This window comes from Nicotiana sylvestris, chromosome 5 (genome assembly GCF_000393655.2).
Source record: "Nicotiana sylvestris chromosome 5, ASM39365v2, whole genome shotgun sequence".
In the NCBI taxonomy this organism is placed as follows: Eukaryota; Viridiplantae; Streptophyta; class Magnoliopsida; order Solanales; family Solanaceae; genus Nicotiana; species Nicotiana sylvestris.
In genome coordinates, this window is record NC_091061.1 from 104632464 (window position 1) to 104776642 (window position 144179).

Here is a 144179-nt window from a genome sequence, read left to right on the forward strand (position 1 = left end):
AAAGAATCCTGATATACACCCAAATGCGGGGCAAAATAAGAAGACACATAAGAATAAGTGGAGCCTGGATCGGATAGAATCGATGCATCTCTATGAGAAACCAGTATAATACCTGTACTAACAGAATCGGAGGCAACAACCTCAGTACGGGTAGGAATGGCATAGTATCGGGCCTATCCTCCCCCTCTAGGGCGACCTCTACCTCCCCGACCTCCACCTCTAGCTGGCTGAGTAGGTAGGGTAGAAACTGGAGCTGTAACTATAGCTTGAGAAATCTGCGGGGCACGCTGTGGCTGAGAAGTCTATGGAGGTGCACTCCTCCCAAGTCTAGGACAATCCCTCACCACATGGCGTGTGTCACCATACTCAAACATGCTCTAGGAAGATGTGGTGGCTATGACTAGCTCGGGTCAGGTCTACTAGACTGACCTCCGAAAGCACCCCGCGCAGGAGGTGCGCTAGATACCGGTGGTGCATAATAAGGCTCTTGAGGCCTAGGAGGAGCTGGAATACCACTGGCTGCTGGAAGAGCTAAATGAAAAGGGCGACTCATATAACCCCTACCATGACGACCTGTTGTTGGGGCACGAGCACTAGAGAAATGGCCCGACTCTCGAGACCTCTTAGCCTCCCTCTCCCTAGCATGCATACCCTCAATCCTCCTAGAAATCCTCACCACCTGCTGATAAGAAATATCCCTCTCCAACTCACGAGCTATGCTAGACCTGATGCTGGGAATAAGGCCCTCAATAAATCGACGAACCCTCTCCCGAATAGTAGAAACCAAGGCTGGTGCATGCCTAGCCAAACTAGTGTAACAGATAACATACTCTGAGACAATCATAGAACCCTGGTGCAAATGCTCAAACTCTGCGTTCCATGCTTCCTTGAGGCTCTGAGGTACATACTCTCTCAAGAACAGATCTGAAAACTGAGTCCAAGTCAGTGAAGCAGCCTCATACGTACTATCTAACTCATAGGTGCGCCACCACTCAGAGGCGGCTCCTCGAAGCTGGAATGTAGTGAATAAAACCCCGCTCGATCCAGATATACCCCTGGTACTGAGAATGTGGTAACTCTCATATAGAAATCCCATAGCATCCTCCGATACTAGACCGCTGAATACAGGAGGCATGTACCTCTTGAACCTCTCAAGCCTTAGCTGCTCCTCCTCGGAAGCTACTGCCCTGTCCTCGGGCTGATCTCAGACTGCAGGCTGTACAGGAATAATCTTAGGGACCTGCTTAACATGCACTCGCTGCTCAAGAGTGCGGGCGGCGAGAGTTTGTGCTCCTCCCCCGACCTAAGACGTAGCTGCAATAAGGGGAAGCAACCCTGCCTGAGCCAAAGTGGTGTACATGCTCATGAACTGTGCCAGAGTCTCCTAAAGTGCTGGAGTAGTAATAGCAGTAGGTGTATCAGGTGCCTGGGCTCTGGCTGGAACTGCTGGTGGTACCTTGGCGGCAGCTCGTGCAGGTACTTTGGCTGCACCACGTGCGCGTCCTTGGCCTCTACCCCGGCCCCGGCCTCGGACGACTGTAGTAGGGATCGCGGGTGCCTGATCATCTCGGGTAGCACGTGTCCTCACCATCTATGAGAGAATAGAAGACAGAAGTTTAGAGTTATGATGTCAAAATATCGCACGACAAGGAAATCAAATGAAGTGGAATTTCCCTAACAGTTTACATAGCCTCTCGTAGATAAGTACAGACATCTCCGTACCGATCAATGAGACTCTAATAAACCGGCTTGTGATTTATGACTCCTATAAACCTAGAGCTCTGATACCAACTTGTCACGACCCCGGTTCGCCCTCCATGAACCATCGTGATGGCACCTAGTCCTCTACGACTAGGTAAGCCTAAATTGCGGAATATAACAAAAGTGCGGAATAAAAACAAATTAAAACAGAATGAAGAGTGATAAAATAGTTTTTAAAAGTGCCGCTCGGCATACACAATATTTAACTCTCAGAAACAATACATATCCCCAAGACCTGGAAACCCATGAATCACAAGCTAAGGATCACTACACAGTACTCTAACTCCAGAATATCTAACAAGGAAAAGAAATACAGAAGGGCAAATATTTAAAAGCTAGAATAGAAAGGAACTCCTCGGTCTGCGGACGCGGCAGATATACCTCGAAGTCGCTGGAGCAGTCACCTCGCCTCAAGGGTGATAGGACTTAGTTGCAGTACCTGGTCTGCACATGAAAAACATGCGCAAAAGGGGCATGAGTACACCACAACAGTACTCAGTAAGTGCCAAGCCTAACCTCGGTCGGATAGTGACAAGGAAGGTAAGGGCCCTACTGAGGTAAAATAAAAAAATATAAGCTAACAGAGGCAAAACAATAACAAGGAAATAACCGGGGATCTCTCAGTATCACGAAGATCTCTTAGTACCCTCAATATATGCCAGGGATCTCTTGGTTCCCGAGGATATCTCGGTATCCTCAATGTATGATAGGGATCTCCTAGTATCCCGAGGATCTCTTGGTATCCTCAATATATTCTAGGGATCTCTTGGTATCCCGAAGATCTCTTTGTATCCTCAATGTATGATAGGGATCTCTTGGTATCCCGAGGATCTCTTGGTATCCTAAATATATGCTAGGGATCTCTTGGTATCCCGAAGATTTCTTAGTATCCTCAATATACGTGCTAGGGATCTCTCGATATCCTGCATTTTAGCTTAAATCGTAAATGTGTACAGGGGATCTCCCAGGATGTCGTCCTGTAGTCCCAAAGTAAAACACACAACGATGGCACAAGGAATACTCAAATAAACTCAACTTTATAACAAGGTAACACAGACGATTCTAACCTAGCATGCTTTACGTAATACAAATAAGGAAGTTAAAGCAAATAAATTAATTAAGTCAATTAGACATGCTTCTCTAACTAACAGCAGGTTTAAAAGTGCAAGTAAAATAATACCGGAAAAAGAACACAATTGAAATTACTTAAAGAAAACCGAATTTTCAATAATTAGCTCAAGTATGCACTCGTCATCTCACGTACAAGGCATTTCAAATATCAAATATTCTGAATCCTAAGGGGAAGGTTCCCATACACAAGGTTAGACAAGCCACTTACCTCGAACCAGCTCAAAATCAACCCGAAACCACGCTCTTGCCATGAGTACTCGACTCCAAATGGCCCAAATCTATTCAATTCAATTGCATAATGTAAATAACACTTCAAGTAACTGATTCTACAAAGAAATGCTAAGCGAATACGCGAAATTAAGTAAAATGACCAAAACGCCCCTCGGGCCCACGTCTCAGAATCGGGTAAAATTTATATTTTCAGAATTCTCACACTCTCCCGAGTTCATGCATACCAAAATTATCCAAATGTAAGGTTAAATTCCTAATCAAAAGTTGAATTCTAGGTCTAAGAACTTTCTTCTAACTTTTCCCCAATTTTCATCTCCAATCCGAAATTAAATGATGAATTCATGTTTAGATTAATGGGCTACAAGCAAAAAGGAGTTAAGAATTATTACCCAATCAATATATCTGAAAATCCCTCAAAATCTCGCTCAAATTCGAGCTCCCAGACTCTAGTTTTGATAAAAATGTCTAAACCCTCGACTTTGAAATTTTATATCTGCCCAGGTAAATCCTTCTTCGCGAACGCGGAAGAACCCTCGCATTCGCAAAGCACAACTTTGCATGGCCTAGATTTCCTTCATTGTGAACGTGATGCCCCCTGTCGCGAATGCGGTAGCAAACTTCCCCTTCGTACGCGAACGCGGGACACTCTTCGCGAACGCGTAGGCATACGACCTTTCAGCTTCGCGAATGCGGGGCCCTCTTCGCGAATGCGAAACATTAAGCTTCCACCAGCCCCAACTCCTCTTCGCAATTGCGAGACCCCACTCGTGAACGCGAAGAAGGAAACCAGAACTGGAGACCTACTGCATTTTCTGCAAATCCTCTAAGTCCAAAAATGACCCGTTGAGCACCCGAAACACACACGAGGCCCCCGGGACCTCAACCAACCCTGCCAACCAATCCTAAAACATCATTCAAACTTTCGATTAGAAAGTCTATCAAATCTCGTCCGAATGACCTGAAATTTTGCACACTCATCACATTAAACACTACGGAGCTACTCCAACTTCTGTAATTCTATTCCGATTCTCGGATCAAAATCTCTCTATCGAATTGAAAATTTCAAAAATTTAACTTTCGCTATTTCAAGTCTAAATTAGCTACGGACCTCCAAAACACAATCCGAATACGCCCCTAAGCCCGAAAATACCCAACGGAGTTAACGGAACCATTAGATTTCCATTTCGAGTCCGTTTTCACACTGTTCCAACTAAGGTCAACTTTCCAACACTTAAGCTCTCATTTAGGGACTAAGTGTCCCAAAACTCTCCAAAACTCAAAACCGAACATCCCAACAAATCAAAATAGAAAAAATATACTTGGGTAAAGCAATTAATAGGGGATCGGGGTGTTAATTCTTTAGACGACCGGCCGGGTCGTCATACTTTCTTTTATTTTTATTTGTTTATTTATATTTTATTGTGTTGGTTGTATGAGTATGAGCGTGGAAGCACGACCATAGGATGTGTGCAAAAGCGAGCTAGATGATTAGAACTAAGTGTGTGCCCCCACAAAATACCATACCTAAGAGAAGTCTAAATACTCCATAAGCTGCAGGTAATTTGGCTTTTGGTCTTTCAGGGAGTTCCTTTTTTCACCCTTTATTTTTTAATTTATTTGTGTATTGAGGACAGTGCACTCTTTTATTATAGAGTGGGGCTTTTCCACCGGATAGTTAGTAGTAGTTAGTAATCATGTTAACTTCTTAGTTTTTTATTGGTAGCTTCCTGATTATATTTTACTTCATTAGTGTATTACTCCCTCCAGTCCATAATAAGTGACCCTTTGACTTTTTATTTTGGTCGAAATAAGTGTCCATTTACATAATCAAGAAGGACTTAATTTTTTTTCCAAAATTGCCCTTATTTACATATCCCAATATGTCAAGGTAACAATATACAAATTTTAATTAATTAAGGGTAATTTCGTGAATACATCTTTTTTTTCCTCTAGGAGTTAGTTTTTTCTTAAGAAGTGTGCCAAAGGCAAAAAACTCACTTATTATGGATTGGAGGAAGTAGTGTATTAGCTTTAGAAATTTTAGTAGTTTAAATTGAAAAAAGCAATAAAACAAAGCAAAAATAGAAAATATTCTTGAAAATGTTATATTTTTCACGACGATGGATCTCCTAGACAGTTTTCTTGAAGGATTAAAGCCTAAAATTATTAAAAAAAAAAATTATAAAAATAGGTCTACTTTTGTTTTCTTTGTGTAGTAATAACTCCCCGTAGTTTTTATTTGTGCCTCGATTATTTTTTATGGGATACAACTTCAATCGGGTGAATTTTATTTTTAGAATAGATAAGGATTTAGAAAATAAAAGGATGAAGAATAATATTATTCCTAGGCACCTTTTGACTTGTTTGAAAATTGCATATTTAGGCCTTGGCATGTGTATTACCTTCCTATATTTTGATACTTTTGATGATGCCTTTATGATATCATATTTTGTGACACCTATGCTCATTTTTTAAATTTGTATTCACTTTGTGATTCATGCTTAATATCTTTTGGCTCCATAAGCACTTACTTTAATTTGAGAGTCGCAATGAGACTGCCTTAGTAAATCATGTTCCATGTTTGATGAGATTTTTGTATAGTTCATATTTTTGCATTTGAGTCCCAAACTTGTCCGACATTTGAATTGAAGTGAAATCCTAGTTGTTGCTCGATTTGAAAAATAATTTTAGGCCTTATTTGACCTTTAGTTGAGCTTATTAATACTGCAAATAAAATCATACATAGTTAGCCATGTTGAGAATGTAGATTTTTGCTTTGGCACCCGCATTACTAGTCTATACCTTTCGTTTTCAATTAAATTATTTTAATCGTTTTACCTCATGACGCACTTGAATTGTAAAAGTGAGTGCTAGAAAGAAGTAAGGATGAAAACTAGATCATGGTTGAGTGAAACCAATAAAAGGAGGAAATGACACCTGTATATTAAGAAATATACAATTAACGGGAAGTGCAAAGTACAAGAAAAATATAGAGACAAAAAAAAAGAAGAAAAATCTACAAGAAAAGAATTAAAAAGAACAACAAAAAAAGAAGAAAAAATATGTCTTTATCCTTTCTAGTGAGTATGAGTTAAAGTAGTGCACGACTCCCGAGGGTGGAAAATCCGGGTCGTGACATTCGTGAAGAAGAGCTGGGGCTGGTGGAATCTGAACGCTTCGCGTTCGCGCAGAGGGTCTCGCGTTCACAAAGCTTAGAGGTCGTATGCCTACCCGTTCGCGAAGAGGGTCCCACGTTCGCGCAGGAGGGGGAAGTTTTCAACTGTGTTCGCGACAATGAGCAAGTTGCACATTTCTGAAAAATTTGACACCTTGTTTAGTATGCATGAGTGTTGTGGGTAATTATTGGTCCCAACTGAGTATAAATGACTTGTGGGTGACTGATCATACATTGCGGGAAGGAGGGTGATAATTGTCACGACCCTAAACCCATACCCGGTCGTGATGGTACCTCTCGTGAAGACAAGGCTAGCCAACACAACACCCAATTCATTTTAAACAATTAAAATAACACAATTTAAGTCATTAACATGCTAATAATCCCAAAATAAAAGTGAACTAGTATATTTTGCGGAAAACCAATACAATCCGACATCGGGGTGTCACCAGTTATGAGCATCTAACATCAGTCTACAAGTCTGAAAAGGTTTATACAATCTATTACAGAACTAGAAAAAGAAAGTAAGATAAGAGGGAGAAACACTAGGCTGCAAACGTCGAGCAGCTACCTAGTGAACTCCGAATAGCCTGCTGGGAGCAATCAACCCTCACTGGCGGAACCTGAAGCTCCTAAATCTGCACACAAGGTGCAAGGAGTAAAGTGAGTACTCCAACTCAGTGAGTAATAACAATAAATGAAGACTGAGCGATAAGAAATCAAGTAAAGCACAACAAGATGCTATAGAAAGGCAGAGTAAAACCAGTAAAAATGCAGTAAACCAGTGAAACCTTGGAAAAACATCTTAGAGTATACATGGCTGAGTTATGAAGCTCTACAAGCCACTCAGGCACAATAAAATATGAAGCTCAGCCCAAAATATCATTCAAAGTATTAAAATAGAGTAAACATGGCTGAGTTATGAAAGGCAATATAATATAGCATGACTGAGTACATATATAAAATCAAAACAGTGAGGAAATAGCGGTAAAAATTCCCAAGGGTCCAAAACAGTTGGCACGAGGCCCAAATATGGCATTCAACACAAAATATGATAATAGCAAATAGTTTTCAATCAAATACGCGGTAAAACAGTCATTCGGGATGGACTAAGTCACAATCCCCAACGGTGCACGGCCCCACGCTCGTCATCTAGCCTGTGTGTCACCTCAATATATCACAACAATGTGTAATCCGGGGTTTCATACCCTCAGGACAATATTTACAATCATTACTGACCTCTATCCGGTCCGAACCCTAGACCGTGATGGCTTTGCCCCTCGAATCGGCCTTCAGATGCTCCAAATCTAACCAAAATCAGTGCAAAACCATCAAAATATGGTAAGGGAACAAAGCCCACTCAAAAGAAATCAAATTACAACTCAATTTCCAAAATTTGCCAAACTCGACCCCCGGGACCACGTCTCGTAATTCGATAAAATTTACATCAATAGACTCCTTATCACTCCCCGAGTTCATTCATACCAAAATCACCAAAATCCAACCACAAATGATCCCTCAAATCCCAAATTTTAGGTCTCCAATTGCGAGCCCTAGTTCTGCAATATTAGGCTTAAATTCCATGATTAATTAGGTAGAAAACACATTAGGATTAAGTATAAATTCCATAAATCTTACCTCCAAGTGTTCCCCCTTGATTCCCTCTTCAATCTCCTTCAAAAAGCTTCAAAATCGCCCAAAAATGGAGGAACTTAGGTTCAAAATCGCGAAAATGGCCTTTTTAATCATTCTGCACGGCTATTAAATTTCCTTAATCGCGATCATGGGACCCTCATCGCGATCGCGAAGCACAAGCTTCCCAGACCTCAAATTTACTCTACGTGAATGCGGACAGACCCACGCGAACATGATGCACAGGACCTTACACCTACGCGAATAGAGCCATGCATTTGTGATTCATAACTTGCCCAACTCACGCGATCACGACTCACAATACACAATCGTGAAGCACAACCTGAATTTCCCCCATCAAAGCCCTACGCGATTGCGAGACTCCCTACGTGATAGCGAAGAAGAAAAACCTGCAACAGCTGAAGCCAAAAATCTGCAACTTCTCAACTATGCATTTTCATCAGTTTAATCACCCGAAACTCACCCGAGGCCCTCGGGACCTCAACCAAACATGCCAACATATCCCATAACATCATTCAAACTTGTTCCAACCTTTGGAATGCTCAAAACAACATCAAAACACCAAATTTGCATAGGATTCAAGCCTAAGAATTTCAAAATCTTCTAAATTCCGCTTTCGATCAAAAAGTCTATCAAATCATGTCCGAATGATAATAAATTTTGCACACACATCCCAAATGACACAACAGACCTACTGCAACTTCCGGAATTCGAATCCGACCCCTATATCAAAATCTCACCTATCAATCGGAAAACGCCAAAATTTCAAATTTCGCCAATTAAAGCCTAAATCCACTTCGAACCTCCAAAACACATTCCGATCATACTTCTACGTCCCAAATCACCTCCCGAAGCTATCCGAACCATCAGATCTCACATCCGAGCATTTTAACACCTAAGTCAACATCCGGTTGATTTTTCTAACTTAAGCTTCCTCAAAAGAGACTAAGTGTCTCAAATCTTACCAAAACCTCTCCGAACCCGAGCCAACCAACCCGGTGACACAAAAATGTAGCTGAACAAGGCAATAAGAAGCAGATATGGGGGAAATGGAGCAGAACTCATGAGACGACTGGCCGAGTTGTCACATCCTCCCCCTATTAAACAAACATTCGTCCTCGAATGAGTCAAGAAACATACCTAAAGCCTCAAATAGGCGAGGATATCTGCTCTGCAACTCCCTCTTGGTCTCCCAGGTAGCCTCCTCCACGGGCCGACTTCTCCACTACACCTTCACTAAAGCTATATCCTTTGACCTCAACTTTCGAATTTGACGCTCCAAAGCAGCTGGTGGCTCTACATCATAAGTCAAATCACCATCTAACTACACCGTGCTAAAATCTAGAACATGAGACGGGTTCCCAATATACTTACGGAGCATAGAAACATGAAATACCGGATGCACACTCATCAAGATGGGTGGCAAAGTAAGCTCATAAGCCACCTCTCTAATCCTCCGAAGCACCTTAAAAGGGCCAATGAACTGATGACTCAATTTACCCTTCTTCCCAAATCTCATAACACCCTTCATGGGCAAAACCTTCAACAGAACCTTGTCACTAACCATGTAGGACACATCCCGAACCTTCCTGTCAGTATAACTCTTTTGTCTCGACTGCGCTGTACGAAGCCTCTCCTGAATTACATTCACCTTTTCTAAAGCATCCTGCACCAAGTTTGTCCCAAATAGTCTAGCCTCACCCAGGTCAAACCAACCAACTGGAGATCTATATCGCCTCCCATACAAAGCCTCATATGGAGCCATCTGAATACTTGACTAGTAGCTGTTATTATAAGCAAACTCTGCGAGTGGTAGAAACTGATCCCATGACCCTCCGAAATCAATTACACAAGCACGCAACATGTCCTCCAATATTTGAATAGTGTGCTTGGACTGCCCTTCCGTCTGTGGGTGAAAAACTGTGCTCAACTCAACCTGAGTACCCAACTCTCACTGCACAGACCTCCAAAACTGCGAAGTAAATTGAGTGCCCCTGGGCTCCTAATCCCTAAGTTGAGATTTTGGACATAGGGCCTTCATTCCCTAGTCGCCTTTTTTTGCCAACATTAGGGCTACAATCCCTGAGTTGAGATTTTTAGACATATGGCCTCCATTCCCTAGTCGCCTTGTTTGCCAACATTAGGGCTCCAATCCCTGAGTTGAGATTTTTAGACATAGGGTCTACATTCCCTAGTCGCCTTTTTGCCAATGTTAGGGCTCCAATCCATGAGTTGAGATTTTTAGACGTAGGGCCTTCATTCCTCAGTCGCCTTTTTTGCCAACATAGGGCCTCCATTCCCTAGTTGAGAATTTTAGATGTAGGGCTCCATTCCTTAATATTTCCTCCTAAAGACACACAATTCTTATTTTATCGCTTTCAAAAAAAATCTAGATTTTAGTTACAATTAACTCACGAAATTTACCTAGTGAAAAATGGGGCAGAAAAATTTCGTTCGTTTGTTTATTTTGGTGTCTGAGCAGGTTTTGACCTCGAGGCAAAGGATACGAGATGACAAAAAGAATGACTCTCAATCCAGAATAAATAAAAGAAGAAAAAGAATAAAAAAGTGAATTCAAAAGGTTGAAGCGGAGAAAGATGCAGACTACTCAAGATATGATTGAAGTCACAAGCTTTGCATGTCCCGCCTTGATCCAAAGCTGAAGAAAGAATCGGCACCTACAGCTGACAAGCATCAAGATTCAGATCGGAGTCCACAGCAAGAACCAGCTAAGACTCAAGATCAAGTTTCAAGAGATTTATAGATAGCAATCTTGTAACTCGTAGCTGATAGGATTAGCTAGCTTAGCTTTTTATTTTTCATTTTTTGGTATAATAAAGAGTTCAGCAAGCAGTAGGAGCAGCAGCAACAGTGAAATCATAGCTTCCCAGTAGTCCCAGCTACCAAAACTCCCAGAATTATACTGACATGATTCCTTTATAGCCAAGGATATGTAGGCAACCTTTGAAGCAAGGTTCATCAGATTCTTTTCAAAAATGCTTCTCATGGAGTGTCAAACGGGCAAAAATCCCTCATAATTGCTCATTTTATCTTTGCCCGAAAACCTTTCATGTCTCCGAGCAAAGAGGGGCAGCTGTGAGCACGTGATTTTTGCCTCACATGAATTACTCCTACAGAATCCCAAAAATTAGATTTTTTTTTCTTTTAATTATTTGTTATTTTAGGAATTATTGTAGAATTCTTCTAATTATTTGCATTCTTTGCGTGCATGTTTAATTTAGTTAATTCATAAAATACAAAAATACATTGCATTTGCATTTAGGATTTAATTTTATATTTTTTAGAATAATTAGTGATTTAGTGTTTTACAAAAATGAAAAATAACAAAAAATAACCCATTTTGCATTTCTTAATTTTTGAGTTTCTAATTTTGGTAGTTTTTCTTTTAATTTGGTTTTTAATTAATTGTGGTAATCATTATTTAGGGTTAATTAATTTAATTTGGTAGGACAATTTGATTTAGGGATTAATTTAGGTTTTATTTTTAATTTTGAAAAGAAAAAGAATTTTGAAATAAAAGAAAAAAGGAAATGAATTGGAAAGATTCAGATTTTTGTGCCAAATCTTTTAATTCCCCAAGCCCAAATCAAATTCCCCCTTTACCTGTCCAAACCCGACCAAACCAGCCCAAACCCGTCCCTTTACTCGGTCCAATTCCGCTCAGCAACCAAACGATCCCGTCTCATCCATTTTCGATCTAGACCGTTGATCTCATTTGATCAAACGGTCCGGAACTGAGGGCCCTCTTATTATATAAGTGTCTGAATCCCTACCCCCCTAGCTCATCTCTCTCATCGCCTTTTCTCTTCAAAGACCAAACACAAACCCTAACGCCACCGTGACTTTCCACCGTCTCCAGCCGGCGGCACCACCCCTAATCAACCCCAAATTCACACCATAGACTCCCCTTCACCTCCCCATCCTTAATATCTATTCCCTTTAACTCGAATCAGAACCGAACTCTTCAAATCTTAATTTGAAGATCTGAACCCTAAATTTCCAAAACCCAAATCAGTGAGTTTATTGAAGATTTGAGGTCGAAATTGGCTTTATTCGTGTGTTTTCGTTTGAGAACACACGATTAGGGCCCATTTCGGTCAAAATTGAAGGTTAGAGGAATAATTTCAAAGATTTGGCCCGTCCGATTTTAGGTATTTTCAGCTTCTTTTCCTTTTCTTGCACTTTTCTTCTTCCTCTTCATCTTTTTTCTGTCTCCTCTTTTTTTTGTTATGTATTCGTTTTTAATTTTTTTCTGTTGCATAATTAGATTAATAACCAAATATAGTTTATTTTGTTTTGGGTTTTACTGTTTAAAACTAATTAGTTCAGTTCCTTTTTTTTGGTTTTGGTTTCATCTTAAAGGTTTCTGGTTTTTCTTTTAGCCCGTTAAATTGTGATTTTGGATTATAGCTCGAACTGAGCTCTGAAATCAAAAGCCCAAATGGGATTCAATCATGTTTGGTCCAACCAATCTTAGAATTTGGACCCTGGGTAGGCACTGACCCGTTTGGGTTCACTGAGGTAATATTTAGGGGGCTCAAAGGGTAATCTAGGAATTATAGGTAGGGGATTCTCTAATAACTGATCTAGGAAGCTTCTGGGAAGGTGTCTTTGGGACTTATGTGAAAACCTATTTTTTTAACTAAGGGTACTTGAGCAAAAATGAAAATTTCAGAAGGTTTAATGTGCAAAAACTGATTTCATTTCGGCTTCCCTAAAATCTTGCCTATAAAGGCACTCTTTCTTCTTTAGCAAGGGAGATTTTTTTTTGGAGATTGGAGAGATTAAAATACAGAAAAAACTGAGAAATGGCTGGGGTCTGAAAAACTTAGAAAGAACACTTAAATTACTGCACTCCTTTGGTGAAAAATTGCTTCAATTCTGCTAAAAACTTCATGGTGGATCTGAGTATTTAAGTCTCCATAGAATGGTCTTCATCTAGGTTTTCTACTAGTTGAAAGAAGCTGAATTTTGTTGAAGTTGCTATTTTACCACTGTTACTTTGCTATTTTTTCTATTACTGTTGCTTCCCCTCCAAGCTTGGTTTTCTGATTTATTTACTATACTCAGGTATACATTTCTGAATTCTACCTAATGTAAGGCTCAATTTGAAGGTTGAAATGGAAAACAAAGTCTAAAGCATATCAACAGCTTTATTTATGATTCAGTTGTATTTCTTCATGATATTGTGTCTTTAACAACCTGATTCGTTGTATATTCTAGTTGATTTCTGGTTTGGATAGTCGAGCTCTTATAATTATATTTTATTTTGGGACTGTTAAGATGCTGCAGTAGAAGACTCAGTCAAATTACATGTGTCTTAGATTTGCTTTAGTTTTGGCTAAAATAAGTGTTCATGCTTGGTGATGATTTCATGTTGAACTGGCTATAAAGACAAGTATAGGTTAAGGATAAAATGATAATGTGTAGTATGCTATTTGAAGGGTACTGTGAGGTGTTACTTTACTGTGAATGGCCTGTCTTGTGATGTATGATTATAAACTCATGTTGAGAGTAGTTTAATTTGTCTATTAGTCTTGTTTAAGGTTTTGGTATAAATCAATTCAGTGTTTGATATCTTGTGAAGTGAGGGTTTAAACCTTATAGTCTGATTTGTTGTGAAAAATGGAGTTCAGGATCATGTTGTAGTTAAAATGTCATAACTCTGTCCATTTATCCTACCTCTTTCTCAAATGTTATAAGTATGTAGTAATAGATGTCTTGGTGGTTTGAATGGAAATAGTGAATTTGTGAGTTGAACCATATAAAACAATGTAACGTGGACTGCATTTGAACTCTTTTTGCCTGGTAATTCATTAGGACTGTTGTAACACGTTTTGTTGTAGTTAAATAGTGCTTTATCCGTGAAATGGATAGTGGAATGGATCTTAAATTGTGGTTAGTATACAGTCATTGTGAATAAAGAAAAAATGGCCTAAGATGTCATTTTAAGAGTAGGGGCAGTACTGATTTACTCTTGGTTTGCTTTTGAGCCTGTTTAAGTTGGAATTGGTGTTTTAAAAGTTTTAGAATGTTTCAGCTAATCGATTCATGCTTAAACATTTAAAATTCAGAAGTAAAATACGTCTCATATAGTTTTTTTTGGTTGATTGGCATCTAATTGATTTTGTGCAATTATTGATTCTGAAAGTTGAGCTTAAAGTCGGCCCAGTTATGAACGTTCAATCTTAGATTCGATATGCACGTTATATGCCCTTGGGCGTCCATTCCACACCAAGAATTGGGCTCGTTTGGGCCCAAGCATGAAGGCATTTACAAATGGGTTCGTTTAGTTGCTATTGTTGAAGCAGTTTTCCTTTAGAGAATTGGTCTTTCAATACGATGCCTTTTAGTTAATAAGTAGGGTCAAACCCTTAGTTTAAAAAATAATTAGAATTACATTAAGCCTTTCCTTGGATAATTAATTGGGCTCTTAAAAGCATATTTGAGGCGAGCCATATTAAGAAAGATATAGTTATGACCCTCAAAAGCTTAGTTTGAATTCCCTTTAAAATTGGAATCGAGATGTGCCGTGCCAAATAAAATCTCAAAACGCACGGCCCTCATTTTATTTAATTTTAATCCTTAGAAATCGAGGCATGTCATTTAGTTGAATTTTCCATGGCCCTTGCAAAGTTGAAAGTGCGTAGTTGCTTTAGGCGCGTTATTTTAAAAATTAATTTCCTAAACTCGGGTGTGCATTTCATGTGACCCAAATCCAAATCTCAACAACGTTAAATAAAATGTGTCATGGATCGCGGGTACATTTCATGAGGTGTGGTTCAAAGACATGTTTTTGATAATGTTGAATCTTCCTAAAATTAATTAAAAGCGGTTAATAATTAAAAATTATACCATAGGGTAAAACATGTATTAAAATTAGATAATAGGCCAATTGTAATAGTTTAAGCAACCGTGCTAGAACCACAGAATCCGGGGGTGCCTAACACCTTCCCCTGGGTTAACAGAATTCCTTATTCAGAATTTCTGGTTTGCAGACTTCAAAAGGAAAGTCAAAATTTTCCTCGATTTGGGATTTTAAAATAAACCAGTGACTTGGGACACCAGAAAACAAACCATCCCAAGTGGCGACCCTGAATAAAAATGAATAAATAAGCCCATTTCGAATAATGTCACTTAAATTGGAAAAACTCTCTTATATCCCATCGGGGTTTGTAAAAAGGAGGTGTGACACTACTGAATCCAACCAAAACTCACATTTTGAGAATTTAGCATATAGCTTCTTCTCTCTCAATGTCTGAAGCACGGTCCTCAGGTGTTGCTCATGATCTTCCCAACTCCGGGAATACACCAGAATATCATCAATAAAGACAATAATGAACGAGTCAAGATACGACTGGAACACACTGTGCATCAGATGCATAAAGGCTGATGGGGCATTGGTCAGCCCAAATGACATGACAAGGAACTCGTAATAACCATACCGAGTCCTGAAAGCAGTCTTCGGGATGTCGGGCTCCCGAATCTTCAGCTGATGGTAACCTGAGCTCAAATCAATCTTAGAAAACATTCGTGCGCCCTGAAGCTAGTCAAACAGATCATTAATACGAGGCAAAGGATAACGGTTCTTCACTGTAACCTTGTTCAACTAGCGATAATCAATACACATATGCATAGGCCCATCCTTTTTCTTCACAAACAAGACAAGAGCACCCCAAGGTGATATGTTGGGCCGAATAAAACCCTTATCAAGCAATTCTTGTAATTGATCCTTCAACTCAGGAGGAGCCATATGATACGAAGGGATAGAAATGGGCTGAGTGCCCGGCAACAGATCAATGCCAAAATCAATATCTCTATCAGGTGACATGCCTGGAAGGTCAGCTGGAAATACATCGGGAAAATCCCGTACTACTGGAACTAAATCAACTGAAGGGGTATCAATACTGACATCTCTCACATAATCTAAATATGCGTCATACCCCTTCTCAATCATACGCTGAGCTTTAAGAAAAAAAATAACTCTACTGGGGGCGTAATCTAAAGTACCTCTCTACTCAACACATGGTACACCTGGCATAGCCAGCATCGTGGTTTTGGCATGACAATCAAGAATAACATAATGGGGCGACAACCAGTCCATGCCCAAGATAATATCAAAATCAACCATGCTGAGTAATAATAGATCAGCTCTGGTCTCAAAACTACTAAGAGCAACCAAACACGACCGATAAATATGACCTACAACAAAAGAATCTCCCACAAGAGTAGAAACATAAACATGGGAACTCAAAGAATCCCGAGGTACACCCAAATGCGGAGTAAAATAAGAAGACACATAAGAGTAAGTAGAGCCTAGATCGAATAGAACCAATGCATCTATGTGGCAAAACAATATAATACCTGTGATGACAGAATCAGAGGCAACAACCTCGGTACGGGCAGGAAGGGCATAGTATCTGGCCTGGCCTCCCCCTCTAGGGAGACCTCTACCTCCCCGACCTCCACCTCTAGCTAGCTGAGCAGGTGGGGTAGCAACTAGAGCTGTAGCCATAGCCTGAGAATTCTGTGGGGAACGCTGTTACTGAGAAGTCTATGGAAGTGCACCCCTCCCAAGTCTGGGGCAACCCCTCACCATATGTCGCGTGTTACCATACTCAAAAAAAGCTCTGGGAGGACGTCGTGGTTGTGACTGGCTAGGGGCAGGTCTACTGTACTGACCTCTGAAAGCACCCCACGTGGGAGGTGCACTAGAAACCGGTGGTGCATAATAAGGCTCCTGAGGTCTAGGAGGAGCTGGAGAACTACTGGCTGCTGGAAGAGCTAAATGAATAGGGCGACTCGTATAACCCCTACCATGACGACATGCAGTTGGGGTACGGGCACCAGAATAATGGCCCGACTCTCGAGACCTCTTGGCCTCCCTCTCCTCTCTCTCCCTAGCATGCATACCCTCGATCCTCCTAGCAATGCTCACCACCTGCTGATAAGAAATATCCATCTACAACTCACGAGCCATGCTAGATCTGATGCTGGGAATAAGGCCCTCAATAAACTGGTGAACCCCTCGCGGACAGTAGAAACCAAGGCTGGTGCATGCCTAGCCAAACTGGTGTAATGGACCACATACTCTAAGACAGTCATAGCGCCTTAGCGCAAATGCTCAAACATTGCACGCCATGTATCCCTGAGGCTTTGAGGAACATACTCTCTCAGGAATAGATCTGAAAAATGAGTCCAAGTTAGTGAAGCAGCCTCATTTGGACTGTCTAACTCATAGGTGCGCCACCACTCATAGGCGGCTCCTCGAAGCTGGAAGGTAGTTAAAGAAGCCCCGCTCAATCCTGAGATACCCATGGTACGGAGAATGCGGTAACACTCGTCAAGAAATCACAGAGCGTCTTTCGATGCTAGACCACTAAATATAAGGGGCCTGAACTTCTTGAACCTCTCAAGCCTCAACTGCTCATCCTCGGAAGCTGCTGCCCTGTCCTCGGGCTGAACTGGCACTGCAGGCAGCATAGGAATAATCTCAGGGACCTGCTCAACATGCACTCACTGCTCAGGAGTGCGGGAGGCGAGAGTCTGTGCTCCTCCCCCGACCTGAGACGTACCTGCAACAAGAGGAAGCAACTCTGCCTGAGCCAAGGTGGTGTACATGCTCATGAACTGTGCCAAAGTCTCCTGAAGAGCTGGAGTGGTAGTAGCAGTAGGTGTGTTAGGTGCCTGGACTCCAGCTGGATTTGCTGGTGGTACCTCGGCAGTAGCTCGCGCAAATGCTTTGGCTGCACCACGTGCATGTCCTCGGCCTCTACCCCGGCCCCGGCCTCTGACGGCTGCAGTAGGGGGCGCGGGTGACTGATCGTCTCGGGTAGCACACGTGTCCTCACCATCTGTGAGAGAATAGAAGACAGAAGTTCAGAATTGTGATGTCAAAAAACCACACGACAAGGAAATCAAATGAAGTGGAAATTTTACTAACAGTTACATAGACTCTCATAGATAAGTACAGATGTCTTCGAACTGATCAGCGAGACTCTAATAAACCGGATTGTGATTCCGAAATACGCTTTTGGATCAAAAACCCAACCAAACCACGTCTGAATGACCTGAAATTTTACACACCCATCCCAAATGACACAACGAAACTATTGCAACTATCGAAATTTCATTCCGACCTTTATATCAAAATCTCACCTATCGACCGGAAAATGCCGAAATCTCAATTTCGCCAATTCAAGCCTAAACCTTCCACGGACTTCCAAAATGCATTCTGATCACGCTCCTAAGTCATAAATCACCTAACGAAGCTAACCAAATCGTAAAACTTCCAATCCAAGGTCATATACAAACAAGTCAAATATTGGTCAAACCTTTCAAATTTCAAGCTTCAAACTGGGAACTGCTCTTCAAAGATTATTTCGATTATCCTGCAAACCAAAACCAACGATTTACATAAGTCATAATACATCACACGGGGCAAGTCATACCCGAGAACTGGCTATCAAAGTGAAAAAGCTCAAAATGACCGGTCGGGTCGTTACATGCAAGCTCAGCAAAAATCCATCGCTCAACTTCAAAGTCAGAATAGAACTCCAAACATAGCCGAAGTAGTAAACACTCGGCATACTGAACTAGCGCTAGAGAGGCCCGATGAAAGCAGCTCGGGGACTGACCCACGATTATGAAAATGCTCAAGGAACTAACCATGAGGATCGAGTCCGGAGAAAAAACAATTGAAGAAAATAATAAGAAGGTGGAAACTTTTAACTACCAGGTTAACAAGATACTGAGGGCACCTCCAGTTTTGAAAGGTTTAAACGCCAAAGAGTTCATACAAAAACCATTTCCCCCAAGCACGGCTCTGATGCCCATCCTTAAGAAGTTTCGAATGCCCCATATACCCAAATATAACGGGACAACCGACCATAACGAGCATATAACTTCGTACACTTGTGGGATTAAAGGAAATGACTTGAATGACGATGAAATCGAGTCAGTTTTGTTGAAAAAATTTGGGGAAACACTATCAAAGGGAGCCATGATTTGGTATCACAACTTAGCTCCTAACTCCATTGATTCATTTGCTATGCTAGCAGATGCCTTTGTGAAAGCACACGCCGGGGTCATAAAGGTTTATCACGACAAAATCGGACGTCGTCAAAATAAAGCAAAGAACGACGAGATGCTAAGGGAGTTCGTGTCCCGGCTTCAGATGGAAAGAATGGAATTATCACCTGTCTCCGATGACTGGGCAGTACAGGCCTTTATATAAGGTCTGAATGAGAGGATCTCGATTGCGTCTTAGCAGTTGAAGTAGAACTTGATCGAATATCCAGGTGTGACATGGTCGGATGTGCACTATCATTACCAGTCAAAGATCAGGGTCGAGGAATACCAGTTGGGATCTCCCTCGGGTTTAGTTCATCCTAACAGATTCGCAGCCAAGCCTCCGAGGGACACAGACCGTGAATCGAGATTCAACAAAGAATGGTACCAGCCATATGTCGAATGAAAAAACAATAGCCCGAGCCATAACACTCCTTGGAACGATCGGAGTAATGATCGAGGTCGAAGTTCTCGGGGACTCGTGAGTAAGAGCGGGTTCGATAAACATACCGACCCCATAGAGGCTCATCGATTATCAGAATACAACTTCAGCATAGATGCATAGGGGATTGTCTCAGCTATTGGGAGAATCAAAGACACCAAGTGGCCAATACAGACTGGTCCTTCTCAAATTAACCCAAATTTATGTGCAAGTATCATGGCACACATGGTCATTGAACAGAAGATTGAAAACACCTGAGGGAGGAAGTGGCTCGTTTGTTCAACGAGGGCCACCTTCGAGAATTCCTATGTGATAGGGCTAAGAATAACCTCAGAGAAAGAGATGCAAGGAAAAATGAGCAAAAAGAACCATATCACGTAATCCACATGATCGCTGGCAAAGTCGATGTCCCCTAACGACCTGTATTCAAACGCACCAAGGTATCAATTATAAGAGAAAAACAGACTCGGAGTTATGTGCCCAAGGACACCTTATCATTTTATGACGAGGAAGAAGAAGGCATATCTCAGCCTCACAATGATGCCCTGATAATCTCTATCCTTTTAAATAAAATTCAAATTAAACGTGTTTTAGTGGATACAGGTAGCTCAGCAAACATAATCAGATCGAGGGTCATGGAAAAACTCAGCCTGCAAAATCAGATTGTACCTGCATCCCGGGCCCTGAATGGGTTTAACATGGCAAGCTAAACAACAAAGGGAGAAATCATCTTGCTGGTAAATGTAGTCGAAACCATACAAGATACGAAGTTCCATGTCATTGAAGGTGACATGAGGTATAACGCACTCCTTGGAAGATTATGGATACACAACATGAGGGCAGTGCCTTCAACTCTTCACCAAATGATGAAATTCCCGACGGAGGAAGGAGTGAAAACAGTCTACAGACAGCAACATGCTGCAAAAGAGATGTTTGCGATTGAGGAAGTGGTGCTGATACCAGAGCCCTTGACCTTGAAGAAATCAAACACCAAAGGTAAGCAGGTGGCTAAATAGCCATCACAACAGGTAACAAAACGACTTAAAATAGGATCTAATCGGGAGGTAAAGTAGCCCGAGAGGTTAGCCAACATGGTTCTTAAAAAGGAAACAAACTTAGAATGTGCATAGATTATATGGACTTGGATAGAACATGTCCAAAAGACTCTTTCCCTTGTGAAGCATCGATCGCATGATCAATACCATAGCTGGCCACGAGACCCTAACTTTTCTCAATGACTACTCCGGGTAGAATCCGATTCAGATGAACCCAGAGGACCAGGAAAAGACTTCGCTTATTATTAAATTCGGAACCTATTGTTACAACGTGATGCCTTTCAGGCTGAAAAAATGCAGGAGCTACATACCAACGCCTAGTTAACAAAATGTTCGAACAATGAATAGGCAAAACAAATAGAAGTTTGCATTAATGATATGTTGGTTAAGTCTCTATGTGTAGAGGACCATTTAGTTCATTTGCAGGAAACATTTGTGATCTTGAGGAAATACAACATGAATCTTAGCCCAGAGAAATATGCCTTCGGGTTTGACTCGGATAAGTCCTTTGGCTTCATGGCATCAAATCGAGGTACCGAAATCAAGGCTATCGAGGGTATCACGATCATGGATAGTGTGGAAGTCGTGCAAAGGCTAACGAGGCAAATAGGTTCCTTGGGTCAATTCATTTCAAGGTTTTTGGATCGGAGTCACCAGCTCTTCTCTTTTCTCAAAAAGAAAAAGAACTTTGTGTGGACCTCGGAACATCAGCAAGCCTTATAAGAATTAAAGCGATATTTGTCGAGCCCGCCTTTGCTTCACACCCCGAAGGTAGATGAAAGACAAGAAGCAGCACTTGTTCGAAAGGTCACCCTTAATACTCGAGACCCAAATGAAGGGAAACTGGGCCCGAACTGAAAAGGACCGTACCGAATCCTCAGAGTTGTTGGTAAAGGACCTTACAAACTTAGCACAACGGAAGGTGAACAACTGCCAAACAATTGGAACATATCATTACTGAAATGATACTACTGCTCAGGTATGATTTTATCCTTTTGTCAATTTATGTTTAAAACTAACTCATTTACAGATTTTCGATCGAAGCTATCGAAGGCATACGATCCCGAAGGCATCATCATTTACACAAAAACCTTAGGTTTTAAAGCATGTGTTGCACACTTTTTCCCTTAAATCAGATTTTTCCCAAATGGGTTTTACCGGCAAGGTTTTTAACGAGACAACAACTACGCGCTACCTAAGGAGAACTCAATAGTATCCGAGGCTTCTCTTTAATCATCCTTGAATACTGGGGTGCATCACCCTTGGAGGTTATATTTTCGAGGAATATAATTCACGCCAAAGAGGGTCTCGGTAGGAAAACTTTATAATGGGCCAAACAGTCAGATGAACGGGAAATGACTCAAGAGCCAAAAGCATAAAAGATCCCCCGAACACTCGGGGACTGTTATCGACAGTCGGTACATCCGAATCATCGAAAACTTGGACTCATAAGACCTCAAAGGGGCACCCCTCGAAACAAAGGCCAAGGCCAATATACTTGGAGACTAACTTTTCAGACAAGTTTGAAATGTTATCGGGTAACAAGTCCAAGTGACATACCTGAAGGCTATGGCCATATTAAAAGACCATGATCATATAAAAAGGCTACAGCCAAAATAATGCTGCTCGGAGATGTCCGACTTCCGCTATAAATTAAAGGCCTTCAAACACTTTGCAAGAACCGGTTAAATCAGGCTACCCTTGGCAAAAGCAAAATATAATGGGCTTCGAAAAATTCAGCCCCCGAAAAATTTAATGGGCTTCGATAAATTCAGCCCTCGAACAATTTAATGGGATTCGATAATCTCACGACCCAAATTAATGGGTCGTAACAGGTACCCAGTACCTTACTCAACCAAGTACCTATGTAACGTATCTTTCGTTTTATACTATCAAAGGTAAATGAGCTAGAGAAACATTCATGAGATAAGTACAATAAAATATGGAGAAATACTCGACATTGGACGATCCAACATGTAATCCAAACTTATACATATGATGTACGGCCTATAAGGCCAAAATAACCACTCATATACTGAACATAGGCCGACAAGGCCATACAAACTTTTACGTACATGATATTTGTCTACAAGCCTCTAAGAATACACATCTAATTCATACTAACCAAACAAGCAACTCCGAAGCAAATGGAGCGCACCAACATTTTTTGCTGACTGATAGCCTACTTGGAGAGCTCTCGGCCTGTCTATTGAGACCTGAAGGCATGAAACGCAGTGTCCCCAGGCAAAAGGGACGTCAGTACAAATAATGTACCGAGTATGTAAGGAATGGAAATCAATAAATAATAGACATGAGAGAGACATGGAGTAAAAGACTCGACATTTACGTTTGCATAGCTCTTAAATCATTTTATTTTATAATGTCATACATATGCGTATAAATGTCATACCATGCATGGGTATATATATTCATAACATCATCAAGCCTCTGAGGGAATCCCATCATATCATCTCGGCCACTGTGGGCAAATCATCAATGTATACCAGCTAATCAGGTGGTGGTGCGTATATAATGCCATAATCTTTTCCCATATCCTATATACATATAATATATATATATATACATATAATATATATATATATATACGCGTATATAATGCCATCTGGTCATGGGTCAATGTAAATATATGCAATGCATGAGAAATACGTCAATAAAATCTCTTTGAGTGTCATAAAACCATTATGCCTTTGAATAATATTATGAAGTAAACTTTTTCAACTTACATATTTTTCTGAGATCCATGAATAGACGATAGGATAATAAGACATATGGGAAATCAAGAACATAGGACCTCTAGTATTTCAATGAATAGAGTCATTTATGGAAGTTGTGCAATTGCTCGTTTCATTTGTATCGTATGAATCATGCCGAAAAGAAAGAAGGGATATCCTTAACATACCTGAACCGATTCTCTTGGCAATTTCTCTAACACACGTCTTTTGCAAAAATATGTGACGGCGGATCAAAGTAGGGAAAAATTTGTATGATATTCTTGATAAAGATTGTATCGTGCTCCCTTGGAATTTACAAACTCACGCTGCCATTACATAATAACATCTTCCTATGAATTGTTGAAGTAACTCACGTTACTATTGCAATATTATCTTTACTGGAGCTCTCTTTGAATTGCAGAGATAATGAATTGAAGAGCTCACTTTGAATTGTAGAGATAATAATTTAAAAGCTCTCTTTGAATTGTGGAGCTAATGAATTAAAGGCTCTCTTTGAATTGTAGAGACAATGAACTAAAGACTCTTTGTTTAGTGTTTTGGGTGTAGGTCCCACTTTGTATGGTGATTAATAAGCCACTAACTCACAAATTTTGCCACCTTGAAGAATGATTCAATAGCCACATTTTGTGACTTTGTTGGGTGCCACATTAATGGTTCATTGGTCTTATCCAAGATTATCATTAATCATCTACCAACCTCTTGTTTAACTTGTTAATCTCCCATTGATCAATAATTACCCAATTATTCATATAATTAAGAATTATCTTATATTACTACTCACTTTTAACATACTTTATGCACCCTACTATTGTGGTCATGGGTTACCTTGTATGGTACTATTCTATAAATACCGGGTCTTTTAGCTCGGTCATATTTTAACTCAAAATGCCAAACGTCGGCGAAATTCATTTCCTTCGATTCACTTACCCTTTCACCTTCACGAATTTACTTATCACTTATAATCTCGAAATAATCTCATTCTCGAACTTACGTCGATTAACTTACGACAAAACTTTAACGTACGAGAATACGAGGTGTAATATCTCATTTCCAAACTTTCATCAATTTATTTATGGCGTACTTTTACGTACGAAAATGTGGGGTGTAACATCATTCCCCCCTTTGGAACATTCGTCCTCGAATGTTGGCTAATGCACTTATCATTTTCATAACCTATGTCTTTCGGAGACTTTGGTACTCCTCTTGCTATCAAGGCAATTGTTCTGTGAATGGATCTCAAAGGCCACGGCATTCCCCCCTTTAATCCTCTTTTTCACACCACGACTTGTAGTTGGAATCTTTCTAATCTCGTAATTGTTGCTACCTTCTATCATGCAGCCTTTACGACTCTAACTTTGTATGAGCGCCTGACTCTTTTCTTCTTTTCCAGCTTTTAGCCAATCTCTAGGCTTCACTTTGAGAACATATACAAAATTATGCCAAGTTGTCCCTCTGGGCATCATTAGCTTTAATACCTCTAAGTAGGCCATATTATACCAAATTTCTTACTTCGATCTATCGATACCGTGGTCTGCTACCGAACTCCAAGTTACTCTCATTGCTTATCCTATACGCATAACGCTAAATTCTTTAGCGTTCTTCATTGCCATACATCTTAAGACTGATGGCCCAATCTCATCTTGTACTTTGCAATTCTTACCCATATATTGTTGATTCACCTCAATGTTGATCTACAACCATCCATTGATAACTTGAAATTTCGTACGTAATATATTGCCACTAGGGCTTACGGTTGCATCGTGGAACATTTGAAATGATTTTCCTAATCCACCTGAGGGTGATACTGCACTTCCATAACCATATCTCGTATCATAGTCCTCCCAATGATTTGCCTTATATGGGTATTTTAGTGCTGTACAATTCATGAACTCATTACTCAATCGGAGGCCCAAACGCCATCCCTTATTTATCACAATTGTACCCTTATTCTACCACCAGGGCAACATTCTATTTCTTCTAAATGCTATTAGTATTAGACTCTTTTTGACATCTTTTAGGCCATGCTGAGCTTTCAATAGCTTGAAGAATCTATCAGCTCCTTTGTTTTCACGGTCTTATTCCGAGGACTTATCCAATTTCGTCACCTTCTCACTTGTCTTCTTCTTATCCCTACTCTTGTTTTTCTAAAACCTTGTCATTCTATCATACTTTAGCTTGCGATCGATTCCCTTATGACTTTTGGAACATCAAGACATCAAATCATTTCTAACTCTTCTTTTACTCTCTAATTAGACCTTTCGGTACTTAGAAACCATAGGTTGGAAGGTACGCCACTGACGACGCTATTACCATTCCTAGATATTGAATCCCAGTGCTTCTATCCTTCTATTCGAAGCATGGACTATTCATGATCTTCTTCCCTTGAGTATCTTGTACGTTGTTCACCATTACCTTACTTACCTTAAAATCTCATATCATATCTTCTATCTCTTTCATGTCTTCCCTTCCACCTAGGTGTAATTTATGTCTAATACTTGCACCTCTGGTGCATACATAACTCTGTGGGAGCTTCGTATTGACTTTTTATGAGGCTGGTACTTTTCTGACCGGTTTCATCATAGGGCCGTTATAGAATATGGTGGTCGTACTATCCCTCTTGTACCTCTGATATTAAGAGTGACCCTGTAATGTGCTCAATCACGATTTCTATAATTTTTTGGGTCCAATAATCAGATTCCTGATTTACTTCGTTGATGTAACTCTTTTAGTTTCCTCCTTCTTCTGATCAGCCTTCATGTAGGCTTAAGCTATCTCCTGATCTGTGGTTCATGGTATTAGTTATTACTTTAGCCTTTTATGGATGCTAAGGAATATCCATGATACAATCCTTTAATAATTCAATCCTTCGTCTATGACCTGGGCTCAATTCTTTCTTTATTTGTATACCAGAATCTTCTACGACTATATATGCTGCATGTATAAAACTCCGAACCCTTAAGCGCGTTCATAACGTAACCAACTCTGGATCATTGATCGAATAATTTCTTTCGTTCCATCTAGCTTTCTTTCAAGGTAAGCTATTACTTTTCCTGGTCTTTCTGCCCCTGTGTTGCGTCCATACTTAGCTTATCTTAGTGCCCACACATGCCAGAGTTTTCATGCAACTCATATGATCTCGAGTATTATTTTTATTTTTACTTCATGTTCATTAGCCACGGTAGGTGCCACTTTCCTTTGGAGTGCTTCCAATGTTATTGTGAGACTATTGTTACACGGCCATTCTCTCCTAAGGACACTGAGCTTAGGTTGAAGCCTTCTTCCTTACTTTCTCAGCTAGTCTTTCATTGTAGTATTTAGGGAGGATCCTCTGACTCTTGTAAGGCTACAAGCTTATCACATCGTATGCCTGACGGAATTTTCGATGTTCTTCGTTGCCTATAATTACCCGTAGTTACTTATCTCCACGCCCTTGTGCTTGTAGGGTTACTCCTAAACTAACATTTTGAGTGTCTTCACGGTGGCACTTTCTTTTATCTCTGTAACACTCATACGGTACCTTTTTAACTTCCCCAACTCCTATATGGATGTTTTCCAAGGATCACGATGTCATAACTGTGAGGCTGAATTCCTCATATTGGGGTTCCCTATGTTTATCTTGCACGATCTATTGATTTGTCTGTATTCTCTTGTCTAGCCATAGCTAGGCTCTTCTTGAATCAACTACTAATTGTTTGTTGGCCCATTCCCATATCAATATTCTGCATAATCTTTCTTGGATCATTTCCTTTGACTTAACTTGCCTCTCGCACTGGCTCATTATTAATTAATAATATCTCGGGTAGAAACCCTTACTTCCTTTCCCTGACGTCGTGTTTGCATAATTCTCTGGTATCGTAGCATAACTGTAGGCTTTGACTAAGAGCAATCTCATCCTTTTTCGTTTTATCGCATTCTTCCTTTAACATTCCATAATTACTGGAACCACTTAATTTTGACGTAATGTCACGTCATTCCATATTCCCCCCTTTAGGGGAGTACTAAAAGTTGAAGCTATGACAATCTGCCTATAGATGTTCTACCTCTTCATTTTTGGCATCCTTTCACATCATCGATGACCCTTACTCTCCTTGCGATAATCCTTTTGTACTAAGGATAACGAAATTTCTTACTTGCGAGGTGACAATTACTATAACTGGCACATATAGTCTCTTAAGCTTAATTTTGCTCACATAGCTTATTTTAGGGAAGCGTCTTCCTGAATGACCATTCTCTGAATTTCTCATGAATCTTCTTCCATTGTTCATTCTATTATTACCGGTACAAAATCTGAAATTCTCATGATGTTGACCATTATCAAATCACTAAATCCCTAATTCATGATTACTTTATCTTGTTCACCAACCCATACTGATATCTATTATTCTTGGGTCTAGCTTTTCCTATTGGTAATCACGTTGAACTTACTTCTTGAAATGAGGATATGAATTCATGGCCTATACTCTTCTGTTTTTTTTAGGCCTATCACCTCTCGTCTCTTCCTTTACCAGACTATGGACCCGGTAATGCAGTCATCTTTTTGATCTACCGTTGTCATCCATGTATCGCATATTACTCAAAATTCTTCCTTATCTCTCTTCTCATTACTCTAATAATACTTCTACCTATCCCTTTCTTGTGAAAACTTCAGCAAGACATTCTTTTGCTTTTTGCGCCCCTTGCTCCATCCATTGGTTCTTCGGTTTGCCTAACATTTTTCTCTACTAGGGATGGGAGCCACACTAAGGTAATATTTGTCCCTTCAAGGCTTCAAGTGACTATCCTTGTAGTACCCATATGCAGTTATATTATTTTAGAGTGCACCATCTGGGTGTCTTACAAGGAGATCTATAAGCACCTTTATAATATTATTCGGAAATGTCAACTAACACAAATAATCCATTCAATATTTTGGGTTATTCTAACCCCAGCCAGATCCTAATATCTTGTCCTAGCTTAAACCATATCTGCTAGCTCCCAGAGGGCATAGCTGAGATCGGTGTGGCCAATTGTACACACCTCTATTACTATCGAAGGCAACTCAAAAGGCTTATATTCCTCTATTTGAATTGTAAATACTATTAATCTTCATCAATTGGGCGCCTCGTACTCTTCTTAATCTTGCTTCTTTTGCTTGTTGAAACTTGTATTTATCTTCTGAATCTCTCTTTGTCTTTCACTATTAAGGTGGATAGGTATTCTTACTTCAATACTCCTTATCAAGAGGCTTAAACCTTTCAATACGCACCTGATGTGCTGAAGGCCTCACATTTACTTATCATAAGCATGATGCAAAGTCGAGTTCCTCTGACTCAACTCTTCCATAGCCATGTCTTTTACCAACCATCTTTTTGGATGTAGGTATCGTCTTTTTACGAATAAAATAGAAGTTAGGAATTTGAATTCTTACAACTAAGTTCTACCACACGATCTAGAGTAAGAAGAAAGAGTGATAGGCCTAAATGCCCTGTAGCCTCCTGCTTATAAGTGTGGTGCACGACACACCCATAAACAAGACTCTACTAGACATGGCTTATAAACTCCCTACGGCAGAACGGTTCTGATACCACTTTTGTCATGACCCAAATCGATGGGCCGTAATGGGCACACGGTACCTTACTTAACCGAGTACCTACGTAACATATCTTTCATTTCATACTATCATAGATAAATGAGACAGAGAAGATGTCATGAGACAAGTACAATGAAATATGGAGAAATACTCGACATTGGACGATCCAACATGTAATCCAAACTTATACATATGGCGTACGGGCCTATAAGGCCAAAATAACCACTCGTATACTGAACATAGTCCGACAAGGCCATACAAACTTTTACGTACATGATATTTGTCTACAAGCCTCTAAGAATACACATCTAATCCATACTAACCAAACAAGCAACTACGAAGCAAATGGAGCGCACCAACATCTTTCGCTGAACTGATAGCCTACTTGGAGGTCTCTCTACCTGTCTATCGGGACCTGCGGGCATGAAACACAGTATCCCTAGGCAAAAGGGACGTCAGTACAAATAATATAGCGAGTATGAAAGGAATGTAAATCAGTAAATAATAGACATGAGAGAGACATGCAGTAAAAGACTCCACATTTACGTTTGCATAGCTCTGTAAATCATTTCATTTTTATAATGCCATGCATATGCATATAAATGTCATACCGTGCATGGGTATATGTGTTCATAACATCATCAAGCCTCTAAGGGCATCCCACTGTGGGCAAATCATCAACGTATACCAGATGATCAGGTGGAGGTACGTATATAATGCCGTAACCTTTTCCCATATCCCATATACATATAATATATATATATATATATATATACGCGTATATAACGCTATCTGGTCATGGGTCAATGTATATATATGCAATGCATGAGAAATACGTCAATAAAATCTCTTAGAGTTTCATAAGACCATTATGCCTTTGAATAATATTATGAAGTAAACTTTTTCAACTTACGTATTTTTCTGAGATCCATGAATAGACGATAGGATAATAAGACATATGGGGAATCAAGAACATAGGACCTCTAGTATTTATATGAATAGAGTCATTTATGGAAGTTGTGCAGTAGCTCGTTTCGTTTGTATCGTATGAATCATGCCGAAAAGAAAGAAGGGATAGCCTTAACATACCCTGAACCGATTTTCTTAACAATTTCTCTAACACACGTCTTTTGCAAAAATACGTGACGGCGGATCTAAGTAGGGAAAATTTGTATGATATTCTTGAGAAAGATTGTATCGTGCTCCCTTTGAATTTACAAACTCACGCTGCCATTACATAATAACATTTTCCTATGAATTGTTGAAGTAACTCATGTTACTATTGCAACATTATCTTTACTGGAGCTCTCTTTGAATTTCATAGATAATGAATTGAAGAGCTCACTTTGAATTGTAGAGATTATAAATTAAAAGCTCTCTTTGAATTGTAGAGCTAATAAATTAAAGGCTCTCGGTTTAGTGTTTTGGGTGTAGGTCCCATTTTGTATGGTGATTAATAACCCATTAACTCACAAATTTTGCCACCTTGAAGAATGATTCAATAGTCACATTTTGTGACTTTGTTGGCTTCCACGTTAATGGTCCCTTGGTCTTATCCAAGATTATCATTAATCATCCACTAATCTCTTGATTAACTTATTAATCTCCCACTGATCAATAATTACCTAATTATCCACATAATTAAGAATTATCTTAAATTACTTATAATACTACTCACTTTTAACATACTTTATGTACCCTAATATTGTGGTTATGGGTTACCTTGTATGGTACTAGTCCATAAATATCGGGTATTTTAGCTTGGCCATATTTTATCTCAAAATGCCAAACTTCGACGAAATTCGTTTTCTTCTATTCACTTACCCTTTCACCTTCACGAATTTAATTATCACTTATTATCCCGAAATAATCTCATTCTCGAACTTACGTCAATTAACTTACGACAAAACTTTAACGTACGAGAATACGGGGTGTAATATCTCATTTCCGAACTTTCATCAATTTACTTATGGCGTACTTTTACGTACGAAAACGTGGGATTTAACAGATAAATTCAGCCCTCGAGTAAGTTAGAGGCCTCGAAACATCATCCCTCAATAAAACCTCAAGAAATACTCGATTATTAGTACACAAACAAGGTATCAATACGTCGAACCTTTAAAAAATCCAACAAGTACAAAAAAACACAAGCTAGGGCATAACTAAACTTTCACTAAGTCTTTTAGCCGAAATAAGGGAAAAATTATATAGCCATTCTAGAGGCCAAATTGGCCTAATATAAAGAGCCTAAGAGCCAACTCAAAGAGACTAAGGGCCAACTCAAAGAGCCTAAGGGCCGATATATAAGAGCCCAAGGGCCAACTTCGAAAGGCTTAAGGGCCAAAAACTTATAGTTCGAGACTCCGCTCTCATTTCGATCCGGACTCAAGAGTCACGATACCTCGAGCTTACATCGGATCAATTTAAACTTATCTCAAGGATTATTATATCTATAAATAAATATCTAAGGGTTTATTATATCCTGAGCCCAAACCAATTCTCGAACCAATCATTCAAATGAAGTTTTCCATAAATAAAGACAATATTAAATCCAACATAAACCAAAGATGAGATAAAAAGTTCCCTTTTTTATTTCAAAAAGATTATTACATGAGATATTTACACAAGGGAGACTTGCACAAAACAAAATAAGGAAACCCAAAACTACTTTGGAGTTGTATCTTCGGCAGCTGCATCTTCAGGAGCAACACCTTCGAGAGCCTCACCCTCGGGGACTTCATCTTCGTCTCTTTCACTCTCGGAGCCATTGACTGAATCATCCTCATCAGAAAGCAGAGTGGTAGCCTCTTCTTCCAAAGTCTTCGCCCTTTCAATATCGGTTGAGAGATCGAAGCCGCGAGCATGTACCTCCTCGAGGGTTACCCTACGGGATTATCGCCTAGCATGGTCAAGTGCACTTGATAGCTTGACTTTTGCCGCAGAAAATATCTTCTTTGCCTGAGCATTAGCTGCTTCAGCATCGGCTCGGTACGAAAACATAATTGCCTCAGCGTCAGATTTGGCCTTGGCCAGCTCAGTAGCGGATCTATCTTTAAGCTCCTCGATTTCACGGCCTCGAGCTAGGCTCTCCTACTTCACACTTTGAATCTGGAGTTCGAGTGAAGCCAGATGCCCTCGAAGAGTTTCCTTCTCAGAGACAAGATAGTCCATACCTTGCTTCCACCCCAAGGTCTCGGCCTACTTCATCTTAAGCTCCTCCCGAAGCTGCAATACCAATTCGCCCATTCTGATGAAACTGCGAATTTAAAAGTATTAGTCGTCAAAACAAACAAGTACATAACAGATCCTTGAAGACTATATTACCTTTTCAATGAACTCGGCCTGTTCTTGGCAAGCCTTCGTCAATTCAACTCGTAGATCGCTGATCTCCCCCTTTTTCTTGACATAGAGGATTTTCAGACTGTCCCTCTCTTCCGAGACTTTCTTAAGCTCGACTTCACATTGGGCAAGCTTAATCCGAGATTTGGTGAATGCTTGTCGGTGAAGCAACACTGCCTTCTCACAAGAAAAAGAGGTCAGAATCAGGAAGATGGAGATTAAACGTGAAATAATGAAAGACAAACTTACTTGTTTAAGGAGCTTCTCAGCTTCCTCAAGAATAAACAAGGAATCGGGATCGAGACCTTCTTCGATTCCAGCGAGACACTCCCAAAAATATCGTTCTCTTCATGAGTCGCTGCCACATCAGGAGTCTCCATATCCTGGGCGTCTCAGAGTTGCCCTTCAGAAAACACCAGGCCCTGCGGCGAGTCTGTCACACCTCCTTTTTACCTGTACCCGTGAAGGTGTACGAATATAGGAGTTTTTCCAATTAAAGGACAATCGGAACGGGATTTAATTATTATTGTTCAGAGTCACCACCTGGGAGATTAAGGGTGTCCCAAGTCACCGGTTTTGATCCCGAACCGAGGAAAAATATGACTCTGTTAACAGTCCGCGAACAATAAATCCGGATAAGGAATTCTGTTAACCCGGAAGAAGGTGTTAGGCACTCCCAGGTTCCATGGTTCTAGCACGGTCGCTCAACTGTTGTATTTTGATTTTATCTGATTTCAAAACATGCTCTTGCTTATAGTTTTTTTTTTCGAACCGCTTTTATTATTATTACGAGAATTGCAACGTCGTGAAAATGTGTCTCGAACCACGTCACAATCAATGTACCCGAGGTCGTTGACACATTTCGACTCCGTTGAGATTTGGATTTAGGTCGCATCAATGCGCACCCGAGTTTAAGAAGGTAATTTATTAAAAACGCCCCTAAAGTGTCTAACGCGTTATTATCTTTAGGGAAAGCCGTGAAATTCGCTAAACAGCCCATTCCAAATTCTAAGAAATTAGGACAATATTTGTCGGGGGCCTCGCAATTTGTAGTTTTATTTGGCGAGGCTCGTCTCACTTATTATTTAAAAGGCCAACCTAAAAGAAACTACGATTTTTTATTTTTTGTGCATAGTAATAAAAGGAATTCCTAAACAATTATTCCATTTGAAATGGCCAAATCCTTATGAATTTATTTCATGATTGCTGGTCCAATGAACCAGGCTTGTGAAAAACCCAATTCTCGTTAACTATAAATACTGGGCCTGCTTTTGGCCCAAAGTAGGTGAACCTATCAGGCCACACGGAGCCAGCTGGGTGGTCGAATCCCAGTAGGGGCAAACACAAACCAAACGATTTTTAATTTCAAACAATTATTAATCTAAGAAACTAATCAGTCTACCAAATTAACACTAACAGATATTCAAACTCAAGTGACTATGCCCAACCTTTTAAACAAAATAAAACCGCAGGGTTTCCATAACAATTAGCATTCTCAATTATAATTGTCAACTCCAAACATTGATCAACAATCCAAACACCTACATGGCCATACATCTGACTGGACTCAACCTAGCAAAACCTGAATCAATTAATGATTCACTAGGTGTCTATTAACTATTGCAATACCAATTATTTTTGATTTTTTTTAGCAGAACTATGATTACACAGAGTCCAGTACCTATTATACATAATCAATTCTAAACGAACACAAGCTACATATCGAAATAGCCCAGGCATACAGTCCATAATTGATTAGAATGTACAGTTCACTAAGTCACAGGATATGTTTATAACATAATAAAATTTAACAGAAAAAGAGAACTGCAGCAGAAACTTCGATTTCAATTCATCGTTGGATAGGAGAGTTTACATTGGGATAGTTCAAATGTGTACCTGGAAATCTGAATATTAAAGGAAGAAGGAGCAGTTAGCAACAGCAGAACAAGCAACAGTGATTTGGAATTTCAAACAGTAATTTCAACCCAGAAATGAATCAGTGATCCAGGAGACTTTTCAAAACCAAAATAGCACCAATACAAACAGCAATGAACCCATCAATCTACCCATTCGATGAATAACCCACAGCCAACTCAAATAAACCAAAACCAGTGCTCAAATACTTCCAAACACTTTTCAGATTTCAACTATTGAACAGACACGAAAGAGTTCAAGCTGTTTTTGATTTCGAGATGAACTAGAAAGTTGAATTAAATTTGGAATTCGAAAACAACCTGAAGAAAACAATGAAACAGTGATTTTTTTTTTGATTTTTAAATGTTTTGAACTCAAGTTTTAGATCTGAACATTCAGGGAGGAGCTTCCTTAGGAATTTTTTAGACCCCTCAATCAAGGCATTGGGGTTGCCTTTTATAGGCAACAAATAAGGTAGAATGCTCTAGATGGCACTCACACTTTTTCCCCCTTTTAATTTCAGATTTCCCCTATTAGTCCTTCAATTTATGCCTTGTTTCTCAAGTTACTTCCCTAATTTTACTGAAATCTACACTAAAGTCTTATTCTAGAAGGCCCTAAGGTGTTCTTTTACATATACTACCCTTATCTTAGTTTTGAAATTACTATTTTTAATACAACTACCCTTTTCTATGCCTAAATTACCCTTATTCCCTCCCTGAAATTACTACCTAAACAAGCTAAACTTTAAGCCCCTAACTAACTGACTCAAAACCCTCTGTTAGCCTTAAACGGACCAATTATAGTTTTCCAAAGAATCCAAATCAGCCTTAATCAGACCAAAACAAATTAAACTAATTAGAACTAGCTAGACGACTAATCAAACTGAAACCAAACATGAACTAATTATTATTTAACTAAAAGAAAAACAGAAACTAATTCAAGCAAAACTTAATAAAACTTATTAGCAAATTATAAATCGAACTAGTATCAGGAATTGGAACATATTCAAACAAACAACTAGACTTAATCAAATCGGGATACAAGATTAGAGCAATATTGACAAAAATTAAAACGTAAATTAACTAGACATTTAAACAAGGAATTCACACATGCAGAAAATCAGAAAAGGAAAAAGAAATTGAAGATGAAAGAAAAATACCAATACGAACCCCCTGACCACGAAGAGCTCCGGCCAGCGGTTTTTTTCTCCACATCCCCGAAATTTCTGACCCTTAACATCCCTAACCATGTGTTTTCATAAGAAAACACCTGGTTAGGGTTGTTAGGGTCCGAAATCATGGAGATCTTGCCTTAGGTTTTTGGTCAGAAACCCTCGATCTGAGATTCGAGCTTTTCCAGACAGATTCGAGAGACAAGGCCATGGGGGTTGGGTAGAGGAGGCCCAGACGGTCACATGGTGTTAATTTGGTGTTATTTGGGGTAGGTCTCGTCGTGACCGGAGAATTTTCTGTCGAATATTCGAGGAGATGGGGAAAGATTCGAGGGACACCAACGGCATGGTTAGAAAGAGGGATTCATGGGGAATCTATGGTGTGAATTTGGGACAGATCGGCGTAGGTTGTGTTCGCCGGCGGTAGGGTTCCGGCGAAGGATATGGGGGAGGCTTGTTTTTTAGGGTTAGGGATGGACAGGGGTTTTGAAAGACGAGATAGGGGGGTAAATATTTTGGACATATATATATATAACAAACTAAGACGATCTCATCCGTTCGATCAAGAAACAACGGTTGAGATGGACTTCGCGAAAACGACGTCGTTTGGATATTTTGAGGACCCGGACCTGGTCCGCAGTGGATTGGGCTTGGGGCGTGGGAAAGAAGAACGAAATGTTTGGCCCGGGTGAATTGTTTTGGGCATGGCCCAAATCATGGGCAGCCCTTTCTTTATTTCTTTTTGTTTTCTTTTTTTTCATTTGTTTCTTTTATCTATTTTTTGTATATTTTTTCTGATTTTATAAAATTGCAACAATTAAAATTAAACTAATTGATTTCTAAAATTATTTTAAAAACTATTTCGGGACGAATTCACAATTAAACAATTAAAAATGCAAAAGTGAACTATTTTTGTTATTTTCTTCCTATTTTGTCCTAAAACAAATTAACCCCTAATTCATTAAAAATATGAAATTAAATGCAAATGCATATTTTTGTATTTTCATATGAATTAGAATGCACATATAAATGCGCCAATTAGCAGAAAATGTCACCAAAATTCCCTAAAATTATAAAATAATAAAGAAATTGTTTTGTTCGAATTTCTGGGAATAATTTGCTTTTGGGCAAAAATCACATGCTCACAGCTGCCCCTCTTTGCTCGGAAACATGAAAAGTTTTCGGTCAAAGATAAGTGAGCAAATATGGGCGATTTTTGCCCGTTTGAATATTCCGTGTAAAGCATTTTTGAAAGAGTTGACCGCACCCTGCTTCGGAGGTTACCTACATATCCTGGGCTAAACAGGAATCAGATCAGTGTAGTTCAGGAGTGTCTGGTAGCTGGGACTACCAAGAGCTATGATTTTACTACGATTGCTGTTGTTACTGCTAGCTGACTTCCCTTACTACACCATGGCAAAATAAAAGAAGTTAAACTAAACTATGACCTAGGAATTGCAAAATCCTATCTAAATTCTTCAAATGTTGTTGTACTTCCTCGTTGCTTTATTGTCTTGCATTTTCTTAGCAAAATCCTTCGTTGCCATTGCGAACTACAAACTGAGGTGTTGTTTATTTCTTCAAATTGCTGAACTTGAATGTATTTCCTTATTGTACGGGTGGGCTTTCGATTACTGAAACTTGAACCATATGTATTCCTCTATTATCCAGGTGGGCTCCTAACTTCACAAAATGAACCAAACAAAGAAATCTTTCTGCCCCAGTTTGGAAAACTGGGTACATGTTACCATATACTAATAAGAATTGAAAACTAAAACTTGAATTGCGATAAGAATGAAGTGTAACTTTAAAATTTAAAGACTGAAATGTATTCCTCTGTTATAGGGGCGGGCTCCCCACTTCAAAACTTAAAATTTAAAACTGAAATGTATCCCTTGTTATAGGGGCGGGCTCCCCACTTCAAAATTTAAAATTTACAAACTGAAATGTATTCCCTTGTTATAGGGGCGGGCCCCCCACTTCAAAACTTAAAATTTAAAAACTAAAATGTATTCCCTTGTTATAGGGGCGGGCTCCCCACTTTAAAATTTAAAATTTACAAACTGAAATGTATTCCCTTGTTATAGGGGCGGGCTCCCCACTTCAAAATTTAAAACTTATAAACTTAAAATTCAAAAACTGAAATGTATTCCCTTGTTATAGGGGCGAGCTCCCCACATCAAAACTTAAAATTCAAAAATTGAAATGTATTCCCTTGTTATAGGGGCGGGCTCCCCACTTCAAAACTTAAAATTTTGTCCTAAACATGCAAACTTTGAGACTACCCTACATTTCCCTATGTTACTCCTCATTATCTTGTATTTTAACCATACCACACTTGCGGTCAAACCTTATTAATGCTTGCTTTTCCCTCATGGAGATTTCCTCCTGAACACACAGTTCTTCTGCCCCTGTTTCAATCACAGTAAATTCTGTTAGTTTAAAATGGTGGTTAGTTGATGGCATTCTTGCTGATCAATCCTTCCACTGCCTTGCTTTGTGTCTACTGACTTCCTCTGAACCGCTTGACTTTCTGACCGACTTTCAAATTCCCCAATCTCTAACAACCTGAATACTTTTGTACCCGTGCTGTTGTTTCACTTTTCCGATCCTTTTTGCCTGAACCTTTACATTTCCCCCAATATTTCCCAATTATTCCACTGATGAAACTTCCGGCGATTTCCCCTATTCCACCTTATATCACATTGTTGTCGACATGCTCTGACCATTTTATGCTTTACCATTTTCGGAAGTTGGTAGTGGGCTTTGAAGTTCTTTCTACTTGCGTTGAACAAAACTGACATTGGAACATCTTAGACAGACAAAACCCCCAAAAGAGAATGAAATGTAATGATTTAATGAGTTAAGGATAAGAAGAATCCAAAACTAGATAAATGTAAAAAGGAAAAATAAAAGAAATTTATCTGGTCGGAACAACTGGCACAAATGATCATGACATGCATGTTAGACTAATCGGCCCGACCTGTGCAACTAACCAGCTTCCAGTTGCCATACTTTATTGCCCCAGAATTTCCATCACTTGGTTACTTTGCTCAAACCTTAACCTTGTTCAACATGCAATGCCCCGAAACAGTTTTTCACCAACAGACCTTTCTCCATTAACCATTTCTCAACTCACTTTCGCCTCAAGGTGCCCGCGAGGGTTTTCACCAATAAGACTCTCTCATTTTATTCTTTCTCTCAACTCCCGTCGCCCTACGGTGCCTGTGCAGGTTTTCACCAATAAGACTCTCTCATTTTTATCTTTTGTTTTTCTTGCTTGAACCAGAGTGTTGCCCCGGACATGAGTTACCTTTACCTGCTTGACTTTGCATTTCTCAAAAATTGATCAGAAGGTCTTTCTTTGGACTGTAATGTGGGCTTTGGACGGGGTTAGAAAGAAAGGGCATGAAAGGCTCAAAATTTCAAAATGGGTTAAAATTATAACTTTCGGAATCAGATTTCTTACAACAACCATGACCTCTGCCCCAGTTTCTTTGCTTGGGGACTTTTGGATTTTATTATGGTATGATTGAACCTCAGAGAGGCTGCCTACGTACCCTTTCGGGATCAAGTCAAACGTAGTTCACGTTATAGAGACTACGTTGTTGTTTTTCTTTTCTGCTCTTCTTTTTCTTTCTTTTCTTCATTTTCTTTTCTTTTCTTTCTTCTTTTCACCTTCAATTTTCCTCCTTTTTTTTCTTTTCCTTCTTCTTTTTTTTTTCTTTGTTACTTTTTCTTTTCATTTTCTTTTCTTCCGCACTCGCGTTTCTTAATGGTGCCATTGATTCCGAAAGAGGGATATGAAAGAGAATAAATAAGGCTCAAAGGGGGTGACAAGGGGTAAAAGTGTTTAGATATCATAACAAAACGCCTTCATCATTTCAATCTTTGAAATATGCCAAATACAAACAAGTACAATCAAAATAAAGAAATCATACATAGTATCTTTTGACCGCATCGGAATTGATGGTCATTTCTACACACTTCCCTTCCACATCTGTCAGATATAATGCACCATTAGACAACACTCTGGTTACGAAAAATGGCCCCTGCCAGTTCGGGGCGAACTTTCCTTTTGCTTCGGCCCAATGAGGCAAAATATATCTCAACACTAACTGTCCGACTTCAAACTTCCTCGGACGCACTTTCTTGTTGTACACTCTTGCCATTCTTTGCTGGTACAGCTGACCATGACACACGGATGCCAATCTCTTTTCGTCAATCAAACTCAACTGCTCCAGACGGCTTTTCACCCATTCATCATCATTGATCTCACCCTCTACTATGATTCGAAGAGACGGGATTTCCACTTCTGCGGGTATCACTGCTTCTGTGCCATATACCAAAGAGTAAGGAGTTGCCCCCACCGAGGTCCGAACGGTGGTGCGGTACCCCAACAATGCAAAAGGAAGCTTTTCATGCCACTGTCTAGATCCTTCCACCATTTTCCGGAGTATTTTCTTTATATTCTTATTGGCTGCCTCAACCGCACCATTTGCCTTAGGGCGGTATGGAGTAGAATGACGATGAGTAATTTTGAACTACTCACATGTCTCCTTCATCAGATGACTATTAAGATTAGCCCCATTGTCTGTGATAATCACCTTCGGTATCCCAAACCGACAAATAATGTTCGAATGCACAAAATCCACCACAGCTTTCTTGGTCACAAACTTGAACGTCTTAGCTTCTACGCATTTGGTAAAATAATCTATAGCTACCAGAATAAACCTGTGCCCATTTGACGCTGCTGGATCAATTGGCCCAATAACATCCATGTCCCAGGCAACAAAATGCCATGGTGCGGACATCGTATGTAGTTCTGATGGCGGAGAATGAATCAAGTCTCCATGCACTTGGCACTGATGACATTTACGTACGAAACTAATACAATCTCGCTCCATAGTAAGACAATAGTAACCTGCTCGTAGGATCTTCTTTACCAAAACATACCCACTCATATGCGGTCCACAGACTCCCGAATGTACCTCAGTCATGATAGACGTGGCCTGCCTCGCATCCATGTACCTCAACAAACCGAGGTTTGGAGTTCTTTTGTACAACACTCCTCCACTAAGGAAAAACCCGCTAGCCAACCATCGAATTGTTCGTTTCTGATCACCTGTGGACTGCATCGGATACAAACCCAACCTGATATATTCCTTGATATCATGAAACCACGGCTCACCGTCCAGTTCCTCTTCCACCACATTACAATAAGCGTGCTGATCGCGGACCTGAATCTGCAAAGGGTCCACGTAAGCCTTATCCGAATGGTGTAACATCGATGCCAGAGTATCCAACGCATCGGCCACTTCATTATGAATCCTTGGAATGTGCCTGAATTCTATAGACTGAAATCGCTGACAAAGCTCATGCAAACATTGCCGGTACGGTATAAGCTTTAAGTCCCGTGTTTCCCATTTTCCTTGAATTTGGTGTACCAGTAGGTCCGAGTCACCCATGACCAAGACTTCCTGGACACCCATGTCTACAGCTAATCTCAACCCCAAGATACATGCCTCATATTCTGCCATGTTGTTCGTACAATAGAAACGAAGCTGAGCCGTAACAGGGTAGTGCTGACCTGTTTCAGAAATAAGTATTGTTCCTATTCCCACACCTTTCATGTTTACGGCCCCATCAAAGAAAAGTCTCCATCCTGGCTTCTCAACTTGTTCCAACTCATCAATATGCATCACCTCTTCATCAGGGAAGTAAGTTTTCAACGGCTCATAATTATTGTCAACTGGATTCTCTACCAAATGATCTGCCAGCGCTTGTGCTTTCATTGCAGTCCATGTCACATAGATAATGTCAAACTCCGTAAGCAAGATCTGCCACTTTGCAAGCCTCCCTATGGGCATAGGCTTCTGAAAAATATACTTCAATGGGTCCAAGCGAGATATGAGATAAGTAGTGTAGGATGACAAATAATGTTTCAACTTCTGTGCCACCCAAGTTAGGGCGTAACATGTCCTCTCCAGATGAGTATACTTAACCTCGTAAGATGTGAACTTCTTGCTGAGGTAATAGATAGCCTACTCTTTCCTGCCTGTAACATCATGCTACCCCAGTACACAACCAAATGAATTATCCAAAACCGTCAGATATAGAATCAAAGGCCTCCCCGGTTCTAGCGGGATCAACATGGGTGGGTTCGACAAATACCCCTTTATCTTATCAAAAGCCTCCTGACATTCATCAGTCCATTTAACTGCAGCATCTTTCTTTAACAGCTTGAAAATCGACTCACAAATTGTCATGAGTTGAGCAATGAACCTACTAATATAATTCAATCTTCCCAACAAACTCATCACCTCAGTTTTGTTTCTTGGGGGCATCAGTTCCTGAATAGCTATGATCTTCGACGAGTCTAGTTCGATACCCCGACGGCTGACTATAAATCCCAACAACTTCCCAGATGGTACTCCAAAAGCACACTTTGCAGGATTGAGCTTAAGATTGTACCTACGAAGCCTTTGGAAAAACTTCCTCAAATCCCTGACATGGTCAGACTGCTGTCTAGACTTCACGATCACATCATCCACATACACCTCGATTTCCTTGTGTATCATATCATGAAATATTGTTTTCATTGCCCTCATATAAGTTGCCCCAGCATTTTTCAAACCAAACAGCATGACCCGATAATAGTACGTTCCCCACGGAGTGATGAATGCCATCTTTTCCGCGTCTTCCTCGTCCATTAGAATCTTATGATAACCCACGTAACAATCCACAAAAGAACCAATCTCATGTTTGGCACAGTTATCAATTAATATGTGGATGTTCGGCAGGGGGAAATTGTCTTTTGGACTTGCCTTGTTAAGATCTCGATAATCGACACACACCCTGGTCTTGCCATCTTTCTTTGGCACCGACACAACATTAGCTAACCAGGCAGGATACCGCATAACACAAATGACCTTTGCATCAAATTGCTTGGTAATCTCTTCTTTGATCTTTACACTTATGTCCATTTTGAACTTTCTCAACTTCTGCTTGACAGGTGGGAGTGCCGAATCAGTGGGCAGTTTGTGAACCACTAAATCGGTACTTAGACTCGGCATATCATCACATGACCATGCAAAAACATCCTTGTATTCGAACAATACATTAATTATCTCCTCCTTGAGTTGTGGGTCCAGATGAACACTTATTTTAGTTTCGCGAATATTGTCTTGGTCCCCTAGATTAACTGCTTCTGTGTCATTTAGGTTAGGTTTGGGTTTTTCTTCAAAGTGACTTAATTCTTTACTAATTTCCTCATAGGCCTTGTCATCGTCACTCCACCTCATCATCACATTCGATTTCTTGTATTATTATTTCTGAGTTAGACTGGCTTTTAAAACTGGGCCAAAGATTCCTCATGCATGTCATGTCATTGATATCAGCATAACAAGAACTGTACAAAAAAGAAAAGAAAAATGAAAACAAAATTAGGACTGAAGAAAGGAGAAAAAATTGCATTTCATTGAATGTAAAGATAACAGGGTTTTAACTCATCCTAACAGACAGAACATAGCAACTGAATTACAAACCCTGGAATAATCCAGGTGAACAAAAAGGAAACAACACCCACTACCATGACTCCCTCCGAATTGGAAGAGGAATAGCTTCCCAATTGTTGACTTTAGCACGTGGTCTGATGTACTGTATATCTGCTTTGCTGGACCCTTCACCGGCCTCAACCACGTTCACTTCAGCAAATACCCTCTCGAACACCTTATCCAAATTCTCCTCTGCCCCAATCAGTGACCCTGACACTTTTGCCAACAACTGCTTTCTGACACCCGACCTGACGAAGGACCTGGACAGGCATGGAATTGGTTTGGGAAGAACCCAAGCTTTCTTTTTCAATTTACGAGCCCTTCTAACATCTTCCATTGTTGGCTTGAATCCCAACCCAAAGGTATCCAAATTCTTGGGCAAAGAGACAGGTTGAACGATACCTTGAAGCTCAGCCCCCAAACCTTTCCCTGGCACGAACCCATTACTTAGCATTTCTGACACTACCATGGCGGTCGCAGCTGCTACCCTGGGACATGGAATGCTTTTACCCTTCGGCACCTTATCCACCGAGATTATGTCGAAGACCTGATAAACCCACGGTCCTTTATCATCATCAGTCTCTATAAAGGGCATGATGGCATCACTTACAGCATATGTGTGGTCTTCCCCGTGTAGCACGACCTCTTGTCTGTCCCACTCGAACTTGATCATTTGATGCAACGTGGAAGGTACTGCTTTGGCCGCATGGATCCATGGTCGACCCAACAAAAGTTTATAAGATACTGCAACATCCAGCACCTGAAATTCCATAGTGAACTCAACCGGGCCAATAGTCAATTCAACTATAATATCCCCCAATGTGTCTGTTCCGCCTCCGTCGAACCCTCGAACGCAAACAGTATTTTTGTGGATTCTATCATCCTCAATCGTCAACTTGTTCAGTATAGATAATGGACAAATATTGGCACTAGACCCGTTATCGATCAACACCCGAGTTACCACTGAATCTTCACACTTGATCGTCAAGTAGAGAGCTTTATTATGTTCTGTGCCCTCCACGGGCAATTCATCATCAGAAAATGTCACCCTATTTACCTCAAAGATTTTGTTGGTAATTGTCTCCAAGTGGTTTACTGAAATTTTTTCAGGCACATGAGCTTCATTCAATATCTTCATCAAAGCTCGGCGATGTTCATCTGAATGGATCAGTAATGACAACAACGAGATCTGGGCCGGTGTTTTTCTCAGTTGTTCAACAATGGAATAATCCTGTACTTTCATCTTTTTCAAAAACTCTTCCGCTTCTTCCTCTGTCACAGCCTTCTTGACTAGTACTGGATTGTCTTTAGTAACCCTGGCCTTTCTCAACTCTTCGGGAGCAAAACAACGTCCTGACCGAGTTAATCCTTGCGCCTCACAACTCTCTTCCTCAATTTCCTTCCCTTTGTATGTCACTACTACCTTTTCATATTTCCACAGCACGGCTTTGCTATCAACCATGGGTAATTGGACTACCAGCTTTATGACAACTGGTTCTATGTAGGCCCCTTTCACAACAACCATGGGCGTAGACGATGCCCCTAGTACCACTAACTTGGCTGGCTCTGGCTTCTTTGCGACGACGGACGACCCTTTCCCTATTACCACCACTGGCTTGTCATTCACCCCTTTTGGCTGGGTTGTTGGCTTTGCCCTAACTGCATTTTCCTTCTCCTTGGTTTTAATAGAACGGATCATCATGACCATCTATGAGGGCTTTTTAGGCCCTGTTCCCTCATATAGCAGTTCAATCATGTTGGCCTCATGATGTGCCAGCAACGGGTTTTGATTAATATTTGGTGCCTCCGGAGCCTATACTTCAATACGACGATTATCAATAAGTTCCTGCACCGCATTCTTCAATCTCCAGCATTTCTCAGTATCGTGCCCCGGCATCCCTGAACAATACTCATAGCTGACCGAATGGTCCAGGTTTCTTGGAGGGAGATTTGGCATTTTGGGCTCGACTGGTGTCAACATTCCAAGCTGTTTCAATCTATAGAAGAGAGTGGTATAAGATTCTCCCAATGGAGTAAAGGTTCTTTTGTGCTGGACTTTCTCATTTCTGAAAGTTTGGTTCGGGCGAAAGCCGGCTCCTGGCCTATAAGCCCTCGGGTGTGAATATGTGTTTTGTGGAGCTGGGTATGTGTTTTGGGTAGCCGGCGCACGCCATTGCACGTGAGCCAGAGGCTGGGTATAAGCTTGGGCATGATGGACGTAAAAGTGTAGCTCCGGTGGTGGATAATAGTGTTGAGGATGGCCATATGGGGTATACGGGTAATTTGGGTGGTGGGGTCTGGGTTGGTTGTAATATGGTGAAGGGCTTCCAGACCTGGACCATAATCCGGATTCGACATTTGCAACCTCTTCTTTCTTCTTTTTCCCAAGCACACCCCCAGTGTCGTCTTGAATGGCTTGGGTGGTTGCTTTGATTGCTGAATAACTCATGATCTTATTGGATTTGAGTCCCTCCTCAACCATACCTCCCATTTTCACAACTTCATTAAAGGACTTGCCCACTGCTGACACCAAATGACCAAAATAGGTAGGCTCTAAAGCCTGCAAGAAATAATCAACCATTTCACTCTCTTTCATCGGGGGTCAACCCTCGCCGCTTGCTCTCTCCAACGGAACCCATATTCTCGAAAGCTCTCACCGGGCTTCTTCTCGATCTTTGTTAATGATAGTCGATCTAGGATGATTTCGAGATTGTATTGAAACTGACAGGCGAAGGCTTGGGCCAAGTCATCCCAGGTGTACCACCTGCTATGGTCTTGTCTAGTGTACCATTCCAACGCCGATCCACTCAAACTTTGGCTGAAATATGCCATCAGCAATTCATTTATCCCTCCTGCTCCTCTCATCTTGCTACAGAATCCCCTTAAATGTGCTATTGGGTCGCCATGCCCATCGTACAAATCAAACTTAGGCATCTTGAACCCGACCGGTAACTGAACATTTGGGAACAGACGTAAATCTTTATAGGCCACACTTACTTGGCCCCCTAACCCCCTCATGTCTCGGAATGATTGCTCCAGGCTTTTAACCTTTCTGATCATCTCCTCCTGCTCAGGGGTTTTGGGCGGCTTCTCGAGGCCTGCCGTGAGATCAAGATGAGGGGCATAAGAGTAGGGTTCTGGCACTTTGAAGGTAGGCTCAGGGAGATAATACTGGTTGTCGTGCGTCTGGAACAGAGGTTCACTGGGGGATCGGTGTAAGGTAGCAGGCGAATGTGCTACAAAAATGGGAGTAATTGGTGGAGGAGGGTATGAGACTTGTTTGGATGGAGGAGCCTGTGATGTATGAGAAGTGGTGCCTTGGCATTGTTGGTAGAAGGGAAATGCTGGAGATGAATTCACAGTGGGTTGCTCCTGAGGCTGAGCTACGGGTGGGATATAAGCGGGGTTAGTGGGATAACTGGCGGTGGATGCCCTTTCACCCAAGCTTGATACATTTCAGCCATCTGTTGTTTCAACTTATACATTTCCTTCCGCATTGCATGAACGTCCATTTCCTCTACTTCTTTCGATGGGTCCACAATACTCGTATCAGATTTCGGGCCAGTCATGTTCACTTTATCCTTAGACCGGGTGTTGTATGGATGAGTTGCCAGAATGCCAAACAACTAACCACCTACCTGGACTCAACACATTTAGACAACAATTCTGTTAGCGATTAGGCTTCAACAGATTGGATAACCACACATTGGGCATGAATGCACCTATACAGTTAGCCATTTCTATTATGCATTTATTCAACCGCATGCGTCATTCCGGCATTTCCTTTGTTCCAACTGTAAGCTTTCTCTTTTCTTTTTGTTTTCTTTTCTCTTTTCTTTTCTCTCTTTCATCTTATCTTTCCGCATTCTATTCCTTTCTTGTTTTCCCACTCTTTTCTTTTCTTATTATTTTTCCACCCCTCTTGTTTTTCTTCTTTCTTTCCCTCTTCATTTGGTTACGGTCGAATCCTATAGAGATTCCGTACGTATCGTGACCCCGCACGAATCAGACCAGGCGTAGTTCGTGAAAATAAGTGCCAGAATAAGGGAACAAATTTTGGGGGAATTTTCAAATTTTTCATTACCACAAATATTCTATTACAAACTAAACATTCTGAACTGGAAAATAAGAGACTCCTACTAAACTCAAATACAGACTCTGAACATACTAGCATATTTGGACGCAAAAAGAAAACAGACTGACAAACAACCAACTCTAAAATGGAAAATACAGACTCGATCTATGAATACATTAGTGCTTCAAAAGTGGGTGCCCGCGAGGCATCGTTCGGCCTCACCGCGGGTTTAGGTGCCAAATCCCTTTCAAGTTGCTCTAGCTCATACATGGTTCGCTTGACGTAAATCATCACTGTCGAGAAGAAGGTAGTGCGGGTCATGTCTTCACATGCCTGACATCTCCTAAGGATGGCGTGAGCAATGGTCTTAATCTTGTCTCTTGTTCGACCCTTTTCTATAAGCAATTGCCTTACTTGATTATTGCGAGCCTCCAACACATGAGAATCCTGAAGGTGCTAATCCTGCAGCTGCTGTATTTCTACTTCCATTCGGGCCAGTAAATCATAGCAGTGTCCCCTTTCGGTCTCAAAAGCTTTAGCTTGCTTAGCTGCCTTATCCTCAAGGGTGACCACTTTTCTTTTCAGACTAGCAATGGTATTTTCATAATCCTTCTTTAATTGTTGCATGTAATGGGTGCATTCTTCCGTTCTTTTTACCCACTGTGCCCGGAGTTCTGCTATGGTGCCTTCGAATTTTTTCAGCTTATCCCGGCACTCATCAATTTGCCTTTTCATCCCCTTTATCAACCGCTCGTCCGACCGGCTCCTTTGTTGGTTATTGGCAGCTATCCTCATTTGCTGGACTTGGTCCCTAAGCGCCTCGTTTTCTTGGGCCAACCTGTTCTTTTCTTCCTGATCAGCAGCAACTTGCACACTGTTCTCAAATTTCAGAGCTCCAATCTGTTGTTTCAGCTTGCTGATTTCAGCCTGATAGCCTTCTTCTTTTGCTAGCCAACCCCATTGTTCTTGTGATGATTTAGTGAAATCCTGGATGTGGGGTCTTTTAGCTGGCCTCTGATGCTCAAGTTCTCTTCTATACCATGTGAGGTATTCTGGCGACATTTCTCCTTTGGCCTGATCCTGCACACAAGTATCTGCTTGTAGATATTGACATTCATTCCAAATCTCGCAGACTTTTGCTTCGGGAAACTATCCGTCAGGGCTAATCTCAATTACTTGAGCACTAAGATCTTCCTCCCGTGGCATTGTTTGGCATCTCCCGAGTTGTCTCAGAACCCGACACAGAGCATAAGGCTGGATGCTCTTAAGGCCCATTAAAAGAAAATGCGACCTAGCTGCTGGCATGTATATGATTTCTTCAACAGGAAACCATCCCAACGTCCACTGTATCTGACTGTCCGTGAGAGAACGAAAGTATGATATCCATGTTGTTACTCCTTCAGGCAGACTAACCCCGTCAATCCTTGTGTAAAACTCTCTTATACATGTCTTGTCAGACGAACCATAACTCAAGAGCGGGGAACGGTAGCATAGATGCTCGGTCATCCACATTTGCAGCAACAAGTTACACCCCTCAAAAAAGTTTCCCCCGACTTTGCAGGCAGTGAGAGCTCGGAAAATGTCAGACACGATCATAGGCGCAAGAGTGCTTTCATTTTGAGCAAGCAAGGTACTGACGACCCCGGCTACTTTTATATCAATATTCTCATCTTTCCTTGGGAACACCAGGAGGCCTAAAAAGGTTATCATGAAAGCCACCCGTCTGTGCTCATTCCATTTTTTACGGTTATTTTTACTGTATAGCTTGATGTCCGTCTTGTTAAACCCTACCACGTGGTCGTACCTGTCATATATGAAGCGCAGAGTACAGAAGACTTTTGCCAAATCTGGGTTATAGACCGTCCTGGGTATTTTTAATGAATCCAAAAACCGATGCACCGTGATGGCTCTTGGAGCAACCAGATATTTTTCTCTTAACGGAACCTCAGCATTTCCGATGTACCCGGCGATTTCCTCCAGAGTTGGGGTGAGCTCAAAATCTGGGAAGTGGAAGACAATGTGCGCTGGGTCCCAGCAAGTGACCAACGCTCTAATAATATCACCCCGAGGCTTGATTTCCAGCAAACCCGTAAGACCTTTCAGATATTTCTTGACTTCGTCTTGTCCTTCTTTGCCTAAATCGTTCCACCATAGCCACAACTCGAAAGGGATTTTAGTCATTATTGAGAAAGGTTCGTTTTGCATCGTGCTCATCCTGCACATTTATTAAGGTGATTTAAGCAAAAGAAAAATTTTTATTTGACTCAAAACAAAATTAACTATTTCCTTTTCCAAATTTAAAATGAAAGACTCGGTTTTCAAACACGGCCTTTCAGCACTCCCCAGAACGAAGATTTTAAGGCTGTGAGAGTCAACCGGTCAAAAATCAAAATTGACCAAAGGTGGCCATTATGCAAAGTCAGCCTTCCAGCGTCCATCTCGGGAACGTTCGGCTATTTTTGACAAAACGGCATCACCTGATTTATTCATGCAAAAATGTAAACTGAAATATTTTTGGCTATTTTTTGCAAAGGGGAGGTTGGACCCGATGAAGGTTGCCTACGTATCTCACGCCCTGTGAGAATCAAACCTGCGTAGTTCGGGCCAAGAAACTAACTATATTTTTTAAAACAAGGCTCTTTCTTTTCATTTTCCATGGCAAGACAAACTATTTTTCCTTTTCTATTTTTTGAAAACAATACAAAATAACGACTCTCCTTTTTCTTTTTTATTTTCAACAAACAATAAACAACCTATATTTTTTTTCCAAACTAAAACAAAGACTCTTTTTCTTTTCTTTTTCAAGACTCTTTTTCTATTTTTCCTTTGCTTTTTAGTAAAACAAACTATTAAAAATAAAACATTTTCCTTTTTCTATTTTCTCAAAATTTCGGCAGAGTTTCGACAGTATTTGGTCATTGGTTTTTCTAAAATAATCAATTAACTTCCTAACTGCTATTTCTAACTTTTTCTCTTTTCCTTTTTTTATCAATTTTCCAACATTCCCGAGATTCAAAAGCCGGTCAACATGCCGGTTCGGAACAAATATATGTACAGAACAAGTAGGATGCATTAGGATGGTCTTTTCATTTTAGGTTTCTAGCCCTAGACGGACCCAACCCCTGTGTTGAGTCCCCTAAGTCAAATGCAGCATGATGCAATTAAGCGCTCCTACTAGGGATCCGGCATGAAGTCAAGTTATTCTAGGTTCAAAACCTGGGTATGTGTTCTAAAGAGTGCACCCGAGCGGACAACTCGAGTCGAGGAGGGGGCAGCATACCGGGGACCCGCGAGATCGTCTGACTTTGCAACTAATCCGAGCCTCTTTTTTATTTCAGGGTATGACACTAACAGAATAGGGAGTCTCGACCAGTAAGCACATCCCCGGAGGTGAGAAGATAAGGGTTTCGGCACAGTTTATATACAGTTCAGATAATATCAAAGCGGTAAAGCATTTAGCACATTTAGCATGAAACATGTAAGGAGATCAGATAAAGCCAACACAATAATTATTCTAAGCTCGAATTCTTAAACCTTGAACCGAAGTTCTCGGTAAAATTCCCTAGCAGAGTCGCCAGAGTTGTCACATCTCCTTTTTACCTGTACCCGTGAAGGTGTACGAATATAGGAGTTTTTCCAGTTAAAGGATAATCAGAACGGGATTTAATTATTATTGTTTAGAGTCGCCACCTGGGAGATTAAGGGTGTCCCAAGTCACCGGTTTTGATCCCGAACTGAGGAAAAATATGACTCTGTTAACAGTCCGCGAACAAGAAATCCGGATAAGGAATTCTGTTAACTCGGGAGAAGGTGTTAGGCATTCCCAGGTTCCATGGTTCTAGCACGGTCGCTCAACTGTTGTATTTTGATTTTATCTGATTTCAAAACATGTTCTTGCTTATGGTTTTTTTTTTAACCGCTTTTATTATTATTACGAGAATTGCAACGTCATGAAAATGTGTCTCGAACCACGTCACAATCAATGTACCCGAGGTCGTTGACACATTTCGACTCCGTTGAGATTTGGATTTAGGTCGCATCAATGCGCACCCGAGTTTAATAAGGTAATTTATTAAAAACGCCCCTAAAGTGTCTAACGCGTTATTATCTTTAGGGAAAGTCGTGAAATTCGCTAAACGGCCCATTCCGAATTCTAAGAAATTAGGACAATATTTACCGGGGGCCCCGCAATTTGTAGTTTTATTTGGCGAGGCTCATCTCACTTATTATTTAAAAGGCCAACCTAAAAGCAACTACGATTTTTTATTTTTTGTGCATAGTAATAAAAGGAATTACTAAACAATTATTCCATTTGAAATGGCCCAATCCTTATGAATTTATTTCATGATTGTTGGTCCAATGAACCAGGGTTGTGAAAAACCCAATTCTCGTTAACTATAAATACTGGGTCTGCTTTTGGCCCAAAGTAGGTGAACCTACAGGCCACACGGAGCCAGCTGGGTGGTCGAATCCCAGCAGGGGCAAACACAAACCAAACGATTTTTAATTCCAAACAATTATTAATCTAAGAAACTAATCAGTCTACCAAATTAACACTAACAGATATTCAAACTCAAGTGACTATGCCCAACCTTTTAAACAAAATAAAACCGCAGGGTTTCCATAACCTTTTCCATAACAATTAGCATTCTCAATTATAATTGTCAACTCCAAACATTGATCAACAATCCAAACACCTACATGGCCATACATCTGACTGGACTCAACCTAGGAAAACCTGAATCAATTAATGATTCAATAGGTGTCTGTTAACTATTGCAATACCAATTATTTTTGATTTTTTTTTAACAGAACTATGATTACACAGAGTCCAGTACCTATTATACTAAAATCAAGTCTAAACGAACACAAGCTACATATCGAAATAGCCCAGGCATACAGTCCATAATTGATTAGAATGTACAGTTCACTAAGTCACAGGATATGTTTATAACATAATAAAATTTAATAGAAGAAGAGAACTGCAGCAGAAACTTCGATTTCAATTCATTGTTGGATAGGAGAGTTTACATTGGGACAGTTCAAATGTGTACCTGGAAATCTGAATATCAAAGGAAGAAGGAGCAGTTAGCAACAGCAGAACAAGCAACAGTGATTTGGAATTTCAAACAGCAATTTCAACCCAGAAATGAATCAGTGATCCAGGAGACTTTTCAAAACCAAAATAGCACCAATACAACCAGCAATGAACCCATCAATCTACCCATTCGATGAATAACCCACAGCCAACTCAACTAAACCAAAACCAGTGCTCAAATACTTCCAAACACTTTTCAGATTTCAACTATTGAACAGACACGAAAGAGTTCAAGCTGTTTTTGATTTCGAGATGAACTAGAAAGTTGAATTAAAGCTGGAATTCGTAAACAACCTGAAGAAAACAATGAAACATTGATTTTTTTTTTGATTTTTAAATGTTTTGAACTTCAAGTTTTAGATCTGAACATTCAGAGAGGATCTTCCTTAGGAAATTTTTCAGACCCCTCAATCAAGGCATTGGGGTTGCCTTTTATAGGCAACAAATAAGGTAGAATTCTCTATATGGAACTCACACCTTTTCCCCCTTATAATTTCAGATTTCCCCTATTAGTCCTTCAATTTCTGCCTTGTTTCTCAAGTTACTTCCCTAAGTTTACTGAAATCTACACTAAAGTCTTATTCTAGAAGGCCCTAAGGTGTTCTTTTACCTATACTACCCTTATCTTAGTTTTGAAATTACTATTTTTAATACAACTACCCTTTTCCATGCCTAAATTACCCTTATTCCCTCCCTGAAATTACTACCCAAACAAGCTAAACTTCAAACCCCTAACTAACTGACTCAAAACCCTCTGTTAGCCTTAAACGGACCAATTATAGTTTCCCAAAGAATCCAAAACAGCCTTAATCAGACCAAAACAAATTAAACTAATTAGAACTAGCTAGACGACTAATCAAACTGAAACCAAACATGAACTAATTATAATTTAACTAAAAGAAAAACATAAACTAATTCAAGCAAAACTTAATAAAACTTATTAGCAAATTATAAATCGAACTAGTATCAAGAATTGGAACATATTCAAACAAACAACTAGACTTAATCAAATCGGGATACAAGATTAGAGCAATATTGACAAAAATTAAAACGTAAATTAACTAGACATTTAAACAAGGAATTCACACATGCAGAAAATCAGAAAAGGAAAAAGAAATTGAAGATGAAAGAAAAATACCAATACGAACCCCCTGACCACGAAGAGCTCTCCGGCAAGCAGTTTTTTCTCCACATCCCCGAAATTTCTGACCCTTAACATCCCTAACCATGTGTTTTCATAAGAAACACCTGGTTAGGGTTGTTAGGGTCCGAAATCATGGAGATCCTGCCTTAGGATTTTGGTCAGAAACCCTCGATCTGAGATTCAAGCTTTTCCAGACAGATTCGAGAGACAAGGCCATGGAGGTTGGGTAGAGGAGGCCCAGACGGTCACATGGTGTTAATTTGGTGTTATTTGGGGTAGGTCTCGTCGTGACCGGAGAATCTTCTGTCGAAGATTCGAGGAGATGGGAAAATATTCGAGGGACACCAACGGCATGGTTAGAAAGAGGGATTCATGGGGAATCTATGGTGTAAATTTGGGACATATCGGCGTAGGTTGTGTTCGTCGGCGGTAGGGTTCCGGCGAAGGATATGGGGCGGCTTGTTTTTTAGGGTTAGGGATGGACGGGGGGTTTGAAAGATGAGATAGTGGGGGGTAAATATTTCAGACATATATATATAAAACAACCTAAGACGATCTCATCCATTCGATCAAGAAACAACGGCTGAGATGGACTTTGCGAAAACGACGTCGTTTGGATTTTTTGAGGACCCGGACCTGGTCCGCGTTGGATTGGGCTTGGGGCGTTGGAAAGAAGAATGAAATGTTGGGCCCAGGTGAATTGTTTTGGGCATGGACCAAATCGTGGGCAACCTTTTTTTTATTTCTTTTTGTTTTCTTTTTTTTCATTTGTTTCTTTTATCTATTTTTTGTATATTTTTTCTGATTTAATAAAATTGCAACAATTAAAATTAAACTAATTAATTTCTAAAATTATTTTAAAAACTATTTCGGGATGAATATACAATTAAACAATTAAAAATACAAAAGTGAACTATTTTTGTTATTTTCTTCATATTTTGTCCTAAAACAAATTAACCCCTAATTCATTAAAAATATGAAATTAAATCCTAAATGCAAATGCATATTTTTGTATTTTCATATGAATTAGAATGCACATATAATGCGCCAATTAGCAGAAAATGTCACCAAAATTCCCTAAAATTATAAAATAATAAAGAAATTGTTTTGTTTGAATTTCTGGGAATAATTTGCTTTTGGGCAAAAATCACATGCTCACAGAGTCATCTATGTTGATTACCCCAAGTGACTCACTTGGGGTGTTATCCTGTCCTAGAAAAGCCTTAGAGTTAGGTTTTTCGAGCCCATTCACCAAACGTCCCCCGGGATAAGGTGCGCCTTTTCTGCTTGATAGTTCGGGGACTTTGCTCGAGCTCCCCGATGAAATTTCTTCGGTTCAAGATTGAACCGCCTCCTTCACCGTTGGTTCATCGGTCTTCAGAGCGTCAGAGCTTTCTCTTTCTCGAGCTACCAGAAGGCAGTCATCATCCTCTTCCTCTTCCTCCTGGTCCCGAAGGCATTGATCCATTTCTGGAGATAGGGCCACGGTGTTAGCCTTGGGCTTTCGAGCTTTGCTTTTCTTTCACCTTGGGGTATTTGCAGACGACCCCCTCTTTCTTTCCTTTTCTTTGGGAGGCTTTAAGATCTCTTCTTCACCAGGTGGGGGCGGCCGCATTTCGACAGCTTCTCTGAAACCTACATAAAAGATGAAGTAAGTATTGCATTAAGGAACATAAGTAAGTAAACAAGAAACCTCACCGTAGTTTTTTGCCTCCCATCGTCCCTTGACTAAATCGTTCCAGCAATGCTCTGCATATGAAAAGTAGAGGCCAGTTGGCAGACCCAACCCTCGAGATTCTGGACCGCTCCAAGAAACCAAGCGACAACTGCACCATCGGATAGGGATTATATCGATAAAAAGACAAAACCGGGAAAGAAAAAGGGAAGCAAGGTATAAAGTAATTTATGTTTCATATTCCATTCCTCGGGGAATGACATCCTCTCAGCAAGAATCAGGTCAGAGGTCCTGACTCGGACAAAATGGCTTATCCACTCTCGATCTTTGTCCTCGTCGATGCTGGAGAAGAGAGATTTCAAGGATCTGCTTTGCAGTTTTATCAAACCACCTCGGTATATTCGAGGTCTATACAGCTTGATTAGATGGTCGAGGGTGAAATTCATCCCCTTGACCTGGATCGAGAAAAATCTAATCAGATGAACAATCCGCCAGAATGAAGGGTAGATCTGGCCAAGCGTCACTTGGTATCATTGGCAGAAGTCAAGAATAATTGGGTCTATGTGTTACACCCCATATTTTCGCACGTGGAAGTACGCTACAAGTAAATTAATATAAGATCGGAAATGAGATGTTACGTGTTACATCTCGCATTTTTTTACGTTAAAAGTTTCGTCTTCAGTTAATTGATGTAGACTCGGGGATGAGATTATCTTGAGGTTAACATATTTATGTTATTTATAACAAGTTATAAGTAAGTTCCATGAAGGATAAAGGGCACACGAATAAAAGAAAATGAGTAAATTCGTGAAGGTGAGAGGGGAAGAAAGTCAAGGAAAATGAATTTTCGTCCAAGTTTGGCATATTGGGATAAAATACGGGCCGAGCAATAATATCCGATATTTATGGACTAGTACCATACAATGTACCATATGACCATGATAGTGGAATGTATAAAGTATATTAAAACTAAGTACAATTTTAAGTAATTTGAGGCAATTCTTAATTCTGCGGGTAATTGGTTAATTATCGGGTAGCGGGATATTACCTAATTAAATTAATTGAAAACTTTGGATAAGTATCAAAGTAAGAACGTGGCAGCAAGCAGAGAGAGTCTAATGACTTTTGACCAATTCTTATTAGATGGATTAATATGATAGTTACACATTCACTTCACTTTCCAATCTTTTCTATCTCAAAAATACTACAATCAAAGGTGGAAAAAACGTTAGCCATTCTTATCACTTTTCAATTTCCCATTATCAAACACATCAAACCAGATTCTCAACCTTTCATTAACTAACGTGAATTCTTGCAACCAAGAGGAATCCAACAAGAATTATTAAAGTCAAAGCAACGAAACATTGTGCAGTTCTAAAGGAGTACGGTGCAACATTTTTCAAGAACATCATACGGATTTTTCCCTACTCCAGGTATGTTAAGGCTATCCCTTCTTTCTTTATGGCATGATTTATACGACACGAACAAAACGAGTAATTGCACAACTTCCATAAATGAATATTCATAGAAATACTAGAGATGCTTATGTTCTTGATTCCCCATGTGTCATGTTATTCTATCATTTGTTCGTAGGTCTCAGAAAAATACGTAAGTTGAAAAAAGTTTACTTCATGATATTATTCAAAGGCATTATCGTCTTATGACGTACCGATAGATTTTATTAACTCCAATTAGTTAGGCTAGGTCCTACTAAAGGAAAAATCTGAGCGCATGATTATTTTGATTCAAACACATTCTTCCTCCGAAAAGGACTTATTCAACATAGTTGTGGCCTTTTTAATTCGTTAGATGAAGTCTAGAAATTGCATTGTGAATGTACTGTTTTCTTGGTTAGGCATGTTTAGAAATATATCGTTTGTCCATTTCCAAAGTGATCATCTCTTTTCCATTTAAGGACAAAAGAACACATAGGAGCTCAATATGCATTTCATGCATTTATACGTGCACATTGATCCATGACCAGATGGCGTTATATACATATATATATATATATATATATATATATATATATATATATATATATATATATATATATGGGATATGGGAAAGGTTATGGCACTATATACGTATCACCACCTGATCAGCTGGTATACGCTAATGATTTGTCCACAGTGGCCGAGATGATATGATGGGATGCCCTCAGAGGCTTGATAATGTTATGAACACATGTACCTATGCACGACATGATATATATACGCATATTCATGACATTATGAGTATTTCATTATCTACAGAGTTATTCAGACTTACATGTCAAGTTTTTTACTCCATATTTCTCTCATGTCTATTATTTACTTATTCCTTACATACTCGGTACATTATTTGTATTGACGTCCCTTTTACTGGACATGCTGTGTTTCATGCCTGCAGGTCTTGATAGACAGGTCGAGAGTTCTCCAAGTAGGCTATCAGCTCAGCGGGAGATGTTGATGCATTCCATTGCTCCGAGGTTACTTATTTGGTCAGTATGATTAGTACATATATTGGTTGGTACGATGGGGTCAGTCCAAACCTTTATGATAAGTATGTACTCTTAGAGGCTTGTAGATAGATGTCATGTGTACAGATATTTGTATGGCCTTGTCAGCCTATATTTAAAGTATATAATAGATCACGTTGGCCTTAATAGGCTTGTATGTCACAGGTATAAGTTTCTATATCAGGTTGGGTCGTTCTATGTCGGGTATTCCCTCATTTTTACTCTGGTTGTATCATGACGCGCCTTATGGCTCACCTATTTATGATGATGTAATAAGAAAGATACGTTACTTTAGTAAACAGTTGAGTAAGGTACCAGGTGCCCATCGTGGCTCATCAGTTTGAGTCGTGACAAAAGTGGTATCAGAGCAGTTATTTCCTAGGGATGTCTACAAGCCATGTCTAGTAGAGTCTTGTTTATGGGTGTGTCGTGCACCACGCTTATAAGGAGGAGGCTACAGGGCATTTAGGATTGTCACTCTTTCTTGTTACTCTAGATCGTGTGGTAGAGCTCAGTTGTAAGAACTCAATTTCCTAACCTTCATCTTATTCATAATACAACAATGCCTGCATCCAGAAAGACGGTTGGTAAGAGATATAGCTATAAAAGAGTTGAGTCAGAGGAACTCGATTTTTCATGATGCTTATGATTCGTAAATATAAGGTCTTTAGTAGATCATGTGCATACTAAGACGTATAAGCCTCTTGATAAGGAGCCTTAAGGCAAGAATATCTATCCATTCTATGGGGAAAGACAATGAGATATTCATAAGATAAATACAAGTTTCAATAAGCAAAAGAAGCAAGATGAAGAAGGGTACGAGGTGCCCAGTTAATGAAGGTTAACAGTATTTACAACTCAGGTAGAGGAATATAAGCCTTTTGAGTTACCTTCAATAGTAGCAGAGGTATGTACAATTGGCCACACCGATCTCAGTTATAACCTATAGGAGCTAATATATATAATTTAAGAGAAGGACGGGATATCAGAATCCGGCTAGGGTTGGAGTAACCCAAAATGGTAGATGGATTGTTTGTATTAGTTGACGTTTCAGACGGATATTGCAAAAGTTCTAATAAATCTCCTTGTGAGACATCCAGATGGTGCACAGTATTACAGAGTTTATAGTCAAGTGAAGGAAAAGATGAGAAGTGACAGGCCTTGAGAGAACAAAGGAGTATAGGCCCTAAAGTCATATCCTCAATTCGAGAAATAAGTTCGCAACGCTAACGTGATTACTAGAAGTAAAAGATAAGACCCTAGAGTAATAATAATCAGTATGGACTGGTGAAAAAAGATAAACTAAACATGAATTAGGGACTGAATAATTTGATGATGGTCGGCATCATGAGAACTTCATATTGCGTTTCGGTGATAATGGAATGGACCATAGAAGAAGATTCATGAGAAATTAAGAGAATGGTTATTCAGGATGATGCTTCCCTAAAGCAAGCAATGTGAGCAAAGTTAAGCTTACGGGACTGTATGTGCCAGTTACACTAAGTGTCACCCTCGTGAGTAAGGAATTTTGTTATCCTTGGTGCAGAAGGATTACTGCAAGGTGAGTAAGGGTCATCGATAATGTGAAAAGACGCCAAAGATGAAGAGATAAAAACATTTATAGGTAGGTCGTCGTAGCTCCAACTCTTAGTCACTCCCTAAAGGGGGGAATATGGAGTGATAATGGCATTAAGTCTGAGTTAAGCGGTTCTAGTAATCTTGGAATGATAAAAGAAGAATGCGATAAAAATGATAAAGGGATGAGGTTGTAGTTATTCAAAGGCTACAGATATGCAACGATTCCAGAACATTATGCAAACACAACGTTAAGGAAATGAAGTAAGGGTTCCTGCCCGGGATGTTATTAATAATTAAGGAGCCAATGCGAAAGGTAAGTTAAGACAAAGGAAATAAATGAAGAAAGATTACATGGAACATTGATATGAGAATGGGCCAACGAGTAGTTGGTAGTTGATTCAGTAAGAGCCTAGTTATGGCTAAGCAGGAGGCTATAGATGAGTCAGCAGATCGTGCAAGATAAACATGGTATAATCCAATATAGTGAATTCAGCCTTGCAATAATGTTATTGTAATACTTGGGAAATATTCATATAGGAGTTAGGGGTAGTTAAAGGTATCATATTAATGTTATGGAAATAAAAGAGAGTGTCACTAGAAAGACAGTCAAAATATTAGTTCAGAAGAAACCCTACAACATAAGGGCGTGGAGGTAAGGACTATGGATAATTATACATGAGTATAAACATCAAGAATTCCATCAGGTATGCGATGTAATAAGCTCACAGCTTTACAAGAGTCAGAAGATCTTCCCTAAGTACTACAATGAAAGACTAACTGAGGAAATAAGGAAGAAGGCTTCAACCTAAACATGGTAACTTGAAGGAGAAAAAAAATGGTCATGTAAAGATAGTCTCACTATAACATTGTATGAATGCTATATAAAAAAGTGGCACCTATCGTGGATAACGAACGGGAAGTAACGTGAATTCTTGCAACCAAGAGGAATCCAACAAGAATTATTAAAATCATAGCAACGTAAAATTTTGCAGTTCTAAAGGAGTACGGTGCAACCTTTTCCAAGAAAACCATACGGATTTTTCCCTACTTCAGGTATGTTAAGGCTATCCCTTCTTTCTTTTTGTCATGATCTATACGACACGAACGAAACGAGCAAATGCAAATCTTCTATAAATGACTCTATTCATAGAAATACTAAAGGTGCTTATGTTCTTGATTCCCCATGTGTCATGTTATTCTATCATCTGTTCATGGGTCTCAGAAAAATACGTAAGTTGAAAAAGGTTTACTTCATGATATTATTCAAAGGCATAATGGTCTTATGACGTACCGAGAGATTTATTAACTCCAATTAGTTAGACTAGATCCTGCTAAAAGATAAATCTGAGCGCATGATTATTTTGATTCAAATACATTCTTCCTTCGAAAAGGACTTATTCAGCATAGTTGTGGCCTTCTTAATTCATTAGATGAAGTCTAGAAATTCCATTGTGAATGTACTGTTTTCTTGATTAGGTATGTTTAGCGATATAATGTTTGTCCATTTCCAGAGTGAGCATCTTTTTTCCGTTTAAGGCCAAAAGAACACATAGGAGCTCAATATGCATTTCATGCATTTATACGTGCACATTGATCCACGAACAGATGGCGTTATATATATATGGGATATAAGAAAGATTATGTCATTATATACGCATCACCACCTGATCAGCTGGTATGTGTTGATGATTTGCACACAGTGGCCGAGATGATATGATGGGATGCCCTCAGAGGTTTGATGATGTTGTGACATGTACCTATGCATGACATGACATACATACGCATATGCATGACATTATGAGTATTTCATTAGCTACAGTGTTATTCGGGCTTACATGTTGAGTTTTACTCCATATTTCTCTCATTTCTATTATTTACTGATTTTCATTCCTTACATACTCGGTACATTATTTGTACTAGCATCCCTTTTGCCTGGGGACACTACGTTTCATGCCTGCAGGTCCTGATAGATAGGTCGAGAGTCCTCCAAGTAGGCTATCAGCTCAGCGGAAGAAGTTGATGCACTCCATTGCTCCAGGGTTGCTTATTTGGTCAGTAAGATTAGTACATGTATTGGTTGGTACAGCGGGGTTAGTCCCGGCCTTTATGATAAGTATGTACTTTTAGAGGCTTGTAGACAGATGTCATGTGTACAGATATTTGTATGGCCTTGTCGGCCTATATTTAAAGTATATAATAGATCATGTTGGCCTTATAGGCCCGTATGTCACAGGTATAAGTTTCTATATCAGGTTGGTTCATTTTATGTTGGGTATTCCCTCATGTTTACTCTGGTTGTATCATGACGCGCCTTTTGACCCACCTATCTATGATGATGTAATAAGAAAGATACGTTACGTTGGTACTCGATTGTTGGGTGCCCATCGCGGCTCATTGGTTTGGGTCGTAATACTATGGGACCCAGAGCTGGATTTGTCGGGCCCAGCGTGAATGGGTAGGTGTACATGCTTAATACCCCGGTTTATGGGTGGTAATCTCCTCTTCTGGGGAAGGAATCACTACATCTTTATCATCCCAGTAGCAATCCTTCTTTACCTACTCAAGCTCATCCTTGGTTATCAAACAGATATATCGAGACATGGGCTCACATCGGCCTGGTGTTGATACGAGTTTTTCTATTTTGAAATCAAATGTTATGTCACACAGTGAGGGAATACACTCCTTGACGAGAGGCGGCACCACCGGTTTACTTCGGAATGGCCATGATGACGAAGAGGCTTTTTCTTGTTGGGAAATGGTTTGGGATGTTTTAGACATTGTATTTCAAGTAAATAAGAAAATGTTGCTAATCGAGTAAAGAACAAATGGGGAAAAGTACGGTTTCAAGGAAATTGAAAGAACTAGCAAGATTTGGCAACGAATTGAGAAGTAAAGTTTGCAAAATTGTGAAGTTAGCCTATTTATAAAAGTCACTTAAGCATACTGGGGAAGCCAAAAGGCCGACCGTTAGCCGCCCCTAATTAATGGCCTTAGAAACTGTGCAGATGCGACCTTTCAATCACTTCAAACGCTAACATCATAATCGAGACATCGAGGAGATTAGGCCTCAAGTCGTTTCTTATCGTCTTATCTCGAGTTCGAGAAAGTGCTCGCTCAACTACTAAGCCCCAGGGCCACCCGAGTTTGAGAAAATTCTCACTCGGGGACTATAGAAAAAGGCCTAAGGGCTAACTTTATTTCAAGTTTGAACAAATGCTCTCTCGACTACTGAGCCCACCAGCTACCCGATTTTGGGGAAATCCTCACTTGGGGACTGTTTACGAAGCCTAAGGGCTAACTTTAATTCAAATTCAAAACCTTGCTCTCACTCAGCTCGGACTCAGGAGTCCCGACGTACCGAGCTCGCATCAAATCAATTTAAGCCTAGCTCGAGGATTAATAAAAACCTTAAGGGGTATTATATTGATCGATTAAAACCTAAGGGTTTACTATGTTCAGTCCGATGTCCGGGCCAATCACCAAAGTTATGCAATCAAACCTTTTCACAAATAAAGATGAAATGAAATTCAACACGAGCCAAAAATGAGACAAAGAGATCCTTTTATATTTACAAGGGATGGTTATAAAATATAACTACAACATCCACGAAGGGTACTCACACAGGAACAAAGAAGCAGAAAACAAAAGCCAAGGACTTAATCTACTTTTGAGGCCACGTCCTAGAGAGCATCATCTTTGGGAACCTCCTCCCCGGGATCATATTTTGATCTTCGGAAATGTCTGTATGCCCGAAGAGATTTAGGGCAGAAAACCCCCGATAAATATAACTATATTTCCAGCAACGGGGATTGAGCATTCTGTTGAAATTTTGGGCTATAATCCATTAAAAAGGAGCAGCAAAAGAAAAAGACCAGAAGGGAAGACTAGAAGATGTAGCTTCACCTTCTATCGCAAGAAAAACCAAAAAGTTGCAAGATGCACAAGCAACGATCCAAGGATGTTCATCCTGGGACATTGTTCTGGTGCGGGGTGCAAAAGTTAGTAGATGATAGTGCCACCTCATTCCATGGAAAGCAAAAGGATTGAAGTGCTACAACAGGTTGAAGTTAAGAGAGATGAGCAGCAGTGTAAAGTTCGCATATTTTCTGGTGCGGGAAGGATTCGGCGCCCTTCTTTTGTTGTTTCGAATCGAAGCTTTGAAAAAGGAAGCTTTGGCATAACTGGTAAAGTTGCTGCCATATGACCTTGTGATCGCAAGTTTGAACCATAGAAATAGATGATTAAAGAAGGAAGCAAAGAAGGGAAAAGATCAAAAGTAGATGAAGATGAAAAAAGTACAGTTCTTTGTTCAACAGAGTAGCCTCCTATTTATAGAAAGGCGGTGACGGATCGGCGGCGCAGGTGGCCGACCAGTGCTGGAGCACATTTGATATTTTGGGTAAGCGAGCTGACATGACATTTCCGATCACTTCAAGTGCCTACATCACGGGCATGAGGTCATCATAAGAGGTTAGAGAAAATCGAGGTTCAAAGCGTTTCTTATCATCTTACTCTAAGAAACGTGGGGACTATCTGTATACGGTCGAGATCGAATGCCTTCGATCTATATACTTGAGAGGTCGTCCGAAGTTCGAGTAAGACAAAGTTTGAGCTCGAGGGACCAGACCCGAGTTCGAAGGCGAAGCATGATGCATACCGAGGTCGAGTGTGCTCGACCTCGAAATAGTACCGTTATGGATTTGTACCAGAACAAGTTAGATTCCTGCCACGTCCCCAAAGTCACGGCGCAAATCCCGAAATATGATTGTACGATTCCGTACTAGGCGGTTAGACAATTGTACCAAGAATATTCCTAACTGTAAATATAAATATTCCTTATTTAGGGCTCCCCTATTATATAAAGGGGACTCCAATCATTTGTAAGACATCTTATCATCACTGAAAAAAGAATATGCTCTCTAGCTTTTGCCTACTGTTCATCAGCATTGTCCTTTAGCTCCATTGTTCTTACTTTATTTTTATCACTTAAATATTTTTACTGCCCTAAGCCACCTCAAGGTCACTAAGCTCGAGGTCACAGCTGCTAAGTAACATTGGTTTGATACACTTCTATCTTTCATTTCTACTTCATATTTCTTGATTATTAATTGGTATTGAACTAAATCACATATCTTTAAAACCACTAATCAAATTTAATTGTTACTCGTATTTTCGAGGTAAACAGAAATAATTCTGATGAATGTAATATATAAAAGCAAATGCTCCTACTAGATGCTTCTCTAGAGAGGCTACAAGCAAATAATTCCCATTATTATTGTGGAAGTTTTTTTTAGAGGGGGGAGGGGGCGTCATCAAGGGCAAAACTATGTTGGCCCAAGGGTGACCATCTTTCGCCAAAAAATTATACTACGTATAAGGTAAAATATTACTTGTTATTGATTAAAAATAGACTTTGAACACCCTTGCATAGCTCGCTAACAAAGGGTGTTCAAAATTTGAACACCCTTTTTGAATTTTCTAGCTTCGCCATTGGGCGTCATCCCTATGTCTTTGTATCAATGTCTCGTTCCTCAGCTATTTCAGTCCCTATGGTTTTGTCACAATTTTAAGTCTTCTTCACTTTTCCCTCGTCTCTTTGGCGCTGTCGTTTTCCTCTTCACTTCCCCATCATTCTTCTACTTCATCATATGTCTTGCTCCGTTATGTTTTTATCTCCCACCATTTATTTTTTAGTGTTCCTCTTTGTTCATGCTCATTTAATTATTAAGGTTTCTCAATACGATATAAGTAATGACAATCTTCTTTGGCAAGTAATGATAGTGGTTAAATTATTTGTTCGTCTACATTATAGTGTTGACCTAGAATTTGAAGGTGACAATTTTCCATTAATTGATACCTAACAATGATCATAGAATCTGAATAACGGTGATATATTCGGTCAACTTTACAAATTGGGGATTAATTTTATTTGGTTTCGATTGGATTTGGGTTGATTCAATTCGATTGATATGATTTCTATCCGTAAATAGATAAATCAATCGTGCACTAAATTCAATTTGATTTCTTTGATTCGAATTTCCTCTTAAAACTAGAAGGATACTCTATCCACACAAAAAATTCAACCGTGAGGGGAATTAACATTTTCTATTGATAACAAAAGAGTAAATATTATCAAGAAAGAAGAATAGAGCAATGGAAAGGGGAAAATAAGGAAAATGGAAAAGAATGAACGGTAGCGATCCTCATTAGTTTATGACCAAAGGACCTTTAGCGATCGTTTGGTTGGTGAAGAAGTATACTGAAATTATTATATTAAGGTTATAATATGGGGATAGATAATGAAAGGATTATTTGTAGAATATATTTTTGTTGGTAGATATTTGATTTATTTAACTAAAATTAAAATATAGGAGATACAATATAGCATGTGTTTGATTTTACACTAGCTAAACTGAGAAATTCTTATATTTTCGATTATAACCTCAACTTCTTTTAAAAGGACTATATGAGAAGAGCTTTAGAGATAGTAATTCCAAAATGTTTATTCCACATTGAGTTGCGGTATAAATAACATCACAATTGTGGTATAATATAATTTCAGAATTCTCTCGGAATAAAAAGTCAATTAAACGCGAGATAAAATATTTAATATTTTATTCTTAAATTATTATACCTTATCCCACTATCAAATCCCGAAACTGATAGTCCATTGCGCGATCACACTAATTTCGAATTTTCTGTTTTTGGAAGCCAATACCTGGCAAGTCCACATATAGTCCCAGAACTCTTAAGTTCCCACTTAGGCGTTTGTTTAGAAAATAGGTGATGAAACAACTTTGAAAATTTGTTTCCAACTAAACACCAATTTCAGAGAAAAGTTTTTCACTTTTCGCAAAAATTGAACTATTTTAAAGGTGTTTTCCAACTTTTGCAGAATTTTTAGAAACTAAAATTCATCCAAATAACCTAGGACTAAATATCAAGGATATGGAAAGAAATCTCTAAAAAATCTCCATCACTCGATTAAATTTCAAACACATTATCACAGGAAACAGATGCGACCAATGAATAATATGTAGGTGTCCTTATTGAGGAAGAAAATGATAAATAATAATACCTTGTAAGATGCTAGTGGGCAATGCAGAGAAACTAAAAAGCACTATCCAACAATCTACAAAGGAATACTTGCAGTCAACAATAACATCAACAAGTTCGAGCTTCAACTTTTTGCATTGATAAAAGAAGTCAACCTTCCCAGGAATTATTGAGTTTGAAATAAAGCAAAATTTTAAGACTCACTTATTTCTTTCCAAAATCCCTTATAGCCTCCATACCAAGAGGTTCCTCAACAACAAGTCTTTTTTTTCCTTCTATAGATCCAAAAGGGTTCAAAGCTTTTCCTTCTCGCAAAAACCGTTTGAGGATCTTAGCATTTAGCAATATCCAATAATTTGTTAATGGTCTCCTTTATTAATTCTCCTGGCAGGAAAAAATCATGGTAGCCATAGGTGAAGACCTAAACAAACAGCATACTACATCTCTCCCATAACAACCCCATTGCTAGAAGATGATCAATGGTTATAGAAAAAAGCAACAATATGGTACATTCACAATTGTTTCCAAACAACGTAGTACATTCATAATTGTTTTTTATTTCCTAGTAAGTATCATGGTTATAGGAGAAAGAAAAAAAAAATGCAAGGACAAGAAAAGATACAAAGTATACCATTATAGAGAAGTCGTGCCGGAATTTTTACAAGATTTCACACATGTACTGGTATTCACCAGCATGTAATGGGCAGAGTCGACTGTTTATTCATGATGTTCTAATAAAATCACAACTGAAAGAAAAACTTGATCCAGGACAAATCTGCATAAAGCAAAATAATATCTTCCAGAAAAGGGAAAAGACCCAAATACAACAACGACGACAACATGCCAAGTATATTCCCACATGTAGGATCTGGGAAGGGTAGTGTGTACGCAGACCTTACCCGTATCTTATGCAGGTAAAGAGGTTGTTTCCAAGAGACCCTCGGCTCAGGCAAGCTTGGGAAATATAAAATGCTTGCCGGTAGAGACCCAAATACACTCTAATGAAAAATAAAATGCTACAAACAGCAAGAGACATTAGTTAATGATATTGTTTCTTCAAATAATTAAGCATAACGTTTTGCTTCACAGGAAATTTGGATAAATACTGCAAGCTTTAAGAAAGCAAGATAACTCAGTCTCACAAAAATATAATTTGGTTAGCTGATAGGTACCTCAGCCTGGAGAGATGGAAGCGCTAGCAGCAAGAATACAAAATCAGTTCTGAAGGTGACATGAAACAGATCGAGACTTCTGATGTAATCTATAGAATCATATTGCGACTGTTATAAATCAAACAAACATTTAATCTGTGTACAAGATAATCATATGACCACGTGTATGTTTTTGCTACCATTCAAAGTGCTACGGCCACCCCTATCTATGTTTTGTAGCTACTCTGATTTTTCCCTGTAAAAGTTGGTTTCCCTTCATGAAACTTAGAAATCAATTGATAAACTACTCAAGAAAGCTAAGGTAAGAGGAGATGTGGACTTTCCAAACAAAGAACACCACTGAGGAAGCTTCTTAAGTACTGTTTCAGTTGGGGAAGTAATTCTATCAACATCTGTCCTCAGTTTTAGCAAGGGTTGCTCTGTGTTGCTATCCTTCTTCTGAGACTTATGAGTATGATTGTTGGCCCAGAAAAGTGTCAGACTGAATTTCCTTGGTGCCTTCTTCCCTCCTGAAAACTGAATTATGTGCCATCCGTCTGCATTGCTCTTGTCTCCAATTGGGACCAACTCCTCGGGACCGCCTGCACCTACATCAATCCCACAAAATTGGGGAAGAAAAGATCAGTGGAAAGAACAAGAACAAAATCCATTCTTAGCACAGGGTTTAATAATACAACTATGATCTATCATTACGTGCACCTATCTCAACTATAGAAAGAGCACAACCATTATTTACTACCGAGTCATTACTAGGAAGCTTTATAGATTAGGTCAAAATTCTCTCCACTAATTGTCCTAGTGCCTTATCTTTTTCTCTCCATTTTACTTATAAACAAGTAGCATTGCAGACAAACACTCTGCTTCCTAGTATCCAAATGGCAGTTGGAGGCTTGGAGCTTTACTACCAAATGATAAAGAAACAACATAAGATTTACCAAGGTTAATATATGTAGGAAGACAATCAATCTATTAGGTTTTTTTTCTTTTGGTTTTCACTATTTATGGAGTATCCTATGTATAATACATGAGGCCTAGAGAACAACCTGATGCTGTTAAGCCCCTTTGAACCACAGGAAATATGGGAGTGTCAAAGCATGCTCAGGAGATGAGGCACCTGGCCCTGATGGCTTTTCTATGGCCTTCTTCATTCAGTATTGGGAGATTATAGGAGCTGATGTTATTGCTGCTGTCCGGAACTTCTTGGAACAAGGTCTTTTTGAGAAGAGCTTCAATGCTACTCTTGTGGCATTAATTCCTAAAAGGGTGGGTGCTAAAGAGTAAAAGGTTTTCAGAACCATCAGCCTGATAGGCAGTGCCTATAAAATCATCTCAAAACTCTTAGCAGATAGACTTAAAAAGGTGGTTCACAAACTGGTGGATGGCCAACAGATGGCTTTCATTAAAGGAAGACATTTAATGAAAGCCAGATAATGGATGCAGTATTAAAAGCTAATGAGTCTGTTGACAGTAGACTGAAAAGCAAATTCCAGGGATATTATGTAAATTGGATATTGAGAAAGCTTATGATCACTTGAATTGGAAAAGCAAATTCCAGGGATATTATGTAAATTGGATATTGAGAAAGCTTATGATCACTTGAATTGGAACTTCTTGCTGGGAATCCTAGCTCAAATGGGTTTCGACAACAGATGGATCAGTTGGATCAAGTACTGTATCAGCACAGTGAAATTCTCAGGAATCATAAATGGCTCTCCAACTGATTTCTTTTCTTCCCAGAGAGGCTTGAGACAGGGAGATCCTTTATCCCCCTTCCTCTTCATCTTAGCAATGGAAGATCTAAATAATATGTTGAAGACTGCAGAAATGCATGAATAGATCAGAGGCTTCAGGGTGAATGCAAGGGCAGTTAAAAGTATGGAGATCTCTCATCTGCAATATGCAAATGACACCCTGAATTTTTGTGATGCTGACAAGGATCAACTAACTATGTTTAGGGTGATCTTTATACTGTTTGAAGCCACTTCTGGTCTGAACATTAACTGGAATAAAAGTGATATCTTTCCGGTCAATGAGGTGACAGACATTCATAATCTAGCTGGAGTTTTGGGTGGGAGGATAGGAGAGCTACCCACTATATACCTGGGGATGCCACCGGGAGCAAAGAACAAATCAAAAGGGATATGGAATTAGAGAAATGTGAGAAGAAATTGACCAACTGGAAGAGTCAATATCTATCACTGGGAGGGAGACCAACTTTGATCAATAGTGTGTTGGATGCCTTACCCACCTACATGATGTCCTTATTTCCAGAGCTTGCAAATGTGCAAAAAAGACTTGATGTGCTTAGAAGAAACTTTCAGTGGGAAGGTAAGAGTGAAAGAAAGAAGTTTCATTTGGTTATATGGAAGAGTTTGACAGTTAGCAAAAAGGAAGGGGGTCTAGGAATTAGAAACTTGAAGGTGTAGAACCAAAGCTTGATGATGAAGTGGTTTGTGGAGGTTTGCTTCAGATGAGAACTCACTACGGAAAGAGGTCATCAAACCAAAATATAGGATGGGAGGTAATTGGACATCAAAGGCTGTAAGCACTCCCTATGGGAGCAGTGTGTGGAGATCTATAAGAAATTACTGGCCAGCTTTCAGAAGAAAGTCTAGTTACAAAGCAGGTAATGGTATGAAGATTTCTTTTTGAGAGGATAACTGGTTAACTCAGGAACCTTTAAAGAAACTATTCCCAGATATATATAACTTATGTCAACAACAAGAGACTGGCTGGGGTATGGTCAGAACAAGGGTGGAACCAGTGTTTTTGAGAGCGCGAAGCGCAAAAAAGCGACAGGGGCTCGCCTCGCTTCAGAAGCGAAGCGCACGCTTCATTGAAGTGAAGCGCAATTCTTAAAATACATATAACATATATAATAAAATATACAATAATTAATTTATAAACTGAAATACACATTAAAAAAAATCAAATAAACTAAAATATATATATATATATATATATATATATATATATAATAATTAATTTCTAAACTGAAATAATAAAATTAATCAAACTGAAAATATAACATATATATAATAATTAATTTTATAAACTGAAATACACATTAAAAAAATCAAATAAACTAAAATATAACATATATATATACATATATATATATATATATATATAATAATGAATTTTCTAAAATGAAATACATATAAAATTAATCAAATAAACTGAAAATATAACATATATATATAATTAATTTTATATACTGAAATATACACTAAAAAAATTACAAAAAAATGAAAGATATAACATATATAAATAATGGAAGAAACAAGGAAAAAGGAAGACGAAGATTCAAACCAGCACTGGACTCCTAGGAGCATCTGGACAGGAACAAGAAGAAGAAAGAAAGAAAGAAGAAAGAAAAAAATGAGAAGAAGAAAATTACCTGGAAACCCTAGTTTGGTCGATGAAGAAGAGAGATTGGGTCTCTGTTTTGTCGGGCAATTACAAAAGCGAGCTTAAGGGTCTGTTTTGTATAATTTACAAACAGACCCAATCTTTTTTTTTAAAAAAAAAAAAGGGCCCAGATGCGATTGTTTAACTTTGTCGATTTTTCCACTGAAGCGTGCGCTTCACAAGGTCGAGTCGCCTCTCTCTGGGAAAAGCGATGCCTTGTCGCTTCGCGCTTAAAGCGAAGAAGCGATCGCTTTTCCAAACACTAGGTGGAACCTCAACTTCAGAGAGTTATTAAATGACTCTGAGATGATCAGATTTTCAGAATTGTACAATGTTTTGGCACAACTCAGAGGCATTGTTGCAGCTGAGGATAACATGGTGTGGAAGGGAGATAGTAAAGGTATCTTCTCAGTTAAGTCAGCTTATAAGGAATACAACATATCAAACAATCAGGTTGGGTGCTGCCCATGGAAGATGATTTGGAAAGCTAAAATACCCCATAAGGTGGCATGTTTCACTTGGCTTTTGGCTAAAGAAGCAGTCTTGACTTATACAATCTGGTAAAGAGAGGCTATCAACTGTGCTCTAGACGTTACTTACGTGGAGAAGACGCAGAGACAATAAACCATCTCTTTTTACACTGCAACTGGACTGACCATCTTTGGAAAATTTTCATCAACCTACGAGGAATCAGATGGGTGATGCCTGGAAGAATAGTTGAGGTTTTAAAAAGTTGGAGCAGGGATGGCAACCTATTCGGTCAGAAGAAGGGAAGGGATGGAAGATTATCCCAGCATGCATTTGGTGGACAGTTTGGCTAGAGAGAAATCAAAGATGTTTTGAAGACTTACACAGTTCCATTCAGGAAATGAAGATGAACTGTCTAGTCCTGTTCTATTTGTGGTGTAAAGAAGTAAGCATAGAAGAAGCAGCCTCTATTTTTTATGTCCTAGATTTTTTGTAAGATGACACACATCTAGGATTTTATTTTTTCTCTCTTTTGTAACTCTGGAGACTCACAACTTGTGTAGTTCTCCCTTTATATATAAAATAAAATTGTTACCATTATAAAATAAATAAATAAATAAATAAATAAAAGGATAATGCATCTGTTCTTGGCTATGATTATTATGCAGGTGTAACAATACACTTTGTGTACTCTTACTAATGATCAGTTTCATTCAACAATTTGAGGCCTAGGATTCTTGTGGAGCTTTAGGAGGCTCTTCTCAGTTCTTCACCTGGTTGTGCTCCAAGGTGTTTGGTAATCTATATGGTTAGCCTAGCTAACAGAGTATTTTAGCATAAAGGTTTATCACCTTCCTCTGTCTCTAAATAAGTTCAAAACAGAAAAGGTTGTTCTTAATGATTACCTAGGCTTCCCAATTTCTCTTGCGACATATATCCCGAGATTTGACCTACTGAGCATATTTTGACTTATTCAATACAAAGTGAAACAGTGATGGCCTATCTTGATCATAATCTTCCTTTTTGGGGCTAAATTGAACAGTGGCCAAATACATATGCAGCCCCTCAAACTTGCTTGATTTTTCCATTTAGACACCTAAACTAAGCTATCTTCCTATTGAACACGTAAACTCAAGTATTAATGTGCCTATTAGACACACACTGCTGACATGGCAGTGTGCGTGCATGGTAGTGTGCGTGCATGGTAGTGTGCGTGTATCTCACACCAAAATAGAGCGTGAAGGACCAACAATATAATTTTTAATTTTATTTCTCTTTTCCTTCATCTCTCCCATTGACAGCAATTTACACTACCAAAATCTCTGTCAGCCTGCCTTCATTACCAGATGCAAAAAGGAAACAACACATCAGAAAGTAAATCTTCGGATTTAATAGTATGAATAACCAAATTTCTACATCAACTTTTCTCTCTAACTCTCTCAATGTTAACTCCGAACGCTTGCTATGGCAGTGTGCATGTATCTCACACCAAAACAGAGCGTGAAGGACCAACAATATAATTTTTAATTTTATTTCCCTTTTCCTTCATTTCTTCCATCGACAGTAATTTACACCACCAAAATCTCTGCCAGCCTGCCTTCATTACCAGATGTAGAAAGGAAACAGCACATCAGAAAGTAAATCTTCTGATTTAATAGTATGAATAACCAAATTTCTTTTTGTCTCTAACTCTCTCAATGTTAACTCCGAATGCATTTGCTATACCACTGACGAAATCTCCAGCAACTTTACTTTCATTACAAAAAAGAGCATTACTTTGGCATTTGTTTTGCTTATATCCACGATGAATTTTTCCTTTTGGAGTTCTAGGAAAAAATCTTTTACTTTCAACGCGAAAATCTCGGGCAATGTTGCTTACTGCTGCAATTTTAACTGAAAAAATAGTGTTTTCAAAGTGTCGATTGTGGTTTGAATGAATTCCTCGTCGTCAATGGCAGCGGCTACTAATTAATAGAGAGGCTTCTTCTTCCTCGACCTCCGTGGCGGATAACAATAGTGTTGAAAACTGGAATACATCAGATAGTCCAGGATGAGAGAGATCACCAGCAAGGATTTTCGGTGGTCGGAGGTGGTTTCAGGCGAGATGTATGGCGGCAACGGCAAGAAATAAATTAAGGAGCGAGACATTCTGGAAAAATATTGAAGGAGCTCTTTTTTAAAAATACATGTGTCATATGTTGATTAGACCTTTTTTTGCCATGTCAGATGTTTGAGACGCGCGCATTTTGTTGCTTTAAGAGGTTGTCCATTAAGTGCCCAATATGCACATTTCAACGAACATTAACTATTTAAAAGGAACTACTCTTAGTTTAAGTGCTTAAATGAAAAACCTGGGCAAGTTTAAGGGGCCGCATATGTATTTGGCCTTGAATAAATAAAGGACCAAGAACAGAAAGAGAGAACTATGACCACTATAAAAGAGAGAGAAGTATTTTCCACTATCCGGTATTAGTACTGAAACTTGGTTGTAGCGACTTGCATCAATTGTAGACATGATTCAACCAAGTTTATAAAGTTGTTGCATCTCTAATTATAGACATGATTGAACCAAGGTCACAAAATCTCTCTCTACCCCCCCGCCCCCATCTGCACCCTCTTTAGAACAGCATTTTACTGTCTTTTTCTCAACTTATTTTGCTAACTTGTCCCCTCATTTAGACCTGCACCAGAATGCAGTCTAGAGAGCATGAGAGGCATTGAGCTATAACTACAAAAAAAAAATTCTTATTCTCATCTTACTAAACCGTTTCTAGTGAGCATTGTTTTAAGAGAGTGAACTTTTGCGTATCTGACGGGGTAAGAACCAAGGACATGAAGTATGTGGGCTAGATAAATTAAGTGTAATACCTCTTCTGTTCTGCCAGACATTATATTACATCATTTAGTTAGTATGAGGAACAATTTTAACTACAGGAGAAACTAAGAACAAATGATGGAATCTTCCTTAGTATGATGCACAACTTGAGCCAAACGAACTCCTCTAAATTGTTTTCTACTAAGTCAAGAAGGCTACATGAGAAATATTTAACTCTCAATTCTGAGTGGAGACATCAAAAATTGGAAATAATTTGGAAAAGCACAAAGTAGGACACCTCAAAGTCAGACCAGCCTACAATTATAGAATTACCAGAACACCTGGATCCTTTGTTTAGCATGATATGATACTGGCCAGGCCTCAACTTGAGTGAGAGTATAACAGACAACAACTACTACTACTACAACTGCTATGCCTCAACCCAAAACAAGTTGGGTCGATTATATTAATCCTCACTTCTTCATTGAGCTTAATTCATATCATCATCATACCAAATAAGATAAAAGTAAAAGATAAGCTAAATTTATATATATAATAAATAATAGTAATAATAACAAAAATAAAAAAAGTTTTATAACAAGTCTAAAACACATCCCAACTAGATATCACCTATACGGATCTTTTTCTTCCATTGTACCCTATCGTTAGCGAGCCTAGGATTTGTAGGTCATTCAATACAACTTCTTTCTATGTGATTTTAGGTTTACCTCGTCCTTTTTTAACACCTTCATTCACTAGAGTTTCACACATATGGACCGGTGCATCTGTAGATCCACGCAGGACATGACTAAACCATCTTAAGCAACCTTCTTTCATTTTATCCTCAATACGTACTACTTGCACCTATGGGTAAATAATGGTTATTTCTAATATTACCTAATCTTGTATGACCACACATTCATCAAGGCATCCGCATCTCTGCAACACTCATCTTGATGTGTTACTTTAGCAGCCCAACATTCGCTGCCATTTAACATTGTTGGTCTTATAACTGTTCTGTACGACTTTCCTTTCATTTGTAGGGATCCTTCTATCACATAACACCCTAGAAGCGCTTCTTCATTTCAACCATCCGGTTTTAATCCTATGAGTAACTTTTTCATCTATCACTGCATTCTCTTGAACAATGAGCCAAGATATCTTATTTGTCTGCATTTTGCAACACAATCCCATCTAGTCTCCCCTCAAATTTGCTCTTCTCATAATGACTAAACTTGTCATGCATGTATTCAGTCTTATTTCTACTTATCCTAAAACCCTTGCTATCTAAGGTGTTTCGCCATAACTCAAGCTTTGTTGACCATCTTATTAATTTTATGTAACTTCTGTAATAATCTAATCATCTATCTATAAGAATATAAAGAAGAACAATAATTATAAAGGTCTAGGTGGCCTTGTTAGGTCAAGGTGCAAAAGCCTGATGGAGGCCCACGCTATCTCAAGCATCTGTAAAACTCACTTAGAGCCCGTTTGTCCAAGCTGCCAAAAAATGCTTATTTTGAAAAGTGCTTTTGTTCAAAAGTGCTTTTTGAAAAAGTACTTTTGCAAAATAGCAGTTTGTGTTTGGCAAATTCATTTGTATAATGCTTTTTGCAAGTTCATTGTGTTTGGCCAATCTTTTAAGAACGCACTTTTAAGTATCAAATTACGAAAAAAGACAATAAAGGTTCAATTTGCGATTAGTATTATATAGAAAAGAAAAATAAGTTTAAACATTTATTATAAAAGAATTTAATTAAAATATAAAAGGTAAAGTAAAAATATAAATTTAAAATTCCAATCAATATAAAATATAGTTATTCCAAAGCAATAACATTGAGTGTTTGGTATTAGTTATTGTTTACATGATAATTTAAAAATGTCAAATACATCATTCAATATAAATTTAAAATCTACTCTTAGGAATAGGAGAAAGAGAATAAAAATATGATTAAATTAAAAAAGAGAAGAAATGTATGGTAGAAATAAAGAAAAATGTTAAATTAATGAGGGATAATTTGAAAAATATAAATTTATTATAAGGTTATTTTTGTCTTGAATAAATTAATTTTTTGCTTCTGGTTCTGCTTCTTGGAAGAAACTAGAATTTGTAGCTTCTCCCAAAAAGCAGAAAAATTGCTTCTGTTGCTGCTCAAAAGTACTTTTTCATTTGTCCAAACACCTTAACAACAACAACAACAGCCCGGTGAAATCCCATAAGTGGTCCGGGGTGGGTAGTGTGTACGCAGACCTTACCCCTACTCCGGCGGAGTAGAGAGGTTGTTTCCGATAGACCCTCGGCGCAATAAGATGAAACGAGACACTGTAGCAGAGGCCAAACACCTTAAGTTTTCCTAAAAGTACTTTTTTTTTACCTCCCAAAAGTTTGGCCAAACAGGCTCTTAGCCCAGTTAAAAAGAAGAAAAAAAGGCAGCTCAGAGGGCATCATCTCTCCAAATAGACTAAGATACAAGAACAGTCTTAAACAATGAACAGCAAACCATGCAGAAAGCATGATCAAGAACAGAAGTCAAGGAAAGAAGTCTCTTCTGTATTAGCCTTGTTGAATAGGAAGGTGTAGCTCTATGGAAAAAGTACTTTTCACAGTGTAACTGAATCTTTTTGCCCTTCAAATTCTATGGCAAATGAGACAGCTCATGTAGGGTGGATTTTAATAGAGGGCAATCTTACCTCTGAAAATCTCAAAATATGACAGCTAGTGAAACTTAACTAATTTATCTGTCCAAGGAGATAAGGTTAAGGTAATGACAACCTTCACAAGTAAAGTACCTTTCAAATGGAAATCCTCGATCTCATCAGTGTTGATGCCCAGAGTCCAGCGGGTGGATACTTTAGTGTCAATGGATACATGAGTAACTCTATTGTCACCCTTGGTATCATTCTCAACATGAATCAGAGGAATATCTAGCTCATGCCAGCCAATATTAGCATTCTTGTCGCTCCAACAACCATATTTTACCGAAAATGTTACAAAATCAAGAGGCTCATCAGTACCACAAACAAATCCTTCTCCAATCTGTTCAACCTCCTTTATTAGATTTCCTGGAGTGGTTGAAAACAAGGAGATGCGAGAAACTGGTTCTTGCTTTTTGTCATTAGCTCCTCCCATATCTACAACATGCACAACCTGGAAAAAGTGGTTCAAATATTCATCAGATTTTCTATGCTACCTCTGTGCAAATTCCATAATCATATACCCCCTCTGGTCCACAATAAGTGACAAATTTGCCTTGGGCACACCCATTAAGGAAATACTAAAATCTAGACAAAAATAGTTAGTGTGACTAAACTACCCTTAATTAAATGTTGCAGCATAATTTAATGTGAGGAGTAAAAGACTTTTTAGGGATACGTACATAAGGGTAATTTTGGAAAAGCAAATTGAATTTTTTCTTGATTATATAAATGGATACTTATTTTGGACCAAAAATAAAAAGGCAAATTGATCACTTATTGTGGACCGGAGGGAGTACTAAGTAGTATTTTGAGGAGAGTTGGACCATAAAGTAGAGATAATATTAACTTTCTACAAGCTACATTTGCTAAGGATATAAGTAGGTCCTATGCAAAACTTTTGAAGTAACATATGCCTCACATTTTCACATGGCGGAGTTTGACTATACACTGAGTTTATTATATTTACATGATTTGTACTATATTTTGTAACTGTAGAAGAAAATATTAAACCAATAGGAAGTTAGTGTCATAAGGAAGATATGATGGGATCAATAGATATGATGACCAAACAATTCAATTAATCATCATTAGACATTGTTGTTTCATTAATGAAGTATCAAAAACAATTGGAGCGTCTCACGGTCGTTCCCACTTTTTCTTGATGAAGATAAATATTTTATTGATATAATGGGAGCCATCTTATAAGGAGATTGGTGGAGCAGTATAAGAAGAGGAAGAGGGACTTCCATATGGTGTTCATTGATCCGATAAAAGCATACGACAAAGTCCCAAGGAAAGTTCTATGGAGGTGCCGGGAGGCTAAAGGTGTTCCTGTGGCGTACACTAGGGCGATTAAAGATATGTGTAACGGTTCTAAGACCCAAATTAGGACAGTGGGAGGAGACTCAGGACACTACCCAGTCATGATGGGATAGACAGACCAGGGATCAGCTCTTAGCCCGTTCTAATTCGCTTTGGCAATAGATATATTGACGTGTCACATTAAGGGAGAAGTGTCGTGGTGCATGTTATTTGCATATTACATTGTGCTAATTGACGAGACGCGATGCGGAGTAAACGTAAGGCTAGAGGTCTGGAGACAGACCCTGGAGTCCAAAAGCTTCAAGTTGAGCAGGACTAAAACCGAATACATGGAGTGTAAGTTCAGTGACGTAACTCAGGAAGTTGAGGTGGAAGTGAGGCTTGATACACAAGTCATCCCCAAGAAAGGAAGTTTTAAGTACCTAAGGTCACTAATCCAAAGTAACAAAGAGATTGACGAGGATGTCACACAGTATGTTAGAGCAAGGTAGATGAAATGGAGGCTTGCTTCTGGTATCTTGTGTGATAAGAATGTCTCCTGGATTAAAGATAAGTTCTACAGAATGGTGGCTAAACCGACTATGTTGTATGGGGCAGTGTTGGACCGTCAAGAAATCTCATGTCCAGAAAATGAAAGTAGCGGAAATGAGGATGTTGAAATAGATATGTGGGCGCACTAGGAGGGATAGAGTCAGGAACGAAGATATTCGGGAAAAGGTGGGGTGGGCCTTGTGCAGGATAAGATGCGAGAAGTGAGACTGAGATGGATCGGGCATGTGATGAGGAGATGCATTAATGCCTTAATGAAGATGTGTGAGAGGTTAAATATGGTGGGTCTAAGGAGGGGTAAAGGGAGGTCAAAGAAGCACTGGGGAGAGGTGATTAGGAAGGACATGACGCTTCTTCAGCTTACTGAGGACAAGACCCTTGATAGGTAATTGTGGAGGTCGAGAATTAGGATAGAAGGTTAGTAGGTAGTAATTGAGCTTCCTTCCTGTCCTTATCAGTCGTTTTAGTACTACTCTTGTTTTGTCGTATTCTTAGATGTCTATCTCTATCAGATGTTGCTTCTGCTTTGTTTTGTTACTATTTTGTTGTTATTGTTGTTTTTCCATGACTCTTTCATTACTATATCTCTCAGTTGCCTTAATGCTCGACTATGTTGGCCTGAGCTGCAGACAGCCTCTCTACCTGCACAAGGTAGGGGTAAGGTTGCAAGGTAGGGGTAAGGTTGTGTATACTCTACATCCCTAAACCCCACTTGTGTGATTACACTGAGTTTGTTGTTGTTGTATTGATATGATGGGAACAAACCCTACATACAAAGTGTATACAAAAAGTAGAGTCTATACAAAGGCATTCAATCATCAAAACTGATAGGATATCATAAGTGTTCAACAGTTCTTTCAACTTATGGATAAAGCAAGGTGGAGATTCCGCTTTAAATGTGTTTAAGATATTACTCCTACCCGTTCAATTAAAACTGATGGATAAGAATGAGCTCAGTGTGATTACATCAAGATTTGTTAAGTTGAAGTTTGCATGGAAGATGTTCATCAACTTACATTTACAGCTCTGGCAGTATCTTCAGTAAATGGTGGAACAACACCTAGTTGAACCATTGTGAGCGAGATGCCAAACAGAATACAGGTCACTGTAATAAGTGGCACCTTTGCACCTGAAACTCAAAATGAGATTGTGATTTAAAGTTGTGCTTCACACAAAATAATAGCTACACCTACAGGTATTTCTATGAGATTTTACTTGCACTCACTGCAAAGTTAAGTAATTAACTTTAGATGAGATTCTTTGTCAGTCATGTGGTCTTCTTGCATCTGTTTCGATGGAGGAGGGGAAGGGTGGATGAGTAGATGGATCCTGTAATAGGAACCTGGCGATTATTTGTCTGGATTATGAAGGTATCTACGTTTTGGACACAGCTAAAGGCTAACATGCCACTCTGCAATTTTAAATACTTACCTCCGTTTCAATTTATATGACACGCGTTCCTTATTAGTCCGTTCCAAAAAAGAATGACACATTTCTATAGAATTTTTTACTAAAACCATCCATATAGTTTCACCTCAACTTTCACATCCTTATAATACTCCACTAAACAGGAATCATCCCTTAAGTTTCCAAAACTTAACCAAAAACATCCCTCTGTTAAATTTTTCATCCACTTCTAACACAATTTTGCTTCTCACGTAACCCATCCTTTTTCTCCTGCTTTCTCACAAAATCTTCTCCTTCCTTCTTTAAAACACAGACACGTGACTTCTTTGGTAAGCTTGAGAAATAAATTTGTAATGGTTGTACGAGTTTTTAGGTGAAGCCTCTTCCTTTCATTGGAAAAACAGAGATTGTTCTATTACCTTGCCCCATTTCCTGCACATTATATGGACTAATTGCCTCACAGTTTAGAAACCTACAAGACAAACTTGATACAGATGAGACACCGAACAATTTAAAGAGATTTTCTTTGATTTTAAATACGATTTTCTGGGATTCGTGACAGTCATTCTTGCTGGAACATCTGTTGTTTTTCTCTTTATTATTGTGTTTTCAATCAAAGCATTTAAAAGGAAAAACAGATGATGTTTCTACAATCAAGAATATCATATGAAACAGATATCTGTCAAAATAGCCAAATCACACATAGAAAAATATATGAAAAAATCATCCGACGTCACAGAAAGAGCTACAAGATCCAAACTCCAACTATGGAAACCAGTTCTGAACAAGGATTCAAGATTCAAACTTGAATACAAAAATAAAGATTACCAAAAGAAAATGCAAAAAGAAGAAAAAAAATAGCTAACCCAATAAACACGAAGAAAGGATATTCTGAATATGAAAGATTAAAGAGCAGAAGAAGATGTGGGTAAGAGAGGTTGAGGGTTAGGTTTTACAAAGACCACTTTTTTCTTTTGACGATAAAATTGTACTCTCCTTCTGTAAAATAAAATAATAGTTCAATAAAGGAAGGTCACATGAGAAGTAAAATTCCATTAGAAGTGGATGGAAAATTTAATAGAGGGATGTTTTAGGTTAAGTTTGGAAAACTTAGATTGACTCCTGTTAAGTGGAATATTATAAGGATATAGTGAAAGTTGAGGTGAAAGGATAAGGATGATTTTGGTCAAAACAATTTAACTTTAAACTTTCTCTTTTACCTATTTTACCCTTAATGAGAAACTTGTATAACCATAAAAATGATATGGCCCCACAAAGCTTTTATCCTTTATACTTAAAGGCCACAAGTTTCAAAAGTCTTTTTTTCCTCAAACTCCATGCGGAGTCAGCATGTGTCATATAAATTGAAACGGAGAGAGTACATGTTAAGTTTCTCCTTAGTAGTGAATCAAAGAAACATATGCAACTGAGGCATCAGGTAGTGTAACCTTGACCTTGATGAAACAACATCAATCCAATAGGGGCCATATCTAAAGGCTATGAGGATCAAGAATGAAATGATAATTTTGTGGTAATAATTTTCAAGGAGCTTTAAAGGCCTGTGCATATGGTAGTTATGATGTACTTTATGGTAAAGAAAGATGAAGAAGACGAAGCTGATTTCTGGCAGTGATTTTAGGGTTTTTCTGGCAAATTCAATTCCAGGGGAAGAAAGGATTTGCAATGACAAAATGTGATGGAGTGGAAGATGTAAAGATGTTACTCCCTCCATTCCAATTTATATGACACATTTTTCTTATTAATCCGTTCCAAAAAGAACGATACATTTCTATGTTTGAAACAATTCAACCTTAACTTTTCCATTTTACCCTTAATGAAAAACTTTTATAGCCACACAAATGTTATGGAATGTTTAAGACCACAAGTTTCAAATGTCTTATAACCACACAAATATTATGGGAATGTTTAAGACAATAAGTTTCAAATGTCTTCATTTTTTCTTAAACTCCATGCCAAGTCAAACTATGTCACAAATTGAAACGAAGGGTATATATGTTATCCATGTTCGCATTTGAAGAAAACACACGGTCGAGGCATTAATTATATGTGCTTTGCCAAGTAAAGTTGTTTCGCTGGGAAAAGTCCAAGTAGGGGATTGGCTTTACAAATCCTTACAAGTTGTGTCATTTGTCTATTAAGCCAAAAAGATAAATTTACCCCTTTTTGAGAGCCCATCAGCGGCACATGTCATGCTAACCTGATCTAACACCTATCATCACAGAAGTACTTTAAATAACAGCCTTATAGATGGGTACAAAAAATAAGAACCATTAATTAGGGGATAAAATGACTAGGCAGCCCATAGTCTAAGCACAACTTCGCAAAATAACTCATCACTATCATCTGCAATAAAAAATGAAATTGCATTACAACATACCTGAAATATGAATATATGACAAAAGATATACCAGCGTCAAACACGCTATGGCAGCAATAAGTACTGCAATTATTACATTGCCCAGCCACTCAGGGTTGCTGCCAGGATTCCTGCAAAATGTGAAACATTAAGAATGCGAGACTTTGATTATTCTCCCGTCTCCACATATATAAAGATCAAAAATACAGTCAGACCTCTCTGTAACAGCATCCTTATATAACAGCACTTCTCTATAAAAGCCAAATTTTTCCGGAACCAAATCTCATATTATATTATAATATAGGTTTTCTATAACAGCAATTCTCTATAACATCCAAAAATATCCGGAACAAACGAGGCTGTTATAGAGAGGTTTGACTGTACAACAAATCAGACAAGTTGTTAACAATGATAACGAAGCATATCTTTTACCTAGTCAGGAAATACACAGGAGAAACTATGACCACAAGTTCACTAGTTCCGAAGCAATAAATGCTGACATGATACCCTTACATGGGACTCTCCTATGTTTAATATTTGTGCACATACCAGTGTTATATATCTGAGACATAAGACCTTCAATGAGTGAAATTGCTGACTCCGTAAAACATGAATTTTAGGATGAGAAAAACTGTAAAGAGAATAATTGAACTAAGAAAGTGGCATAGGTTATATAGGTTATCATGAGATTATTCAACTTTTCCAAATGAAAATTTTCTTAATAAAAAGGGGGTTTCTATTTTAATGCACTAATGCAGAATACATCTGAGGTATATTGTTTTATTTTAAGAACTTAGCAGAAGTTTAGGCTACTGGTGCTGCTTCTGAATTTTCTCAGTGAACCGTCAAGGTACTTGTCCAAAAATAAATATAAAACATAAAAATACAGTTAAATAATCACCGAGTTAATGTCCGTTTTACTGAAAGAAAACCAAACTAATCTACGGAACAAGGATTTACATGCTAGAGGTAAACTTTCAAGTTTCAACAGGCATGTCAAGGAAGTAATTCAGTTCAACCAAAAAATGCAAGCAGGCCATGTCACGTAAAGTAACCAGATACCCCCATCACTTAAACATATAAGAGTTCCATCAATGTTAAGCAGAACTTCTCAAACTTTATGGAGTATTGATACAGAACAAGAACTCAATTTGGTGACTACAAACAAGTATAATCTGAGATACGATCTTGTTAAGAAGGAAAAAAAAAATATTGAGTGCTTCGCTGCTGTAGTATAATAAATGTCCAAGCTTAGGACCATCTGTATTTACCCTGATTCCAATGCATTAGGACACCTCTTGCTCAACTGACACTTTTCCGTCAACGCATACTTTTTCTAGGTCCTCCGAATTAATAGCCAGAAGCTATGCTTCAGGTTCAGTGTTGAAGAACAAGAACTTACATGAACTTTTCCCACAAATGCTTTTGTTGTATGATTTTGATATTTCACATTTTACGCTCATGTAGGTTGACAATTCATGAATGTGGATCAATTTTATTTCATCGCGTTCCTAACTCTTGGTTTACCCGATGTTAGGCCCCATATTGTACTGTCCACGCTTCAAATGTCCAGTCCCGGGCACGGGGAGAGGGGAAGTGTTCGAGTCTCACATCATTGTGGGATTGGTTTGTTTGCTTTCTTATATGGTCTTCGGCAATCCTCACCTCATGAGCTAGCTTTTAAGATTGAGTTAGATCCAAGACCATTTCTTAACAACAATAATATTAAAAAGGAATACAAAGAAGAGCCAAGTTAATGGAAGATGATACATTATGAGATTTAGTTATAAGTATCTGAGCTATTCAGATATGAGTTATAAAGTATACTTTTCAAGTTGCTTAAAGTAAGTATGGTTAAGAACTTCTTTTTGATATACACACACACACATATTTTGTTGAACATATTTTTCTAAAGTTAGCGTGTCTTGATCCAGCCTCGGATTGGGTAACTACTCACTAATCGGTTGGTTCACATCTCGTTGTTTTTTTTAGATGCAGGTTAAATTGAGTCGTAGAGCTAGAGATAGTGATGGCCAAAGTTGTTCGTGGGTGACATTTGTGTTGTTAAGAGATGCTACATCATGCCTACGTTGAGTTTCACTATGTAGTAGATACATCATTGTTAGTTGATGACTATTAGTTACTGAGTACATGCATATAACTTGCTTATATGTTATGCATGATTGGGTGATATTGTGCTACTGAGGTTAGTTGATCAAAGGTTCGCCTCAGGAGGCAAGCTCAAAAGTTGCCGGTCATGACCCCTAATTTGGGTCGTGATATCAAGATATTAAGGAACTGAAAAATCTGTTAACACACAATGAGGGCTTGCTTAGTAATAAGCATCTTGGAGCTTTACCTTTCAAGTCGAACTGCACTGCCAATTAATGTGGCAACCAAATGAACAATTATGCCAGAAGAAAGCAAGAAAGGCACGGATAACCCAATCAGCAAGGTGACCGTTTTGAGTGGTTTTGGCAGCCGTGCAGGTGATAAAGTTGCTTCAAGCAATCCATCTAGATTTTCAGAACATTCATCAGTTGACAGCGCAAACTACTGATACAAGGAATTTCAAGGTATTTACTAGGTCAATTTGTTAGAACTAGTATCCACGCTACAAGAATCTGCCCAAAATATATGGTCAACAAAATCAAGATTATTGGGTGCATGGTGACTTATGGGTTCTCATGTCCATATCATAAATGCCAAACCAAGGAATGAAATAAATGTGGACTCACATGCAAATGCAGGAGAGGCTAGCCAAACAAGAGCCAAATAAGAAGACCCTATCTTGTAAAAGTTTCCCACAATCAAAAGAACAAACCACTGCATTAAACCAGCTTTAAAGAGCCATCTCTCAGCATCTAACTTTGCCAGATCATCTTGCACAACGAAAGGCAGGTTCACGTTTCTTCTCGAAAATGTTTTTGTCAGATACTTCACCAGAATGAGATAACCCACATGTTGACCAGTGAATGCCCCGAGCACAGCAGGTGCACCGAACAAACCAACTACTAGCCATGGACTTGAAACAAAGGGAATGGGCGAAGATGATACGAGGGGAAGAACAAAGGCAACAAGTAAGGAGAAACCGATAGCACATATCCACATGAGAATGAGACTCAAGGATGATAAGGCCAATGATACCATGGCAGAATATCCACCCATGAATAATGATGTTGTCCATATTAAAATTGACTGCAATATCACTGAATTGTAGAGCATCCTGGCAAAACGCTGACGGAACACAACCATGTATGCTCCCTGAAATATCAGTAACAAGCATTAGAAAGTGTCGTGCAAAAACGATGCAATATAAACTCTAAAGAGGAAGTTATCAGTATTTATCATAATGCACTAACTGAGGCTCGATTGTAAGTTTCCTGTTTTTATCAAATAATAAATAAATAAATAACTTTGCCCTCATCAGTTCAGTGAATCTCCTGTCAATAGATTCACAGCTATATATGTCTGATGCTCACTGATCCTAATCGACAGGAATTCTGACTCCAAGGTGGATTAGAGACCAGAAATTATTTGGGAAATCTCAGACAAATATCAATGGTATGGAACTATATGTCCTTTCTGATGAGAAAATAAATTCATTAATCAAAGGAAAAGATAAAGCTACATAGAAAAACAGAAAAAACAGCTAAGCAAAAAGTGGTTTTTAAGCTAAAGCTACCACTGGGAATAACATTTTATCTTATTCTACATATCAAGAAAGGATTTTAGTATATCCTGCGTATGCCAAGGGTTGAAGTACTTTAGCACAGCACTCAAGTGAAATGCACCACAAACATGCGCTATTGTTTGCATTTTCATTACTAGGAAAATTGCTCTAATCCGCATCCAATCCAGAACAAGTCAAAGGCATCCTCTATCATGGAATAGAAATCATATCAAAGCTTTCCTTATTAAGAGTTATTTTTCTTTCTGGGAAGGAGAAATGGATAATGGAACCAATATTAGGAAAAACAGGCTTGTTTAGGACCAAGGTGTAGTTGTTGTACTTGCTGTAAAGGGCTTCTCTCTATCTCAAAACCATGGGCCCGCGATCTACCCCCTTGTTTCTCAAATTCTAAGCTAAATATCTGCTTTTACAGTTTCCAATACCTTTAGTCACAACATGATGTATGGATAAAACAAGGGATGAAATCTAATTACAGTTGAACTCTATTCACAAATAAAAACAATTAACATTAAATTAAATAATCACAATTGAATTTTACATTCTTATAAAGAGCAAGGATGGATTTGGCTCCAAAAATGCTACTCCCTTCGTTTCAATTTATGTGAACCTATTTGACTGAGCATGGAGTTTAAGAAAAAGTGAAGATTTTTGAACTTGTGGTGAAAATGAAGCACATATATTTTGTGTTGCTATAAATCATTGCATAAAGGTAAATTATTTCCAAATATAGAAAAGGGTCATTCTTTTGAGCACAGACTAAAAAGGAAATATGTTCACATAAATTGAAACTGAGGGAGTACGTCAACATTTTCATTATAAAAGTTCCAATTTTCTTCCTTCAGGATAAGAGAAAAACAAATATAAAGGAAAAGAAGAGCATTTTTTTAAACTAAGGGTGTGGCCTAGTGGTCAATAAAGTGAGATGAGTGTTAAGTAGTTAATTATGTATAAGTGTCCCACATCGGGAAGTAGATAGATATTATTATGTAATCACTGTATATAAATAGAGTTGTACAACACTTTAATTAAGTAATTTAATAATAAGATTTTCTCTCGTTCTTTCTCACATGGTATCAGAGCAATCGTGAGAGATTTATTGCTGTGCATAAATTCCAGCGACTCCGGAAAGAAAAATCAGTTAATTGAAGGTCTTTTTCCGGCAAACACAAGTCTGCAGCATGTAAAAAGCCACTTTTCGTCAGTGTTGTGCAAAAACCAATACCACGACGAAGTATATCAGCCTCCGGCAACCAACCCATAAAAATTCTCCGTCAGAAGACTCCCCACGCGCCGTCAGAAGACTCCCCACGCGCCGTCAGAAGAAATTTTCCGGTGAAGTTCCGACGCCCACGCACCGGTGCGTGAGGCTGTTTCCGGCCAGATTTTGGGAAAACTTCTACGGGACAGTGTCTTCTCCTCACAAATCCGAGCCTATTCATCCAATTTAAATCAAATTCCGACCACTTCTATATTTTTCCGGCGTGAATAGTGATTTTCCGGCGTGAGCAGTAATTTCAAAAAAAATCTGCTTTTTCTGGTGCAACATAATAATGGCATTCGCATCTGAAGCCTTTAACTCACAGTCTGTTGGATCCAATGCATTGAATCCAATCCAGATGGTTTCTTTACCGGATTATATTGAGTTCCTTCACTACAAAGCATGTAAACAGACATCTTCAGACATAGCTTCCGTTGTTCAAACAGATAGTAGTGACTTGTGTCTCCCAATCTTCAACATCTGAGTATTGGGTCATTGATTTAGGTGCATCTGATCATATTTCTAGTAATAAATTTCTTTTCACTAGCATTTCGTATTCTCAATCTCTTCCAAGAGTCACAATGGCCAATGAGAATCGAACCATAGCAACTACAATAGGTCAAGCTAGCCCACTTCCTTCCTTACCTTTAGATTCAGTTCTTTATGTTCCCAATAGTCCTTTTAATCCCATAGTCGTTAGTCGCTTAAGCCAAATCACTTAAATCCGTTGTTTTATTTCTTGTCGACCTTATTTTTATACAGGAACGCAGTACGGGGCGGATCATTGGTATCGGGCGTGAATCAGATGGACTTTATTACCTTATCCTTGCAAAAACTTGTCTTCCTTCAATAACTTCTCTTGCTACCGATTCACCAGATCTATTACATAAATGGTTGGGACATCCCAGTTTGTCAAAACTTCAGAAAATGGTACCTGGTTTATCTCACTTGTCCACTCTAGAGGGTGAGTCATGTCAGCTTGGTAAGCATATCCGCTCCCATTTCCCTCGGCGCCTTGATAATCGACCAGAGTCACCTTTCACTTTAGTCCATTCAGATGTTTGGGGTCCTAGTCATGTCAGTTCTACCTTGGTATTCCGCTACTTTGTCAGTTTCATTGATGATTATTCCAGGTGCACTTGGATATTTTTGATGAAAAATCGGACTGAATTATTTTCTATTTTCCAGACCTTCCATGCTGAAATTCAAACTTAATTTGGGGTTTCTACCCGCATACTTCGTAGTGATAATGCCCTAGAGTATTTGTCTTCCCCATTTCAGCAGTTTATGAACTCTCATGGGATTATTCATCAAACATCTTGTCCGTACACATCTCAACAAAATGGGGTAGCTGAAAGAAAGAATAGACATCTTATTGAAACTGCTCGTACCTTACTCATACAATCTCATGTTCCGTTGCGTTTTTTGGGGATGCAGTTCTTACATCTTGCTATCTTATTAATCGTATGTCATCTTCAGCTATCCAGAATCAAGTTCTATTCTCTGTCGTGTTTCCCCAGTTACCTTTGTTCTCTCTTCCACCCTGTGTCTTTGGAAGCACGTGTTTTGTTCATAATCTTACTCCGGGAAAAGATAAGTTAGCTCCTTGTGCTCTTAAGTGCGTATTTCTGGGTTACTCGAGAACGCAAAAAGGGTATCGATGCTATTCTCTTGACCTCCAGCGGTACCTTATGTCCGCTGATGTTACCTTCTTTGAAACTCAATCATACTTCACAGGTCCAGGTAATCACTTAGATATTTCTGAGGTGCTACCAGTTTCATCTTTTGGAGATACAATCACTATCTCCCATTCATCTTCCTCTACAACTCCAGCTCCACCACCTACAGCTCCAGTTGCAGCTCCACCAACTACAGCTCCAATTGCAGCTCCACCACCTATAGCTCCAGTTCCACCACCTGTAGCTCCAGTTCCACCACCTAGTCCAGTTCAACCTTCTGCAGTTCCACCACTCTTGACTTATCATCATCGTCAATGTCCAGCATCAAGCCCAGGTGATTCACGTCCTGCATCAGATTCTACACCTACTGCGGAATTCTTTTTTTTTTTATGACCGAGAAATCCGTCTAGGGCCAATCCTTTGGACCAACCGCAGCCTTCGAAACTCGGTGGAGACCACCCTTTGCCATTTGAGCTAGGCCCCGGGAGCTTGTCTCCTCTTAGTCAACCAATTGCACTCCGCAAAGGTGTACGATCCTATGTCGGTTTAAGTTATCATCGTATCGTCTGTCATCAGCTCATTATGCTTTTATATCATCTCTGTCCACTGTTTCTATTCCTAAGTCTGCAGGTGAGGCACTATCTCATCCAGGATGGCGACAGGCTATGATTGAGGAGATGTCTGCTTTACATGCGAGTGGCACTTGGGAGCTTGTTCCTCTTCCTTCAGGTAAGTCTACTGTTGGTTGTCGTTGGGTTTATGCGGTCAAAGTCGGCCCGGATGGCCAGGTTGATCGGCTTAAGGCCCGTGGCTAAAGTAGCATCTGTTTATCTCTTTTTGTCCATGGTTGTTGTACGTCACTGGCCTCTTTATCAGTTAGACAATTAGAATGTTTTTCTCCACGGTGATCTTGAGGAAGAAGTTTATATAGAGCAACCACCTGGATTTGTTGCTCAGGGGAGTCTAGTGGTCTTGTATGCTGATTGCGCAAGTCACTATATAGTTTGAAACAGTCCCCTCGAGCTTGGTTTGGTAAGTTCAGCACAATTATTCAGGAGTACGGCATGACTCGTAGTGAAGCTGATCACTCTGTGTTTTATCGGCATTCTGCTCCTAATCTATGTATTTATCTGGTGGTTTATATTGATGATATTGTTATTACTGGCAATGATCAGGATGGTATTACTAATCTGAAGCAGCATCTCTTTCAGCACTTCCAGACTAAGGATCTGGGCAGATTGAAGTATTTTCTAGGTATTGAGGTCGCTCAGTCTAGCTCAGGTATTGTTATTTCACAGCAAAAGTATGCCTTAGACATTCTTGAGGAGACTGGAATGATGGGCTGCAGACCTGTTGACACTCCTATGGATTCGAATACTAAGCTTCTGCCTGGACAGGGGGCCTCTTAGAGATCCTACGAGATATAGGAGGTTGGTTGGCAAATTGAATTACCTCACAATGACTAGACCTGACATTTCTTTTCCGATGAGTGTTGTAAGTCAGTTTATGGATTCTCCCTATGGTAGTCATTGGGATGCAGTTGTTCGCATTCTTTGGTATATAAAGTCAGCCCCATGCAAAGGGTTACTATTCGAGGATCGAGGCCACGAGCAGATTGTTGGGTACACAGATGCTAATTGGGCAGGATCACCTTCTGATAGACATTCTACGTCTGGATATTGTGTTCTAGTAGGAGGTACTTTGGTCTCTTGGAACAGCGAGAAACAGAATGTAGTTGCTCGGTCTAGTGCTGAAGCCGAATATCGGGCCATGGCTATGGCAGCGTGTGAGCTAGTTTGGGTCAAGCAGTTGCTCAAGGAGTTGAAGTTAGGAGAAATCAGCAAGATGGAACTGGTGTGTGATAATCAAGTTGCTCTTCATATTGCGTCAAATCCGGTGTTTCATGAGAGGACTAAATACATTGAGATCAACTGTCACTTTGTCGGAGAAAAGATACTCTCAGGAGATATTGTTACAAAGTTTGTGAAGTCGAATGATCAGCTAGCAGATATTTTCACTCTTACTGGTTCTCGTATTAGTTACATCTCTTAACAAGCTCGGTACATATGATTTATATGCACCGGCTTGAGGGGGAGTGTTAAGTAGTTAGTCATGTATAAGTGTCTCACATCGGGAAGTAGATAGATATTATTATGTAATCACTGTTATAAATAGGGTTGTACAACACTTTAATTAAGTAATTTAATAATAATATTTTCTCTCATGCTTTCTCACAATGACAACCATGATGGTCACTGGAGATAAGGGATAGAAGGAAAAACATTGACCGGGCAAGTGACATAAGGCCACTCATCCATAGGCATTGTTATTAAACGCCATCGTTTCATAGGTGAAGCCATGTGCTTTGTAGAAGTGTGCGCTTCAAACAATGAGGCAGAATTATTATGGTGTACTCGTTGAAAATATTTTACACATTATTCTTAACATTTCTCGACTTTCAACATTCTACATGCTACATTTCGTTGTCTAAAATCTCACAATAATCTGATCAATTTTCAGTACAAGCTCCGACATCTTCATTCATCAGAAAAATCATTTCGTATGGCGGTTGTATATCATAATATAGTATAAAAAAGTCCATGAGAAAAAGTCTAGCCCTATCTTAACCTTATGATCCTAGTCAGCTCGTCTCTGTCTTGAGGCCAATAACCAGTGACCCTTTTGTTAACCTCACATAGAATATCTATCTTGTGTAGTCGGGTAGATTAACTTCCAAATTGCTGTTAAATCATCATCCTATATGGTACATTATCTTATTGCTCTTGTTAGCTGATAAATGTGATGTTTCTGCCGGAAGAGATGTCAAAGTAATTCGCAATCCAAGTCAAAATTAATATTCTATATCCTCGTTGCCTATGCACTTTATCAAACAACAACAAATACTATTACACCTCAATCCAAAACTAATTGGGATCGTATATATGAGTCCTAAATTCCTCATTATCCGTCTCCCTCTGTTTCTGTTTCATCTAATATTCAATAATTTAGAAATACTGCCACATCCAAGTGACGATATGATGGAACCCCTTGCCCTTTTTTATCACATTTAGGTTCAATTGTAAAATGCGCCCGGGTGAAAACGTCCATTGTATTCAACATTGTGAGAAAATTATCGTAAATGACCTAGGTGATTACCAAAATGAAAGCAAATAATGTCTCCAGAACTATCAATCAAGCAAAAGGCGTTCTAAGCAGTTATCAAATGATCACAGAAGTCAAATCCTCATCTGACTGCTTATTATAGGATCTAAGGTACCCATCTTCTTTTTTTCTATTTTATTTCATCAATAATACTATAATTCATCCTGCAGTAGACACCAAATTGCGAGGTAGGAAAAATTTATCAAACAATTAACAACCTCAAAATCAAAAGGTTAAACAATAAAACTGCAGTTCGTAAACATACCAAAATGTCAAAATAAATAGCAGTATCCTGGCCAGACTTTCCACGGGAATCTGTCGCCTTGCCTTTGGGAAGATGAGCAGAAGTTGCAACCTTAAGCAGAAAAGCAAGCATATTTTCTCCAAGATGTTGAAGAGAACCAGGCTTCAAAAGCTTTAATTTGTCATTCTGCATGCACAAAGTACCATTTTTGTAAAATAAAATAACAGACTCTCCACTTGTTTTTAAAGCAAATAAGCTCAAACAAGTGACAAGTCTCCTGGGGTTTTAAGCGAGAAGAAACGCACACTTCTTTGAACTAAAGCGCACAATTTATAAAAATTACCTAACAACGGGAACATAGCTTATAACATAAAAACTAATTACATATTTCGATTTCCAATGTGCAACCATGAAATATTAATCCCATAACTCAATTAGATATCATTCAACCCCATCAAAAGAAAATATCAAAGATTCAATATTCAATTGCTTAGCCATTTATATATAACTTCTTCTTTTTTTTTTATTTGCACCAGGTGTCCGAGTCTCTAAGAGACCCGACTAATCCCGGGGGTACACAGGCCCTCGGCAAGGAGTTTCCCGCAAGTGCACCACGGTTAATTCAGGGTTTACCAAGTCTGATGGTCCTTAGAAATTGTTTGCACCCAGTGGGTTTCGAACTTGAGACCTTGAAAGGGAGCAAACCCCAAGGATCAAGTCAATTGCCACCAGGCCAACCCCTGAGGGTTAATATATAACTTCTTTAGTAACAATATTGATAATCAGCTTGAACTGACACATCCCGAGAGGAATTATAATATTCAATTAGCAAAAGGCCCTATCCTATCCTCCTTTTCCTCTTTCTTCCATCCATTAAATCAAAATCAAAGAAGGGATGGCTTCTTGCTCGTATTGCTTTGCGCCCTACTGTGGGAAGTGCATTCTTCTTTGTAGTTGCTTTGTTCACCCATACAAAACAAGGACCCATCGTTTTGCATCACCTCATCACTTTAAGTGACGGATCAATTGCTTTTAATAACACTGGACACTCCTGATATTGTTTTTATCACCATAAATAAAAAAAAGAGGTCCATGAAATTCATTTCCAATATGCAAATTAGAAAAGTAGTTCATAATGAGGTTCACAGTCTCATCAGCAGCTTCCTTTTATAGATTTGGTAAAGATAATACTAGAAGATCTAATCAGCTTTCTTTCTGAATGCTTCATACAGTATGATAAAACAAGTACTTTCATACATTATGATGCTTGAAACACTTAGTGCTCCTAGGTCCGGAGAAAGTCACAGGGATAACTGTGTGTATCAGTCATAGAATGAGCTAATATGTTCTGTTGACATGTCACGAAACATGGGCCCCTCAACTACAACAGATCATTGCACAATTACTGATGCAACAAAATTACAGAAGCTTCGTTTTTAAGGTCTCAGAATTGTTCAAAAATGTCAAAATTCCAAGTCAGACAACAAATGGTTCATAAATTATGGAAAAGTTTGATGACTAGCATACTATCTGACTTAAAAGCGTTGCAAGCTTTCCTTTCTAAGCACACTATTAGCAGAGATACCATTGATTGCCAGTAAGGTAGTATACTAGTTTATCCTGCACTAGTCATTGGGTGGCATAGTGAATACCTTCGTGTGGTATACGGCAGTATTATCAGCATATGCAAAGTCCAGCCCAGAAAGACCGGCAAGCTCTTGGTACACTTGGAAATCGGTAGCAGATTTTATTGCCCCGGATTTAAATACGTCCTGCAGCACTAAAGACAGTGAAATGTAAGTTCAGAACCTCAACCTGGAGGAGTTACTAACATGAATGGTACAACAAAGATTTCAAATAAAAAAAATTCTCTTTGGATAATGCAAACTGACCTGTGCAACTATTTGGCCAGATGGATATTTTGCTGCCAAGGCAAAATTTTCAATTGCCCATGGCTGAGGACCAGCCTGTTAATTAAAGAGTAATAAGAGCTAAAAATAAGTATTAAAGATAAACAGAAATGGAACTTATATGTCGATCAATTGATGAAAAATGTTTTTGAAAAGAGCAAGAGCCTAAAAGACCTCCCTTTGTCCTAAATAAGTTCAGTCATGTTCCTCGAAAAATAGAGAAATCTATACATGCAACTCTGATCAAAATTAGCTAGTCACCAAACTTTTGGAGAAAAAGAAAAGAATAGCAGCAGCTTCCTTTATCTCATACACATCCATACACCAACTGTTCAGTAATCAAATGAAACATAGGGATTAAAAAGGAATGTAATAGGGTAGATACAAACCTGAAATATTCCTGACTTCCCTCCAACACCCATGGCCTCCAAGTCAATAGCCATTGTTACAGTATCACTCCAAGGGTGCTACATCAATGAAATAAACACACAAGTTAACAAAATTCATAACTTGACTTTAAATCATAAAGTTTAGCAGTTAATTTCTGCTGCTGATACTTACAGCGCTTGTGAGTGCTGAAAATACCTATTCAGTTAAAAGCACTAGTTGCTGTAAGAGATGCATAAAGAAACTGTAAGTAGCATAGACATGGACACCATTCTTCCAACTTATACTTTTAGAGAATCCACGTTGTGCCCCAAAGAAAAGAAGAAGAAAAATATCAAACTGGTGTGTCAAGTATCGCGACATGAGTGTCTCAAATGAAAATAAAAAAGGCATTGGAAACTAGACTTTGTATGGGGCAGATATCCATTATGTCAATCGCTGTCATTGCTGGATTCAAGTGCGCTTGAATACAACCTGAAATTTAATCTATTCTTGCATCCTAGAATATGCCCGTTAATAGGAAGAAGCAAAAGAAACATCATAGATGTAATAAACACACACAGTACGGACCAAGTTGTTCCCAAAAGCATGAACTGACCAAGATTGTATAACATGTTGAAGACTAATATAAGTCCTGTTCTTGAAATTATGGTTGTGAGAAATAGCATTGGAAAATGGCATACGATTAATAAGATAACAATATGTGAGAACTGCATCCCCAAAACGCAACGGAACATGAGATTGTATGAGTAGGGTACGAGCAGTTTCAATGAGATGCATATTCTTTCTGTCAGCTACCCCATTTTTGTTGAGATGTGTATGGACAAGATATTTGATGAACGGTCCCATGAGAGTTCATAGGCTGCTGATATGGGGAAGACAAATACTCTGGAGCATTATCACTACAAAATATGCGGATAGAAACCCCAAATTGATTTTGGATTTCAGCATAGAAGGTTTGGAAAATAGAAAACAACTCAGATCGATTTTTCATCAAGAATATCCAAGTGCACCGGGAATAATCATCAATGAAACTGACAAACTAACGGAATTCCAAGGTAGAACTAACCCGACTAGGCCTCCAATAAACTCAAAGGTGACTCATGCTCGATTATCAGGACGCCAAGGGAAATGGGAGCGAGTATGTTTACCGAGCTGACATGACTCACACTCTAGATTGGACAAGTGAGACAAACAGGGTACAATTTTCTGAAGTTCTGGTAATCTCGGATGTCTCAACCTTTTATGTAATAAATTAGGTGAATGAGTAACATGACAAGCTATTGAAAGAGGACAAGATGTGAGTCCATGTGATTTAGCAAAGTAAGGTAATAAAGTCCATTTGATTCATGTGTGGTACCAATAATTTGTTCTGTACTGCATTCCTATATAAAAACAATGTCATCAAGAAATAAAACAAAGTAGTTAAGTGATTTGGCTAAACGACTAATGGATATGAGATTAAAGGTAAGGAAGGAAGTGGACTAGCTTGACCTATTCCAGTTGCCATGGTTTGGTACTCATTGGCCATTGTGACTATTAAAAGTCATCGAGAGTAAGAAATAGTAGTGAAAAGAGATTTGTTACTAGAAATATGATCAGATGCACCTGAATCAATGATCCAAGAGTCGAAAGAAGAGATTGGGAGATACAAGTCACGCTATTACCTGTTTGAACAACAGAAGCTATCTCAGAAGATGTCTGTTTACGTGCTTTATACTGAAGAAACACAATCTAATCTGGTAGAGAAACCATCCAACTATTCAAAATATTCGTTGCCATTTCTTGCAATCAAAATTCAAATAACCTCCCGTTATTACAGCAACTTTATTGGGAAATTTGCCGAAAACAAACAATGGGTGAACAATGCTAGTACAAATCTAGATAAATGTGGCAACAGTAAAGACACGCCAGAAACACTCTATATGATGCCGGAAAATATTGTTCAAGTAGCTGAAGATGAGAGTTCGCCGAAAAGATTAACTGGACCTCGTTGGGACTCTAGTTTGATGGTCGTCATATATAAAAAAAAATATGAGTGACTTTGGACTGGCTGGACTACCCCTAAGAACCAGAAAGACAAGTCTGAATCTGGAAAATTCCGAAAACAGTTACCAGAATCTGAAAAAGGTTCGTTGGAATCTGGAAAAAATCATTGGAATATAGTGGAATCTTGATGGATAGGCTTGAAATGAATAGGCGTTCACCGCAGAAGAAAACTGCTCGTTGGAGAATCTGCCAGAGTGAGTCTTCACGCGCCGGCGCGTGGCTAGATCTCCCCAAAACATACCTCCTTCTAGTCGGCGCGTGCGAGGTCCGATCACACCGATTTTTGTTGGGTTCTGGCCGCACGAGGAATCTGATCCTATTGGTGGTACTGGTGAAGTACCCCTAAGAAACAGCGAAACCTCGGAACAATGTACCCACAGTTAAATTGCTCGGCAGTGAGGTCTTTCTTCCTGAATGTCACTGGAATGATGTACAGCAGTAATTTTCACACTAAAATCTCTGATACCATGTGAGAAATAGCATAGGAAAATATATTGTTGATATATATTCTTTTACTATAATACAAGGAGCTATCTGTATCTAAACTCTATAATTACATGCTACTCCAATTCTAATGTGGGACTAATGCCTCATTTGTTTGCACTTAATGGAGGTCTGAATCTTAATTATTCAAATCTCACACATTAAGTGCATTTGTTTTTTAAGTCTGAATCTGAATCATTCAGATCTTGATCATTAAGTGTTTGTTTTTTTAGTTTCACAACCACTTAATGGGTGTGAATAGGTCTGAACGATTAAGATTTATAACAGAGACTTAGGCCTCATTTGTTTGCACTTAATGGAGGTCTGAATCTTAATCATTCAGACCTCAGACATTAAGTGCGTTTGTTTTTAAAGTATGAATCGTCATTATTTAGATCTTAATCATTAAGTGTGTTTGTTTGTTTTACTTCACAACCACTTAAAGGGTCTGAATAGGTCTATATGATTAAGATCTATAACAGAGACTTAATTTCATTAAGATGCTACGTATTACATATTCATTATTAACTGCCGCTACCGCTTACCATTATCAACTACCACCACGTCGCCGCCACCACCATACTCCACCACCACCACCACCACCATCACGCCACCATCATCCTTAATCATAGCCACCACCATTATCGACCATCACCACCCACTACACCCACCACTCTGAATACCATCATTCTCACCCGCAATCAATACTCATCCACCTCAACTACCACAACTGACCACCCCATCACCATCAACAACCACAGCCGGCGCTGCCCATCATTATAACCTACCACCAACCACCCACCACCTTCCCCAGTCACAACTACTACCAACACCCGCCGATTAACTATCACCACCACCATCCTCAATCATAATCGCCACCACTACCAATCACTACTAGCTACTAGCATGAACCACCATCATCAACCAGAACTACCACCAACCACCGTCTCTAGTCGGCATTCACCCGTTAGCCATCGCCATCTAACAACTATCATATTTTAAAAAACTATATATTTTATTGATAGAATATTAGATTAGTTAGTATTTCATTTGAATTTTATATTTATTAATTTTCAAATAAAAATAAATTTTATACATTCAGATGTTAAAAATCAAACAGTCTTAATTATATAGTATTCAGATCTTAATACACATCTTAATATATTCAGATTCAGATATCTTAATCTTAATACACATCTTAATATTCAGATGTCTTAATCTTAAAAAAAATGAGGCCTTAATTTCATAAAGATGTTACTATACACATTCACAATTAATTACCGTCACTGCTCACCATTATCAACTACCACCATGCACCACCCACCACCTCCATACTCAACTACCACCACCGACCACCACCATCCTCAAATATAATAGTCACCGCCATCATTATTGACTACCACCACTTGTCTCTTCACCATTAATGACTACCACCATTCACCACCCCCACAATTATCAACTACCACCGCCGCCACCACCATCATCCTCAACCACAACCATCCGCCCATCCACCTCAACTACCACCACCATTATTAACCATAATAGCCAGTACCCACCATTATGAACTACCACCACTTTCCTTGACCACCACTACCACCATCCACCATTAACAACTATCACCACCTACCATTCTCAATCATAATCTCCACTACCAATCACTACTAGCTACTACCTCGAACCACCACTATCAACCATAACCACTACCAACCACCACCTCTAGTCGGCATTCACAAATACCAGCACCTACCATTCTTAATCATAATCTCCACTACCAATAACTACTAGCTACTATCTCGAACCACCACTATCAACCAAAACCACTACCAACCACCACCTCTAGTCGGTATCCACAAATACCACTATTAGTCATCACCACCATCAACTACCATATATTTATTTATTTACAAAAATATTTTGTTGATAAAATATTGAGTAAATTAGTATTTTTAAGTTTTATATTTATTAATTTTTAGATAAAGATAAATTTTATTCATTCAGATGTTGAAAAAACAATCTTAATCATTTAGTATTCAGATATTAATACACATCTAAATTCGGACATCTTAATTTTAATACACATTTTAATATTGAGATGTGCATTCCGATTCAGACGTCTTAGTCTTAAAAAAGCAAATGAAGCCTAAGCATACTAATATATACATAAACTATCTAACAATGGTGTCTTTTGGTAATATCTGAACTCCTAAAGCTATGGGTGGAAAATTTAGCTTTTAGACCCTTCTAAGTCAAACAATCAATTATGCCCGTCACAAATTAGTTGGGCCGACTACATGAATCCTATACATACACCTCGTACAAATTATGCACAGAGGTTGATGGTGCTTTTTCCACTTATCATGCCTTTCTTGAAGCATTGTCTAAGTTATGCACATTACTGTTCATGAAAAACCTTATTTATGAAAACAAATATCAATGGAAAACTTTGATTTCTTGTTTGTTTACTGATTCCATGCAAATAATGCTCAAAAATCATAATATTAGCACTCACTGAAGACATTTACTCCAGTTTTATAAACTGATAAGACAAATAGAATTTCGTTTCTTTTTTTATGCGTATATATAGGAATAATGATAGTCTTAAAGGGAGAAAACCTGAGTTATAAAGCTGTGAGCACCATTTAAGCCCTCCTCTTCTCCTGTATTAAACAAAAAAATTACAGCACTTTTGAACCCATGAGCCCATTGAGACACTCCTCGAGCAAGCTCCAACATAACAGCTACACATGAGCTACAGTCTCCAGCGCCTTCACTAAAGGAAAATTCAACCAATATGATTGGCCAATATTAGCAAGCACCAGTTTAACTTTGCATGCAGTAGAAGGAAATACTTGAATCATTGGATTAAAGTAAAGATAGTTTAATCTGTCAATAACAGTTTAAGATAAAACAGATAACAGAAAAGAAAAAAGGGGGTTCTTTATCATGTTCTTGACATTATAGAGAAAGCAACAGAAAACCTGAAAAAGAATTAACTGAACCAGTTCACAAACATTTAAAAGATCAATCATAATAGGGATATACAGTTGTTGCAGATAAAGGATTTTGAACCAACATGCCACATGCTATCCTCTGAAAAATACTACAAGAAAATGTCGAAGACAGCCAAACCACAAATGGTATGCGCATAGAGTCAACTCTCCTGCTGATTATAAGAGGAGAGAAAAATACTTTTCTTGATGATAAGAGTCAATACAAAGTAGATTTTTATGTAGGAGCCATTAATTTATTCATGAAGAAGGGGGTCTTTTGGTTCAAAGACAAGTTATGCAAGGATTACTCATCATACGGGGATTACAATACAGGAAGGAATTAGTTAATGCAAGGATTGCGACACGAAAATTAGTAATGCATGGATTGGCAGTGTAAGGATTAGTAATGTAAGGATTGGCAATGCAGGGATTAAATAATACAGCGATTGTAATGTAGGGGTTATTTCTTTTTGGATGTCTGATTTGCTATGAATACGCCATGTATAATTTAATGTGTTTACAGACAAAAAGGTTTTGGAGAAACTTGCAAGATTGGGAGGTTGGAGAATTTTAAAGGTTGGTTGAATTACTTCACATACAAGGAAATACACAGGCTAGCCATGATGTATAGAGGGGGCGAGGAATAATGGAGTTTTTCTATTAAGTCCTATTATGAGAAGCTTTTGATTAGAACGGAGTCAGCTTTTCCACAACTTGGTATGGATCCGTGAGGTATTAAGAAAGATCTATTTTTTACTCGGCTAGTTGAAAGGTGTTGATTGGCTGAAAATTTTGAGAAAGAAAAAGATTACTTGTGGTAGTTGGTGCTTCATCTGTAAATATTCGGGAGAACACGTGAATCATCTACTTTTACATTTTCGGATAGCGTCTCATTTGTGGTATGAAATACTGGGATGTCGGGCACTATTTAAAGAAATATTGTTTCGTTGGACCTATCGAAGAAGAAAGAGATGACGCGGAGCGGGATATTGCTCTCCTAGCACTTACGTGGACAGTTTGGAGAGAGAAATAAAAGAGCTTTTGATGGTGTAGAGGAGGATTTTGTACAATTGAGGAATAGCCTCTTATCCCTTATTTCTTTTTGGTGCATCCACTAGATACCTGTATGTATATAAGATTGGGCAATATTCATAGACAACTATCATTTCATAAGGAGTTTCTATTTTGTATACTTCTTGTATAGGGGCATATTTTGCCCTTCTTTTTATGAAGTTTTATAACTTTAAAAAAAAAAATGTGTTAGCTGTTTACACAAAATAAAAGTTTGTTTTGGAGGGAAAGAAGATATAAATTTGTATGACCTCATTACAATAGTTTAATCCATGGATCACTAATACCCACATTCTTGTTTCATATTCTACCCTGCATAAAATAACACATAAATTCCTGCATAACTTAGACAGGTTTTTTTAATGTGAATCAGGAAAAAGAACGTACCAAACAGTGTTTTCTTTTAATAAAGCCCAAACGGTGTATATCTTATACCAAATTTTATGGGGGTAAGAAAATGTCAACCCATAAATATATAACGAATGACGGTGATAACTCCTAATGAGTTCTACCAAACAGCACCTAAGTACCTTATTTGCAAGAATCTTAAACCCTAATCAATATACAATATCATAGAATATTTACAGGATTTTGTAGATGAATTTAGAAATGCTCTTGACATTACAGAGGCAGATCCAAGATTTATATCCTATGGGTTCAACTTTTACGATTTCTAGCATTGAACCCATTATATTTTTAAAATTATGGGTTCATATCCACTATTTTTGCAATTTTAAAGAATTGTTACTCTGCATCAAAAGTTATGGGTTCAGTTGAACCCGTTAGTTGTTCACTACATCCGCCTATTGACATACCCCTTCAAACTAGAAAATATAGGTCATAAGCTCCAACCTTGCCACAAATATATTTAACTTTTGGACCACGGAATGGTTTGTTGGACATACTTGCCCAACTTGCCATGTACACTAATAACCTGGTGGAAATGAGTCCAGACTTTAGTTTCACACAAAAAAGGTAACAATCAATTCAATATGCATGGTACCAAGTTGGACGTAATATGTATTGAAGCCTAATTGTAACAAATTAATTCTGTCCCGGTCACCCATTTGAATATTAGCTCAAGTAACTATTTCGACCATATAAGCTCATATGTTGCCAAGGCATAGTCCGATACTCAGTTTATTACTTGACCTTGCAACCACATCTTGCTTCTTACTTTTTTGCGCGATCAAGTCTCCACTGATCAAATATCCAGATGGACCATTTGTCAAAGGACGATCCGACCCACTGACCAAGATTCCCTACAACTCGCACCAATAGCAGCTTAAGCAGTCAAAGATTGATTGAAAGCCAAGCCAAGTCAACGCGTCCTGTCCTGCCAAATGGCCTATCTACTTGTGTTCATGACTTGAACGATGTTCAGTTTGGTTTCTAGTTTTTTACCACTACACCAGTGACCATCACAGCAATCTTATAGAAGTTGGATAAAATACTGATAGTGAAAGAAATATATGGACATGTCATAGTAAATAGCTTAATTTCCTGACTAATCTCTTTGAATAGTTTGCATCTGCTGAGAACTCCCTGTCCTAGAAGTATTTATAATACCAAATCAAGAGTCAAAATTCAATCTATAAATTTCTTGAGTTCTCTGCAAACTTGCCGACAACAAATAAAATACGACAGACAGACTAATCATTTAAAATAATAGAATATAAAGTTTTTTTATGATGGCGGTGTCCTGGCCAGCTTGTGTGCACCTCAATTATTTCACCGGGTATTTGCTAACTCCCACCAGCAACCGAGTAACTCTGTCCATCAAGGCTTAGGCGGACAGGACGAAATCTTATTTTTTGTCAAAACTAAGATCTCATGGTTCCTCTCCCATTTCATTGACCACTAAACCACACCCTTTGGTTCAAGTAATAGAATATTAAGTATGGGACATGGAACACAATTCACTCCACGAGTTCAATTTATTATTAGAGATTTATTAAGTTAAGAAATTAATAGTAGAATTGCTTACTATATATCATAGGAACCGTAAGGACACTTTGACCTTTATGCAATACTTGCAGAATATCCAAAATCTCAACATACCTACCATTTATTGCCACTACCAAGATGGTATACCATGTGTTAGGATTGAAGCACACTAGGTTTCCAAATAATAAATGAAAATTAATGAAGAATGAAGAATAGAGAAAAAAGGAAAAATTGCCCCCAAGAACAAAGAGAGGACAAGTTACCTCACAAAGTTGAAAGAAAGTTTTTATCCAAGAGAGCTTGAGCTCTCAATCTCATTGAAGGCTAGACAACGGAAGATGATGAAAGAGACGAAAGAAAGATCCTACACTTCTTGCAATGAAAACACACTAATATTTCACTGTAAAAGAGGGTATTTAAGTACATCTTCAACAGTCTTAACATCCTCGTGGGAGTCAATTAGGTAACATCTAATCTCTGACTTGGACTTCAAATCATAAATCTTATCCTTTCTCAACTTGCCTCCTTCTCAGCTTGCAATTTTCTGCTCAACTAAGTAATATCTTTGTGTAGCGGGTATTTGGCAAGCCAAATCGAACAAATAGCGTGACAAGACTCCTAAACAAACATCGTCAACCAAAAATTCTTGCAAAAGGCGAATATAAAACAAACAAGTGTCATCACTATTCTTACACATAATGCATCAGTTTGAGGTTAAGGAACATAGCAATTGTGATTCCATAAATTAAGCCTAAATTTGTAACCATCTCTGAGTATCCGTACAACTGGCTGAGGTCATTCTCAAAGAAGCCTAAGAGATGTTCCAGTAAACACATCTACAAGTCAACTTCTGGAAGAGAAAATTTACATTTCAAGAAAATAATTAACATTCCGAAGTCACCATGCATTTCTAAAACTGTATTTGAGGAACTGTTGTGATAGTCAGTTCAGGAGAAGACCAGTTTTACCACCTAAAGAGTGTCTCTTGACTCTTGAGCTCCAGGTGGACTTTTGAAAGCCGACATTCCAAACCTAGTTTAGAGCATCTCTTGATATATAGTCCATGTAGGTCCGGACAACAAAAGAAACACAGATGACAGGAAAGTGCTCTATTCTATAGTGCGATATGGTGTCTTGTCGGAGAACTGTTATAAGATTTCCAAAGGATCAGAAGACCATTGCTACAGAATCAGCAGTCTAATTTGGTTTTTCTTTTCTTTGTTTCCTCAAGGCTTTGTGCTTCTGCTTATGTGGGAATATCTACTTCTTGGGGGAACTTACATCAATACACTTGTACATGTATGCACAGCATATACCTTTGGCATTCTTATCGGAACTTATGTCAATACTTGTTGGCAGCATATACCTTTTGCTTTCTTATTCTGCTTTGAACAAATCAGAACTTTTTTAAAAAAAATTTGGGAGGCCGGGGGAGGCTATAAAGTTGAAACATTACGAGGTATGGAACTTAAAGCCTTTAGAATGAGAAGTGCAGGTGAGCAATTATTGAATTTAGTCATTTAATCAGACTGAAATAAGAAAGAATAGACTTAACAGTAACAATATTCTGGATTCTTGAACCACATTTGGTACATATATTAGTGTGAATAGCAATTATTTCACAAGCAAATAGGTAAACACACACACACACACACACATATATATATATATATATATATATATATATATATATATATATATATATGTGTGTATATATATATGCAAGAAAATACAATGTCTGAAATTCAATGAAAAGGATGTAGGAGAAACATACGCGGAAAACACAGTATCAATGTGGGAAGACACTAGAATAGCATTTTCTGTTGCTTCAGAAGCATATTTCGGTGAGATCCTTAGTACAATGTGATTCAGATCTGAATAAACAAGAGTTTTCCCCTTGAAAAGTCCACCAACCATAAGATTAGCGCCAGATTTAGCATGAAAAAGATCTAATTCTACGTCAACTTCCCAATGAGCTTTTTCTTTAATAGTTTCTGTGGCTTGCAAGACGTACTGCATCAGAAAGGAGAGACAAAGAGCATAGAAATTAGCAACCTCTAAAACATGAGATTTCACTCTCAACCATCAAAATGAATTTAAAACCCTCTATGTGTGTGTGAGCACAAGAATTGGTGATGATCAATTGTAACACTTGTTAGGGTTTTGCTTTATGCTACTAGCTTTCACAGAATAAATTGTTTTTGTTACCTAGGAATTATGTATTTCAAAGAGAACCCTCATATCACTTGTAGTCATGCTAAATATGCAGTTATAATGCAGTTACACCTATGCCTAACAGTCTAAAGAAACAAATGTTTTGGAACCACCTTCTCCTTTTCTTTTGTCTATAAGAAACCAAGTGTAAATGGCCCTTCCTTTTCTTCTATAACAATTAACACCAAAGAAGAAAGGCCTTCAACTATAGATTTTAGGGCCTCAAAACTATTTCTTTTCATTTCTCCGCTTAAACTAAATATAAGAACTAGTTACACCTGAACTTGTTTGGGACGGAGGCATAGTTGTTGTTATTGTTGTATAAGAACTAGTTGGACATACGATTTCCCTTTTAGAGAATAAATAACAAAAAATAACAGCTTTTAGAAAATGAAACTAATCAGGGCAGTCCGGTGCACAAAGCATTCCGAATTCACATAGAGTCCGGGGAGGGGCCCCACTCCAGGGTGTGATGTAGACAGCCTGCCCTAATGTGCATTAATGGATGCTTCCACGGCTCGAACCCGTGACCTGTCTTACGGAGACAACTTTAAAATTGCTCCAAGGCTCCCCTTCAAAATGAAACTAATCCAACTGATTAACTCAAAAACCGGTATACCTGCAAGGCATGATCCAATGCATCTGAGCCAACAGGATGTGGACCCAACTGAGTCAATGCTTTAACATGTTTGATGGCTTCATGCTCGGAGAAACCCCTCTTACCAACTTCTTCAGCACCAAGAGGCTTAGGAAGATTGAGAAACTGATGTTGATACACAGACCAAGTTCCATATGCCACTAGCACAAACAATGCCAAAATCACATACTTTGATCTCTTAGCTACCAGAACCACAGTGTCCTCGGAATTGCTTGTCTCAGTTCTGCTGGATGGCTTAGATTGTGCAGAACCTTTAGACCTCTGCCTCATTTTCTTCTAACAATACAAAATGAACCGATTAAGCATACACCTTATAAATAGGAATCATCCAAAGAAGATGATTTTTATACTTATTAGATTATAACAATATCACCAGCAAAATTTATTGAAAAAGATGAAGATTTAAATATTAAATACTTTTAAATAAACAAAAATCCTTAATAATAGATTGTAACACTACTAATGTTTTCCATTGATCATCTCGAATTACCACAAGCACAACCAAAAAAAAAAAAAGACTCGGTGAATTTTGGGTTATTTAAATGCATTATAACAACATTATCCATACAAAATTCATGAAAGAGTCAAACATTTAAGACAGGAAATCGATACATCAAAGACTAAAGACATAATAAAACACAATAACAGAAGGTAGTTTACACGTACATATCTGAGTACATGAATTGTGAATATACTGATGTATTAAGAAGTAAGAAAGAAAAAGATAACCTTTGTGTGATTGGTGGTGGCTATAATGGAGGAAGCTTCGAGTGGAAATTGTAGTTGCAGATCAATACAAGAGCAGCGCAACGATGAGCAAAGACAGGATGGGGAAGGCGGAGTTTAGTTTTTGGGTATTTGGAAAAACTAAATTTTTTGGAACGCTGTGGGTTAGACAAATCCCTCAATGTGTAAATAGTAGGGAGATTTACGCTTATGCCCATGAGGCCCAAAAATATGATCACCTTGCTATATTGTAAAGATTGTACGGGGTAGCTACTATTTAAAGTGGTATTTACTTTTTATCCAGCATTTTTAATGATGAGCAAAAATAGCCACTAGTTTATTAAAATTAATATAAAAGGACGTTGTTACCCTTTCCTTCCCAAACGGAAATAAAGTGGTATCACAGGTTGGATAGATACGCCATTTTTAGATTCTCTTTCTGGGCTATTCTCTCTGCATATTCTTTCTGGGCTATTCTCTTTGCGTATTCTTCTTCCATTCCCAACCTCCATTTTCTTTCTTTTTCTTTATAGTCTTCTTCCTATATATTTTGCTTTGTCTTTGTCGTTGAAAAGTGACTCCTTTTTTGTGATCTCAGAAAAGTTATGCCAGAGTATGTAGTTAATGGAGAATGGGAGATTGAGTCAAAGAAAAATACAAGGCTTACTCCTCGAACACTGCATATAAGCAATAGAAATTCACTGTATATATTTCTACTAAGTCTACTGCTACTACTATTATACCTACCGTGCCTTGAGATCCTATGGAGAGGGAATTAGGTGTTAAGTCATGATCACCTTTTTAATTCTCCTTCTCTTTTGACTTTTACATGCTATGATTTTTAAATTGGTTAAACCTTTAGTCAAAATGGAAGAAAAAAGTGAATTTATCATAAAAAGATAAAATATTTGTATTTAAGTTAAAAAGTCAAGGACACTTGGTCCTTAACTTCGAGTTCCAATTTCAAAAGTTAAGGACAATTGGTCCTGAACTTAGAATTACAAGTTCAAAAGTTAAGGACACTTGGTCCTGAACATAGACTAACAAGCTCAAAAGTTAAAGACAATAGGTCCGATCCTGAACTTACAGTTACAAGTTCAAAAGTTAAGGACAATAGGTTCTGAAGTCCTGAACTTAGACTAACAAGCTCAAAAGTTAAGGACAACATGTCATGAACTTAGACTAACAAGCTCAAAAGTTAAGGACAATATGTCATGAACTTAGACTAACAAGCTCAAAAGTTAAGGACACTTAGTCATGAACTTATAGTTATAAGTTCAAAAGTTAAGGACATTTGGTCCTGAACTTAGACTAACAAGCTCAAAAGTTAAGGACAATAGGTCCTGAACTTAGACTTACAAGTTCAAAAGTTAAGGACAAGTAGTTCTTAACTTAGAGTTACAAGCACAAAACTTAAGGACGGGTGGTCCTGAACTTGAGTTCCAAGTTCAAAAGTTAAGGACATGTAGTCCTGAAGTCGTGAACTTAGAGTTGCAAGTTCAAAAGTTACGGACATGTAGTCCTGAAGTCCTAAACTTAGAGTTGCAAGTTCAAAAATTAAGGACACTTGGTCTTGAACTTTATGAGCAGAAGGGTGTTTTCGTCCGGACAGGTAAAATTTATTAAAGTAGTGGCTAAAGACTAAAGACATTTTAAACAGTCGCTTAAATGTAAATACATGTGTTATTAGTGGCTAACCGTGCATTTCCCCCAGCTATATTAGAAACTTATTGGAAAAATCTCACTTTATACCCATTAATTCCAAATTATACCCTTTAATGCTCGGGCCCAAATTATTTACTACTCCTACCCATGCGGCCCAAACTATTTACTCGGTTATTCATTTATTCTATTAAAATAGCTTAGAAAAATCATAAAGAGTGTGGCCTCTTCTCTTCTCTTCTCTCTTTCTTCTTGATATCAGCAAATCCTCAATGCATGTTATTTTCCTTTTTCTCTGAAACCCCTTATGTATTTTTCAGCCTTATCTCTTTAGTTTTTTCTACATATTCAAACACCATCTTCTCCTTTATACTAGATCCAACAGTCACCACCTCAAAAAATTCAGAAAACCAATAACGAAATACCAAATTTTTTGCTAAAAAGGTATTACCCCTATGATTTCTTGAAATATTCTCGTCAAAATTGAGGAATTATTGTTAATTTGAGGAATTATTATTTTTGGGTAGTTTGGGTTTTGTAGAGTGAGAATGAAAGTGACCCAGAAAGAAAAAGAAGGCTTGGTCTTAATTTTAGTAACTCCAGATCCTTGAATTATTTCCGTATTTGCTACTTCTTGAGTTACTTGTAATTTGTTCTTACAAAATTGTTCTTCATTTCCCTTATATCCTTCTTCAAAAAGAAGTTAGATCTGATTATCTGGGAAGTTGACCAATGGCTAGTTTCAATTTTGCTCCACTTTTTCTTGATTGTTCTTTCCCTAGCTCTTGCTCTTGCCTTGACTTAAAATTTTTATTTTGAAGATTTCTTGTTTGATTCAAAGTGGGTGTTGTTAAACACTGCTTATAATACCTTCTGGAAGTTCATACTGAAATTTGATAGCATTTGGAGCTGATTTGAGGTGATTGAGATCAAAATTTTTAGCTGAAAATCGAATAGTATACAGCTACCCAATAGTATACTGCTATGGTATACAATATGTTGTAGGAATATATAGCTATACTGCAACAATATACTATTATAGTTTATAATATACTGCAACTCTATATTGTAATAATCGAAGAAGAACACAGTTAACTAAAAATATACCGCTACAATATACAATATACTATAGGAGTATATAGTTATACTACAACAGTATATTATTATAGTATACAATATATTGTTATAGCATATTGTAATAATATGCAATATACTGTAACAGTATGCTGTAATAGTATACAATATAATATAATAGTATACTTATTACTCGTAAATTCAATTGTCTTTTCCCTTTTAATTTGCTTTAAGCTTTTACCAAGCGTGAGGGGCAATTGAAAATGCAAAAAAAAAAAAAAAAAGAAGTTATTATAGTATGCTATATAATGTAACAGTATACTCTTACAATTAGATCCTTTTAGAATTTTTTGATTTTTTATTGACAACTTATATTATTTCAGTTTAATAATTGAATTAATTTTTTTTAACTCATTGCATACAATTGTGTACCCTCTTGGTATAGCTATATGTTATACTGGTATCATATATTAGTTAATATTTTTTGATTTTATTAGCTATATTTAATTGGTACACAATTTGATTTTTCTTTAGTAATAATATTAAAATAATAATAAAAAATAGTGAAAACAATAAATAAAATTAGATTATGAAGAGAAAAAGAATATAAAAAAAAGAAGTTAAATGAAATTAGAAAAGGAAAAAATAAAAAAATAAGAAGAAAACGAGAAAAAAGAAAAGGAGAAAAGAAACATAGAAATAAAAAAGAATTGGAGAATAAAAAAAAATCCCCACAAAAATTACTATGGGTAGGAAATGTAATTAGTTTATAGGTAGAAAAATAAATGGGTAGACAAAGGTAAATAGTTTTGTTTTTGTGGGTAACTGTGCCAAAACCCCAAACTTATTTAATCTCATATAGAGATTTTAAATTTAATTATATTTAATTTATAATTTATCAATTATATACAAAATAATATATTAGAGTCTAGTCTTCTCTGTTTTCTCTCCCCCTCTTTTCCAAGCTTGAAACTCCATCATTGTCCTGCTAGTAGTTGCCGATCTAGTTTGCTATATGATCATTGGTACGATACTGCTTCCACTAACAATAACAACATACCTAGATATTCTCATAGTATAAAATCTAGGGAGGATAGTGTATACGCAGACCTTACACCTATCTTATGGCGGCAGAAAGATTGTTTCTGATAATAAAGAAGATAACAACTTGTACTATAGATTCTGTTCGTCGGGTGTACAAACGACATACAAAATATATGCAATTAACATAATTGTATACAAGTTATATATAAATTATATGTAAATTATAGCTTTTTGTGGAAAAATATTGTGTATAAGTTGTATGTAAATTATAGATTTTGACAGTCTTTTATACAATAAAAAATTATATTTAAATTGCATATAAATTGTAGCTTTTGATGAATTTGTGTAAACAAACTGTAGTTAATTTATGTAAATAGAAAAACCTAGCTAAAACTGGATAAATAAATTTAAAATTATATATATATATATATATATATATATATATATATATATATATATATATATATATATATACCTATTTATGGAAAAATATTTGTAAAGTACCTAGCAAGTATGTACTTAGAATACCATTAAGTACATAATTCACATTTTATATGTTATAATAATAATTAAAATTTTAGTATTTTTTTTCGAATTCGTCGCTTTTTGTAATATTGTTATACCTCTTTGAATTAAATTTTAGTTTCTTTATCCTCAAGTCTTGAAGCTATGTTCTTCAACAGTTGAATAATCCAAATATATAATTTTCTACACGTTAACGTCAACATAACTAAAGATGGTTTCAATATTTTGCATTATTTGCGTTCATAATTGAGTCGTGACATTACTAACGAATTCTAATTATACAATAGCTTTATATTATACCACCAAAATTGTCACGGCCCAAAATTCACCTAATCGTGATGGCACATGACCCTACACGTTAGGTAAGCCAAACAACAATCAACACAACTCTAATGAAATAATAAGAATTCAATAACTGAAATTTTTATACAATAATCTAAGAATTGGTAGTACAAATCATGAGCCACTAAGACTTAAATTTATAAAGATGGTATGAAATAATTACAACATTTGTTTGGAGTGTACATAATAGAATTCGAATGTAAGACTAACAAGGACAAGTGATAACTATATCCGAAAGGCAGGTACATCTTCAATGCCAGCTCTCGTCATCCGCAGTATCTCAGCTCTAAGATCTGCACACAAGGTGCAGAAGTGTAGTATGAGTACAACCGACCCCATGTACTTAGCAATTATCATAACTAACATCGGCGAGGTAATAGAAGCAAGAAGTATAAATGATGTTTGCTAATCACCTGTATAGTTCATAAATCCAACAAGTACAGAACAATAATATGATCAAATCATGAATCACAACTAAAGCCACCTTAGTACACACAATAACTTAACGTACTCTGCTCAGTCAATAATCTGGCATATAAAAATTATATACAAATAAAGCAGATAAACAACCAAGGAAATTGCTAGTAAGGACGAAATGCATTAACCAAGGCAAACAATCTATTGCGGCATGCAACCCGATCCAATAGAAATTATATTATGGCTCTAAGGCCCACAACAGAATTTCGGTAAACGAACTAAACTAATAACCAGCTCTCCTAGATCCCACATCAACCAGAAACCCATCGGTTTTCACAATCCGCGTATACACCATCAAGAAGAAACATGAGAGGGTGATCCTAAGGGGATAGATCCATATCCACATGCAGCATGGACAACTCACATGTTATCATAATAAGCCTGGCGTGGTCGCATGCTCAATATCATAATTCGCCCTGTGTGGTCACAAGCTCAATATTACGAATTTGCTCAGCGTGGTCACATGCTCAATATCACAATTCGCCTGACGTGGTCACGGGCTCCATATCACAATTCGTCCAGCGTGATCATAGGCTCAATATCATAATCGACCTGGTGTGATCACATGCTCAATATCACAATTCGTCCGGTGTAGTCACATGCTTAATATCACAATTCGCCTGGTGTGGTCATATGTTCAATATCACAATTTTCCCTACATAGTCACATGCTCAATATCACAATCTGCCGAGCGTGGTTATATGCTAAATATCACAATCCGCTCGGCTTGGTCATATGATACTAGTCTAATCTATATCATACAGAAAGCAGATATGCAAGAATACATGTACATGATCAAAGAACATCAAATTTCATATTCCTGAACTGGTGTAAGTGACATGCTAAGGTGTATGCATGTGCAAAGTGTGCTATCATAACTCAAATCGGGTAAATACATCACAAAAGTAGCAAGTATCAGATTCAATCAGGAGATTACCCTCTATGTAACCTCAAACATGGCTCAAATAGCTCACAACAGGGGTACAAATATATAAAAATGATCACAACATGAAGCTTGGCAATCAACTTAAGGCATATCAGTCTAAGCACTACCCAAGCATGAATGATACCCTGATGCACGCATATGTGCTCAATTCCCACACATGTGCTCCACCCATAACACGTAACTATCACAAATAACTCATGTAACTAGTGCCTCAACCAAGTTTAGGTAAGATACTTACCCCAAGCAAGCTAAATCGATACTCTAGAAGCGTCATCCTGCACGAATTCACCGCAAAACTAGCCAAAAGGAACTCAAATACATCAAATAAGGTTATAGGAATCAAATCAAAATGATAAAAGTTGAATATTTAATCAAATACTCAAAGTCAACCAAAACGTCAACCCGGGATCGCACCCCAAAACCTGACAAAACTCACAAGTTTCGTCAACCCATTCGAATACGAGTCCAACTATATTGATTTCACTCAAATTCGACTCTGAATCAATGTTCAAAACTCAATTATTCACTTTAGAAATGTTTTTTACAAAAAAAAAAAACTCAATTTCTCTTTTAGATTCATCAACCAAATGCCCAAATCAATGATGGAATCAGTAAAATAATCAAATCCGAGTAAAAAATATTTACCCCAATTTTAATCGTGAAAATCTTTTCCAAAAATGCCCAAATCCGAGCTATTAAACTCAAAATGTGATAAAATAAGCTCAAAGTCCAAAATAGAGTACTTATATGCACTGCCTAGGAATGTCGCATCTTTGACTAAATAACTGCTTCTGCGGGACTGCACATGCGGCCACGACCCCGCTTATGCAAGATGCCTCTTCTCAGCCCATGTTGCTTCTGCGACAACAAATATGTTTCTGCACTAACGGGACCGCTTCTGCGGACGCGCAGATGCGCTAAGGACTCTGTATATGCGGTCTTCTCGTCCTCCAGTCCAATTTAGCTGCTGCAACAACAAATCCATATCTACGGACTCACATCTGCATCCAATCCCCCGCAGATGCGGAAGCACCGGTACCAAAAAATTATTCAACAATGCAATAAAAGACAAAATAGTCTGAAACTCATCTGAAACACCTAAACCCCTTCAGATCTCGTTCGAACACATCAAAAGTCCCAAAATATAACACGGATCTACTCGAGGCCCTAAATAACGCAAAATACTCAAAGTCAACCCGCTTTTGTGGGACCGAACATGTGGCCATGACCCCGCTTCTACGAGACGCCTCTTCTTATCCCATGCTGTTTATGCGACAACGAATCCATTTCTGCGCTTGCGCTTCTACGCTAAAGGGACCGCTCCTGCGGACGTGCAGATACGCCCAGGACTCCGCATATGCGGTCTTCTCATCCTCCAGTCTAATTTTGCTTATGAAATAACATGCCTGCATTATGTGGAATCACATCTGCGTCGAATCCTATACAGATGCGGAAGCACCAGTAACCAGAAAATTCTTCAGCAATGCAGCAAGAAACAATAGTCTGAAACTCATCCAAACCACACTCGAGCCCCTCGGGATCCATTCGAACATACCAACAAGTCCCAAAATATAATACAGACCTACTTGAGGCAAACATCACACAAAATAACATCAGCCCCACGAATCACACCTCAATTCAAGCTTAATGAACTATATCAAAATTTCAAATTTCAAACTTACGTCGAACACCTCTAAATAAATCGGAATCACCTTAAATTTTCACACAAGTTTCAAATGACATAACGAACCTATTCCAACTCCCTAAATAAAAATTCAAACCTAATAATATCGAAATCAACTCCCAGTCAAACCTATGAACTTTTCAAACTTTCAAATTGCCAAGTTTTACCAAATAGAGCCGAAACCTTCTAAAAGTATCCAAATGCAAATCCGGGCATATGCTCAAGTATAAAATTGCCATTCAGACCTAACAAAATCATCCAAACTTCGATTCAAGGTCAGTTATGTGACACCCCGTAAATTCGGTTTAGGTATGAATGAGTTAAAGGAGTAGTAAGGTTATATTTTGTACATGTGAAGTCCCATCGGGATGATTATGGGTGAAAATAGTTGTTTCAAAATCAAGATGGAAAGTGAGGTGCATAAGATTCGACAAAATCAACTAAGTTTGCAGAAGGTCCGTATTCAAGCAGGGTTTAGTGAAACTGTGTAAGTAATTTGGGAAAACTCAAAGCATGAAAATTGTAGGCCTTTGAAATATCTTTCCCATGATATATTATGGATCCCAAACGGAGTTCTGTACAAAATGTTATGCCTATTTTACGTAATAGTGCGCAACCACCGCGCCCGGATCGCGCCCGGACCGCGATTGCGATCGTGAGGTAGTGTTCCTGCTATTTACCGTGATCGGGCCACGTTCAGGCCTACAGGGGCGCGGTGGAGGACTCGAGGAATCATTTTTTTAGCCCTATTTTGTCCGCCACAGCCCCAAAACATAAAAACTTGCTCTAGAAAGGAAAGCTCTAAAAAACCTAACTCCTTAAGGGTCCCTCCACCACCCAAGGCCAAGCCTCTTGAACTCTGTCATTTCCCAAGCACCCAACACCATAACGGAAGATCCCCCATACTCTCCATCCCAACCCACTTATGGCAGCTTTCCCAGCTACCCGAGTAGCTCCATCACTCATCAACACTACTCCCCTCCCCAACGCTACTATTCTCCACGAGATTCCCAAGGACGGACTTCACTGTCCAAATACCCAGCTCCACAGAAGGCCTATCCACCCTCACAAGCCTACCGGAAGCCCCCTGGATCAGGTTTCCGGCCCAATCAAGCATTTAGGAACGAGAGGTTGCTGAAACGAGGAAAGGCTCTCACCCCTATCGGAGTATCTTATGCCAGTCTGTTTGAAAGGCTAAGGCATGCTGGCTTGATTGAGCCACCCCCCGCATGTACTCCAAATCCACGTACAAGGAACTTTGATCCGGCAGCACAATGCGCATACCACTCCAATGTCAGAGGACATAGCATTGAAAATTATCATTCCTTGAAAAGGGAAATAGAAAGAATGATTCAGGGAGGGGCAATTGTGATCAATGACAGTGACATGGAGCACGCGAATCCTCTTGAGAGCTCGCTGACCAAGGTTGATGATGTTGAAGCTGGTAATGGTTTTGGCAGTATTGACGCAAAGCTCAGTGGCTAAGATGCCAGGTTTGATAATTGGGAGGGCGCTTCGTTCCTTGGTTATCAAAAGAGAAGTTTTTGATGGTTTATTTTGTTGTCATTTCTGTTGACCTGATTATTCTTAGGGTTGTGTCAAACTTTCTTATCTTTCCATTTGTCATAGCGGTTTGTTTAAGTTTTGTCCAGTTTGTTTTTTGGGTTTTGTTCTGGTTTGTTTTGTTTTGTTATTCAAACCATTTCACCGGTAGTCTAATGCAAAATCCGGTCTTTTATTATTTCCAGTCATCTTTTTGTTTAGCCCTTTTATCATTTTTGTTCAGCGTCGATTCGAGTGATATGACATGCGCACATAGTTTGGGCCTAATCTTAAAGGATAATCATAAAACCCCGGAAAGGTGATCAGACCATTTAAAGGAAATAAGGACGGTTGAGATTATTCGGAGCTCGAGTCATATGGAACTGGGGCAAGTAAAACATAAAGAAAACCGTTAAAAGCAAGATTCGCCAAATTGACATAAGGGTCTTCATGATAATGAGAAGTGAGAGTGTCGCCCAACGGTGCTTTAGAAATGACAAATGAAAAAGCAAATGTGTGAATATAATTGTCAAGTCCAGCACCATCAGAAGAGGCTACAAATCTTTGTTTAATTGTGTTGTTTGCACTTGGCATGTTTTGAAGACTGGAATGACGAAGGCATTTTGTTCTGCTACCTAAACACTTTATCCTTCGTTACCCCTTTTGAGCCTTATTTATTTTCTTTCATACCCATCGTTCGGAATCAGTAGCAACGACTAGAAAACGCAAGCATGGCAGGGAAACAAAAGAAAAAAAACAACAACAAAACCAAAAAAAAAAAAGAGAAAAAAGGGAAAAGAGAAAAGAAGAGAAAAATGATAACAAAAAAAAAAACAAAAGAAAGTCAGAAGAAAATAGAGGAATTGGGAACTACGTTTGACCTGATTCCTCAAAGAGGATACGTAGGCGCTTCACGGCTCGGTCATAGGGTGCATAATGGCCACAATGGTCACAGTGTGCATGGTGTAATAAAAATTAAAAAAAATAAAAATTAAAATAATCCCCAAGCAAGAAACTGGGGCAAAGGTTGCGCTTGTTGTAAACAAATATGATTCCGAAGGTTGTAATTTTGAACCCCAAATTTATTTTGTATTTTTGAGCCTTTAATACCCTTTCTTTCTAGCCCTATCCAAAACCCACGTTACGGTCCAAAGAAAGACCTTCTGATCAGTCTTCAAAAGATGCCAAGTCATACAAATGAGAGTCTTACCGGTGAACATAACACTCTGTTCCACAGCAGAAAGGACTCTGTTCCCCAGCAGAAAGAGTCATACCGGCAACACTCCAAATCCCCAGCTGGAAAGTGAACAAATGAGAGTCTTATCGGTGAAAATTTTCACGGACACCATAAGGCGATGAAAGCTGAAAAACCAAAATGAGAGAGGCTTGATAGTGAAAACCCTTCAGGCACTACAAGTCGAATAAGATTAAAAATCAGATGGGGAATCTCCAAGTGAAGATTAAAAGACGATTGACGGCAAAGGATAGGCCACATGTGCATGTCATTAGAGTCAGTATCGGCGTTTGATATGCTTTTATTTATAGTTTCTTTTGTTAAAGAGTCATCTTTTTCCTTTGTCTTTTATTCGGTTCCCCTTTTGTTTATCTTTCTCCTTTCATGGAAAAGTTCCCTAGTAGAGTCTGTTTGGTCAGAACCAGTGGGAATTGACTTCAAAATATGCCATCAGCTTTACAATTATGCAAGATGAGATCTGGCTAGTACATCCAAGTGGTATAGTCAGCAAGGAACAAGCGCGAGGCCAGTGTCAAGAAAGATATCCCCAGCAAAAGGGAATTGACAAAAGGATTGACGAATGTCAAGAGGGATATCCTTGCCAAAATCAAAGGTTATTAAAACCTCAAGGCCGAGGCCCGTGACAAAGCAAGGAGAGCAGTGAGCATGATTTGGGGAAATTCATACGAGACTAAAAGGTCGGGGAAATACCAGTTTTCGAACTATGCCACAAAAGAAGAGGGATATCCCTAACAGAAAAGGATTATCCCCAGCAAATAATATCATCCCCAACAAGTTTTGGAGCGCAGAGCAGGGAAGGAGAAAGGGAAAAGCCATCCCAGTAGGAGTATCACAACCAACCACCGCGTTTTAAACTAACAAATTTTGTTTGATTTGAAACAGGTAAAGGAAATGGCATTGACGACAGAAATGCATGCCATAAGGGAGACTGTCAAACTGGGGCAGAAAATTTTCCTTTCATTTAGAAAATTTTCTGGAAGTTAGGTACCCATTCGAGGAAGAATAAAGATAACACCAGTCTAAAGGGAAGTGATCTTAGAACCAGTGTTGCCCCCAACATAATAAGTTTCAATGGAGGAAGTTGTTCCCCAGCAAAGGGATGAAACTTGAGCTCAGAAAAAGCAAGAGGCCAACATCATTCCCAATAGCCTTCTGAAGAGTGAAGCACTAATTTCTGAAGGAATCAGAATTCCCCAGCAGTATTATCCTCGACAGCGTTATCTCCAGCTGATAACATTCTATCCCCCAACAGGTAAGTAAATAATTCCTCAACAGTGTTATCCCCAGCAGTTTCGAGGAGTCCAACACAAGTTTGATGAAAATCGGTATCCTCAGCGGTTCCTTTCGGGGAAAGGCAAAACGAGTCTTAAGGGAGTTAGTCTTCGAAGGAAGAAGCTAAAAAAAAAGAAAATAAAAGAAAGAAAGAAAGGGGGAAGTAGTTTGCAGAGGAAAGAAACATCCTACTCAAAAGGAAGTAATTTTGGAAGGAGTAAGATAACATATTTACTCAGCAGAGTTATCCTCAGCAGTGTTATCCCCAGCGGATCATCGAGATGTAGAAACATCCTCGACAGAGTTTCGACCAAGTTTCAAGAGGGTCGGACAACCCATAGTGGGTAAGGAAGAAAAGGAAAATTCATCCCCAGCAAAATCGAGGGAAGACAACACAAGTAAGTAAATAATTCAGGAATAAGGAAATGGTTCACGCATAGGAAACGCACTTCCTAAGTTTGTTTTTACCCATAGGAGATGCATTTCCTCCTAAGTTTCTTTTTACCCATAGGAGATGCATTTCCTCCTAAGTTTCTTTTTACCCATAGGAGATGCATTTCCTCCTAAGTTTGTTTTTACCCCTAGGAGACGCACTTCCTAAGTTTGTTTTTACCCATAGGAGACGCACTTCCTAAGTTTGTTTTTACCAATAGGAGATGCATTACTTCCTAAGTTTGTTTTTACCCATAGGAGATGTATTTCCTCCTAAGTTTGTTCTTACCCATAGGAGATGCATTTCCTCCTAAGTTTATTTTTACCCATAGGAGATGCATTTCCTCCTAAGTTTGTTTTTACCCCTAGGAGACGCACTTCCTAAGTTTGTTTTTACCCATAGGAGAGGCATTTCCTCCTAAGTTTGTTTTACCCATAGGAATAGCATTTTATTTTAAAAGTTGTTTGTTTGAAGTTAGGCGCTCACCTGTATAACGAAAGGAATATTTTTATGTCTTAGTTTAAATAGGCGCCCACCTGTATAATAAGAGGAATATTTTTATGTCTTAGTTTAAATAGGCGCCCACCTATATAATACGGGAATACATTTCTGTTCTAGGTCGCCCACCAGTATAATGCGGGAATACATTTCTGTCTTTTCATTTCTATTCTAGGTCGCCCACCAGTATAATGCGGGAATACATTTCTGTTCTAGGTCGCCCACCAGTATAATGCGGGAATACATTTCTGTTCTAGGTCGCCCACCAGTATAATGCGGGAATACATTTCTGTCTTTTCATTTCTATTCTAGGTCGCCCACCAGTATAATGCGGGAATACATTTCTGTTCTAGGTCGCCCACCAGTATAATGCGGGAATACATTTCTGTCTTTTCATTTCTATTCTAGGTCGCCCACCAGTATAATGCGGGAATACATTTCTGTTCTAGGTCGCCCACCAGTATAATGCGGGAATACATTTCTGTTCTAGGTCGCCCACCAGTATAATGCGGGAATACTTTTCTGTCTTTTCATTTCTATTCTAGGTCGCCCACTAGTATAATGCGGGAATACATTTCTGTTCTAGGTCGCCCACCAGTATAATGCGGGAATACATTTCTGTCTTTTCATTTCATGTTCTAGGTCGCCCACCAGTATAATGCGGGAATACATTTCTATTCTAGGTCGCCCACCAGTATAATGCGGGAATACATTTCTGTCTTTTCATTTCTGTTCTTAGGTCGCCCACCAGTATAATGCGGGAATACATTTTTGTTCTAGGTCGCCCACCAGTATAATGCGGGAATACATTTTCTGTCTTTTCATTTCTGTTCTAGGTCGCCCACCAGTATAATGCGGGAATACATTTCTGTCTTTTCATTTCTGTTCTAGGTCGCCCACCAGTATAATGCGGGCATACATTTCATATTTTTGCATTCAGGTGCCCACCTGTATAACGAGAGGAATACTTTTGATTCTTATACTGCAGATCTTGAAATCAGTAACCCACCGGAAGGTAGAAGGTTACAACAGGAATCCCCAGCAGGAAACAATAAAAATCCCCAGCACCGGAAAGCAGTAGGTTGCAACAAGAGGTCCCAGCACAAGTTCAAGCGCATGAGTCAAAAGGAAGAAAAGACGCATCTTGAAAGAAGCGGCCTGTGAACATTAAATTATGCCCAGCATAACAGATCTGATGAAGAGAGCCGTATCCCCAGAGGAACCGCCAAAAAGCTTAATGAAGGAAGCCATATCCCCAGCGGACCGAGCAAAATGATGAAAACTAGTATTCAGAAAAGCAAAGGGCCAGAAATTCACGGAAGAAAGGCATCGGAGGAAACACAAGCCGACAAGAAAGCAAGGCAACAAGAACAAATTGCAGTCTAGCCTAGTTTCTTGTTTTCTTTTAAGCACGATGTAACAAGGAGATCGGTAAGCAGTGATAACAGCATGCAACAGCAGTAACATTGCAGTCCCACGGTAGTCCCAGCTACCAAAACTTCCCGAACTACATTAACCTGATTCCCCTTTAGCCAGGGATATGTAGGAAACCTTTGAAGCAAAGGTTCGGTTAAATCTTTTTCAAAAAAAATGCTTCACACGGAGTACTCGGATGGGCAAAAATCGCTCGCTTTATCTTTGCACGAAAACCCTTCGTGTCTTCGGGCGAAGAGGGGCAGCTGTAAGCACGTGATTTTTGCCCTATGAAAGAATTACTCCCAAAAAATTCAAAATAAAACAATTTTCCTTTGTGTGCAATTTTTGTTATTTTTGTGGTATTTTTGTATAATTATTTGTATTTTTATGAGTGCATGTTTATTTGTTTTAATTAATAAAAATATAAAATATATCACATTTTCATTTAGTATTTAATTAAGTTTGTTTTACAAAAAATGAAAGTCACAAAAATAGGAATATTTTGCATTGTTAGCATTTAATGTCAAATTATGCAATTTTGTTTTAATTGGTGTTTAATTGTGTATGATAATTTTTGTTAGGAGTTTAATTAATATTTTTGGAATTAATTTAGTTTGTAGCTCAATTTAGAATTTTAGTTTTATCAAAAATAAAAATAAAAAGAAAAAGAAAAGAGGGCTACAAAACGTTAATATTTGAATTGAGTCTAATATAGCTATTTTGACTATTTTACCTTATTTCGTCGCAAAAGAAAAATTACAAAAAATATATATGTAAATTTTAGCTTATGTATTTCTCATAAACTTGAAAAAATAAAAAAATAGTACCTTATTTTTTATACTTTATATAATTTCGAAAATTATAAAATATGTAGTTTTATTAATGTTTTGTAGTCATTTTAAACTTAAAAAATATAGAAATAGTACTTTATATTTTTATCGTTGTATAATTTCGAAAATTATAAAAAAAAAGAGTTATTAACGTTTTGTAGCCATTTTAATCTTGAAAAATACAAAAAATAGTACTTTATATTTTATCTTTATATAAAAACGAAAATGACAAAAATAGTTTTATTTATTCTTTATAGCTATTTTAATCTTGAAAAAATACTAAAAAAAGAAGAAGAAAGAAATAATTTTGTTTTAAATAGTCTTATTTGGTAGTATTTTGCTTACATAGGACTAAATGAATAACATCGTATTTTTATTCTCGGGTCCGTGCAAAGAATAATATTTGGGTTTAAACTACCCGTTTTTAGGCCTAATTTTCGGACCTGACCCATAGTAATCCGAACCCCACCGCGCATGGGGGACACATGTCTTGGACCCCTACACACGTGGGGTCCATGTCCTTTGATACACGGACAAAGCATGGCATGGGGAGGGGATTGAAAATTGAAAAAGGCTGAAAATTGTTTAAAGGAGAAAGGGGGACAACACGTGAAAGGGATTGAAATTTTAAAAGCAAAAAGATTTTGAAAAGGGGGGGGGGAGCACGTGAAAAGGGAGAACAAAATAAAACTGAAAAGGGGACTGTTCACCCTTCTTCTTGATTTTTTTTGAAAAAAAAAAACTGAAGAAAACGGAAAAGAAAAACGTTGGCCATTGCTTCTTCTTCTTTCATGTCCAAACGATACCAGTTTTCCGTCGCGTCAACCACCCCGTCGAGCAGCAGTTGTTGCAGCTGCTTCACGCCATAACCATCGTCTTCCTCACTAGCTGAACCCGCAAACGACCCCCACGCCTCAGCTGCTATCAAGCAGCAGCAGCTGCTACTCCTCGCCACCAAACCCCACTGTCCCGTCGTCCAGCTGCTGTTCACCACCAAAACCCCAGTTGCTCCTCACGTCAACCATGGCAGCAGCGAGTCCAGCTGCTACCGCTGCTACCCCTCACGACACCCTCGCCCCTCCATGCTAATCCGCCACAGTCCAAATGTCCAGTTTTTGCTTCGTCCTTTTTCAACGTCCACAAAACAGTCCGTTCGACCTCCAATAGTTCAACTCCGAGTTTGACTTGGGTTCGTTCAAGTTTTAGATTTTTTTTTCAAGATTATTTAGTTCCTTTGATTTATTTTCCGTTAGGGTTTTTGGTTTTAAGTGTTGTTCGTAATCTTGTTATGTTCGTTCTATTTTTTCGGATTATTGAATCTTTGTTTAAAGTGTTTATTTTTGTAAATCTTGTCTTGTTCGTTAGTTCTCCTTCTTCTTCAAGACCTTTTATTTGGTCAAGGTTTTTCTTCTGTTTGTTTGAGTGTGCGTTATAAGCTACCTTCGATTTGAACAACTTCGTCGAATAGTTAGTTTATGACTGCTTTGTTTGGACGAATACAACATGAATCACTTCTTAGGTCTGTTTTGATGCTTGAATCTTTTGTGTGAATTTGACTTAAGGATTGGTTGTAGTTGTGTAGTGATTTGGTGTAGTTGTAAATCAGAGAGGTTTAAATACAGATTTCTAAGAGTGAGGGCAAGGCAATAATAATAGGGGATTTTCAGGGGTATTTTTGGGTGTTTAAAAGATTTAAAATGTTTAGTTTTAGTAGTCTGCCAGTTGAATATTCAGTGTATAATTAAATTAATGAATTATTTAATGAAAAGGGAATTAGTAGTGCAGAATACACCCTGTCTGGTATCTTTAATGGTGGGAAATCAGAAAGTAAGCATGTGATTAATGATAAAAGTGTATAGATGCACATGGGAGGGAATATACAGGCTGAAAGTGAAAAACTTTGAATAAATAATGTTTAGTTCTAGCCTATAAATAGGAGGAGTTGATATAGAGAGAAGAGGACTGGAAAAAATTCAGAGAGGAAAAATTTTCAGAACTTAAAAGGGAGAAATAGGCTAATTTTTCAGAACTAAAAATTAGTCTTTGAGAGCTAAAAACTGAAAGTGAGGTCCTTTTCTTTACTACTGAAATCAGAACTTTGTTACTGCCTCTGTGGATTGCGTTTAGTGTTACTGATTTTCAGTTAGGCTTTCCGAGGTTTTTTTTCAGTTTGGTTCTGACCATTGTTACACTGGTTATTGCTGGTTTTGTTGCTGTTATTTGCTGTGGGATTCCGTTGCTGTGTTATTGCTGCTGCTGACTCCTCCTTCTTTTGTTCTTGTACTGCCATTTCCAGGTACACAGTTGTACACTCTCGGCTTGAAGCGAAATGAATATTAATCAGGCTTTGTTCCTGTTGAATTCCTCCTGTTTAGATTTGTGTTTGAATATAATTTTTCTTTCTTTGTATAAAAATGTAGTTGACTGATTAATGAGTAACGAGGTTGCATAACTTCTTCATCTAATAATGTTAGTTTAAATTAATCAAAGAACAAGTAATCCGTATTGATATTATTGTGTGTAAATCTCATGTTCCAGTGTTATTAAATAATAGAATATAGAACGGAAGCAATCTCTCTTTGTACAAACTCGATTGCAATTTTCCATTTGCATTAGCCGTAAACTAATAACTAATAAGTTCGACTTTTTCAACATGTAATTAATTGAGGGATTTCCTTTTATTTTTAGAGACGAACTTAATAGAAGAAATGTAGTCACTATAGGTTTATCCTTTTAAATAAAACGAGACGAGCCTCACCAAATAAAACACACAGATTGCGGGGCCCTCACAAAAATATATGTGTTAATTACTTAGAGTTCAGGGGGGCTGTTTAGCGAATTTCACGGCCTTCCCAAAATAATAACGCGATAGTCTCTTTAGGTGCGTGTTTAATAGTTTACTTTCTTAAGCTTGGGTGTGCATTTCATGCGACCCAAATCCAAATCCCAAAACATCAAGTAAAATGTGTTCCGGATTGTGAGTGCATTTCATGTGACGCAGTCCAAAGACGTGTTTTAAGCGAAGTTCACATTCTTTTAAAAATAATAATAATAAAGTGGTAAAAAGTTAAAATTGGCACATCGGTTCATAATTGTATTAAAATCAGATAAATAAGCCGAATATGACAGTTGAGCGACCGTGCTAGAACCACGGAACTCGGAATGCCTAACACCTTCTCCCGGGTTAACAGAATTCCTTATCCGGATTTCTGGTACACAGACTGTAATATGGAGTCATTCTTTTCCTCGATTCGGGATTAAAATTGGTGACTTGGGACACCCTAAATCTCCCAAGTGGCGACTCTGAAATAAATAAATAAATCCCGTTTCGATTGTCCTTTAATTGGAAAAACTCCTTGCACCCTCGCGGGGGCGAAAAAAGGAGGTGTGACAGTTTTCACTCTTAAGATGAGATTTAATTTTAGTTTTTAGGGCCCTCCTGGATTATGAGATTTAACTTTTAAATTCTTAGAGCTCTTTTAGATAACATGATTCGATTAACACTCACAGATGTTCCCGGTACCAAACTAGGGCAGAAAAATTTCTTTTGTTTCGTCTGTTTTGTTGTAATGACAGGCGCCCACCTAGAGAACAAGGGAATTCATTTCAAGTTTAAGTTGCAGGAGCCCACCGAGAGAACAAGAAAATTTATTTTAAATTTTAAGTCAGCATCAGGCGCCCACCTGGAGAACAAGAGAATTTATTTCAAATTTTAAGTCGGCATCAGGTGCCCACCCGGAGAACAAGGGAATTTATTTTAAATTTTAAGTCAGCATCAGGTGCCCACCTGGAGAACAAGGGACTTCATTTCAAGTTTAAGTTGCAGGCGCCCACCTAGAGAACAAGGGAATTCATTTCAAGTTTAAGTTGCAGGAGCCCACCGAGAGAACAAGGAAATTTATTTCAAATTTTAAGTCAGCATCAGGCGCCCACCTGGAGAACAAGTGAATTTATTTCAAATTTTAAGTCGGCATCAGACGCCCACCTGGAGAACAAGGGAATTTATTTTAAATTTTAAGTCAGCATCAGGTGCCCACCTGGATAACAAGGGAATTCATTTCAAGTTTAAGTTGTAGGCGACCACCTGGAGAACAAGGGAATTCATTTCAAGTTTAAGTTGTAGGCGTCCACCTGGAGAACAAGGGAATTTATTTCAAATTTTAAGTCGGCATCAGGCGCCCACCTGGAGAACAAGGGAATTTATTTCAAGTTTAAGTTACAGGCGCCCACCTGGAGAACAAGGGAATTTGTTTCAAATTTTAAGTCGGTATCAGGCGCCCACATAGAGAACAAGGGAATTCATTCGAGTTTTAAGTCAGTTGCAGGCACCCATCGGGAGAACAAGGGAATTTATTTCAAATTTTAAGTCAGCATCAGGCGCCCACCTGGAGAACAAGAGAATTCATTTCAAGTTTAAGTTGCAGGCGCCCACTTGGAGAACAAGGGAATTCATTTCAAATTTAAGTTGCAGGCGCCCACTTGGAGAACAAGGGAATTCATTTGAATTTTAAGTCAGTTGCAGGCACCCACCTAGAGAATAAGGAAATTCATTTCGGAATTATTTCAAGTTTCAAGTTAGTAGTAGGCGCCCACCTGAAGAACAAGGAAAGTCATTTTAGAATACAATTCAAGTTAGAAGTAGCAGAAGCTCGCGGTAAGAAGGCGAATCAACAGTTCGAGATGACCAATAGAACTAGTATCAATCCAGAATAAAAGAAAGGAAAAAGAAGTGAATCCAAAATGTAGAAGCAGAAAAAAGATCTGAACTACTCAAGACGTAGTTGAAGTCACGAGCGCTACATGTCCGATCTTGATCCGAAAAAGCTGAAGAAGAATGAACTAGCACCTACAGCTAGCAAGTGTCAAGGTTCAAATCTAAAGTCTGCACGAAGAACCATTCAAGACTCAAGATCAAGCTTCAGAAGACTTATAGATAGGAATCTTGTAACTCATAGTTGACAGGCTTAGTTAGTCTTTTTAATTTTTTTAATTTTGATGTAATAACAGGACCACAGACCGGAACCTTGATGGAACGACACCTCAATCGACTCTCCACCTCGGTATACTCTATCACTGTTCCTACTTCTGATCTACACGTGGCCTGATTCCTTTATAGCCAAGGATATGTTGGGAGCTCAGATACCAGGGCTCGGACACATTCTCCTTTCTTTACTTTTTGGTTTCTCTAAATAAGGGTCGAGTCAAAAAACCTGTCTCGTCGTTCTTTGTCAGAAAACTCTTCACGTTTCCAGTCAAAGAGGGGTAGCTGTAGACATGTGATTTTTAACCTTCCCAAAAATTTTACATATTTTAGCATTTAAATATTTAGTTTAGGCCTAATATCGCTATTTCAATTAGTTTTGGCTCTTTTACTTTATTTTGTCACAAAAATAAAAATTACAAAAATATTTTCTTTTATTTAGCTAATTGATATAAAATAGTTTCACTTTTAGTTTTTGAATTTTAATTTAATTAATTAGAAATGATTTCATAATTTTGTAGTTGTTATTTTAGGAGTTAATATTTTTAATCTAGTAGAGTTAAAAGGCCACTTTTTAAAGGTAAATTTGGCTAAAATTTGGCCCAATTCGGATCTAGCCCATAATTTCCAAGCTTATAATTCCTAAGCCCATACTCCCCTAACCTAAAAATAACCCTAAAAACCCTAAACCTAGACATGAGACCTAACACTAAGGACCCCTAAGAGGGACATCAGCCGTTTTCGGACTTTCCCTAACCTGGAGACCCTTCAAAACAAAAAAGGCGACCATCTCTAACCTTCAGAAGATCACACGCAAAAAAACTAAAAAAGACCCCCTCCAGCCGTCACACCACCACAACGACCACCAGCGCCGCTGCTTCTCTTCTTTATCTTCGATTCGCTAGCTACAGAGTTAGCGAAGCAGGGATCCATCGCTGAAACAAGCCCTAGCTCACGCTTTGTTTTTCCCCCCTATTAGAGATGGAGAAGGCTATTAGCCTCGAAGAGATAAAAAATGAGGTCACTCATATGTCCATTCCTAGTTCAAGTTGAAGCTTTCGCTCGAGGTTCCAGGTCGAGTTCTATTTGAAAAATTCTGTTCTTTCTCGTTGGATTTCGGAATCAAGGGTTGTGTATTTGCTGATTTCTTTCCACTGTTATATTGAAGAAAAACTCTCCTAACAGAGATTTTGTTTCCTAAGTTTTTGGTTTGAATTATCGTTGTCCACTGAGTGCCTTCGAGGTTCAGAGTTCCGTCGGTTCTTGTCACTGAATTTCGCGGCTGTTTTCGAGCTTCAACTGTTGTGTTTTTTTCATATCAAATTGATTGAAACTTCATCTTCAGATTTGGTTATTTATGTCTCTGCTTGAGTTTTTACCAAAATAAATTTGCTGGTTCGAGACATGCCGTTAAGTTTGTGTTGGAATTTTGAATTGGAGTATGCTTGAGTTTGTCGGTTCGTGGTTCTGTTCAAATTCGATTACTATTCGAGCTCTTAGTGCTCAGTTGTTGATTCGAATTTCATTCCCGAATTCGCTTGTAGCCGCATGATTTAACAGAATCCATTACAAAAAAGGCATCATCTCAGGTTCATCCCTTTCTTCTTTTACTACCTCATGTTAGTGTTGATTTGAATATGATAATAGTCATGGTTAATCTACTGGGTCTTTAATGTTTCGATAAACAATTGTTGCTAGGATCTGTTTGGATTTAAGTTAAATGATTAGAGTTTGGTTGATTTCATGCTTGATAATTAAGTTCAAGCGACTGATTCTTTGCTTGCATTTCCAAGAGATTGGTTGGTTCTTGAAGTTGAGCATCTGCTCATTTACTGTCAATTAAGTTTAATGGATTAGGTGATCATACGAAAATTGGAATATTGATATGTTAGAATGCTTTAAAATTCATCAAGTTGAAGCATGATGTAGTTACCTTTAAAAATTCTTAGTTCTGTTGTTTGGTTGTTTCTTCCTAAGCATCATGTTCGGAAGTGTTTCTTTATGGAAAAGTCTTCTGAATACATCTTTGATAATGAATACATGATTAAATCAGACCAAGTTCCCTGATTCGAGTTACTGTTGTTTTGTCATTAAGTCACCTCAGGTTTATTGTATGTTTATCAGCTCAAACTTAACCTTAAATACAATTGAAATATTAGCAAGCATGTTGAATACGAGATAACGTGTAAAACTTTGTTTGGATAATGAATTTTGCAACTGCACCGTTTAAACATAGTGTAATGGAAGTTTGAAGTTCAAGAATGATTGTAAGTCATTAGGATGATGATTTAGAGTGATCTTTCTCCTATGTTTGAATATGCTCAATTTATGGTATTGTCACCTAAGTCTATCAGATTTTGATGTGAATAATTGAAGTTTTGTTTGGTTTCGTGATCGTTTCATTGCTCTTAAACTATTGCTGCTTATGTTCTCTATTTGTGATCCCCTTTGGAAACTTGAAGCTTATTTCCTTTAGCTTGCCTGGTTGTGAGAAGAAGTTTGAGCTGGTGTTTTGGGAAAAATGGAAATTGTCCTTCTGAAAGATGGGAAAAAGAATATCCTTTCAATATTAGGTCCGATTGTAAAGTAGCCAGTTTAACACTGTTTGCTAATGATGTGGGAGTCAGATTTGAGCAACTTACAAAAATGAAGATGTGAATGGAATTTGGTGCTGATTGTTTTTCAATTAAATCTTATGGATTTGGTGTACTGTTAAGTTGACCCATTTTTCTATATTTCATATTCTTAATTCATAGCCTCACCATAATCTTGAAGTAGTTTAGGAAAATAACTTATGAATATCGTAGCTTGCTTTAGGCGCGATTAGTAATAATAAATCATCGTGACTATGGGAACGATTCCCGTGGCATAGTTATGATACATAACCCCAAAATTTGAGTGCACGTTGGCGTGACTCGACCCCCCAGCTTTAAATAATAATAAAAATTAAACATGTTGTAAATCGTGGGTATGGTTCCCGTGACACGATTCGCAATATGTACCAAACAAACAAGTGTACGACAATTGTAACTTGTTCCAGAATAATTCCATAAATAATGAAAATCGGTCAAAGGTTAAAAATGCACGATGAGTATAAAATATGTAATTAATTAGATAATCAGGCCAATAATAATAGTTGAGCAACCGTGCTAAAACCACGAAACCGGGGAATGCCTAACACCTTCCCCCAGGTTAACAGAATTCCTTACCCGGATTTCTGTGTTTCGCGGACTGTAAAATAGAGTCAAACTTCGTCAATTCAGGATTTTAAATCGGTGACTTGTGACACCATAAATTATCCCAAGTGGCGACTCTGAACTTAAATAAATAATCCCGTTTCGATTATTGTCACTTTAATTGGAAAAACTCCCCTATACCCCTTTTCGGGGTAGAAAAAGGAGGTGTGATAGCTCTGGCGACTCTGCTGGGGAAATACAACCCAGAATCTCTGGTTCAGGGTTCTAGAATTCGAGCTTAGAATAATTGTTATATTTGGCTTTTATTTATTATTTGATTTTTATTACATGCTTGGGACAATGTGCTAAATGCCGCTTTTTACCGCTTTGATATTATTTGAATTATATATAAACTGTTGCGAAACTCTTCTCTTCTAATCTTTTGGGAAGTGCACGTTGGCGTGATTTCTTTTTTGTTAGTGTCATACCCTAATTTAAAACGAGGATCGGATCAGTTACAAAGCCGGATGACTTTTTGGTTCCCGATACGTTACCCCCGGCTCGAGTTGTCCACTCGAGTAAGCCAGGTCTAGAACAATACACTCAGGATTTAAACCTAGAATAACATAGCCTCGTGCTGGAACCCTAGTAGACATATTTGTTTGCATCATGTGCATTTAACTTTGAGGACTCCTGATGAAACCTCCCGTCTTCACAGGGTCCAAAAACGATGAGGATCCACAAAACTTCATTGATGAGGTTCAGAAGATATTTCGAGTGATGCATGCTATAGACACTGAGGTAACAGATCTTGCTGCGTACCAGCTGAAGAATGTTGCCAACACTTGGTATGGAACATGGGAAGAGTCCCGAGGGGAAGATGCGACTCCTACAACTTGGAAGGAATTTGCATATGTGTTCCTTGATCATTTTCTACCCATTGAGGTCTTGGAAGCTAAGGCTTTGGAGTTTGAGAGACTCAGACGGAATGATATAAGTGTGAATGAGTACTACCTCAAGTTCATCTCTATGGCCAAGTATGCTCCGGAAATGGTACGTGATATGAGGTCCAGAGTTAGGCAGTTTGTGTTGGGGCTTTCAGATGATTTGTTTGCTGATGCTAATATAGCTGCTCAGAATAATGACATGACCATTACTAAGATGGTTGCCTTTGTTCAAGGGAACAAAGACAGGTTGAAGGAAGAAGAGCGGCTACAGAAAGAGAAGGACAGGGAATTCATCAAGAGAGCTAAGTCTGCAGGAAATTTCAGCCATGGGGGATCTCAAGTAGGAGGCAATCGCCAATTCTTCAGGAAATCAAAATCAGGACCCGCTCCATCTTCAGCTAGTGCACCGGTTCAGAGGTCTAAGTTTAACAAGAAAAACCAAAATTTTAGAGCAGTAGGTTCACAATCATAGGCTGGTGTGGGCTACAGAGTCCCTAGTTACCCTATTTGCAACACGTGTGGTAAGAGGCACCCAGGGTTGTGTCATTCGGGCACAAATAGTTGCTTTGGGTGCGGTCAGCAGGGCCACTTCTTGAGGGATTGTCCATCGGCAAAGCAGAACAATGGAGGCAATGAAGCTCAGTCCACTAATTTAGCAGCCCATCATAACTCTCAATCCCAAAAAGGGCACGGTGCAACAATGTCTAGTAATGCAGTCGGTGGTCAAAACCGCTTGTATGCACTGGCAGGCCGTCAGGATACAGAGGCTCGTAGAGATGTTGTCACAGATATGCTAACAATATTCACTTTTGATGTCTATGCTCTTATAGATCTGGGATCCACCCTATCTTATGTAGCCCCATATATTGCTAAGAAATTTAGGATAGAACCAGAAAAGTTGTGCGAACCCTTTGAAGTGTCCACTCCAATTGGAGACTCAATTATAGTAAGGTATATCTATAGGGGATGCCCAGTCAAAGTGTATCATTGTCTTACTATAGCAGACTTAGTAGAATTGGAGATGGTATACTTCGATGTGATCATGGGCATAGATTGGTTAGAGTCTTGTTATGCCACGGTGGGTTGTAGAACCAAAATAGTAAGTTTTGAATTTCCCGATGAACCAGTCTTAGAATGGAAGGGTGATGCAATAACACCTAGGGGTAGGTTTATTTCCTATCTTAAAGCCACAAAGATGATCTCCAAAGGATATATCTATCACCTGGTTCGAGTTAAGGATGCAGATGCTCACATTCCCACTCTCCAGTCGGTACCAATTATAAATGAGTTCCCAGAAGTGTTTCCCGAAGATATCCCTGGAATCCCTCCCGATAGAGAGATTGACTTTGGAATTTATCTACTTCCAGGCACTAAGCCAATATCTATCCCGCCTTATAGAATGGCTCTAGCAGATTTGAAAGAGATAAAAGTCCAGTTGAAAGATCTTCTAGATAAGGGATTTATAAGGCCAAGTATCTCACCTTGGGGCGCACCGGTTGGGTCTTTGCGCATGTGCATTGACTATCGTCAGTTGAATAAAGTCACCATCAAGAACAAGTACTCTCTTCCCAGAATAGATGATTTATTCGATCAACTTCAGGGTACCCAGTGTTATTTCAAGATTGACCTCAGATCGGGATACCATCAGTTGAAGGTTAAGGAAGTTGATATTCCAAAAACAACTTTCAAGACTCGATATGGGCATTTCGAATTTTTGGTAATGTCATTCTATTTAATGAACGCACCAGCAGCTTTCATGGACCTTATGAATAGGGTCTTCAAGCCTTATCTTGATTTGTTCGTTATCGTGTTTATTGATGACATCTTGATTTATTCCCGTAGCGAGACTGACCATGCAGAACATCTCAGAATTGTGTTGCAAACACTGCATGATCACAATCTATATGCAAAATTTTCTAAGTGTGAATTCTGGTTGAAATCAGTAGCATTTTTGGGCCATGTCATCTCAGGGGAAGGCGTGAAGGTGGACTTTCAGAAAATAGAGGCAGTGAAGAATTGGCCTAGACCCACCTCAGTATCCGATATAAGAAGTTTCTTGGGTCTAGCAGGCTATTATAGGCATTTCATAGAGGGATTTTCTTCTATATCGTCCCTTTTGACTAGATTAACTCAGAAGAAAGTCAAGTTTCAATGGTCGGACAAGTGCGAGAAAAGTTTTGAGGAGTTAAAGGAGAGGTTGACTTCAGCTCCGGTCCTGTCACTACCGCAAGGAACCGAAGGGTTTGTTGTTTATTGTGATGCTTCAGGGGTTGGTCGTGGGTGTGTATTAATGCAACACGGTAAAGTCATAGCCTACGCATCGAGACAACTCAAGGCTCACGAGAAGAATTATCCGACTCATGATCTTGAATTAGCAGCTGTGGTGTTTGCGCTTAAGATCTGGCGCCATTATTTGCATGGGGTGCATGTTGACATTTTTACAGATCACAAGAGTCTCCAGTACATCTTCAAGTAAAGAGAATTAAATCTACATCAGAGAAGGTGGCTCGAATTACTTAAATATTATGATGTTGATATCCTCTATCATCCGGGGAAAGCAAATGTTGTAGCTAATGCTCTCAGTCGGCGTTCTATGGGAAGCTTAGCTCATGTTGAGGCAGACAAGCGAACTATGATGAAGGAAGTCCACTGCTTAGCAAATCTAGGAGTTCGACTTTTGGACTCCGAAGATGGTGGCATTGTTCTCCAAAACAAGGTTGAATCCTCCTTAGTAGCCGAAGTGAAGGAAAAACAGTTTAGTGATCCCTACTTATTGCAACTGAAGGAGGGAATTCACAAACACAGGACTACGGCTTTTGAACAAGGGGGAGATGATGGTACTTTGAGGTATAGAGGCAGACTATGCGTTCCAGACGTAGATGGGCTCAGAGAGCGGATTATGTCAGAAGCCCACAATTCCAGGTATTCTATTCACCCAGGTTCCACAAAGATGTATCATGATCTTAAGGAGGTTTATTGGTGGAACGATATGAAAAAGAATATGGCATATTTCGTGGCTAAGTGTCCAAATTGTCAACTGGTGAAAGTCGAACACCAGAGACCTGGCGGTTTAACCCGGAATATAGAAATTCCCGTCTGGAAATGGGAGATGATAAACATGGACTTCATAATAGGTATACCTCACTCGTTTCGGAAGCATGATTCGATTTGGGTGATTGTAGACCGACTTACCAAGTCAACTCACTTCTTACTAGTGAAGACTACAGATTCAGCCGAGGATTATGCCAAGTTGTATATTAAAGAAATTTTCTGATTGCATGGGACTCCTTTGTCCATTATCTCAGATCGTGGTGCCCAGTACACAACGAACTTTTGGAAATCCTTTCAGAAGGGATTGGGCACAAGGGTGAACCTAAGCACCGTTTTTCATCCTCAGATAGATGGCCAGGCGAAACGCACCATTCAGACTCTTGAGGATATGTTGAGGGCGTGTATTATCGATTTTAAAGGTAATTGGGACGATCATCTACCTCTCATTGAGTTTGCTTATAATAACAACTATCACTCTAGTATCAAGATGGCACCGTACAAAACTCTGTATGGGCGAAAGTGTAGATCACCAATTGGTTGGTTTGAAGTCGGAGAAGCGGAGTTGTTAGGACTCGATTTGGTCTATCAGACTATGGAGAAAGTCAACTTGATACAAAGGCATTTGAAGACGGCTCAAAGTCGCCAAAAGTCCTATTCGGACGTGCGACATAGAGACTTAGAGTTCCAAGTTGATGATTGGGTGTTTCTAAAAGTATCGCCCATGAAAGGCGTTATGAGATTTGGGAAGAAGGGGAAGCTTAGTCCTCACTATATTGAGCTATATAAAATCATGCGAAGGATCGGACAAGTGACTTATGAGTTAGAATTGCCACAAGAACTAGCTGCTGTACACCCAGTGTTTCATGTGTCTATGTTGAAGAAATTCACGGGAGACCCGTCACTTGTGGTTCCTATAGAGATTATAAGGGTTAAAGACAGCTTGTCTTACGAAGAAATTCCAATGGCTATTCTTGATCGTCAAATCCGCAAGCTGAGAACTAAGGAAATTGCTTCAGTAAAAGTGCTTTTGAGGAATCAAAAGGTTGAAAAGGCTACATGGGAAGCCGAAGAGGACATGAAGTCCAGATATCCCTATTTCTTTTAATAGCAAAAGGAAAATGTGGAAGGTAATTACCTTTCCATATGGAAAGTGAGGTGCATAAGATTTGACAAAATCGACTAAGTTTGTAGAAGGTCCGTCTTCCAGAAGGGTTTAGTAAAAAAGTGTAAGGAATTTGGGAAACCTCAAATCATAAAAGTTTCAGGCCTTTGAAATAGCTTTCCAACGATATATTGTGAAGCCCAAACAGAGCTCTGTACAAAAGGTTATGCCCGTTCTGTAAAACGGTTGCGAGGCAGTGTTCCTGCTATTTACCGCAATCGGGCCGTAGTGGTGGACTTGGGGAGTCATTCTTTTATCCCTATTTCGTCCCCCACAGCCTCAAAACATAAAAACTTTCTCTGGAAAGGAAAGCTCTAAAAAACCTAACTCCTTAATGGTCCCTTCACCACCCAAGGTAAGTTCTAATAGTGATTCTAAGTTAATTTCAGTTTCCCAACACCTTATTAACATGGGTAAACCCTCCATAACATTAGATATTCGATTGGGACATCATTGTTGAGAGAAGAAACCTTAGAACTCGAATTCAAGGGGATTGAACTTCAAAAAGGTAATGTCTTCACCCTCTAATTGATTCTAGCATTGGGTTTATAATTATAGACTCTAGTTCATGACATATGAGTTGATGGGTTTGATAGAAAAGTATGAACGATTATAGGTTTGGAGTATTGATTATTGGTTAAAGGTGTTGTTTACCTTATAGGTGATAAAGAATAATGATGATTATAACCGTTTGAGACTTTAGAATTTATCTAGGAACAAGAGAATAGGTTATTGGGTGTAGAGATACCATTAATAAGGATACCATTAATAATGACTATGAAGCTTTATTCTCACTAAGTGTTTGATAAGATGCTTAAGTGACCAAAACATGAGCATCATAGCTAATATGGAATCCTTTTGACTTGTATTGCTATAGATTAAAATCGAAAGAATTGACAAACATTGTATTACGCTCAAGAGCAGGAAGTTAAGGTATGTGAGGCTAACTCTCTATGTTTGGGAATGTTAATAATTCCCCATACACTATGGTGTTCTTACAATGTTATCAATTGCCTCAGTAATTTAGTTAAGCCTAGTTCTTAAATAGTTGTAGAACTTTTATTCTCTAGCTTCATCACTCGTTCATGACTTTCATTCTGAACGTTGTGAGCTCAGTTCGTATTCAATATAGGCTTGGGTTTAATGTCCCTGAGTCTCAATATAGCTTACTCAGCATGTCATAAAAAGTTGAAGTTTCAGTGTTCATAATTAGTTCAAGAATACATGTCTCAGTCTAATCCTACTCAGTATTCCAGTATTATGTAACCCAGTATGATCCAGTATTCTAGTATCATGTAACTCAGTGTGATTCAGTATTTCACTATCATATATTGCAGTATGATTCTCAGTTCCTGATTTTAAATCTTTGAATGTTGAACACCTGTATTTGGGCCTGAGGCCGCAATTTATGCTTTATGCATTTTTGGACCTGAGGCCGCAGTTATGTATACGTATACTTGGGCCCGAGGCCGCAGTTGTGCACGTGCGCGCGCACACACACACACACACACACACACACATATATTGGGCCTGAGGCCATAGTTTAATATTCAGATAAACAAGTTGTTCATTATTCAGAAGAAGGAGTATTCATAACCTTACTCCTATGTTTTACATGCTAGTGCAATTCAAATGTACTGACGTCCTTTTTTGCCCGGGTCCTGCATCTCGCGATACATGTAATGATTTAGAGGTTGACGATTCTACTTGGTAGGACATCTCGTATCAGCTATTGGTGAGCCCCAATCTTTCGGGGCCTTGTCCCTCTTCTTTTTTTTCCGGTCCTTATAGTATTTCAGTTAATAAGGTATACCGGGGACCTTGTCCCGGTAAACAGTTAGCATTTTCAGTATTCTTTAGAGGTTTCGTAGACTATAATCCAGTCAGTAAGATATTAGCAGGCTTTCACGTGTTAGCCTTATCGGCTACTTGTTTATACTTGCAGACCTTTCAGTATTTTCTACATCTATGATATTTCAATCAGACTCTTTAGTAGATTATCATGTTTTATATTTACCTCTAGCTCATAGTTATACCACATGTTGATCCAGCCATACAGTTGGTTCGCTCGGTCACATGCAGTCAGGCACCGAGTGCCATGTTACGCCCAGACCATGGTTCGGGGCGTGACAAGTTACCCAAAAGTCAAACTTGGTCAACTCTTCCAACTTAAACCTTTCCTACTTGAGTATCATTCTTCCAAATCAATCTCGAACTACTCGAAAACCCAAAATCACTGATACACATGAGTCGTAATATACCATATGAAGCTACTCATGACCTCAAACTACAAACTGAATGCAAATGCTCAAAATGTCCGATCGAGTCATTATAAAAACCTAGGCAATAAATAATATCGATTCCAACAAAAGAAAGAAAATAGAAGGATAGTAAGACGTATTATATGTGACAAATATGAATTTGTGAAAGGCTGGATATAAAGATATCCCCTAAACTTGTTTGGATTCTTCTTTTAGACACTTAAACTAGGTACTTATTGAACATCTGACTATTGCTCAAAGTGTATCCATTAAACATGAGATGCTGGCATGGTGTGCTTCTCAGTTAAAATTAAGAGCATGAAATGTTCTTATATTAAGTTAAAATAAATACTTTTGTCGAAAAATATAAATTTTGCTAAAAAAACTTAATTTTCCTACAATAGTTGTTTTACTTCTTCTCCTCCTCCCCGTCTTCTTCTTCTTCAAACTCATTTTTCAGCCAATAATTTCTCTATGACCAAAATTAGATAGATATCAAACTAACGTATGCATTACATCAAACAAGCTTTCTAGAAAGACTTGAAGTCTTAGTCTCAAGCTAAGAGTGAATTCTTTCTAAAACTTTGAGTCTGCACTAGATGAAAGAGAGACGATCTTTCCTTGTCTTGCTCATTATTGATAGTTGTTGTCTTTTCTGCTATAAAGCTACAAATTTTTTTAATATTAATTATGACTAATCACAACCCTAACAGGTTGACTAGAGTATCCCCAAGATATAAATAAATGCATATGAAAGTGAAAGGTGTTTCAGCCATGATAAATATGAATATCATGATTTGAAATGGGTAGGATTGATAAAATGATCAAAAAGATGAAGTTTGAATATTGAATCAAGAATAACCTTATGAGTCCTCTAACAAGTGACATAACGTGAACCTGAAACTTTTTTGGTAAGCTCATGAAATCTTACAAGAAACTTTTATCACGTTCCTCACACACCCAATCATCAAATTCAAGATGACCTGCATTACTAACGTCTTAAAAAAGATGAGAACAAAGATAAGCAGAAAATCCATCATAAAAAAGATGAAACTTGTCAAAGGCCTTTTTAAAATTTTGCGTTATATTGATCTCGTCCAAGCCATACCTCTATTTGAGGTTATGAAATGATCAATGCAATAGTAATACCCACTAGAGTTGGAATCGAATTCCACAGGGAGCTATATGAATGGGATAAAGTAGTATATATTTGGACTAAGCACGTGAAGTATCTAGATTGCACTTCCACAAATATTGTTTTATTTTTACTTTTAAAATTACGCTAAAGATTACAATTCTAAAGATATGAAACTTGAGAATATTATTTTTGGATGCTTTTCAAATAGTATAAAAGGCCTAAGGCTATGACCTTTGCCTAGATATTTTGCCTAACGGGTTATAAATTTTAAAGCTTATTTTATCAGTCGGGGTGTATTATAGCAATCAACACTCAAGTATCCACTCAATACCTCTTTGTAAGAGAATGATTTTGCCCAATTTGGCTTTCTCAAGTCCAAATGGGTATTGACCAAATCAGTTTATAAAATGCTCAAGTTGGGTTTTATTATCTCTAGGTTCAACCCTTTATTGGGACTATCAAACTCTTGAATTCATCCTAAATTCTTGTTAGCCAAGTTTTCCTAGATTAAGTCTCTCTTTCTCAAGTAGAGATCAAGTCAAATAGGCATGAACTAATGTTTGCAACCATTAATTCTACAATTAAAAGCAAGAACAAGGCTAAATAATAAACACTCAATCATAAACAAGCCATAAATTAAACACCCATTAGGTTTACACACTAGGGTTGTCCGGTTGAGTCACAACCCTAGTTAAAAGTTAGCTACTCATAATGGGTAATGAAGAAAATAGAGAAGAAAAGATGATAAAACTCATATTGAATGAATAAAAGACAAAAATCCAATGTTAAATCACCAAAGTAAGCTAAAGTTGCCTAAAGTAGTAAGGAAAAACGGCTATAGGAGTTCGAATATTCAAAAGTTGACCTAATTTCGTGAAACTAGTCTATTTATACAAAGCTGAAAATTTCGAACAAAATTGCCCTTTCGGAGGTTCTGTGGCTGCACAATTCCATGTGCGGTCCGCACTTTTCTTCAAAATTGACAGGAGCTGGATCTGCGGATGCATCTTGAATGTTCTGCGGTCTGCACAAGTCCTGGTACGGCCGCACATGGCCCTTCTGTGGACCGCACAATTCATAGTGCGGCCGCGTGGCTGACTTTTGCTGCCGCACAATAATAGTGATGTTCACATATTTCTGTAGTCTTGAGATATCAACTCTATGAACTTCTGCTCTGATATAGCTTCTGCAGCCGCACAATACTTGTGCGGTCCGCACAATACTTGTGCGGTCCGCACAATACTTGTGCGGTCCGCACTTTACACTTGGACCCTGATGGATTTTCCTTCATATTCTGCGGCCGCAGATGGAAATCTACGGTCCGCAACTTGGGCCTTTATGGCCGATTTTTGTCCTTGAGTTCAGATCCCTCATTTCGGAGTTGGATTTCATCTTTATGGCTCATTTTCCAATACTCCTGCATTTAAGAATATTTCATCAGTTTTTGGGAACAAAGGCACTAATAAATAGTCAAAATTCCCACTTATCATATATCCAACATCAAATAGGTAGAATTCTACCTAATAGGAACATCCAAACACAATATTTTGGTACATTATACCTTTACATGTGCACAACACTATTTAAACCTTAAGATCCTTGTTGACGATGATCTCACATACCTTACAATATCTTTTGACACGTGTGACAAGAGCATCAATTTCTTTCAAAACAACCTTGCATAATTAGATTAAGTATACGAGACATGCATCTCACATGACGATGCTTATCACTCATCATATTAGTTTTCCACATATCTAACTTTTGTGACATTATTTGAAGAAGCATTATCCACAGTAATAGTGTATGTCACACCTCCTTTTTCACCTACACCCCGCAAAGGGACGTAAAGGGAGTTTTTCCAATTAAAGGACAATCGAAACGGGATTTGATTTAAAGATTCAGAGTCGCCACTTGGGAGATTTATGGTGTCCCAAGTCACCGGTTGAATCCCGAATCGAGGAAAAGATTGATTCTGTATTACAGTCCATGAACCAGAAATCCGAGTAAGGAATTCTGTTAACTCGGGAGAAGGTGTTAGGAATTCCCGAGTTCCGTGGTTCTAGCACGGTCGCTCAACTGTCATATTCGGCTTATTTATCTAATTTTAATAATGTTGAACCTATGTGCAAATTTTAACTGTTTACCGCTTTTATTATTATCATTATTATTTTAACAGAGAATTGTAACATTGTGAAAACGTGTCTCGAACCACGTCACATCAATGTACCCATGGTTATCGACACATTTTGACTCCGTTGAGATTTGGATTTGGGTCACATAAATGTGCACCCGAGTTTAAGAAAGTAAATTATTAGAGGTGCGCCTAAAGCGACTAGCGTATCATCATTTTGGGGAAGGCCGTGAACTTTTGTTAAACGGCCCATCCCGAAGTCTAAGGATTTTTTACAGACACTTATAGAGGGCCCCGCAGCTTATGTATTTCGTTTGTCGAGGCTCGTCTTATTTCATTATTTAAGAAAAGAATTGCAATGTCATGGAAATGCATCTCGAACCACGTTACAATCAATGTACCCGTGATTATCGACATATTTCGACTTCGTTAAGATATGGATTTGGGTCACATAAATGTGCACCCGAGATTAAGAAAGTAAATTATTAAAAATACGCGCCTAAAGAGACTAACACGTTGTTATTTTGGATGAGGCTGGGAAATTCGCTAAACGGCCCGTCCCAGAATCTAAGTATTTAATATATACAATTGTCGAGGGCCCCGCAATCTAGTTGCTTTATTTGGCGAGGATCATCTCGTTCGTTAATTAAAGGGCAAGCCTAAAGTAATCTATAGTGTTCTACTTAGTTCGTCTCTAAAATGCAAGCGGTCCTAGTTAACTAATGTGCGTTGAAGATCCGAAATTGCATAACTCACAATTATTTGCTCATCCTTATTAGAGTAGAAATAGTATTACCTATAACTCACTCTAACAAATCACTTATCCAATAATGATTTAAATCACATACAACGTCATGGATAATTTCCCATTCGAAAACCAAGCATATGTGACATGGACTAACGTGAATGTGCGCTTATTTGCTGTGATTTGCCTTTGATTTTTAGTGGGGGCGAGCAATTAACTCGAACAATTACTATTTGTCACCTTGGACTTGATTCCATCAGATATGAGTTACATATTTAGAGTTAACAGTCCATCGCCATTCAAAACAACTCAAATCGATCAAACAACAATCCTAATTATGCAGGTACCCATTGTCCACAGGTTACAAAGCTGTATATAACATGTAATGACCCAACTAATCCCTATAGGCGCGTTAAGGCACAAACTTACCATACAAATCTTAAAGCTGACAGTATCATAGTAAACTAAAAAAAACAGTAAACTTTAATGAATGTCAAACAGTAACTGCCTTTTCATTCCACTAGAGAAATTACACCAAGAACAAGTTTAAATGTGTACCTGGAGAAATGCAACACAGGAAGAAGAGAAAGAACAGTCAGCAATAACGCAACAGCAGTAATCAATGCCTAGTAATATGGAACAACGAACGGACCCAAGTGATGAACCAGAAATCCAGAAGTGTGTCAAACCAAACAGAGTTACCAGAACTGACTCAAAACCAAGCCTGAATCAACCCAAAATCACTAGAAAACCAACCAGGAAACCTCTGAGACTCTCACAGTCAGAAATCAAGCTAGAAAACATGCAACTCATCAACTGGAATTCTAATTTGACTTCAGGAAACTAATGCCACAGTAGGTTTTCTCAATCTTTTTCAAAGTCAGACAGTGTGTGCCAATCTTTGGACTTTTTTATTTGTTTTTGAGTCTCCACCTTTTCTGCCTATTCCCCAAAAAAGGTCCTCTCTCAATGTCTAAACCTTGCTCTATTTATCTGCCAAAAAACAGACCCTTCCCCCTCTCAAAAGCAATTAAACTAATACCACCACCATCTTTTTGCCCATGATATTCTCTTACAGCCCATTATCATGTGTCTTGAACCAAAGGCATAGGCAGCTTATAATATTCCATTAATCCCCATTCTATTATGTTTCCCAAGCCACTACTACTAGACAAAATATTAGTTTAATGGTCAATTAAGTGCCCTCATGGTCAGACCACTAACACTAACCCTTTCAACCCTTTTAAAACCCCAAAATACCCCTGAAAACCCCAGTGACTTAATGTCCTACCTTAAACCCTTTAATCTATACTACATCTTTCAGCTATAACCAATTCAATTCGAACTCAAATGACCGTTCAAACTAGCATTTAAATCAGATCAAATGGCATCAATAGAAGAACCCTGATTCAGTCAGAATTGAAGCAGTACGAATCACATTATTACCAGGTTATTTAATCAGAATTGAAGCATGTAAAACTAATCGTCAACATTTATTCAATCGACTATACGAATTACAACACATACGACATATAAGAATCGAACATGCACACAGGTGATTCAAATCGTATTGATGGAAACATGGATTCATAATAAAACTTAACTAATCAACGACACTCATTCAAATCGATTATATAGTTTTATCACATTCATTAACCATGACCAGAAAAAGTTTGACCAAATAAAGGGTCATTGAAGATGGGCAGAATCAGTCGACAAAAGAAATTAAAAACCCAAAAAAACTAAACTAAACAAATAAACAGAATAAACAAACACAAACTGGAACAAATAGGAAAGGGAAAATACCTCAAGAACTCGGGACCGGGACGACCCTGATTCGAACTCAAACTCAAACTGTTTAAGGTCGAACGGACCTTAATCGAGTGTTCTCAACTGAGAACACTTCGACTAAAGTCGATTAGACCCCAAACCATCCTTCAGTTGGGACAGATTTCAACCTCTGGCTTTCTAGGGTTCTTGGGGGTTTGATTTGGGGTTCGAGTGGTTCTGGTCTGATTCAAACCAAACCAATGGTGGTTTGGTAACGAGGGGGGTTAGGGACATATACGATATGAGTTTGGGACTGGTTGGGGTAGATCTAGGTCCTGCTCGAATCTTCGATTGAAGATTCGAGAAGCTGGAGGTTGATTCGAGGCAAGCGGTTAACAGATCCGTAACGAGGGTGGTCAGGGGGTGCCTTGGTGTTAGTTTCGTGGTCACTGGCATTGTTGCCACCGGCTTTCAGGCGATGGGGTACGAGCGCGGCTAGGGTTTGGTGGAGGGTCGTTTGGTCTCTGGTTCTTGGAGACGAAGGGGTGGAAATAAGGCGGGTGAGAGGGGGTTTGGGTGTTTTGATATATTGGAATCAGGTGATTAATCTGGGCCGTTGGATGATGGGAACCAACGGTCCGGATTAAGCCACTTTAAGCCAAACAGGATCATTTAGGCTTAGCTGGGGTGGGTGTGGTTCAGGGTAAGCGGGTCGGGCCGGAGACGGGTTATGGGAGGGGAATCTTAGACCGTTGGATTGGATGATTGAACGATCGAGATTGATTGGCGATGAAACGACGTCGTTTGGTATGGTCTCTTGGACCGGCCGGTTGGGCCTGGACATGGGGTGTGACATTGGGCCTGAATGTTTCCTTTTCAAAAACTGGCCCAGTCCGAAATTTCTCTTGTTTTCTTCTTTCTCTTCTATTTTCTTTTTTAATTCCTAAAACCAAAAATTCCTAAATTGACTTGCAAAACCAAAATTATTTTAAAAAGATATTAATTAACCCTTAATAACAATTAACACACGAGATCGAAAAATAAAATCGCGCAATTAAACAATTAAAATGGGAAAACTACCGGAATTCATATTTCTTGTGATTTTCATTCTTTAAAGTAGGCCATGGTTTAATCAATTCCAAAAATGCATAAT

The 144179-nt window shown here is 38.5% G+C and overlaps 2 protein-coding genes across 4 annotated transcripts; both read right to left on the reverse strand.

Annotated features, from left to right (window-relative positions):
- Positions 1–41359: 41359 nt before the first annotated feature.
- On the reverse strand, positions 41360–42274 carry LOC138869083 (uncharacterized mitochondrial protein AtMg00860-like). The gene is made up of 2 exons (XM_070146673.1): positions 42146–42274; positions 41360–41734 (listed from the first exon to the last, which is right to left on the reverse strand). Exons 1-2 carry the CDS (start codon positions 42272–42274, stop codon positions 41360–41362), a joined length of 504 nt encoding a protein of 167 aa, XP_070002774.1.
- A 24945-nt stretch (positions 42275–67219) lies between these two features.
- LOC104216086 (uncharacterized) lies at positions 67220–106816 on the reverse strand. 3 transcript variants are annotated; one of them, XM_070174566.1, is made up of 14 exons: positions 106665–106816; positions 105897–106208; positions 104838–105076; positions 99669–99825; positions 94526–94603; positions 94119–94193; positions 93879–93998; positions 92248–92412; positions 84928–85453; positions 84549–84705; positions 82211–82320; positions 79422–79534; positions 76627–76984; positions 67220–67729 (listed from the first exon to the last, which is right to left on the reverse strand). In XM_070174566.1, the coding sequence occupies exons 2-14, from the start codon at positions 106203–106205 to the stop codon at positions 67407–67409; spliced, it is 2730 nt and encodes a 909-aa protein (XP_070030667.1). In that variant the 5' UTR covers positions 106206–106208; positions 106665–106816; the 3' UTR covers positions 67220–67406. The 3 variants fall into 3 exon arrangements, with proteins under 3 accessions (XP_070030667.1, XP_070030668.1, XP_070030666.1); XM_070174567.1 differs by having other exon boundaries at positions 67220–67723; positions 105897–106211; XM_070174565.1 differs by having other exon boundaries at positions 105897–106211.
- Positions 106817–144179: the final 37363 nt, after the last annotated feature.

Excerpts from the sequence above, each read along its gene's own strand:
- LOC138869083 (XM_070146673.1), bottom strand. The coding sequence starts at position 42,274 with ATGGACATAAGTGTAAAGATCAAAGAAGAGATTACCAAGCAATTTGAT. Across the intron at positions 41,735-42,145 it reads AGAAAGATGGCAAGACCAGG|TGTGCTTTTGGAGTACCATC; the intron begins GTGTGTGTCGAT and ends AATCCTGCAAAG.
- LOC104216086 (XM_070174566.1), bottom strand. The coding sequence starts at position 106,205 with ATGAGGCAGAGGTCTAAAGGTTCTGCACAATCTAAGCCATCCAGCAGA. Across the intron at positions 94,604-99,668 it reads CTCACAGCTTTATAACTCAG|CACCCTTGGAGTGATACTGT; the intron begins GTTTTCTCCCTT and ends TCATTGATGTAG. Across the intron at positions 67,730-76,626 it reads CGAGGATTTCCATTTGAAAG|GTGCAGGCGGTCCCGAGGAG; the intron begins GTACTTTACTTG and ends GGATTGATGTAG.